General features: G+C 44.9%; 11 protein-coding genes, 1 long non-coding RNA gene and 1 other non-coding gene across 20 annotated transcripts; 5 read left to right on the top strand and 8 right to left on the bottom strand.

Annotated features, from left to right (window-relative positions):
• Positions 1-21,686: 21,686 nt before the first annotated feature.
• LOC117846577 (probable xyloglucan glycosyltransferase 2) lies at positions 21,687-24,945 on the bottom strand. Its single transcript, XM_034727798.2, has 5 exons — positions 23,808-24,945; positions 23,411-23,719; positions 23,035-23,325; positions 22,831-22,944; positions 21,687-22,719 (listed from the first exon to the last, which is right to left on the bottom strand). The coding sequence occupies exons 1-5, from the start codon at positions 24,546-24,548 to the stop codon at positions 22,072-22,074; spliced, it is 2,103 nt and encodes a 700-aa protein (XP_034583689.1). The 5' UTR covers positions 24,549-24,945; the 3' UTR covers positions 21,687-22,071.
• Positions 24,946-28,998: 4,053 nt separating this feature from the next.
• On the top strand, positions 28,999-34,553 carry LOC117844772 (uncharacterized). 4 transcript variants are annotated; one of them, XM_072292230.1, is made up of 13 exons: positions 28,999-29,239; positions 29,311-29,370; positions 30,412-30,518; positions 30,610-30,681; positions 30,858-31,449; positions 31,541-31,662; positions 31,776-31,909; positions 32,125-32,320; positions 32,436-32,528; positions 33,013-33,072; positions 33,171-33,245; positions 33,805-33,885; positions 34,056-34,553. In XM_072292230.1, exons 5-13 carry the CDS (start codon positions 31,125-31,127, stop codon positions 34,398-34,400), a joined length of 1,431 nt encoding a protein of 476 aa, XP_072148331.1. In that variant the 5' UTR covers positions 28,999-29,239; positions 29,311-29,370; positions 30,412-30,518; positions 30,610-30,681; positions 30,858-31,124; the 3' UTR covers positions 34,401-34,553. The 4 variants fall into 4 exon arrangements, with proteins under 4 accessions (XP_072148331.1, XP_072148330.1, XP_072148332.1 ...); XM_072292229.1 differs by having other exon boundaries at positions 29,308-29,370; positions 30,412-30,681; XM_072292231.1 differs by having other exon boundaries at positions 29,311-30,518.
• Positions 34,554-36,010: 1,457 nt separating this feature from the next.
• Positions 36,011-42,494, top strand: LOC117844771 (phospholipase D delta). Of its 3 annotated transcripts, none has more exons than XM_034725554.2 (11): positions 36,011-36,147; positions 36,912-37,977; positions 38,542-38,658; positions 39,004-39,198; positions 39,340-39,600; positions 39,701-39,769; positions 39,924-40,071; positions 41,078-41,226; positions 41,326-41,490; positions 41,579-41,776; positions 41,876-42,494. In XM_034725554.2, exons 2-11 carry the CDS (start codon positions 37,057-37,059, stop codon positions 42,167-42,169), a joined length of 2,517 nt encoding a protein of 838 aa, XP_034581445.1. In that variant the 5' UTR covers positions 36,011-36,147; positions 36,912-37,056; the 3' UTR covers positions 42,170-42,494. The 3 variants fall into 3 exon arrangements, with proteins under 3 accessions (XP_034581445.1, XP_034581446.1, XP_034581447.1); XM_034725555.2 differs by having other exon boundaries at positions 36,106-36,234; XM_034725556.2 differs by lacking the exon at positions 36,011-36,147 and having other exon boundaries at positions 37,838-37,977; positions 38,531-38,658.
• A 507-nt stretch (positions 42,495-43,001) lies between these two features.
• TRNAV-AAC (transfer RNA valine (anticodon AAC)) lies at positions 43,002-43,075 on the top strand. The gene has a single exon. It is a non-coding gene; the product is annotated as a tRNA-Val (tRNA).
• A 203-nt stretch (positions 43,076-43,278) lies between these two features.
• On the bottom strand, positions 43,279-45,489 carry LOC117844773 (uncharacterized). 2 transcript variants are annotated; one of them, XM_034725558.2, is made up of 9 exons: positions 45,184-45,489; positions 45,017-45,082; positions 44,705-44,785; positions 44,579-44,632; positions 44,244-44,312; positions 44,073-44,135; positions 43,884-43,969; positions 43,738-43,803; positions 43,279-43,664 (listed from the first exon to the last, which is right to left on the bottom strand). In XM_034725558.2, exons 1-9 carry the CDS (start codon positions 45,400-45,402, stop codon positions 43,634-43,636), a joined length of 735 nt encoding a protein of 244 aa, XP_034581449.1. In that variant the 5' UTR covers positions 45,403-45,489; the 3' UTR covers positions 43,279-43,633. The 2 variants fall into 2 exon arrangements, with proteins under 2 accessions (XP_034581449.1, XP_034581450.1); XM_034725559.2 differs by having other exon boundaries at positions 43,884-43,966; positions 45,184-45,482.
• A 2,557-nt stretch (positions 45,490-48,046) lies between these two features.
• Positions 48,047-49,447, top strand: LOC117845013 (uncharacterized). The gene is made up of 2 exons (XR_004637989.2): positions 48,047-48,430; positions 49,385-49,447. It is a non-coding gene; the product is annotated as an uncharacterized lncRNA (long non-coding RNA).
• LOC117845011 (glutamate receptor 2.8) lies at positions 48,940-55,725 on the bottom strand. 2 transcript variants are annotated; one of them, XM_034725881.2, is made up of 5 exons: positions 55,327-55,725; positions 52,773-54,100; positions 52,055-52,358; positions 50,112-50,347; positions 48,940-49,620 (listed from the first exon to the last, which is right to left on the bottom strand). In XM_034725881.2, the coding sequence occupies exons 1-5, from the start codon at positions 55,583-55,585 to the stop codon at positions 49,093-49,095; spliced, it is 2,655 nt and encodes an 884-aa protein (XP_034581772.1). In that variant the 5' UTR covers positions 55,586-55,725; the 3' UTR covers positions 48,940-49,092. The 2 variants fall into 2 exon arrangements, with proteins under 2 accessions (XP_034581772.1, XP_034581771.1); XM_034725880.2 differs by having other exon boundaries at positions 50,112-50,518; positions 55,327-55,720.
• A 1,806-nt stretch (positions 55,726-57,531) lies between these two features.
• LOC117845012 (glutamate receptor 2.8) lies at positions 57,532-64,722 on the bottom strand. The gene is made up of 5 exons (XM_034725882.1): positions 64,418-64,722; positions 61,443-62,779; positions 60,709-61,012; positions 59,150-59,556; positions 57,532-58,210 (listed from the first exon to the last, which is right to left on the bottom strand). The coding sequence occupies exons 1-5, from the start codon at positions 64,668-64,670 to the stop codon at positions 57,749-57,751; spliced, it is 2,763 nt and encodes a 920-aa protein (XP_034581773.1). The 5' UTR covers positions 64,671-64,722; the 3' UTR covers positions 57,532-57,748.
• Positions 64,723-72,751: 8,029 nt separating this feature from the next.
• LOC117846019 (glutamate receptor 2.2) lies at positions 72,752-78,022 on the bottom strand (the record flags this gene model as incomplete). The annotated part of the gene is made up of 4 exons (XM_034727118.2): positions 72,752-73,583; positions 73,948-74,351; positions 74,874-75,123; positions 76,664-78,022. Coding segments are annotated over 4 exons (2,631 nt in total), but the record flags the coding sequence as incomplete, so codon positions are not given.
• A 24,774-nt stretch (positions 78,023-102,796) lies between these two features.
• On the bottom strand, positions 102,797-103,588 carry LOC140221907 (uncharacterized). Its single transcript, XM_072291858.1, has 2 exons — positions 103,199-103,588; positions 102,797-103,150 (listed from the first exon to the last, which is right to left on the bottom strand). The coding sequence occupies exons 1-2, from the start codon at positions 103,586-103,588 to the stop codon at positions 102,797-102,799; spliced, it is 744 nt and encodes a 247-aa protein (XP_072147959.1).
• A 13,867-nt stretch (positions 103,589-117,455) lies between these two features.
• On the bottom strand, positions 117,456-122,312 carry LOC117842123 (glutamate receptor 2.8). The gene is made up of 5 exons (XM_034722476.2): positions 121,602-122,312; positions 119,880-121,207; positions 119,280-119,583; positions 118,602-119,008; positions 117,456-117,752 (listed from the first exon to the last, which is right to left on the bottom strand). Exons 1-5 carry the CDS (start codon positions 121,855-121,857, stop codon positions 117,456-117,458), a joined length of 2,592 nt encoding a protein of 863 aa, XP_034578367.1. The 5' UTR covers positions 121,858-122,312.
• Positions 122,313-124,751: 2,439 nt separating this feature from the next.
• On the bottom strand, positions 124,752-128,694 carry LOC117842321 (glutamate receptor 2.9). Its single transcript, XM_072291859.1, has 5 exons — positions 126,885-128,694; positions 126,751-126,772; positions 126,390-126,634; positions 125,883-126,198; positions 124,752-125,401 (listed from the first exon to the last, which is right to left on the bottom strand). The coding sequence occupies exons 1-5, from the start codon at positions 127,824-127,826 to the stop codon at positions 124,959-124,961; spliced, it is 1,968 nt and encodes a 655-aa protein (XP_072147960.1). The 5' UTR covers positions 127,827-128,694; the 3' UTR covers positions 124,752-124,958.
• Positions 128,695-130,996: 2,302 nt separating this feature from the next.
• Positions 130,997-137,439, top strand: LOC117842843 (glutamate receptor 2.8). Its single transcript, XM_034723367.2, has 5 exons — positions 130,997-131,535; positions 131,627-132,939; positions 135,730-136,042; positions 136,138-136,532; positions 136,635-137,439. Exons 1-5 carry the CDS (start codon positions 131,244-131,246, stop codon positions 137,268-137,270), a joined length of 2,949 nt encoding a protein of 982 aa, XP_034579258.1. The 5' UTR covers positions 130,997-131,243; the 3' UTR covers positions 137,271-137,439.
• Positions 137,440-139,687: the final 2,248 nt, after the last annotated feature.

A 139,687-nucleotide genomic window follows, 5' to 3' on the forward strand; every position in this document is an offset into this window, starting at 1 on the left:
TGGGATTTGTTGAGTACCAACCATAAGTGTACTCAATCTTGCTTTCATCATACAGGTCTCTAGGTGTTTTAGACCATCTTATTAGTGGATGGGCACCTGCGCTTCTCATTGCTGCGCTAAGGTGAAAACCTTTCTTTTATTAAATTATACACCTTTTATTACTTAAAATATTGAACTGTGATGGTAACTGTATTAACCTACTGATCCATGGACTAATACAGGTAATTAGCGGGACTCCCGGAGGGAGGTCCCCACAATACTAGTGTTTGAAAAGGACTAGTATAAAAATATCCGATGGTCAAGATTAATCTTATACTACTAAAACCTTCACCTGTGGTATGGGTAGTAAACATGAGTAGTATAGTAGTATAAGGGTATCATGGTTAAAGAACACAAATAGCATCACTATAATTTTATTTTTGACAGTAGCATAAAGTTTAAAAGACCATTTCATTTGAAATATCACTTTTTACAGTGTAATAATTACTAAATTATCCATAATAATGAACCGTTAGATCTTATTACTATATACCACTAAATAGTAGTATTGTGTACCGTAAAAGACACAGGCACGTGCAATGCTACTTAGGCACAATACATGAGGTGCTTAGATCTTATTACTATATACCACTAAATAGTAGTATTGTGTACTGTAAAAGACATAGGCACATGCAATGCTACTTAGACACAATACATGACGTGCTTAGACACAGGCATGTAATGCTGAAATAATAATTCTTCATGCATGAGGTGCTTAGACACAGGCATGTAATGCTGGAATAATATAGAAAACTAAGGTGCAATCACAGCACATGTATAGGTACTAAAATAGCAACAGGCTACAACATTTCTGTAGATCTATTGTCTTGCTTTCCATTTTGTTTAAGTCGGTAAAAAGGCAACCATCGAAGCAGTCAAGATTAGCAAACTTCAAATGATACTACCTTAGTTTCAACATGTCAGTGAAAAATTGTTGCTACTTAGTTGAAAAATAGCAAAACACTTTTGGCATGTGCGAGATTTGTTTGATATGTTCCATTTGAGTAGAAAAGTTGCAACTATGCCTCTATAAGGCTATTCTCAGTGTCAGTTTCATCTCATAGTTTCCAAAACTGCCACATCATCCTGAGTGGAATGAAATTATGGATGAAACTACCTCTACAATACAAGATCTCATTGCAGTGTTTCCAATACTCACTACCGGACACAGTCAAATTGCCGAGTGCCAGGGGCACTCGGCGAAGGGCAGAATACCCTCGGCGAACCGTTTGCCGAGTGTAACACTCGGCAAACGGCACACGGCAAATATCGAGTCGGCAAACACTAGTTCGCCGAGTGTTTTGTGTCGGGCACTCGGCAAAGACTTTGCCGAGTGCCCAGAAAACACTCGGCGAACAATTATTGAAAAAAAAATCATACACGGGCGCCACTGCTCCGCCGCCGCCGCCGCCGCCGCCGCCGCCGCCACCATCCTCTCCTCTTCTCTTCAGGCCCCGGCGCCGGCGGATCCGATGGAGGGGACGGGCGGGCGGCGGATCCGGGGGCCGGGGGCCGGGGGCCGGGCGCCGGGGGGGGGGGGGGGGGGGGGCGGCGGGCGGATCCGGGGGACGGGGCTGCGGCGGCGGATCCGGGGGCCGGGGTGGCGGGCGGATCCGGGGGCCGGGGCGGCGGCGGCGGATCCAGGGGCCGGGGCGGCGGGCGGATCCGGGGGCCGGGGCGGCGGATCCGGGGGCCGGGGCAGCGGCGGGGGCCAGGGCGGCGGATCCGGCGGCCGGCGGCGGCGGATCCGGGAGCGCGGGACGGCGGGCGGCGGGGCCGGGGCCGCCGGGCGGCGGCGGGGGGCGCCGGGCGGCGCGCGGCGGCAGGGGCCTTCGGGCGGCGGCGGGAGGGAGAGAGGAGGGAGAGAGGAGGGAGTGAGGGGAGTGAGAGGGGGGCCGGCCGGGAGTGAGAGATGTGAGAGAGGGGGGCCGACGGAGGCACTTATGAGGGGGCCGGGCACTTGGTTTGCCGAGTGTCCTACGTGGACACTCGGTAAAGAGTTTCTTTGCCGAGTGTCCAACGTAGAACACTCGGCAAACGTTTTTTGAAAAAAAATTTAAAAAATATCGAACAGTTTTAAAAAAATACCAAATTTTCACACGAATCAATATAGGTTTTCTACTGACTATACAAAAAGTTTTGTAGTCAAACCGAACTCGAGCGTCACTTCGACTCTAAATTTTATCGAATCCTTCTTAAAGTTACTATTCTTCTTCTGAGATGCTTCGATTTGTAATCATCGTACATGATGAAATGTGCAAAACCTTCTCAATTTTTTTCCACAGCCTCCACGTATTATATCATCACATCATGACAAATCTTAAGATTTTCAGACTTTGATTGTTTTTTTTACAATTTAAAAATACTACTGCGACACGTTCATGGTCGTGTTTCCTGAACAAGATGTTCGAAATTTATTTTCATTTCATGGCTCAGGTCTCAAATTGGTCCAAATAACATGAATATCATTTTTCTACTCATTTTATTCCATAATTTGAATCACTTGCAGTTCAAATTTGACTTATACCAAAAATTCCCTTGAAATGCAATTAATTAATTAAATATAGCAAATAAATTCAAAAATATACCAAATTTTAACATGGAGTACCACATGTTGTATGTGGGGAGTAGAAAAAATTTCATGGTGAAAAGAGAAAAAAAATTATTTTTTTGCTGAGTGTCAAAAAAAAACACTAGGCAAACCCTCCTCTTTGCCGAGTGTTTTTTTTGACACTCGGCAAACCCCCCTCTTTGCCGAGTGTTTTTTTTGACACTCGGCAAAGAGGGGGCTTTGCCGAGTGTTTTTTATTTGACACTCGGCAAAGCCACTATTTGCCGAGTGTTTTTTTTTTGCCGAGTGTTTTTAGCTTGGCACTCGGCGAAGAGCTTGTTTGCCGAGTGTCCGAAAAAAAACACTCGGCAAAAAGAAAACACTCGGCAAATTTAAAGTTTCCCGTAGTGACTAGCCATAGCCTTTAATTCATAAATGTCGTGGAGACTTCTAATTGACAAGGGATATGATGAAATGAAACTCTAGCTCTTAATGGGTACATGGAAGAGTTTCATCGCGTTGATAATCGTGTAAACAGAGTTTCATCATCATGAAACTCATTTATTCTCTCTCTCTTTTTACAACTCTTATGTCATGTCACCATATGGCACATCATTTATTGAGGATGAAACCCCCACTGAAAACCAACAAGTTAGGACTCCTTTGGCAGGGCTCCTCGCGAGGGGCTCCTCGTGCGGAGCCGGAACCGGAGCCGGAGCCGCGGAGCCACTTTTTTAGGCTCCGCCATGCATGCCTAAAACGGCTCCAGCTCCTCCCAAATGTGCCAAAAAACATGCCGAAGCACGGAGGAGCTGGAGCCGGAGCCCTATTAAAGGAGCCCTTATTGATATTAGCTGTCATTAAAAGGAGAAGAAAAACTTTCCGTCGCTTGGTATCTTAGTTTGCTTTCTTTATTTCTAATCGCTTGGTATCTTAGTTTGCTTTCTTTATTTCTAATGCTGTCTTCCGTGTGTCATCATTTTATATTGACTTATGTTACTGCACATTGTGCTGTCAGGCTATTGGAGTCATGTAATTGTTCTTTCTCAAGTCAAAATGATTTAGCATTTGCAATTCTATTATTGCATTTTGCTCTCAGGACCTAATTTTTGAAGTGTTCACATGGAAAAGTTAGAATTTACTGTTGAGTAGCAAGTGGACAGCTGTTGCTGATGATGTTCACTACAGGGATGACTTCTTCGCTGCAAGTGGAAAAGCTTGATCTCGGGGAACTAGCTCTGGAGCTTCAGAAGAGGACTGTGCTAAGGTAAGATATATCCTGCATGTTACTTCTGTCATCAACACATCACTATATCATGTCTTGTTGTCACGCTTGCATATATCTTCCATTGTTAAAACTAGAAGGGTTTGAATCCGATAGTTGTAGGAATTCCTTGACCGAAATATGATCAATGTCATGATTCATCGTCATTGAGTTAGTAGCAACAGCAATATGACAAATTTTACTTTATTATTTTTCTTCTAATGTAAACCGCAGAAGAGTGATGTTATCCAAGGCGATCAATACTGTATGCAGAAATTTAACTGCCTCCATTTCCGGAGCCCTCAGATCAGCTTGTTCTTCACAGTCAGTCTCTTGCGCATTCAGAGGCTTTTGCAGGTATGCTCTTAATTATCAAATCGTCCTTTTTTTTTGTTCGACAATTCGAGGGTAGTAACCATTCATTCATCGCACACAAAAACAACTCCAGGAATTTTCATAACTTGGTAAATGTAGACTGAAATCAGTATATCCAAAAAGTTCATCACTTGAGCAATAGTAATCACACTCTTGAGATTTTTGCAAAAGGAAAACTGATCAGAAACAATTCCATAAACTGCTTACAGCGAATCCTTGTTCTTCTAGCCAACTCCTGTGACCGCAACAATGGATGGCTTCACCTGCCAAACTAATTCCCATATGTACCACACATATAGGATGCCAAACTAACTCCCATACATACCACACGTATAGGAGCCACAAATACACTATTGCTGAGGGGCACAAGAGATGAGCAGGCAAGAAATGTTCTCCCCTCCTCCCCTTGAATGTACAATTATAACAGCTTTTCAGCTCAAAAAGCCCGCTAACCATGCGTCATCGACGTCGCAGTGGATCAGGACGAAGGTGCCAGTGCGACACCGAGGTGATCTTCCCAAATTCACACCCCGTAGATGGCTGAGAGCCTCCGCAAGACGGTCACCTTGAACTCGAGGATGCAGATGTAGTTAGCCGTCCGCCGGAGCAGCATGTCCACATCGGCGTCCTGGGCGTCCGGGACGATCTTCTTCAGCTCCCTGAGCCTCCTCAGCACCGTGTGCTGGAATGGCCTCCTGCTCACCGTCAACACCCCGCCTTTCTTCTTCCTCCCCACTGTGAACATGGCTTTCCTTCTCATATCGCCCCAGAGAAGTCGCTCGGTTACAAACTTGTTATATGGTGTGCAGATCAGGATGTGTGGTGTATGACACGGCAAGGGGACATTTATAGGTGAGAGAGGCGAGGGATATTTCACTTGGCCATGTGGGATGGCCTTGGTTCTAACCAGTAGACTGAGCTGTCAGCCTGCAAGCATAGCTCTCACAAGGCATGGCTTATTGCTGTGCTTGTCTGACATGCATGGATAGATCAGGGGAACTATCTGGTATGTGTGTCCATGCTCTGAGCAATTTATTCCTAAATGTATAGGCGATTCTTACATAAATGCAACTTATAATATATCCTGTATCAAATGGAGCTGCGGCTCTCATTGATTTTTTAGACGGCGAAATTGCACAAACGTGTGGTGATTTGCTCTCAGGAGCAACGGGGTGAGCCCCTCTGTTCTTGCTCACCTGCAAGTAGGCGAGGTTAAGACAAATCTCCTTGTCCTAATCATAATCATGGACCGGTTAGCATTATTTGCAATGATTGGAGGAATTCCCATGTGATCTTTGCCAACTTGCGGCATGTAAAGTGCAAGAAGCTGCAACTGGTGGTGGATAGCAGCAATCCTTCATTGTGGCCAGCTGGGCCTTGACAAATCGAGAATGAGAGTATCTTGTTAGCGCGAGGAAGAACTCACTTATCGTATACTGCATATTTTGTGTCGTCCCTTGGGCTGTCGACATATGCAAATAAATTTTAAATTTATTCATCAATTTATTAAAACACACAAGCCATTTTCACGGTTGTCAGGGCTCTCTTTTTCTTAGAACAATGCCTGGGCACACATATTTCATTAAAAGGATGTAATGCTTATGAGTTTGGGGGGGCATCTAACAAGGAAACTGAAAGATCGATCGATTGAACTGGCCATTGCATTGGGACACTACATGTGACCCATGCATCTCGGCACTGCTCTGTTGCTAGAGACTAGAGAGGAACATGGGCTTGCTGCACTGCTTGCAAAGCGCAGAGACAGACGCAAATTCCTCTGCATTTCAGAAACGCTGCGAGAACTATGTGGCTCGTGTAGCCACCACATATAATAAGCAGTGCCAGTTGTGACGTACGGATCGATCTTTGGGAATTCTTTTTTCCCCCATCGGATTCGGAGATAACTTTTTCAATCCAGATGATTTTATATGTGCATGTCGACGTGCCGTTTAATTTGCTTTCCAGATGAAGTTTCTCGATCGTCGCCACAGGGCCCAGCCGGCGGCGCGGCTCTTGAGAGCTTCAGAGGATCGGAGTGGTGACGTGGATCGGCCTCCATCGCGCAGCATGCAGCAACGCATGTGCCGGCCGACGATCGATCTCGTGCTGCTTGATTCATCGAAACGGTGGATCTATCCGTTGCAGATGGAGTTTAACCTTCAGTTTGTAATTGTATGCTGACCGCTGAATGCGTGGTTTTCACTCACACCTGTTGTGTTAACGGGGCGGCAGCAGCAGCGGTTCAAGGGGACTGTTCGGTGGGCTGGAGGGAGCTAGGCCGCCGGCGTGGGCCACCGCCAGCGCCAGCTGCATGCCTGCACGCAGAGGGTCACCGGCCGGCCGGTCACTACTCACTGGCGGAGGAACAGGGCGTCCAGCCGGGCGCTGCCGCTGCATGTGCGCGTCGCCTTCGCCCCGTGGGCAGCATTTAACCCCATGCACGTGCGCTCCAAAGCACCATACCGACCAGTCAATCGATCGGGTCACTCACTCATGCCTGCACTGCACTGGTGCAGCTGGTACGACTGATACAGTAGTGACCGCTACTCACCGCCTGCTAACCACACCCATAGCACGCTTAAAAAAACTATAACAACCTTATAATTTAGGATGGAGGTAGTAGCCGTAGATGACATGGCCTGACGATCGACCGCGACCGACACGACGGTTGCTCGCTCGTGTGCAGTCGATCGACGATTATTTGTTGTAGATGTGTACAAAGGTCGATCCAACAGTACGTATATGGGGCATTCCTCGTGCGTGCATTATCTACGGTGGTTTCTGCATGCGCCGTGTGTGTACGGTGGCGGTCCGCATCCAGCTAGGTGGCTAGCCGTACGCATGTACTGATGTACGGAACGGCGATGTATACGCGGTGGTCCTGGCGTCCTGCTAACTGCTAAGGTACCCATTTCTAGCTATAACGACAGCATAAACAAATCCATGTGCTGGAATACTATCTTACAAGGAGTCAGAATTTCACAACGAGCAGCCTCATGGGTAACAACGAAACATACGCTACCGGAGGATCGACTTCTAGCATCGCTCGGTAACCCCTCTAGTACCAGACGTCCGACCGATATCGCTTGGTCGGTGCTAAATGCTACGCTATTTAGTACCGGTTGTTAACATCAATCGGTACTAAACTGCGAGCCACGATCGCGCTGTTGCGGACAGCAGTTTAGTACCAATTGGTACTAAAGTTTATTCCTTTTCTTTTTTTACCCTTTTGTTTTAACTTGTATTCGTATGTGACGAAGCTTTTACTAATAAAATATATCAATCCATTCAAATCTAAGTATCATAAGTATCAACGTATTCAAATCATTAACACTCAATAGTTCATACATCAATACTAAAGGTTTTAGAGAGAATAAGTTCAAATCCGTATGGTAAGAGTACATCCATGCATGCTACATATTTAATTATTCGCTTCGCTTATGTAGATATGCCATATAGCTTAAGTCTCCAATCGTAAAGTCTAGAACTTCATCAATATAAGCTAGATCATGAATTAGTGCACTCTCTAGCACTTCACAAGGACGGTCACATGCACTACCATAAATCTCGAATAATGGAGATGACGTCAACTGAAATGGCCTGTAAAAAGTGAGATGAGCCTGGAGCTTAAAATCTCTAGTGCATATCGGGTTTCCATCAGTGTAACTATAATTCAACACATCCAAGACTTGACCCAGAATCGCATGAAAGCTCATTGCCGCCAAGGTTTGACCAAAGACATCCTAAAAGAAGAGAATAACATGATGAAATTTAAAGATGTAACATAATTGAAGATAAAAGTGATTAGATATGTTCCATACCATGTAATGTTGATTCAGCTGACAAAGCCTCTCAATAGTCCTAGTCACATTGCTTTCTCCCTCCTCGAGCGCCTTTATTCGAAAATATGAGAAGTCTGGCACAAAGTACCCATGGTCCTTAAGCTGTTGTAGGCAGGCCTCCATGGCAGTCCTTTCAAAAGTTACCCTACTTGGTGCTAATTGACTCCATGCGGCAATTGAAATCATCAGGATGGGCTATCCTTGCACTCTCATCCAGTTGGCCTGTGTTTCTCGAACAGGTACTTGAAAAGAGATTTTTACTCTTTTAAAATACCGTGGATCAGCTATCTCGAATTGCACTAAAGGACAAGTACCACCTAGAGCTTTGACAACATCTTTTAGCCATCTAATATTGTTGATAAGCTACATTGTATGTAAGTAAACTTAGGAATTATTCATGTGTAGGAAAAAAACCAATTACAAGAAGGAAAGAATATTACTATATTGGGAATTGTTCCTCTACTTTGATCGCCTTTTGGCAAGTCAATGACGCGATTAGGGAAGTGAATTCCTGGAGGACAAGCTAACGGTGGCTCCTTGAAAATGTAGTGTCCACGGCGGCCACCTCCACAGTCGCCACCACCATGGCGAGAAGAACTGCCACTTGCCATAGTTAGCCCAAACCATCCAAATAAAATTATGATAAGATAATTTGCCACCATTTTTCTTAACTAGTCAACTTTGCCACCAATAATACATTGTCATATACACACATCATATACATTGAAATAAATCTAGACCATCATTTCATAGCCATCAACAATTCTATCACAATGCTACCCATGAATATCTACATGTCCTCTAAGAGATATAGCCTTATGCCATAATTGTATCACAAAAAATAATTACTTAGCATCCAATCAAGCAAAATCAAAGAAATTTTAATCCAATACGGGTAGCAAAATCATTTTAATGCATCAAAATCAAAATTATCATAAAAAAGAAAACCTAACAAGGGAGGCGCGGCAGCGCTCGGGGGAGGCGGGGGAGGGAGAGGCGCGGCGGCAACTCGGGGGGAGGTGGGGAAGGGAGAGGCGCGGCGACGGGGACGGTGGCCAGGGACAAGATGGCGGTGGTCGGGGATGGGGCAATGGCGACGGCGACTGGCGATGGAGCCGGGGATGGGGCAACGATGATAGCGACGGAGCAAGGGATGGGGCAACAGGGGACGGCGACAGGGACGGTGGTCGGGGATGGGGTGGTAGTGGTCGGGGATGAGGCGACGGTGACGGAGATGGAGACGGGGATGGGGACGGGACGGGATGGGGCGGCGGTGATAGATACGGGGATAGGGACGGTACCGGCGCGGCGGTGGTGGGCGACGGTGATGGCGACAGCGATGGGGACAGGGTGGGCGGCGGTGGGTGACGGCGACGGGACGAGGATGGTGCGGGACAGAGGGAAGAATTGCTAATTTTTTGAAACTGCTAAGTGTTTGGAGAAGACGAAGTATTTGTAGGTGGGATATTTTAGTACCGGTGCTAGCCTTTGCCCGGTACTAAATTCATCCATTTAGTACCGGGCAGGGCTCTCAACCGGTACTAAAGTTGCTAAATGGTGGGATCTGAAATTAGGAGCATTTAGTACTAATTCCAGCCTTTGCTCGGTACTAAATTCCTCCATTTAGTACCAGGCATGCTTCCAACCAGTACTAAAGTTGCTAAATTGGCGGGAGTTGAAACTGTTCGCCTCTAGCAGTTTTCTTTCCCACGCACACTATCTTAATTCTAATAAATATTTCAATCATTACGACAAGGTTGTCACATGTATATATGTATATATATGAAATAGTAGAGATAAAAATTCATCACAAATATTAACTAGAGTCCTCATGACATATGTATAGTATTGACTAGAGTAAATTATACTCCCTCCGTTCCAAATTACTATTCATTTTGGCTTTTGTAGATACATAGCTTTTGCTACGTATCTGGACATAATATACATCTAGGTACATAGCAAAAATTACGTATTTAGAAAACCCAAAATGAATAGTAATTTGGGACGAAGGAAGTATATATGAAATAGTAGAGATTACATAAATGAGATACTTAGAACATAAAATCATCCACATCACGATAGTTAATTTGGGAGATAAAAAGATACACCAATCCTAAAATAATGGTGCAACATGAGATCTACGAGTCCACCTACTCTGGCTGAATATCATAAAGGAATCTTGAAATAATTGTCCAAACGTCTTTTGGAGCAAGTACCACATTTTCATAATAGAAGTATGGTGGCCTAATAGCTTGTCTAGGCAAAAGACCTGTTCACCGAGCATGGCCCATTTTGGCAATCCAAAACCAACCTTAAGCCGATGGGTCAAGGTCAGTGAACAAATCTCTGCCTGAACTGGCTATTGGCCACCATATTTCTATTATGAAAATCTAGCTCCAAAAGGTGTTTGGAAAACTGTTACAAGATTCTTTTATGATGTTCAACCAGAGTTTGTGGACTCGAAGTTCTTCTGTTCTCTGGTATTGGCGGAGCGAAGGTGTTACATCCATTGCCGATCTATCTACATCGTATTACGTGAAAATTGGATATAGAGCTTCGTATTAGATAAAGAACTCGATCAATATTAGGTAGGGGAAAGATAGAGTAAATATGTTTATAATATTTAGTCCTCATTCTAAAAAACTCTCCATTCTCCTCGTTCTAAAAAATCAACAAGTACTCCATTTGTAACATAAAACTCATTCAAAAAACTCTCCATTCTCTTCGCTCTAAAAAACTCTCCATTCTCCTCGTTCTAAAAGATCAACAAGCTAGTACTCCATTTGTAAAAAAAACTTGTTCTAAAAAACTCTCCATTCACCTCACTCTAAAAAACTCTCAATTCTCCTTATTCTAAAAGATCAACAAGTACCCCATTTATAACATAAAACTCATTCTAAAAAATTTCCCATTCTCCTCACTCTAAAAAACTCTCCATTCTCCTCGTTCTAAAAGATCAACAAGCTAGTACTCCATTTGTAACATAAAACTCATTCTAAAAACTTCTCATTCACCTCACTCTAAAAAACTCTCCATTCTCCTCGTTCTAAAAGATCAACAAGTACTCCATTCGTAATACAAAACTCATTCTAAAAACCTCTCTATTCTCCTCACTCTAATAAAGCAACAAGTACTCCATTTGTAACATAAAACTAGCTCATTTACAAAAAAACCTAGAATACTATGACCAGAGAAGGGAGAATGAAGTTGCTAACCGGTCTAGTGAAGAGCTGGTCGAGTGAAGAAAAACGAAGTCCGAGCAAATGGTTGAGCTTGCTCGAGGAGGAAGCTAAGGAAGCAGCTCATTTGTGTATAGAGCAAATGGTTGAAGCTACCAGCTAGTAAATGGCATTCTCACCATTCAATACCGGCTGAAGCTACTAGTCGATACTAAATGACTTCCTGGGGAATCTAGCTGTCGGCCACGCGGTCCACGTACCACCATTTAGTATCAGCTAAGGCTCCAAACCGGTACTACACGAGCTTCGATGGTACTGTGCATGACGACTGGTACTAACGCCGCACATTAGTATCGAATGAAAAGGCGTCCGGTACTAACATGTTGGACGAATGTTCAGTTTTCCAGTAGTGATAGATGAGGAGCACAAGACTATCTAAACACCCTCTAAACTAAACAAAAGGAAATTAACAGGCTCTGCTACAAACAAACAGTTAGACGGCGTGTATTCCTTACTTGTGGAGATGAAACTAAAAATTTCTACTCCCTCTATTCATAAATGTGTTTACCACTGTTGATTTTTTATCACCACATTTAACATCATGTCTTATTTAAAACTTTAGTGCAAATATGTACAAATATCAGTTATTATATGATAACACAAGCCACAAAAAAATAAGTGTTATTTATTTAAATTTTTGATATAAGATGAATCATCAATCATCGTGTCCAAAAATCAACGGCGACAAACATTTAACAACGGGTAATATGTCTTTATTGGGTGTGCTTGATGTAGCGTTTGGCTTATCCGCAAGCCCAAGCCATTTTTGTGTGTTCTTGTGCGTGTACGTGTGTGCTTCATAATGTCCACTTATAAATTGTTGGTACTCTCTGCCACTTCCTTCGTAAAGAAACAGACTAAGATCAAATTGCACTAAACACCATTTGTTTAAGTACAGCCAGGAACATTCGCTCGATGATCATTACATGTCCGAGCGCAATTGGACCATGCACGCTAACTGTACTACATGCATGGGTACATGTAAGGAATTGGTGCTCGTAGCCTAAAAGGGGGAGATGGTGAATTAGGCAACTTAAAATCTTAATATATGGTTTTCACTACTTTTACATTAAACTTAAACTAGATCATGCTATCAAAATGTGCAACTATGGTTGATCTAGTATGAAACCCTCATCCCAAAACAAGTTTTGCAACCTAGAGCTAATCCTAGCAAGATACTACACTAAGAATGTAAAGGCACACAAGTTGTAAGAATGTAATGCGGAAACGTTAGAGAAGGGGATAAGGGAAGCAAACTCTTGACATGATGATTTATCCAGTGGTATCGGTAGGCACTAAGCCACCACTAGTCTACATTGTTGAAGCACTCACACAAGAGTATTGCTTCCTGGTCACCAAGTCTCTTCCGAGACACCTCTTGACTTGCCATAAAGGCTTAGCCACTAAGACTCACGCCAAGTTCCCCGGTCACCTTGATGTCGTCTCCACTAAGGAGCTTCTCCATGAAAAAAGAGGGTCTCCATGTCCCCCGCACATGGTCGTCGACGCCGCTCCACATCAAGCCGGAGGATCAAAGACTTGCCCGCGAGCCACCAAGGCTCCAAGGTACTGGCACACCTTGTACAACTGTGGTTCACTTGTTGAACCAATCACAAGGTAGACACACCTTGCATTCACTCTTCTCTAGGCCTATCCTAGCACTAATCACTATTCCAAGCTTGTGCTAAGCCTTTGACAAATCACTTGAGCACTTTTGATGGCTTAGATGTGTTCTTGATGGGTCTTGATCTCCAATGAACTCCTGCACACTCTAGCAAGTTCAAATGGGCGAGTGGAGGCGGTATAAATAGCCCAAGGCATAAAAGAGTCGTTGCTCCAATAGCTAGCTAAAGTATACCATCGGATGTTCCAGTGGTCTGTTTTGGCATGCATTGGAACATCCAGTGCAACTAGCCATTGGCCTTCCCTCGCCCAAGTTTATCACTGGCTCATCCAAAATTCATCCGACGCTTCATCCGATGGTGCCATCGGATCATCTGGTACTGAATAGCTTCTGGCCAAAACCTCTCTGAAACCTCGCAAAGTAAATATGCTTCATCCGACGCTCCCCTTGGCCTACCATCGGATCATCTGATGCTATAGGGTTTTCTTTGTCTTTGTTTCCTGCATCCCAAAATTCATCCGACGCTACTAGAAAACCTACCATTGGAACATCCGATGGTCTTGACTCTTTTTCCTATTTTTTCGTTGTACCAATTGATCTGATGGTTACTCCGACGCTTCTCAGATAGTCCATTGGAACATCCGATGGTGCAATTTTTCTTCTAAGCTTTTCTCTATCATTTGGATGCTTCAATACCATAGAATAATCCTAGATATCATGGCTTGGTCACTTGAATATCATAGCTTGGATACTTGAATACCATGATTTGGATATCAAGAATACTATGATTTGGACCTTGCCATGGTTTGGTTTACATTCTTGGGACCTAGAAAACCTACAAGATACAAGCTAGACAAAGCACTAGTCCCAATGACTATGTTGTCACTCAATCACCAAAATCACAAACTATAGCCTAATGAGTTATGCTCGCTACAATCTCCCCCATTTTTGGTGATTGATGATAACACAATCAAAGCAAGTATAATTTTGCAAAAATTGACTAATTGAAACACTTACACTTTCTTGGATGCTTACCACCATCCAACTTGAACTTGATCTCCCCCTTGTTCAACCTCATCTTGTTTTACTTTTCCCCCTATGTATGTTCACATCTAGGCCTTCTTGCTCTGATTCTGCATTTCTTCCCCTTTGGAATCAAATCACCTAAAAGATAGCTCCAAGTGCTTACACGAGATGATTCTACTTGTAAGCCTTTAAAACCTTGCAAACATAACTCAAAGGGAAACATTAGTAGCCTAGAGAGATAGCTTCATGAAAAATGATCCATATATGATGATATCAATGAAGATACCATTTCAAGAACTATTAGGATGGATCAAAAATTCATGAAACTTACATGACAAGAGCTAAGCTCCCCCCTTAGATGTGTGCACAATATGATAATGTGTAAATCAAGTGCACATCTAGACATTAGAACCAAGGAAGCTTTGAACATATCATGCATGGAGGTAGCTTAAAGGATTAAAGAATTTGATAATGAACCCACTTATAAAATCTTGAGCATTGCATACCTTCAGGGGGTCTTCTTTTACCTTTATGGCACCACTTGAGATGAGCCACATGTAAATGATATCACTTGAAAATGACATCAGGCTTAGAGAAAAACACATGAGGTACCACAAGGATGGGAAATGTATGAGTACATTGCCTTTGAACTTATAAATGAAATGTAAGCTCGCAAGGACATGACTCAATAAGCATAAAAGCACTCATATGTTATTATCACTCTTATAGATTTGTTAGTTCACATTGAGAGTGAATATCATCATTTAAGTGTGATGCACCGGATGGAGAGACTATATAAGATAAGCTTGAAAATAAGTTAGTCTCCAAAATCACAAACCATAGGATGAGCTCCCCTTTAATGTGTGCATTTAGTGTTTGAATCACCAATTAATTGTATGCACATTGTTTATGGCAACAAAAGGGAAGCTAACCCTATAGCTTTTGCTCATGATACAAAGGATAACATATAAAAGAGCATGTATCATGAAAGAAACAAGTGTAGCTTTTCTACACACATGTCAAACCATGTAGGTTGCTCATGGGTTATAGAGGAAGATACACAAGCAACCTACCATATGAAAAATAACTAGGCATTGCAACATATATCATATGAGAACACAATGCAATCCTAGACATGACAATGGAGCTACAATGATGCTTGAGTTGGGTTCTAGATACCATTACCTTTGAGTGGGGTACTTGGACAACATATGTCCAATCTTGCAAGCTTGGCTTCTTGACTTGAACCTCCTCATCTTCTTGTGAGCCAAGCCTCCAAATCCCCCAATGCCATTCATGGGCTTTCCTTTGGAATCCAAACCATTTGAGGCCCTTTCAAATTGGTGACTACCTCCTTGGGCATCCAAATGGGTCGGTTCCAACCCTACTCTTTCTTCCCAACTTTGTGTGCAATGACCTTGCCATCGGTCTTCTTCTTGATGATGTAGGTGTTGCTCTTGTTCTTGTTCTTGCGGTTGGGTTTTGTGTAGATGAGAGAGCTCTTGATGGTGAAGTTCATCTTCTTCTTCTCATCTTTGCTCATTTTCTTGGCTTGAGGGCATTGATAGGACTTGTGGCCTTCTTGATGACACTTGAAACAAGTCACGATTGCTCCCTTCTCAAGCTTCTTCATCATGTGATCATGGTTATCTTGAGAAGGTTGGATATTGCTCTTCTTGTCTTGTGGAGGTTCAACATTGACCGCCTTGTCCTTGCCCTTCAACCTTGTCAACTTCTCCTTGAACCATTGCACTTCTTGCTTGAGCTCATCATTCTCCTTGGCAATAAGATCATCACATGATTCTACAACAACATTCTCAATACATTTCTCATTGCAAGGTAGTGAGCAAGATTAATCAATCAAATCAATGCAAGAAGTTGAAATATCTACCTTAGTGATAGGAATTGCAAAAAGGATAAATGGTTCATTTTGCTCCAAAGAATCCTTAGTTTCATTATCAATGCTCTCAGTTTTAGACATGAGCTCCTCATGATCCTTGTTAAGCAATTTGAATTTGCACAACAAATTTTCAGAATTTGTAACAAGGGTATCATTAAGATCATTGAGAGCACTGAGTTATTTTATTTGCTTAGATTGTTTCTTAAGGATTCCTTTTTCTCATGGATCAACTCAAGAAGATCATCAATAGAAGAAGGTTCGGATTCATCATCACTTACTTCGCTTTCCATACCTCAAGCCATAAGGCAAAAGTGTGGTGATGATGATGATGAGGGACTTTGCATGTCTAAGCGAGTGGTGAAGTTTTTGCTTGATTCATCACTTGAGCTACAAGAACTTGATTCGCCACCACTTATCCACTCTTGGATGGCGGTAAGTGCTTCATTCTGGGGCTTTCTCTCCTTGACCACCTTCTTCCTCTTCTTGTATCTGATCTTCGTGATCTTCATTTATTGATGATGAAATCCATCTCTCAAGTGTATCATGTATCCGAACATGTTAATTTTCTTCATGTACTTGAAGACCTTCTTATCATAAATCTCAACTCTTGATTTGGTTTCTTCATTACTTGAGGAGCTTTCATCATCATCAGCTTCTTCTTTTTCTTCACTTGAACTTCCATGAATGTCCATCTTTCGCAACTTCTTCTTTTAATTACTTACAAGGGCAAGGCTTCGGGTTGGAGAAGATGGTTCTTTTTGTTGCTCTTGGGGTTTGGCTAATAGCCGCATTTCAAATGTCGTGATCTTGTTTAGGACTTGATTTGAAGTGAAGTCGGTGAGCTTTCAGAAAACCGTGGGACTCATGCTACAATACCACCGGCCTTTAGAAATTAGAACGACAGTCCGCATGACACAATGCCGAAAAAATGTTGCTATAGTACCGCGAGCCCACGCTATAGTGCCACCAGCCCTGGAATCGCGCCGATCCCAGGAGCGTATAGATTCCCTATATTTTAAATTGTAGGTTGTTTTAACTTTTTTAGATACATACAGGGGTGGATTTGGGCCTCGGGCTTCTATACAGCCCGGGGCGAGGCCTAAGAACAGTGGGAAGTTGCTTCATAAAAATGGCCTAAAAAGGCCAGGCAGCCCATTAGCCCGCCCCGAGGAGAAGTCAGCTCAGCAGGCCGGACGGAGCCCTAGCCGGGGTGAGCGCGCCTCCGGCCTCCCGTTCACACTCGGCTCCCAAGTCCCATCCGCCAATGCGCCTTCACCCCTCGCCTGGCTGCCTCCCATACACCTTCACCCTTCCGTTCCCGTCCTGGCTGCCCCGTGCCCCCGCCCAGTACTACCCGCGCCGGCCGCACGGCGTGCCGCCGCCGGCCACGCGCACAGCGCATCCACCTGCGAGTTGCGGCCCCGCGCCCCCGCCAGCCCACCACAACCGCGCGCCAGGTCGCTGCCTCGCGCCCTCGCTGGTCGCCCGTCGCCCTCAGCCCCTCACCCCCGCGGCCGCGCCCCCGCCGGCCCCCTGCTGAGCGGATGCGCCACTATGAGCGCCTGAGCGGCAACAGCCAGCGGGCCAGCAGGCAGCAGCAGGTTAGATGCCATTTCTTTTTGAAATTGCTCCATGATTGCTACCTTTTACATTGCAAAGTATTGAATATTTCATTTCATTGAGCAGAACTATCATTGTCTCATTGAGTATTTGAGTCTTACTTTATGGAGATGCTTAAATGGTACAGAAAGAAGGATCCTAAGGCTGTACTTGTGACTGGTGAAAATGCTCCACGGAATAATCAAATGAGTAGTCCAATGGTTCATGTTTTCCTCTATACTAGAGGTGTTACAGAATATTAGTGAAGATGAAACTGATGGGGAAAAAAACTACAGCCTCTGGATTGATTCAAAGAATGGAGTCATTTGAATTTGTGTTCATATTACATCTTATGATCAGAGTATCGGGGATGACTCAAGACCTGTCACAATGTTTGCAAAAAAAATCAAAACAATATTCGTGCAATAGGATTAATTGGCTCTATGATGAGAAATATGAATGAAATAAGGGAAAATGGTTGGGATGCTCTTTTTGAAGAGGTAAAAGAGTTTTGCCTCCTCAACAACATAGACATTCCTAATATGGAAGATATGATACCAGTTAGAGGTCGTTTGAGATGTCATGGTGCTAAATTAGTGAGTTACTACCATCATTTTCATCATGGAATTTTCAATATTGTGATTAATTAAGTTTATTGTGAGTTAAACAATCGATTTACAGAAAGATCAACAATTGAGTTAAACAATTGAGGGCTCAAGGTGCGTGTCATTTACTTGTATTAGTCTATTTCAATACATAATGTTATCTTGCTTTATAAAGGCTGAGATGTTGAAATTTTTTATGTAGAATTGAGGATGTCGGTACAAGTGGAAGTGGTGTTAAATCATTAAGACATGTATGGGTTTATTTTATCATGGAAAACTCTTAATTTGGTACTTTTCTATCTTTAATGTTTATTTGAGTCTATTGGTTGAACACTTGGAATCTAGAGAATTATATAATTATTTGTGTTATTTGAAAAATATGTTATATCTAATAGTGTATTGCTAGTAAGATTTTAAGCCTTATATTAGTTAGCCCAGGGATGGAACCCGTTTCTGGATCCGCCACTGGATAGGTACATTTTACTATGGCCCTGTTTGGCATGGCTCCAGCTCTGGGTGGAGCTGCTCCACTCCAGAACTCTAGATGGAGCTAGCTCCACTCCAAAACTCCAGAAATAAAATAGGGTGTTAGGCTAGATGGGTGTTCTCAGCTCCAAAAAAGATCGATTTTAGTGTGGATTGCCCTTGTTGCCCCCCAATTCAAGCCCCACTTGTCATCCTTTCTATCCCATCTTCTCCCACCCGCACCCCCGACCCGACGAACCCAATGGCATGCACATCGAGCTTCCGCACGTCCTCGCTGTACGCCACGGACGCGCTGCCGCGACCGCCACTGGCGTCATCGGCCGCGACGAGCTCGACGCGGAGCCGCGCCCCTCCCTTGTCCACCGCGACGGCCCGAAGGAGGGGCAGATCTCCTATTGACGGATGGCTAGGAGGGACCCACGTGACGGAGCGGCGTGGCGGCGGGGATCCTGTCGAGGGTGCCTGCGGAGGCCCCGGCGGCGCGGCGATTCCCCTGGCAAGTGGCAGTCCTCGGCGAGCGGCGGCCCCAAGGAGCGGCCCCTAGGAGTGGCGCAGCGGCGCCCCCGGCATAGTTTGCACCCACCCGGGTCCCAGTGCACCTAAAAAAATTTAGAGCCTCTCTTGCGTGATGCCATAAGGGAATGTGACGCGCTCGTCACCTACGATTCCGACTCTCTCTCGAAGGACGTGGTCTTCTGAACTGTGTGTAGTTATAGTTCTGGTTGTATGCGTTGTGCGTGTGTTGGATTGCTGTGGGCATCTATATGAATAGATAATGTACCCAGATGAGAGACATCCGAATAATAAAATAATAAAATACTTGGCATGGTTTAGAGCTGCCTTGTCCTTTTTCTTTTTTTTTAGGGGGGAGAGCCGCCTTGTCCCGGGAGGCACAAGCGGCTCTGGGCCGTGGCTAGAAATTCTCAACAGGGTCGCATGGGCCGTGTGACCAGAACAGAACGCCCCGAAAATGTCACGCAGGCAGGGGTCATGCGAGCGCAACCAGTTCATGGCCATACACGTTATGAATGATCATCAGTGAGGTACCAATGGTTCAGGAATGCCCGAGCAGCTGCTCTTCTACCTGAAGTACGGTAGCTGCAGGTCTCTGTCTCTCTGTTATTCGAAGAACCAAACGGAAGGCGAACAAGAGCTGCAGTGCTGCTCAGTGCTCACCGGAACCACAAGTACGTACAGTGTACAGACCTGAATTCGTCGGTCTTACACAGAGCACAGGACAGCCGTTTGGCACGCCCCTCAGCCGACACCCGCCCTTACCACTGGGGAGACCCCAACCTGGCCCCTCCCCGAATCAACGCCGTGTATTAAGCCTTGCCAAAAACGTGACACGGCTGCGCTGCTTCCTGCTGCTGCTGCAGGGTGGCCATGAAGCCCACGATACGGATCCACGGTGGGCACCGGGCACTGCGGCTGGTGCTACTGGTTGCAGAGGCAGCCCCTCCTGCCTCCCCACCGACAGATCATGGGAGCCACATACGTTGTGCAATGACAAGCTGAGATGGATACATTCGTCTCGGATGGAGCTGCACTTCCCTCCAGGTTTGATCCCCCTGCATTGCGGTGCTGCGACCCCTTCGTTCATGTCCATGTGCAGTTACAGCCTACATGCAAATAATTGTACTGGTGCTGTGCTGATCCAGTGGTTGTGGATTACCACTTACCGGTGTCCAGTGATTGCTGTCCGGAAAGCAAAGCTGCGCGTGTTTGCGGTGAGATCAGATCGGACGGATCGATGAGATCAGATCAGAACATGAATGCAGTAAAAGAAGCTTAATGGCTTTTGTCAGGCGAATAACTCAACTTTTCAAGGACTGTTGTGCTCGTGTTCTATCTCGATGCAGTTCAGCATCAGCAACAGCCCATCCTTTCTACGTGTTACACTGGGTACAAGTGACTTTAGTAATAAGGGCCTGGTTTAGGATTGCTTATAAATAAGTTGCTTATTTGCTTATTGTAGTTGCTTATTTATAAGTCTAGGTGTTTGGTTTGGGTTGCTTATTTGCAATAAATGAGAGTGGTATTGACACATTTACCCCTGGTCCACCCCATTTCCCACTACCCCTACTACTTACCAGCTCCTTCCTTGGCTGGCGTCAGAAGAACAGGGCAGCGGCCAAGCGCGAGCGGCGGGCGGGCGGCGGCAGCGGCGGGCGCGACCGACGGGCCGCGGCGGGGTGCGAGCGGCGGCAGGCGGGACCGGCGGGCCGCGGCGAGGTGCGAGCGGCGGCGGGCGGGAGCGGCGGCGGCGGGCGCGAGCGGCGGCGGGCGGGACCGGCGGGCCGCGGCGGGGTGCGAGCGGCGGCGGGCGGGAGCGGCGGCGGCGGGCGCGAGCGGGAGCGGGGGGCGCGCGGCGGTGGCGGCAGGCGGGCGGCGGGCGGCGGCGGCCGGCGCGGAGGCGGCGGCCGGCGCGGAGGCGGCGGCCGGCGCGGAGGCGGCGGGCGCAGCGGCGGCCGGCGCGGAGGCGGCGGGCGGGCAGGCGGTGGGCGCAGCGGCGGCCGGCGAGCGGGCGGCGGGCGCAGCGGGCGGCGCGGAGGCGGCCGGCGGCCGGCGCGGCGGCGGCGGCAGGCGGAACCGGCGGTGTGAGTGGTGACGGGATAGAGGAGAGAGAATGAGGGTAGGAGGTGTAAAAGTACCCCATAAGTAACTATAAGTAACTCCAAACTTGCTTATTTGCTTATGCATAAGCAACTTATAAGCAACTCTATAAGCAAGAGTGTTTGGGTTATAAGCAACTTATTTGCTTATTTATAAGTTGCTTATTTATAAACAATGCTAACCAAACAGGCCCTAAGTTAACCCTAGCTGGGAAAGAAAGCAACTCGCTGCCACTAGTTCTCATGACAAGAGTAGCTGAAACCCTGTAGATACCATCTGCAACGAAAATGAGAGGACAATTGTGACGCCGGTGCGCCACAAACAAAATGCTAGATGCCCGTGTGATGATGATGCTTGAGACGAAAGCTCACTGCACCAGCAGTTCATCCAACTGCCTGTCTGCAGCCTGCTGACTACTAAAAGTACATCCACCGACAGATAGATAGACTGCAATGCAATTCACCTAGCTAGGAGCCTAGGATGGCGACAAACATCAACAACATTTTGTACAGGTTCACAGTTTATCTCCAGAACGAGATTTTGCGTGTATCACGATTTATAAATGAACAGTGGTACATGTTTCAGTGTTTAACTGTTCATGAATTCAAAGAACATTGCCGTAGTGGAACTCTATTAGTATGAACACCGCTGGAACATTTTACTGACAGTGTACAGATGAACAAGTTCTATCTACTCTTCAGTTTATTCCTGTTGGGCTTTTCTGGTTTCTGCCCCGAATCTGAACTAGACTGCAGAACCAATTGCACTTCCCTTTGTCTTTTGAGCAGGGTTGCAATTCTGAAGCAAAATTCTAAGCATGAATAGGAAGTCCATAATCTTCAACATCACTGTATGTATGAACATATGCGTACTTTCCATGCTGTTTCGACAATAGCATGGGAGAATCAACTTATCTGTTCACCGATCAGATCAAGGCCAACAACAAGGAATGACACCCCCTGGAACAGAAGGAAGTAGAAATGAATCCCTTGAGCAGACAAGAGGCTCCGAGTCGCAGCGGTCAGCAGGAGCAGAGAAAGAGCAAGCTCCTTCTTGTAGATCTTGTTAGCCTTTCTCGCGTCATGTGGTGCCTTCTCATGATGTTCCTTTTTTAAATTCATCTCGATCAGTTCACCTTTTTCAGGTAATTGCTTCTGGAACTGAGGAAGCATGAAACCCTTCTTATCCTTTTCTGTAGCTGTGAAAAAGTCTAATTCAGATGATCGACCGGACTTCTTGGTGACAGTCCATTCATAGGAGCTTCCAAGTTTGAACAACCCAGACAACATTGCGTTGAACTTGGTCACAGACATGGTGTTCTCAAATAGGAGGTATGGTACAATGAAAGGAAATGATCTTGGTGATGGCAGAATGTTAAGAAAGGACATGCAGACCGGCACATAACAAATGACCCACACAGGCAACTCGGCCTCGGGAACGAACATGGTTAGTGGAAGAATGACACAAAACAATGTGAAAGAATAGAAAGGAAGTATCAATTTCCTCAAAAGAAAGAATAATAGTATCAAATTTGCCTTCTTCCATGAGGTGATCTGCATTGAAATTAACAAATGCTCGTCAAAAAGAATATTGATCCATACCCCAAGAAAAGGAACTTTGATCCCCATTACAGGGGCCAACTTTGGGCTAATGGGATTGCATACCTTGGCAGTAATTATGTCCGGAAGGCACAACCGGAAAAGGTGCATTGGGCCAGAATGCCACCGGTGTTGCTGTTTTCGATATGCTTCATAGGATTCTGGAACTTCACACAAGACCTGGACAATGGTGCTAAGTAAAATCAGTTTCCACATTGTCAAGATCGATCGCTCATCTAAAATGCTATGATTATCATTATGCAAATGTACCTTCACATCATTCAGGAAGATGAATTTCCATCCATTGAGGTGCGCCCGAACAGCAATGTCCATATCCTCCACGGTTGTCCTCTCAAGCCAGCCTCCTGATTCTTCCAAAGCTTGAATCCTCCAAACTCCGGCAGTTCCATTGAACCCAAAGAAGTTCAAGAAGACCCCATTGACCTGCTGTTCCACTTCAAAGTGGAAGCAAAGATTGATATTCTGAAGGCGGGTCAACAAGTTCTCATCCTTGTTCACAAAGCTCCATCGTGCTTGAACTAGTCCAAGTTCAGGGTTCCCCTGAGCCACCCAAAGATTTGAAGTTACTATCGTATGGATGTATGGTAGCTAGCATACTTGAATTGAATCAGTAGACAATTCTTACCTCAAAATGTGGGATTGTTTTCTTGAGAAAATCAGGGCTTGGTTGGAAGTCCGCATCAAAAATGGCAACAAATTCATAATTCTTGACGTAGTCACAACTCATTGCAGACTTGAGGTTCCCAGCTTTATACCCGGTCCTCAAAACCCGATGCCGATAGACAATATTCACACCCAGCTGGCTCCACTTGGAAACTTCTGCTTTGATCAACATTTGAATGCTTTCGTCGCTCGAATCATCGAGCACCTGTATTAGAAACTTATCCCTTGGCCAATCTAGCTGGCAGGCCGCTGAAATTGATTGCTCGTAGACCTGTCGCAAGAATAATCCCATCATCCACAAGACCACAACGCAATGTAACCAGCACACTGCAACCTGCACAATGAATTCATCTCCTTACCTCCTTTTCGTTGCACATAGGAATTTGAACAAGCACCATTGGGTGCAGATACCCTGAACCCTCCTTGAACGGATCCCCTTCAATCCTCGGCTTGATCTTCTTGAGCTTAATCCAGAAGCAACCCAAGCACAAGACGAGCCGGTCCAGGGATTGGACAACGAATAGCAAAATGCAAGCTTTCGACAAGAACTCGATCGGCCGCCGGATGTAGTCTGCTCGGAATGACATCCAGGTCAGGTACGCCAAGTGCGCCCACCCCTGAATCTCCTCCACCTCCGGCACATGCAATTCAGGCACAGTCAAATTCGGCCTCCGGAAGTGCCACCCCTTCCAGTAGGCGGTGAACTCCACGGCGAGCGCGAGCAAGGAGAGCGCCAAGAACCCCTTGATGAACATGTAGAGCAGCCAGCCCCGCCCGTGCCCGGGGCCCTCGGTGGCGGTGGCGGCGGCGGCCCGCCGGAACCGCTTCGCGACGGCCGACGGCAGCGCCCAGGCGACGGCGACGAGCGAGGTGAGACAGCCGGCGGCGCGGTGGGCGCGAAGGAGCAGCACCCAGGTGAACTGCTTGGCGCTCCGGCCCCGGTCCTTGTCCATGGGCGGCAGGCCGGCCCGGAGCGCCTCCGCCTCGGGCTCGTCGATCTCCACCACCGAGTAGTTGGGGTTCTCCATGGTCACCACCACCGGCGTTCCCCGCCGGACATCCCTCCCCCACGGGTAGGCCAGCCCCAGGCCCGGCGCCATTGCCGCCAGGAACAGGAGGCAAGAACAGCACTCGAGAAACACCAGCACCACAAGACTCTCCCACCACGGCGCCCTGCTTCCACACCTACCCGCCGCCGCGCCGCTGCCGGCGAGAGCGACGCGAAGGGAGCATCTCCAGCATGAAGAAGCCTGAAACCGCCGTCCGCAGCCTGCGAACGCGGAATGCCGCTACGCGGGTGGGGATTCTCAGCTGCTCCCGGAGCTTGCCGTGAGCTCAATTCCTAACCTTCCACCGTCGAGAGAGAGGCGCAGCACGGCAGCAGTGGTAGTGGAGCTTTGCGGCATGTCTGCTTGGATCTGGTTCCTCTAAAGTTCTTGAAACTACCTCAGAGAGAGGTAGGTTGGTGCTGACCATTCCTTCGGCATCCAACGGCCATGACGAGAAACAAAGGACATCCATACATATGGTCCATAAACAAATAGCTCAAGCTTTGCCGCGCGAAGTAAAGAGCTTTCGTTAAAAAAAAAAAAACAGTTGCTGCTCCGTGATGTGCATCTTGCTGCCACCAGCAACGCTTCACTATCGCGGCTCGCTCGTCACGTCCACGATCGCCAGGTGTCGCATCTCGCTCTCCACCGTTGGGTGCCAATGTGCCATGCCTCGCTCGCTCCTATCGCCGCGGTTTCGCGGTTTCGGTTAGGTTTCTTATGGTGAATAATGACGCTACTCGGCAGGTATATGAGTTTTACATCTATACTATATTTTGCAAAAACAAAAGAGAGAGGTTGTTGTTATTATTATTTTCATTTTTATTTTTCTTAGCCCGTAAGTTGCTGCACTTGATGGGTTTGTCGTCATGCTTGTATTGTATCTCATGTTTTTTATCCGCTGTGTTCCTCCTTTTGTTTTATTTTTGCGAATCACCTAAGTATAGATGCGGACGCTCACATACACGCACGCACTCACCCCTACGAATACACACACGCAACCCTACCCATACAAGCACCTCCAAAAAACTGAACCGGCAAATCCTCGAGATTGACGAAGTCACCACTGACGCATCCGTTGTCGACAGGCACGTCGCCTACCACTACAAGAATAGTGCCGGTTAAATCCTGGAATAAATTCATAAAAATGCGAGCATCAGTGCTGAGTCGAGAACTCGAACTCTGGTGCGCAGCTACACTCTGTTCGCCTCCTTTTATCCTTTTATTTTTTTATCGTTACAGTTTCCTTTTTCAGTCGATTTTTCTTCTTAGCATCCATGTCAATCGTTTTTGGCCCTTACCACTCCTACGTGGAACGTTCTGCATGGTCGCAAAAATTGATTAAAACACCTACCAAAAACACCCAAGTGCTGTATAGTCGTTCCTTCTTTTTTTAAGAATAAACGTCCTTCACCTCGTGTGCTCAGCTTGGGCTATTTATTTTTATAGGCCATATGTATGGACCAAGTTCCTTGTTTCTCGTTGTAGCCGCTGGATGCCGAGCGAATGGCCAGCAGCAGCCTACCTCTCTCTGAGGTAGAAGGCAACACACATCCTTCCTCCCTCTCTCTCTCTCTCTCCTACTTTCTCCTGTTCCTCTCCTGGAGTGCCTCTCGCCCTCTCCCACACACGACACTATTCTCTAGCTCACGTCCCTTTCCGAAGCTGAAATGCGAATCCGCTTGTTTACTCTTCTTCCAGTCCGGTTCCCCACATCATTCCTCCCTGCCCTGGTCTGGTCCCAAGAACAGCAGCAAGAGAACAAGAACAAGGAACCCGGGCGCAAAAAGGCCAGGATTTATCTTCCTCAAAGAGAGAGGATTTTCGGGAAAGAAACACAAACGGTTCCTGCAAGCTAAAAGCTACTCCTCCAGGATTAGTGGTGACGGATTCCACGAAAGCATGCAGCTGCCACGCTGCCTGCTGGCTTTTGGTAAAGAAATGAGAAATCCCTCAGGCACTCACGGAAACGCGAAATGGGCGCAGCGCACAGGAGCCGGCGCGCAGTAAAGACAGAGAAGCGGACAGCAGGAACATGGCACATTGGCAGCCGGTTTCGGAGCTTTCGGCGAGGCAAAGGACCAGAGCTTGCGCGGTGGCGTTCTCGTTGCTATCCTTTATTTCGTTTTCTGTTAGTTTCCTCCCCCCCATACCGTTTGGTCTGATGGCGGGCGGCGTGGCATGGTGCAGGTGAGCTTTTGTCTTTTTGATGAGTTGGGTGCCCATGGCTCACGGCCACCGGCCACGCACGGGGTCGGGACTGTGTCATTGCTAGAGGTCGAAGAAAAATGAAAAGATCTTTGTGGTTCGTCAACCGTAAAGATGTCTTATTCCAAGCAATTGATCAATAGAATCACCCTTATTTTTGGTCGTGTGCCGGAAAAAAAGAAATCGATTCCGATCAGAACAGTTGTGCGACCACATAAAACCTGCTTTGGGCTTCGACTGGGACTAGTAGTTGCACGAAGACGCCGACGGCCGAGGAGGAGAGTAGGAGGCCATAGACGAAGCCGTCGTGCTCGTACTGGTACCCTTCCTTAATCTGTCCTGCACGAAGCAGACAGCGTAGGACCGAGACCTAGCGGAGCAGCGCACCACCGTCCGTCTCTTCACAAACCTACCTCACCGGCCGGCATCCATTCCCGTTGGCCTAAAGCAGCTGACCACAGACAGATAGTTTATGGAATGTGCTCGAGTGATCCGAGGCAGGGAACCTGCGTTCCTCGCCACACTTTTCTGCCATGCTCGTGAGTCGTGAGTCAAAAGGCGCCGATCACTATGCGCGCTTCTGCACGCACAGTCTCCTTTTGCGATCGGCGACTAGGGATGCATCATTTCTTCTTCAATTCTTTTTCCTTTTCCTAGCAAAGAACACAAGGTAATGTGCACCACCGACGGCGTGCCCGAAAAAGTTACCATACGCGTCACGTGCTTCTTTTCAAGAGTTCTTCTCCTTCCTCTCTTTCTTTCTTCTGGTATCAAGTAAGAGGAAGATTATAGTCTCGAAACGGGTGGCATGCCTATCCTTACGATTTTATCCTCCATTTAATTACTCAGCTCTCTCTCTTCTAATCTATCCTTCTTTTTTTTTGGCGAGGAACTCTCTTCTAATCTATCCAACGCGTCAGCATCGCTGTTGCCTGTCGGGCATCGGCAGATGGGAGGTAGCAATCATCTCAGGCGAAGTGTGCATCCATCCAATCTTGTCAAGGATAATTCGGCGCCCCTAGTGTTGATACTTGATAGTCAGTCAGATTGGCGCTCCACGAGGACACGTTAACGTCGAACCTCTGGAATTCCCCCGAGGACAACGCTTCTATGCATCATGAACCTGGAAGAGTTCGGGTTAGTTTGGCAGGGATTCGGCTCCTACAAAAATAGCTCCGGCTCTAGCTTCTTCGTGGAGCGGCTTCTACAGTGAATGTGAAACTATTTTGGAAAACGTTAGGCAAAACGGCTTCACCTGTTTTTCATAAATGGATTGGAGATATCAAATATCAAATATGTCCCTTGACATATGACTTGGTTGTTAAGATGAATTGTATGATTATCCTCAGTTTATAATTTTTATTCATGTAAAATAAAAAGAAAATTGTATTTCTTAACCAATATTTGTGCTTGCTATAAAAACTGATGTCATTTTTCAATTTTTAATGCACCTATTTTTTCTCTTTATTTAGTTCCTTCCATCCTTTATTTATTCTGATCTCTTTCTTATCCTTTCGTTTGTACCTATCTTTTCCTCTCTTTCCTACTCGTCGTCTCTTTCCTGCCACCGCAATCCGACACTCTCGCTGCACCGCCGTCTTCCCACGGGCCTGCTCCATCCTCGCATCCACGTTGCTCCCTTGCGGCCACGCTTCGGCCTCGCAGCGTCGCTTCCCCAACGCCTTGCTCTTCCCCGTTGCGCTAACGTCGGCAAGGGCTCGAACGAGACAGGGGATGCCTCTAGAGCAGCCGCGTGATGGTCGTCCCGGCTGCATACAGCCACGCCGACGGTAAAAGAGTGGGGACGCTGTTGAGGAGCAATTTTGTTCTTGTGTCTGTGGGGAAGGGGAGGAGCCGGTAGGAGCTATATTTTTCTTTTTAGCTCCGCCGCTCTAGTTCATTTTGAGAACGGCTCCGGAGTTAGCTTCAACACTGAAACCGTTTGCTTAGAGTGCCAAATGCGTTTGGCAGGGTTCCCGTGAAAGCCGCGAGCCGGTGGTGGCGCCCTGACAAAGGCCCCTTTCTCGCCCGATGCTCCATGCGCCATGCGGAATGAATTGTCCCCTGCGACAAAACCGGTCCCTACGGAGATCTTGTGCTACAAATTGTTCGATACCAATCGATTTCCATGGAGCCCGCTAAGTTTTCCATGGTGCCAATCGATTTTGGCCCGGCAGTGGCCCAAAAGGAGTTCGGTATCTGACAGCTCGCCCCACAACAACGTGGGCCAATGAACGGCCCACCGCAACCCTTGGCTTGGCGGCAGGCAGGCAGGTCGGAACTCGGCGCGGACCGTCGGCGTCGACGCGTGCCGCCATGGCTCCGCACCGGCGGCCGCTTCAAGTAAATCCGCTGCCCCTGCCACCTGCATTCCGCCGCGACCGCGAGCCGCGTAGCCTAGGGAGTTTCGTAGGTAACCTCTAGTTTCTTGCCACACGCGCCCGCTGTCCTGGGAGCATGGAATCCTGCCCGGAGAGTGGAGCGGCAGCCGCCGCCAGGCGCGCGCGCGGAGGAGTCTGAGGTCAGGGTACCAGGTTAGTGCTTCCAAAGGATTGCTCGTTTGCTCTTAGCCTATCAGGCGGCCGCTGAATTTTTCTTGCAGCAGGTGCTGAGATGGCTCTGCCTCTGAGCAGTAGGGGAAACAAGAGTCCGATTGCTCATTGAGGTCAAACTCTCAAACCCAAGGGAATGGTTTACTCTGCTTTTCCACTAGGATTTGCACCAATTAGTCAACATTTTATTCTTATTCTTATTGGAAGCAAATGTCTTATATTCAAAGCTCTGTGCTCAAAACTGATTTATTTGGAGGTTGTTTCCTTAAGGTTGCATTGGCTAATAATGGCTATCATATTAACATAAAGCTACTATTAAATTCACTTCACTTTGAAATTGCAAGGACTTGCATAATTTTGTCATATCCCCAGTCCCCACTGTCAGTACCCGCGGTAAAGGAACTATAGGGAAATTGGTCTACAGCTTTGCAAAAATTAGGTGCCATTAGATCTAAACGTATTTTGTTTTGTTTTTCCATTGCATAAGTGTGTTTAAGACATGATTGCCATTTCCTTGTACCTGTACTGTTTCAGGAAAAAAGCACATGTTTCATCTACTGCATCAATGCTGCTTTTTTTCTGCATCAAAACCAGGTTATTGAAAGAGAATATTTAAATGTTTATGTATCCAATTTTTACTATATAAGGACTTACAGAATTGACTAAATTAAAGGTACCCTTTTGCCCCTTCATGTACATAGTTCTCTGTTTATTCTGTGCAACCATTTAAACGGAGTGCAACAGCTTTATCGACTACTTCCTCTTTGAAATATAAGCAGATTAGAAGACTGACATGGTCTCCAATATGACAATTTGACTGGTAATATCTCCAAAAATATTTATATTACATAGGAGCTACATATTATGAACACACTTTTCAGAATGAATCTAGTGCTACCAAAATACCAAGCTTGTGTTGTCATTTGTCAATCTATATAAAATGTTAGATATGGATCGTTAAAAGTAAAAAAGTTTGACATAGGATGATCCTAGATGGACTTACATTCGTGATTGGAGGAAGTATTTCATATTCGTTTGCTGTGTTTAAAAGATCAAACTTCCAAAATGCCAAGTGTACAAACTGTACATGATCAACTAAATGCATACCTTATTAAGTTGTCAAATCCATAACTGAGCATGAATCATACCTGCAGATGCAGCTTGGACATCATCATTCATGGAGTCTCTGATGTGGAGGATAAGCCGCGTCGTGTAGTTAGGATGGACAGCATAGAAATCTTCGACAGCAATTGAAATGCTTGTACGTGACACCTTTCCCACCATCGTTCCCAAATCAAGTACCACCCCTATATGGAATTCTTCTACTTCACTTTCTGTTATGGTTTGGGCAGCTGCAGAGCTGGACGCCAAGAATAGGAGCATTGTGATCCAAGCTTGTGTCACCATCTCTTCAGTTGTGAGAGGTTTGCAGAAGAATCTTTCTTTACTGGTGCACTAGTTATAGATGCATATGTTGTCGATCTCTCATAGTCTCGTGTTAGTTGAATTGAACTCTAATCAAGTCTCTCTTCCTTTGAAGTTCCCGTCATGAATTTGTTTGTTTTGAGATCTTGATCCAATTTTGTCGCTTTGTTTGCAGTTCCCATCGATGATTTGTTCGTTTTGAGATTTTCGTCCAAGCTGGTGGTTCCAACTACCTCTCTTGGCCCTCTTGGCGTCTTGGGTCACAATCCAATGGATTTGTTTCTCGTTAGTTGAAGCGGCTGAAGATCTGTAAATGGCACGCCAGTCTTCTGTGGGTTTGCAAATGCAAGTGAAAGTTCCATGTGAGTTTCAGTAGGAGACCTGGCCTTTTCAGTGCGAACGCCGCAGTGTTTGAAGTCTGAGTGTCACGCGTCTGAAAAGGATGCATATTTGTCTGTACATGTGTGTATTTGACTTTGGAATGCAGTTTAGGTCTAATGTAAGCTACATTTGGCGGTATGGTTTAATGAGCTCAATGCATTGCGGTAGGGTTTTAAACTTTAAAACCAGACAAGCGGACGGCCCGAAAACGACACAATCAGGCCTAGTATGTGTCTGGCCGTGTGAAGCCCAGCCCACTATCTCCCGAGCCCACTACCAGCGCTTTGCTTCGGCGCCTTTGGGGGCTGCTTCCGCTGCCATGGCGCCGCCGCGGAGCCTTGCCGCCGCCGCCCTCGTCGCCACGGCCGCTGCCGTCGTTCTCTCAAGTAATATCGACCTCTTCTCTCGACTCATCGTTACCTATGCGCGTCAAACACCTTCCTCTCCTCCCTCACCGACGTCGTACCTGTCCCGCAGGCCTGCTCTACAGGCGAAAATGCGGCCGCCTGGCCGCGCGGGTCCGGGAGCTGGAGGCCGCGCTGGCGGTCGCCGCGGAGAAGGCCGCCTCCGAGCGCCGCGGCAGGGTGCGCGCCCAGCAGGTGAGATCGTCGACCTGCCGTGCAGCAAGCTGTCGCGCGTTCAGGCTCTGCACACACTTCCTCTTTGATTCGTCTCATGCTGCTGATTGCTGAATCGTGCCCCTTGCTTGCAGTCGTTGAGGAGGGCTCTGAGCGAACAGGAGCCCCGCCCCGACGAGGCGAGGCCGGTCAAGGCCGCCGCCGCCGCCGCCCCGGCATCCTACCCGATGGCGCCCATCGGCACTGTCCAGTCCTGCTTCTCCACTAGGTGCTGTCTGCCTTCGATTTTGCCCCCATTTTCCACGCCCTGTAGCATTCAGTCAGTTTCTCGAGTGGTAACTAGATTTTGTCATTGGTGAGTGAATGAGTGTTGAGTGGCCCTCTCCGGGAAAAGAAAACAGAGTTGGTGATGGCTGGATGTGTTCATGTGTGGAAAGCGAGCTATGGACCTAATTTTATTGCTTTATTGATCTACAATCATAGGAATGGTACACCAAGGCAGCCTTTGGTTGTGACGCTGGCCAGGGCAACTGTGGCGCTTGATCCAGCTCGAGTCCCGGCAGCAGCGCTGGAGGGACTAGCTAGTTACTCGCATTGCTGGATCCTTTATGTTTTCCATCTGAACACAGATCTTGACAAAATGTGGAAAGATCCTGCTAGGTCCAAGGTAAAAGCAAAGGTATGGTTGTGTTCTCAGTCCTTCGGTGGTTTCCTCCTGTGATGGAAAAAAAAAGTTCCAACTGCTATATTGGACATGGGCTGAACTTGTTGAAATCTTCTATTTTTTGGGGAAGGTAAGGGTACCAAGATTGAAAGGGGGCAAGATGGGGGTTTTGGCAACTAGGGCACCGCATCGGCCTAATCCAATTGGGCTCAGTGTAGCAAAGGTAAGAATTACATAATTGAACCAACATTCCTCTTGCAGTCTCACCCCGCTGTGCCCTTTGCACTGCAACAGTGATACTGTCACATGAAATGGTCTGATGTTTATTTACTTTCTGCAACACAAATTTAGAATTGAAAATATTCACGAACGAACCTGTATGTACAAGAATCTTAATGATTATTTGTATATGCGTGTTGCTTATTATGTATTGTGCTAAGGATGGTTTTGCACATCTTCATAGGGATGAGGAATATTTTCTTCTGATCAACACATGCTACTGTGTCACTTAAACTGTAAGAAAATCAACTAATGTTCTGATTGGATTTTGATTTACATTGACTTCCATACATATTGATTCTTTCTGTACACGATGCTGTGAGCATGTAGAGATTGCACATGTCATTTTCCTTTGGACAATTGCTTAATATAATTGATCTTATTCAGCATGCTACTGTGTATTGAGTTTTTCATTTCAACTTTAACAGGTGGAGGTGGTGGATGGGCATGCTGTTTTGCTTTCTGGAGTAGATTTGGTTGACGGCACGGTACCATTTTAAGCGCTTATATGGTCCAGCATTATGCAGAGGATTGATATAATTTAGCAATGTGAGCTCTTCCTAATATGTTGATTCCTTATCGACAGCCTGTTATTGACATTAAACCGTACCTGCCATATTCTGATAGTGTTAAAGGTGCGGCTGTTCCCAATTGGTTAGAGGTGTGTACGATGTTGTATATCAATTCATGCATTTCTTTACATTAACATTCATTTCTTTTATTATTTCTATACATGTGCAGGCAGCAGATGTTGTGTGCCTTCTAGACTTTTTTTTTGGGATAAGTGTGCCTTATAGACTAATAAATGTTCATATGTATTATCTCTATACATCTACATACAATTGGCAGCACCCAATCTGCCGGGGAAAAAATGCAGTTACTACTTTACTTTTTGAACAGTTCAGCACACTTTACTAGCTTAGTAAAACTTTTCTGCCGTGATGTGGGGTTTTGAATGATACTTTACAGTAAGATATGGGTCCTAAAAAAATGTTACAAATCATTCAGAGAATATATACTTGTTCAGCTATGCTGACTGAATGGCATGCAAGATTGTGCAGTGTCTATTTAGGTTTGTTTTGTTCTCTTGAGTCTTGCCAGCATATCACCATGTAGTTCATGTGCCACATCGAACCTTCACAAAATCTTGCTGCAATGCTACAATCAAGTTACCTTCATTTTTTCACCACGTAGTAATGTTGAGTATTTCGTTGAAGCAGATTGATGGTGCATTAGCTGTGGAGTCCATCCATTTTTCTGAACAATTCATATCTGCGCTTCACATCTGCTGGGTGCATGCCGTAAGTGATGCTGATATATTCTCCTCTTATAAATTTTTTGTTCTGCGTAGAATTAAACTTCAGTTTTTTTTTGGAAAAGAGAAGTAACACACTTTACCATCGCGTCCATTGGGCCAATTTTACATAATTACCTTTTTACTTACTATTTGAAGCCCATTTATTTGTTTCAGCAAAAGCAGTCCCTCTATGCTTCAGCAGATGAATTTCAGGATCTCATCAAGCAGGTCCTCTCTTGGGACATCAGATCGCTCTCCCAGCGGATCCGCCCCCATCAAGTAGACATGGAAAGGGAAACCAACAGCCATCGCAGCGAAGAAGCTGATGAGGACCACGGGGACGGAGCGAGCTCCGGCGTCGTCTACCACCTCCATCTCGAAGGCATCGATGTGTCATACAGGATAGATCAAGGCTCCAACATTGTCGTCGAGGATGCCGCTCTTCTTACTGTTGTCAGGAACCAGAACCGGGACGGTTACCTGGCGTGGAGGGATAAACTTGGCAGCAGCGGTTTGTAGCATAGCCATTCTTCCCTCTGTTTTCTCCTCCGCTTGTTGTAGGATGTCGTGATGCCGATGAATGCTAATCTCTGAACTGAATTTGGAATGTATATTTCGCCTCCGAGCACACAGAAAGAATCTCCATCGGGTCGAAATGGCGCCTTTGATCAAGTCAGCAGGCTCGCGAATGAATGGGAGCGTAGATTTCGGCCCTGTTTTTCATCCCGCAATCGCGGCGCCGTGTAATCTGGCACGCCACATCAAGCGAGGCGTCTGTTTGCTTTGTACCCGCACTTCGTCGGTGAAGACACACCTTCCCGACATACTCCTACTATCCTTTAAGAAATTTTATCCCGACATTTTTCAAGAAAATTTGATTGCTTAATAAACAACAAAACTCTCAAATTCTGTGTTGTACGGGCCCCAAGCCCCAATAAAATGGTCTCCCTGCGTTTTGGGCCCAGAAAGAAGAATACGGGCTTCCTTTGTTTTGTCTGGGCCTCCAATCAAATGTCTCTGTGGGCCGTGTCGTGCACATCGCTCCTTGGGGCCACTATTGGGCGATCGTTTTTGGGTGTGTTTGTTTCTTGAGGTAAAGTTTAGTTTCGTGCCACATTTAATTATAAAATTAATTACACAGGTGGAGGTTAAACGGCGAGACGAATCTATCATTTAACCTCCATCTGTGCAATGAGTTTTGAAAAAATCTATATTTAATACTCCTAATTAGTATTTAAACATTCGATGTAACATGAGTTAAGCTAAAGTTTAAAGTTTAGGGAGAGGAACCAAACGAGACCTCAGTACCAACGCGCGAAAGTTCGAAGTAGCTAGCAACGCTACTTCGAACTTTCACGCGTCCATCTTCTTTGGCGTGTTCCCGTGTTGGATTTTTGCGTGCATTAAATTTAGCATTAAACTTAACCCATAGGTGATTTCGGCATACAACGGTGAGGAGGGAAGTACACGGGTGGGAAGATTGTTTTGACATCTATATGAAGGAAAAGAAATATAGACAATATATCCTTTTCATGCATATAATTAAATAAAAATTCCAATGAACGAGAAATCACGGCAGAGTGCGTGATTAGTAAGATTCATTTTACATCATGATACAAAAACACTTAGGAACAATCATCGGCCTGGTGCATATACGATGATGAATAGAAAATGTTCTATAAAAGAGAGGTTTAGTCTATTTTGTGACCAGAAGAAGAGAATCACATGTCTAGCACAATCTTTTAATCTTTTGTTCGTGGTGCACAATCTTTTTATTCACATTATACCATTTTTTATTTGTCATAGTTAATTTTTGTTCGCAAAAAATAGTCATTTGTTGCTTATTTATCCGTATCTAAAATAAATTTTTAAAAAATATTATCGAAACATAGCTAAGTGAGATCTTGTTTTGATAATCTTATTGTAAAAATATAATGGTACAATTAAAACTTAATTTGAATACTCCCTTTAAGAGTTATGATTTTTTTGTTTTCCAATTCACATGCACCGGCCACGTTATCATTTTTTTCTTAGGTTTGCAATGCATGCATGCATCCTACAACTATCGATTTTGTCGCCTCTTGCGACATATAGATGCACCCCTCGTCTCCCCGGCCTGCTCGGGACCCAAGCTGCGCGCTGGACGGGGCGCACGAGCGCCCCCGGTCCACGCGACTCCACCGGCGCCAACCCCCTGCCACCTGCACCGCTCGTTGCCCCCGCGAACTCCGCGAGGGGCGGGGATGGCCAGCCAGGGCGTTAATCGGTTCGCTCCATCCGTTCCTCTTCACTTCCCTTTCCCTTCTTGCTCGCGCATTCTCTCTCCTTCTCTCTCGCTCAGGTCTCCGATTGGGTATTGTTTCTTCTCTCCTAGCTTTAATTAATCACTGCATTTTTCATGTTCAGGTATGTTAGTATCAACTAGTACTGCTAAATGCATTAGCAGTTCAGCGATAATTCTGCATTGCACATAGAGCCATTTTTTTTTGCCTTTGCTCTATCATAATCTCACCTCCAGTTTAGTCCAAGATGTTAGATACATTGATTTGGTCCCTTTGCTTCCTATGAATGTGGAATCAAATTCTTGCTACGAATGGGTTGCTGATGCAAAAGAGATTGGACCAGTGAAAACTTGATTACGCAATTGGGTTGCGAATCTAGTATGAGTATATTAAATGGGAGTAGGGACGGAATTATGAATTTGAGAGGCTTATACAAATAGACACAAGTGCAGAAAATATAATTAGTTGAAGTTTGGGGAATCACCATTTTTTTTTTTACTTTGATCCAATGCGCATGTTCCGCACCCAGTCAATAGGAATTGGGATATTATGTTATTTAGACCTTCCTACTCCTTCTGGGACTTGCCTAGATTAGAAATCAAACAATTGAAACTGAATGCCATTGCATAATCATGGGATTCAGGATTCAGGCCTTAGGGTCCCTGTGGTAAACATTGCAGAATGCCTCCTATCTTCATTTTTTGTTATGTTTATGAATGCATATCCTGAAATTGAGTACACTCTGCAGGTTCCTTCTGTATTTGGATAAGCTATAAAGGTCTCAGCACCTTTCAATGTGATGTGATTTGCGAAGGATGTGTTCTCCAGGATAATGACAGTTTAGTTTCCGGTTCATATTGTTGTCTGGTGGATTTTGATCATACCACGATACAATGGGGAAACACTCTGCTGAATCTGGTGTTAGTATGCTCTTGCATGGAGACTTGGACATACAGATAATTGAAGCAAAATGTCTCCCCAATATGGATCTCATGACAGAAAGGATGCGGAAATGTTTTACTGGGTATGGGGCTTGCAGCACCGACTGTGGGAAGGCTGATCCACATCCGGACATGAGGAAGATCATTACTAGTGATCCATATGTTTCAGTTTGCCTTTCAGGAGCAACAGTGGCACAAACTCGAGTCATTGCCAACTCGGAGAACCCTAAATGGGAGGAACACTTCTATGTTCAAGTTGCTCATTCAGTTAGCCGAGTTGAGTTTCATGTAAAGGACAATGATGTTTTTGGGGCAGAGCTTATCGGTGTGGCTTCAATACCAGTTGAGCACATCACACCAGGTGATATGGTCAGTGGCTGGTTTCCAATTTCTGGCCAGTACAGTAATCCTATGAAGCCATCTCCTGAACTGCATTTATCTATCCAATATAAGCCAATCGACATGAACCCATTATACAAGGATGGAGTTGGTGCTGATGGCCATCAGAGTGTTGGTGTCCCAAATGCTTATTTCCCTATTAGGAAGGGTGGTATGGTCACCCTATATCAAGATGCTCATGTTCCTGACAATTTCCGACCTCAAATTGAGATCGATGGTGGGAGGACATATGAACAAAACAGATGCTGGGAAGATATCTGTCATGCAATCATTGAGGCTCATCATCTTATCTACATAGTTGGCTGGTCCTTGTATCATCCTGTGAGGCTTGTAAGGGAATCAACAAAACCTGTTCCTAATGGAAACCCACTAACCATCGGGGAACTTTTGAAGCGCAAAGTTCAAGAAGGAGTCCGTGTTATAGTGTTACTTTGGGATGACAAAACGTCACATGACAAATTTCTTTTGAAAACGGTAAGATTCTTTCCACCACCAAAAACTATTCATTTCAGAATATCAGAATGTCAATATATCAGTATTACTTCACTGTTATCACGTAAACGGTTGTCAAGTGGTAGACACTAGACAGATAGTAAATGAGGAGTAGATAGTACGCTTTTCTAATTACTGCATGATAAGGATGAAAATGTAATAACTGAAAAGGTAGAGATATTTGACCATACGTAATTCTCTTCCCTTATGGTCAATGCCCCTGGTGTCTCTCAAGAACCAAGCTGGTAAGTTCAATTGTTAAACTATCTTAATCTACATAATATTATGCATCTGTTTTTTTCATTCTTTGCTCTTTTGTTTTGTTTTTTGGGTTTATTCTGTACTTTTTATCTTTTTTTCCTATCTTAATATAATGATATGCAGTCATCCTTTGTGTTTGAGAAAAAAATTATGAACAAGATAAATGCCCACAGAACCCAAACTGCAAGTTTCAGTTGCAGCTCCTGTTGTTTTGACTACAAGAGCGTGGTTGCTACTTTGTTTGGAGAAGAATAGTCTGATAGAAATGATGTAGGTGGAATGCAGGATGGGCTCATGAATACACATGACGAGGAAGCTCGCAAATATTTCAGGCATTCTGGTGTGCATTGTGTGTTGTCTCCTCGCTATGCTAGCAACAAACTTAGCATTTTCAAGCAGCAGGTTTGGATATTGTTTCTCCCTTGTGGTCACATACACATACACTAAATTGCTACATTGCTCGTTTCAAAATATCAAGAACTCATTCTTATACATTGTCACATCCGCATACACATACTCTGTTGGAAAAATAAAACTCACATTCGCATTGTGTATGAATTCTCTTGCAAAAAACCTTGGTTAGTTAAAAAATGATGATATATTGACTAGCTTACGGAGGCATTCATAATGGAGTTGGTGGATTGGGAAGTTACAAGTTGTAGTTCATTAGTCCTACTTATTTTGTTATAACAGTAAGTTCTGTAAAATCACACTCTACTATCTTAAAAAGCAAGTTTTCTTCTCCAGGTTGTAGGAACTTTGTTTACACACCATCAGAAATGTGTCATTGTAGACACTCAAGCCACAGGAAACAACCGAAAAATAACTGCTTTTATTGGTGGTCTAGACTTGTGTGATGGCAGATATGATACACCTGAACACAGGCTTTTCAAGGATTTGGATACTGTTTTCAAGGATGATTTCCACAACCCCACATTCCCTGTAAGTTCTCTACCATCCATTATGTTTTTCTCTCCAGCTATGTTGCTGACTTTCTACCAGAATTTTGTACACTAGTGTTGACACAGTCAGCATCATTTTAACCTGGTGAAAATTTGAACATCGTTCTTCCAACAATCACAGGTTAATAAGCTTGGACCCAGACAGCCATGGCACGATTTACATTGCAAAATTGAGGGTCCTGCTGCATATGATGTACTTACAAACTTTGAACAGAGATGGAGAAAATCTGCAAAATGGAAAGTCAGTGTCAGAAGAGCCGTAAGTTGGCATCATGATACATTGGTAAAAATAGATAGGATGTCATGGATTGTTTCGCCCTCTGCAGATGAATTAAATGCACATGTTTGTGAAGAAAATGATCCTGAAAACTGGCATGTACAGGTATGATGAGTTATTCATATTGACATCAAAGATGTACCACCTCTATGTGATTACTTAACTAGGTTTTAGATAGTTGCTTTACCTTCTCTTATTTGGCTAGGTATTCCGATCAATTGATTCAGGATCTGTAAAAGGATTCCCAAAACTTGTTCAAGAGGCAGAATCCCAGGTACGATCCCTTTTGACGTGTTGAAAATTGTAATGGAGTGTGATTTTTTTTAAAATGGAGACTAGCTATAATAAAATTTAACATTAAAATGCGAACTTTCTGTCTGAAGATTGGTCCTTTCAGTGAGATATTATTTTACCCTTTTGTTCTGCAGAATCTTGTCTGTGCAAAGAATGTACAGATAGACAAGAGCATACACAATGCATATGTTAAAGCCATCAGATCTGCACAGCACTTTGTCTATATTGAAAACCAGTACTTTATTGGATCTTCATACTACTGGTCTGCACACAGAAGTGCAGGTAATAAGTTGACTGTTAGCTACACTAATATTTTTGTTTTGTTCTAGCTTTGTTCTTAACCCTCCCATTTGTATTATCATTCCCTCTACATCAAGACATGCTTTTGGGTTGTGTAATATTTGTTGCTCCACAGTTTCCACTACTAGAAATATGGTTTAGTACCAGATCTAGTTATAACAAGCGATTAACAACCCTACTTTAGCATTCTTGAGTATTGATTAAGGATCATTTGGACTTTTTATGTGTCTGAGGTAAAAAAAAACATAGATATGACTGGTTTGATTGGAAAATGTGAGAATAAAAACACTATTATGTGTGCATAGTCGCCACCCGTCCCTTTCCAGTGTTCACCATGGCTGCCGAACAGCTTCACAGAGAAACATGATTCGGTGGAGGAAGAAGATGGGATTGCTGGGCTTAGCGAAGCGTTATTTTATTTGGGCTTTTCATTTGGGCTGTGTGTTTAGCAATTTTTTTTAGAGGAACAGGAGGGGTTGCCCCCCTACTGATTATATATATATTTAAAAATTGTTAAAAAGGTACAAAAGAGCGTGTGTTTAGCACTTCTGCAGCCCATCTACGCAGCCACTGCCCATCCATATCGATTGATGCTGTCGTGGCTCTGAGAAACTTAAAGCATTGAGCTGAGCACGTACAGGATATAAAGCATTGGGACTTAAAGCATTGTCGTGGCCCGTAGCTAGTTATTGTTTAGTTGTTCTTTACTCAATTTGTTCTATTTGTTTCATTGGTCGTTAATTGGGTTAGATAATTTTAGAAGCACACTGAAAATAAATTAAGTAAAGATGTTGGATGTCGCTGTAGAGGTCAGAGAACATGGTTTTCTTTTGTATATTTATGTCTGTAGTGCGAGTCCGCCCCACCTAAAATTCTAAGCCAGCTACGTACGCCACCTACAACATGGTATTACCATTTGATGCATTTTTTCTAAGTAAAGATCTGTTAAGGCCAATCCAACTTATGATTTGAATTCTCATGGAAACAGGTGCTGAGAACCTAATACCAATTGAATTGGCCATAAAGATTGCAAGAAAGATTAAGGCAAAGGAGAGATTTGCCGCATACATTGTTATACCAATGTGGCCTGAAGGCAATCCGACAACTGCTGCTATGCAGGAGATCCTCTATTGGCAGGTTTGTTCCTCGTCGTGGTCGCATTTTCATTGAAAATATATGATGCGCTGTCTTTTCATCCTGACGTCTTTTTTCTTGCTTCCATTTGATCACTTCAAGGGGCATACTATGTCACTGATGTATAAGATTGTCGCGGACGCTCTCCGAAAGGAGGGTTTACATGAAAGGCATCCACAGGAGTACCTGAACTTCTATTGCCTTGGCAAGCGTGAAGTCTTGAGTGATGTTTTGGCGACGAACAATTCCAATGAGAACTCCGCACTGGTAACTACACTTCGTTCTTGAATGAGTTGCTCAAATGTGTGAATTAGATATGTTTTTATAAAGATAGACTGTGTTCCTTTTCTTCCAGCGTTTAGCCCAGAAGTTCAGGAGGTTCATGATCTACGTGCACTCAAAAGGGATGATTGTTGACGATGAGTACGTGCTCATCGGATCAGCCAACATAAACCAGAGATCCATGGATGGCTCACGGGACACGGAGATCGCCATGGGCGCATACCAGCCTCATTACAGCTGGGCTGGAAGGGGCAGTCCTCCAAAAGGACAGGCACGACCTTCCTCTCTATGAAACTCTTTGCTCAATATCTAGAGCTGCAGCTCATAAGTCATGACACAAGCGCCGACTGCATTGCTTGTTCATCTGCAGGTGTATGGGTACAGGATGTCTCTTTGGGCAGAGCACCTGGGCACGGTGGAGGAGTGCTTCCGCCGGCCGGAGTCCGAGGAGTGCGTGCGACGGGTGAACCAGATGGCGGATGACAACTGGGCGGGTTATGTCTCACCGCAGATGGTGGATATGAAAGGCCACCTCATGAGGTACCCGGTGAGGGTCGAGCAGGACGGGAGGGTGGGGCCGTTGCCGGGGCAGGAGATCTTCCCGGATGTCGGCGGCAAGGTACTGGGGACCCACTCATCGCTCCCCAATGCACTGACAACGTGAGGTGGATGGAGCTTGAAGGTGGCACACGATCGAAGAGCTGAAGCTGCTCGTCTGCATTATTTCAAGTGGTTGGTACTTGCTGAAGTTTAATCGTCGGATGTTTAGGCTGGTGGTATGTATATATATGATGAATTTTTTTTTGCATAATACAATGTTCTTTGGCATTGCAGTTCGGTTGAGGCTCAATGCCATCTTTTGTTCGGTTTGTTGGTTTTTCATAGTTGTATAAGCATGTTGAACTAGGTAACCGGACTGCTTGTATGTTCCTGTGGCAACTGGCAAGGAAGTAAAGATCAAAGAATGCGGGTCGCTTCTTTTTTAGATATATCATGTTCAGGACAAGTTAAGTGGTTAAAAAGTATGTCATGTATTTAAGAAATGGAGGGAGTGTCTAAGATGATTCAGAGACTACTAATAAGTAAATGTTTTGCTTAAATTGGCATTTGACAACATCTGATTGAGGCTAAAAACCTTCAAGGATGATTACCGATATGATGGTGTTGGTACACATGATACCCGTTCGGCACTTGAATTCCTTGGCATAAATGCCATCTGTTTGAATCCTGTGGTTTCAGTGAAAGATGTTGCAATTTGCAAGGAATGCAAGGACATATGTACATGCACGAGAGCAACAGTTCCAACGGCATTTGCCAGAATGTTCGCGCAAAATCTTTTTGGGCAGGATCTGTTAATTTGGAGGCAGATCGTCCTTTTTTGTTCGCGGTAGTACCAGTGTTACAGTCGTTTAGTTTCCGAATTGAGGATAACTTTCAGATAGTTATATTTCATTAATTTTATTTAAAATATCTCATAACAGGTCCTGAACATGCAAGGTTTCGTGGTGTAGTTGGTTATCACGTCAGTCTAACACACTGAAGGTCTCCGGTTCGAATCCGGGCGAAGCCAAATTTTCTTTATCTTTCCTTTCATTTTCATTTTCAAACCCAAGAATCCGGGCGTATGAGCCAAGTTGGTTTGCTGTCAAAATTTTGGCATTTGCAGCAAACCAAGCACGCTCTATATTTCCAAATTTAAAGTCAATCGAAAGAGAAGTTTGTGTCCATTTTAAACTTTATAAGACTCTGTCCAGGCAATATAGCTTGTGGAAATGATAGGGTAATGTCACTTCATTTTCAGATTATCGCATTAAAAGGACCTCGTACAAAAGAGTACAAGTAAAGCACTTGTTTTTTGTACATGCTTGTTTACACATTACACGGGCCTTTCTCTACGCTAACGCTACAGTATTGCTTTGATGTCTCTGTTATACAAGGAAAACTTTCACATATTTTTTCCACACAATTCTGTACTAAGGAGCTGATTTTCAAGTGAGTCTCAACAGCCTAGGGACACAGAGATGCGAACAATGGAGTTGGACCCACCTCAATCAAATGTTCAACGCCTTTGTTCTGAAAGTGAAAAAAAAAACAAACAACCCGTATATTTCTCACCACGCCGAGGTTTTCATGGGTGCCACTTGATGCTGCATCCAACACTACAGTAATAAAAAAATGTTAAGAACAAAAGTGTGAAGAATGTAAATCAAATTTTAGATTAGCCATACGTACCTAGGTTTTTCTACGAAAGGCAAGTCTTGGCCACTGAGCGCACAGTCAATTGCACGGCTTAGATCCCTGTAATATTGGGAACGAACATAAGCACAACGGGAGACTGGAAATTTGTATGTGTGCTAATACGACATCACAGAATTCACCTTCCAGTTACTGGCACATTGTTACTGGGTCTCGAATCATCAAACTGTCCATGGTAGAAAAGTTCAAAAGGCCTTCGTCCATCCTGCTGTCCGACAAAGAGAATCGGTTATTGTTTGGTTATTGCACAAGTAAGATAGCCAGCAGAGCTAGCAATTCACAATTGGGGAGCACAGGGATCAGTGTGTCACCTTTTTAAACAAGTAAAACTCTGGCGTGCAGACTGCTCCAAAAGCTTTAGCTACTTCTTGAGACTGTAAAGTGCAGTAGTAAGAAACAAATAGATCAGTCAAAAGGAAGAACTTCAATGGTAAAAGCATTGCATCGAACTGCAGATCTTCATTGGTACGGAGCAGACAGACCTCATCATAAAGATATGGGAAGGGATACTTGAACAATTTTGCTTCTTCAGCCATGCGTTCTGGACCATCCTGCAGAATCGAAAAGGTCAATTTTCGTTCATCCAGAAATCCTGAAAAACTGCATGACACATGTCCTGACACAGGAGCATCAGAATATAGAAGCAGAACTGATTTTGTTTTACCAGATAAATCATATCAATGTAGTGCATTCCAGGTTTCGAGAACTAAAGAGCAAGCTACAATAAATGTTTGGATTCTTATGTTTTGTCAAAGAAACTCCTGGATACGGACATAGCAGAAACTAAGTAAAGCTCTCTTCGGTTGTAACTCCTAACCTGGGGATGTGTCCTTATTGAGTTCGACGATATGGCAACAGCACCAATTCCTTTCTGCATTGTATCTAGAGGTCATCACAAATATAAGCAGAAGAGAACGTTCTCCCAGTTCTTCCAAGTTCTTACCTCCATGTAGAAAGAGGTGAGTTTTGCAATATCCTTTTTCAGATGTTTTACAAATGGACAGTGATTGCATATGAACATAACCTGAAAGAGGGGAAATTCAAGCGACAGTAGGTTCACAATGTAAGCAAATGCGGAGATCTGACAGTATTTTTTTTTGACAAGACTACAGGTGGTGTGAATCACACAAAGCAAAAAAAGTGTTCTATTCATTCACAATTTCATACAGGTGATGAAGAGAGGTGTTTCTTCAGTCAAGGAACAAGCTGCAATTAGAAACATTTAGCACAGATTATACAGGAAAAAGTCACTGACCAGCAGTGCAGGGTTGCCCTCAAAATCATCCAATGTCCAGAGCTTCCCCGTCAGTGGCTCCGGGAGCTGTATGCCCACCACAAAGACAAAGCAGCCAGCCAACCACACCAGCATCAGGCTCAAATTCCGACAAAGACCTTATCAAGAACCTGTGCTGACCGGCATACCTCGAACTCCGGCGCGCGGAAGCCGACGGCGACGCCGGTGGCCTCCGTCCTGGCCATGCGCACCCGGAGCCGGCGCCTGCCCGCAGCCGGCGGCGAGGCGAGGGAGCCGTGCGGGCGGCGGTGGCGGGGCGGGAGCGCGAGGAGCCGCGCACGGGACGAGGAGGCCGCGAGGGGGGAGGGGAGGAGTGAGGCCCGCGCGCCGGCGACGGCCAGGGACATGGCGCGCGCTGCTCTGCTACGGCGCTGTAGGCTGTGTGCCTGTGCGGCTGCGGACTCGCTGTGTGGCGACAGGCGAAGCGGCAGCAGAGCAGCAGACTCGGTGGCGACTGTTGATGGCCCCGCAAAATGGGCTTTATTTTTTTTGGAAAGAAAACTTTTGCAGAGTGAGCTCAAATAATTTTCATATTTTTTCTTTTCTCATACTATATTTTTCTATTTCCATATTAGCATATCTTTTAATAACAAAATTTTATTTTGCAAAGCAACCCTTTTGACTCATCTTGTCCACCTAATTTTTGACCGGTGGTGTCGCGTGGATCCCGACGGGGGTGGATGGTGCCGTCAAGAGGCGGCATGGGAAGGAGGATGGCGATGTGGAGAGGCTGCGCAGGGAGGAGGATGGCGCGCTGGGAGGCGTTGCAGCTGCAGAGATGAAAAAAAAAATGTAATGAAAAAGAGGATGATAGGTGGGACCCAATGAATGACAAATGGGATCCGATGCTGATTGTGGCTAATCCATCATATTTCTCTCAACCTCTCCGACCAAACAAAAAACTGGAACAGATCCATTCCTTCTAACCAAACACGAGATGGGTCAAATCCAACCCAGAAAACTGGGATGAACCCAACCCACATATTTATCCCAAAACCAAACACATACTAAATGTTAATTACTTGTTTGTTTATCTATGTACATCTTCATACAATCAACACCCTACACTTGGTAAAGTTTTTTTTTTGCTGTGATGTGGGGTTGTGATACTTTAGGTTTGGACCTTATAAAATTCAGGTATTGTAGGCTGAAAGCTCAGTTACTCATAGGGCCACGTTTGAGAGAAAAAAAAAGATGTCATAATGTCCTCTTAATTTTTTTAGTTCTATTGTCAAATGTTTCACCATTTAGTTCATTTGCTACATCGAACCTTCATGGCAGCAGGCTTGCTTGTTACCTTTTATTGAAATGCTACAATTGAGTTTCCTTCATTGTTCATCATCACCTAGTAATATTAAATATTTTGTCGAAACAGGCTGATGGTGCACTAGGCGTGGAGTCAATCCATTTTTCTGAACACTTCATTTCTGTGCTTACCACCTTCTGGATGCATGCAGTAAGTGATACCGATGTATTCTCCTATGATAATAGTAATAGTAATAGTAATAGTAATAAATCTTATGTGCTGAATAGCCATTAAATTGCAGTTTTTTCCCGCAAGAGAAGTATCACATTAGGTCAACTGCAAATAAGGACTGTGCGTAGCGCCTGAGAGTATTTGTTTGTTTCAGCAGCAGCAGTCGCTCTACGCTTCAGCAGACGAGTTCCAGGATCTGATCAAGCAGGTCCTCTCCTGGGACATCAGGTCGATCTCACAGCGGATCCGCCCCCACCAAGTGAACATGGAAGGCAATGCCGATGCCAATTGCAGCAGAGAAGCTGATGAGGACCACGAGGGCACAGCAAGCTCAGGCGTCGTCTACCACCTCCATCTTGAAGGCATTGATGTGTCGTACAGGATAGACCAAGGCTCTAACATCGTCGTCGAGGACGCGGCACTCCTTCCCGGTGCCATGGGAAACCAGAACCGACATGGTTACTTGGTGTGGAGGGATAAACTTGGCAGCGACGTTTCATAGCATGGCCATTCGATCTCTCTGCGTTTTGTTACTGTTTGTAGGAATGCCGTGTGCAGTAGGATTTGAATCTGATTGTTTCTAATCTTTGAATTGGATTTGGAATGTATTCTCTCCATCTCAAATTATAGGTTGTTTTGGCCTTTTCAGATTCATTCCTTTAACTATGCATCTAGATATAATAAATCTAACGACTTATAATTTGGAACTAAGGGAGTAGAATTTTTTTTCCCACTGATTTGTGCAGGAGTCCTAAACAAGCTCGCTCTGGTTTCCTGATGTTTCCTTGTGCACGAGCCTTTGGTCAGCCACTCCAGAGCGCGGTTGCCATGTCTGGGCAAAGTAAGCAGGATCGTGGGAATGCGCGGCCGACGCTGAGGAGCGAGCCGAGGTAGCAGCCCAAGTGTTTTAATTAGCAGCAGCCGATGAAGAATGTGTGCCGCGCTCCATTCCTCGCCACCGGGAATGGAGGATGTTGCCGGCACAGCATATTTTCACAATGTCTCCGGTTCGGATTGCAATTAATAATTGCGATTCTTTCTTTGCATGAATCCGTGTGTTAATGTACGCAATTTGGCGTACCGGAAGCATCGGATTAGGTGAGCTCTGCAAAGGCATTTGCGCAAGATTGCTATTGGGGATCGTTTCAAGTGTCAAAAATGGATTCTGTATGTCTGATAAGTGCTTGCTTCATCAACTCAGCTATTTTTGTTTGTTGAGAGGAGCTCTCTTCTTCCATGGGGGCAGGGGTGTCTACAAAGGGTGCGATTTGAGCAAAATTTCTACGTTTCTTATGGTGATATCAAATGGAACCCCAAGGCTTCGTTTGCGTGTAAGCTCAAGTAATTATGTTACCACTGTCCAATGCCAGGTTTTACGCTTGATGCTATTGACCACCAGGGTAAAAGGATTCAGCAGCTCTGAAGTTCAGGTGGGTTTTGCTTTACAGACTGATGGCTGTTTCACCACTGTCAATGACAATGGAGCCATTCATAACTGTGCTCATATGTGGACTTCTGTCGGATAGGTGCTCCGCTCCATTCTGTTGTTCTTGCAGGCCATTCTTCTCTGTGCCTGCTCCATTCTGAAGTTTGAGCCGATTAAAAATGGTGACATTGTTTGCATTTCGAGAGTTGAATGCTATACAGTAACATGAGGCTAGTGGATGCGGTATGCCGGTATGCAAGTATTTGTGAAATTGTGATAATGCTCAAGTGTTTCTTATAACTTGCAGTGTCTGACCAGTGGGCGACACCGCGACAGAATTCTCCTCGTCCTCTTCGCGCGCGCCTCAAGACTGACGTCTTCTTGGATCTCCTGCCCGGCTGCCCCCCGCCACCGCAGCCCCGCTGGGTACCTCGACCAAACCCCGCCACGCGCGGCAGACGACCGGAGAATCGTGAGTGCCCTCTTGCTACCCCCTCGAACCACAAGCTCGATCGGTGGCCGGCTGCAGCTGCAGCTGCAGCTGCTTCTGCTTCCCTGACCGGCTGGCCGCCTGCTCGCTTGGTTTGCCTAGTGAACCTGAAACTCCCGTGGCGCTGGCAGCCGTTCTCCGGGTGCTCATGATTCGCTTCTTCTGCGTAGCAACTAGCACGTGATTCCGTAACTTACGTGCGTTGGGGTTAAGAGCTCGAGATGTTGATGGATTGGTGCGGATAGAGTGTTGTGCTGTTGGCTGAGTTGATGCAGTGCAGGTGTTCGACGGAATGCCAACCAGATGATTCTATTTCTTGCTCGTGTGTGTGTGTTTTATATGTATTATGGGATGTGGCTTCTCTAAAAAGTAGTGGGTGCGGTTTGGTACCATAGTAACTTTCGATCAGGTCAGTTTCTGCATAGGCAAATTTCAAGTTGTTATCTGGAGATTGTTTCAAGTGTCACAATGGACTCCTGACTAACAGTCCAAACCATGAAAATGCAACTTTATTCACTTGCAAGTTGGGTAATCAGCTCTTGACAGGCTGTTAACAAAAAACCTCTTGACTCCTAGGATTTGGTGAGTTCATTGGCTTTTGGGACTCAGATCATTGCAAGCTAGTAGATAAAATAAGCTCAACTTCACGTGGATTCTGCTTGCAAAACAGTGCTTGGTTGACCCCTGCGAATGGCAGCCGAACCATCGCAAGCAGCTGTGCTTGTGTTTGGATTTCTGTCATACACCTGTTCTGAACCAGTTTGCTCATGCAGCCGTTGGTTTTCTTCCCCATCTCCACTAAACTGGACACATTCCTCAGTTACTACTCCTTGATTTCCTTCTTGAGGCTCATTATTTTCTTCATCTGTTCTGTTTTTTCCTACTTGCTTGTTATCATTTTGCATGAGTTTTGTTGACCTATGCTGCTTCTTGTAGGCATAAATTATCAATGCTATAAAAAGAGAAGAAGTTGAAGCAGCTCCAGTTAGGATGAATAGTCCCCTAAAGTTGGCAAAGGTGAGGCTGCTTGAACCTGTGACAGGACCCACATTCTGGCAGTCATTTTGGTATCCCATCCATTTTTTCTCAATTTGAACCATAGTATCTCCCCCTGTTACATTGAGCATTGCCTTTGAGATGTCACCAAGTAGAGGATTTCCCTTTGCAAGTGCCTGGACAAAGAACATAGCCATTTTAATAACTCATATGCAACAATGACAATGATGGTTCATGTCTTCTCTTATGCAATGGTTAAATAATACTTCATTTTTGCTTGTGTCAACTCTAGATATTTTGATAAGGCACAAGAATTTAATGGGCCATGAAAGGCCAAGAGAAGAACTATAGGATGTTGTCTTTCACATGAATGCTATTCTTGGCAACTATGACAATGGTGGTTCATGTCTTATCTTATGCAATTATGGTTCAATAACACTTCATATTTGCTTATATCTAGAGACTAGACATTTTGATAAGGGACAAGAATTTGACAGGCCATAAAAGTCCAAGAGAAGAACTACATGATGTTGTATTTCACATGAATGCTATGTATTTTTTTCTTTTTCTTTTTCTTTTTCTTTCAAATAAACCAACTTATGAACTCATTCATAGTATCTCTAGAAATGTAGTGCAAAAGAAGCATATTAGATGCAATTCAACTTACATATCCAAAACCTGCAGCCTTATAAATTGGTCCAACCATAGTGTAACCTTTGCAGTGGTTTGCAAGGAACAATTTAATGTATGGAACTTCATGCAAGAGGGCAGCAATACCACCATTGCTGCTTCCTCTTGAAAGTGCATTATGAAAATCATCAGGGGTATCATAGGGCTTGATCTTGGATCTATCAAAACCGAGTTCTTCCAGAAGTCCCTTGACATATGAGCCACGATGGTATCCTACAATTTCTCCACGTTTTAGTAGTTCTTGGATATCATTTACAGTAGGTTGAAGCTGTTGTACAGTCAACATTGATGTCAAGTTTGCTGTGTAACTTGATGTAACTACCAGAAGAAAACACAGCCATACAATCATCACTATCCGAGATAAAAGGCGTTCCACAATCTCTTCTGCAGCAACTATGATAAATTAGTTAACGTATTTTATATCTGCAATATACAGATCATAGCAATTTTTTTGTTAACATTTTGTAATTACAGGACTGTTCACTGGTGTGAATATTCCTTGGTATAGTGTGGGACAACCATCATGCTTGCTCTCTCTTTTGCTTGCTGTATACGGAGTATTACTTGCTACAGATAGTACAAAGTTATCCAACATATATTAGCCATCGTTTTTCTTTTTGTGGGAGCCATTTTAAACCTAAATTTGAATAACATTTCCCACCTTTATGATAAAGCAGATCATATACGTCAATCATTTACTAGTTGTAGGCTTGTGGCTAAAAAAGTTTTGTCCACTGTCAGTTTCATGTTGTACTTTTGCTGTGCTGACTCTCAGCATGTACTACAGCGCCATTTAGCAGATTAGAAATTGTCACATACTCCCTCCATCCCAAATTATAGGTCGTTTTGGCTTTTCTAGGTTCATAGGTGTTTGTATGCATCTTGACATACACTACATTTAGATGCATACAAACACCTATGAACCTAGGAAAGCCAAAACGACCTATAATTTGAAACGGAGGGAGTATATTTTATGTACTTAGCAAAAATAGTACTAAGTAACTAATGCTACTACACACTATGGCCACCAGTTTGGCAGCAGCAGCTTACGGATAAAGTTTGTTAGTAGTTTTGCTAGCAAATAGGATTGATTAGTTATTTGGATAAAATTTATTAGTAGGTGCCTGGTGTATAAAGGCAGCCGATGAGTCCTAGGTTAGGCAAGCAAAGAACAAACTCAATCCACTTAATTAGGTTACTCAGAGCCTCCTTCATGAGGGAGTGCTTCCTCCCCTTGCTACCTTAGTCCCTTATCTACCACATCAGGCTAATCACTAAGGATAGTGTACCCTAACTGGATAATAAGTCACCACTAACTACATGCTTCCTTACTCCAGGATCCAGATCTCACAAATATGTTACAAAGAATTTCAATATGTTGTGAAAATTCATTTAGATCCATGTTTGGAACATAAAAAAGGCAAAATAACATAAGCTCCAAATATGTAGTAATCTTGCTACTAGATTGCAGTTAGTTGATACTCAAATTTCCATATAAGATAGTAGGTCAATAATTTTTTGTGAATTTTTTGGATATTAGGCTTTGTGAAAACCTGGTGATTTTGGATAAATAATTCTTGTTATAACATGTTTTGCAAGAAAACTTAGTAGTAAATAATTGCAGTTAGAAGAGACTTATTAGCATAATTGCATTGCGTCAAGGTTAACATATAACACAAATTTGCCTACATGTGCATGATCTTTCTTCGTATCTGATTGCAATCTGTAAATTTTTATTGTTTTGATTTTCCTAGTTTGAGTAAGATAGACCCAATATCTGTTTGCTAACCAGTAACCACCAATGTGGAGTACTCTTAGTTACATTATGAACATCCCATGTATATTTCTTAGATTTATACTAAATGTTGCATTTCATGATAATTATGAAGTAAAAAAACTAATGTGGTAAGTGTACTCAACTCTCTTCAAATAGGGGGAAAAATATCATAATTCCCAGCTGTCTGGGAATTGTTCCACGGACATGCTTGTTGTTGCCTAGAAACTCCAATGATAATACCACTACACCAGTGTAGATAAAGAACACAATGCTCCCTAGCCACATGCCAGGTGTTAGTGGCTTCAAGAAAATCCATGTGTTCTTTTTTACACTGTCTTTCACAGGAACCACCATTGCTATCCCTGATTCTGTGTATGGCACAGTAAAGTCAGCATAGAAAGTTCGGTTATACCTGATTGTTATATCTCCAATTACTATATCGTATACCTGCAAGGCAAACATGTAGTTGACTAGTTAGAACAGAATGCTGGGTTAATGTCTTTTTATTAAAAATAATAAATTAGTGTCATACTATCACTCAATAAACAATGGCAGTATATGTTCTTCTCATAAAGAAAATATTTTTTTTGTGATAGCTTCTTGCATTTCCATTGAGTTCTATACTCGATAGTCTAGGATCATGCAACCGGTGTTATGCAACTAATGTAATTTTAGCCTGGAGAATTGTATAGCATGCCAATTTCTCTGTTATGATTAACCAAAAAAAGTATAGAATGAAATCAGTGTACATGAAAAACTATGTGCTAGTTTGGCTGGTGCTTCAAGGCTCCAATGATTTACAGTTTACTACTTACTAAAGAAATTCAAGTAGGTTGTATTTGGTCCTAGACTTATTTGTACCTTAAGATGAACTTGATAGACAAAATCATCATAGCTTCCACTACTTGTATCCTCTGGAGAACCAAATAATACATATTCATAAGGCACTGCATATGGAAGTATCTTTACTGCCTCTTCAAATACATCCACTGAAAGCCCAGTTGCTTTAGTTGCACCTGTGAATTGATCCTTCTCAACCTTTATAAATTGTTGATATCCACTTGAGCGTACACCAACTCGAAGTTTCTTCCCACTTGCAGGAACCTCAAAGCCTCGAGGTATGTCTATGGATTCTCCTGGCCAGATCACAGGATTAAGATCTGGCAGTAAGTTTGTTGTTGATTGTGATTGATTTAATCTCCGTGAAAGTCCATTTTGTGCTTTCCAAAATCCAATTTCTCTCCATCCTCTCCCAATTATATTTATTATTTGAAACGTTGAAACAGCAAGCTGCCTATCTGAAAGGTCAAACCTGCCACTCAAACCTATAAATTTACTCTGCAAGATTTCCTTCAAGAGTTCTGGACCATTACTAGATGTTTCCAAGGCTTCCAAGTCTGTTGATTTTTGTTTGGATACTGGTTTTCGAAATGTGGCATTGGCAAGTCCAACCTTTTCCGCAGCTTGTGCTACTGCCCAGATTGTATCATAGCTCCAGAGTCCAAATATGTTCAATTTCGGCAGTGGATCAGTCGGGTTGTCAATTTGGTACCTAATATTCCACCTTGTAGTGAAGTTGTTCAGTTCTGTTGATTTGGGAACATAAAAGTGGATACCCAAGGCACCGTTCATTGATTCCACGACAGAAGGATGCAGAGAATCTATGAGATTGGTTACTCCACCGGTTATGATCCATACATATCCTTTTTTCATCATTCCTACTTCTTTTGCCTTTATGAAGAGGGTGGAGGCCAACGCCGAGGACATGTGCACAATATAGACCCTTGTTTGCATTGTCATTAACTTGTATAGTTCTTTGGTAATTTGTTCACTAGTTGCTGACTGAGGAATCACACTGCGGTAAGGAACATGCACATTATCTTCTTGGAGGACATCGATAAGGTATGGTATGATACCTCTGCCATATTCAGTGTCTTCATAGATAGGCACCGCCTTTCTCCATCCATATGCCTTGATAGTTGAGGCAATGCAGCTCACTTGTGCTGAGTCATTTAGTGTTGCTCGGACAAAATATGGAAGACTGCTAGGGGATAGAGTTGGGCTTGTTGCAGTGAACGAGATGATTGGAACATGACTTTTAGTTCCGAGGTCTGAGATAAATATAGCTTGTGAAGATTTCTCAGGACCAATGATAGTTTCTACTTTGTAATTTTCCAGCAAGTCAAGAGCTGTAAAATAGCACAAAGATAAACTTTGGTAGAAGATCATCATTATCAATGAGATTATGAAAATATAGTAATTTGCACAATAAAACCCTTCAAATAATTGGAGCTGAATCTTTGATTAGGAACATGATAATCCATGTTGCAAGGATGCATGCCACAAGTGAAACACAATCATAACACAGATGAATTTTGTCCCTAGTCCAAACAATCAAAACAGTTTTGATAGCCGCTACTTGCACAATCAGGAGGTATTCACAGTTTGTCTATTTTCTACAATTTTTTTGGAACTTGTTCTTTTTTTGCTAGGTATAACTGGTTGCTACGTGGGGTAGGCACTATTCCCCACCGAACTGCAAAAGGAAAGGCACCAGTGGTGCCACGAACACACCACGGGGTGGCTATCTGCCAGATTGATAGGGATTAGTCACCTTTTGTTAAGAGAATCACTCATCTTGTTAGATTGATTGGTACCAATTACTAGGGAGAATTGCACTGTCTGGTAACCATACAAACCAAGTCAGTGTACTCATTGCAGTAATCAAGGAATGAAACAATCTTCTCCTGCCTATTTCTCTCTCGCTCTCTGCTTCTCCAATTCCACCATAATGTAATGAGTACACTGGTTAATAATACTATTTTAGCTAATTCTAGCTTTGTTCTTAATTACTTCAAGTATATCATATTAGAATAACATCTAGCAATATTCTAACCGTTCCTTTTTCATCATACATCATTGGCCAGTTCTGACAAACTGCAGGAAATTTGTCCAGATGCAATCCCAATGGTAAAGATCTAATAGGAACTTTGTCTTATACATCTTATTAGGAACAACTAGTTATGACATGTCCTGATCTTTTTTTTTTTTTGCGAAACCTTCCTGATCTATTTGTTGAGAACCATTCATTTTCACTAATGAAGGTTGCTTGTCCCCACATGGAATGGCCAAGATTCTTCATGTTTTCTTTTTCTTTATGCATATTGCTCCTTTTACATCAAGTTTATATTGCAATGCAAACACTCTGGTCATGCCTCATTCTGGCAGCTTCTTTGCATGTTTGCTCTCCCATGGCCACTTAGTCGTGCTGAATGAATTTGTATCGATTTATGCTTTAAATAAAAGGATTGTGCACAAAGCACAGTTGGGCAATGGTGCGTGCAACTTTTAATTCAGCAGCACAAAAGTAACAGGTAAATGGAATCGGCACACCGCAAGGTTTTAGAACATCTACCTTGAGCTGCAGCCTGGACATCATCACTCGTGGAATCCCTGATGTGGAGAACAAGCTTTGTGCTATAGTTCTGGTGGGCAGCATAGAAGTCCTCTAGAGCCAATGAAATGCTGGTAATTGCTATTTTGCCGACCAAGGACCCCAAGTCAAGGATAACTCCAACATGGACCTCATGTGCTCCTCCTCCAGAAGCATTTTGTGCTACACCAATGCCGGCTGATAGCAAGAGGAGCAGGATGACTCTGGTTGCTATCTCCATCTGGGGAGCTGCCAGGTTTGCAGAATCTACTTGCAACCCCGTATCAGTTATATAGACTGTTTTAGTAGTCTCTTTCCGAGGTGTTTCTGCCAGCACAATGAGCTTGTTTAGTTTGTCCAGTACAGTGTTGCTTCGAGCTTACCAATCACTTGAATATTGAATGATGATGATGACCTAGATATTGAAAACTTTGTTGTCATCAATTTGACAACCTCTTGATTTTTTCTTTATTGCAAGTTGTCATATCCTGGACATGTATTTGTCGTTACGCTTTTACTAATCAACTGATTATTGATAGTTGATCACATTAAAAGGAATGCAGCAGTTGACATTCATTGGCATGCCTTCAGTTTGGCTGGGTCTCACCACCAATTTTCCTTCTCAAAGTCAGTTGCTTCTAGTCCACGCAGTTTCTGTTGGCAAATTGTGATGGTTAACTTGACTGAGCAAAATTAAATGGTGTATGCTGTTTTGACTGCCATTTGATACTTACTACCTCCATCCTTAAATATACAGTAACGTTTATAACAAGTTAATTAGTTCAAAAATATAAAGTTAAACTGGTTGTCCTAGACATCATGTATGAGCGGAGCTTCGGAGGGAGTATTTACTTTTGCGATCGCAGCGATAGGTGCCATTTCACCTTGGCGAAGAGGTCCTCCACCTACAGCGTGACCTGGCCACTATAAATTCAGTTTTCTCTCTTGTTAGTTGGTGTAAGGTGCAATTTCGAGGCAAGGATCGGTGCGAAGGTCAAAGGAGATGAAGTAAGCAGGCAAGTTTGTTTATTTCGAGTCAAATACTGGACCATGCTCTCAGAAAAAAAAAGGGGATGAAACATGTTGTAACCCAGAACTTCTTTCTTTGTGTTTGTCAATTGTCAGTACTGCTATCCTTTTCCTTTTTAATTTCTACATTTTTTATTTTAGTGTTTAAAAATATATGTCCAAATAAAAAATTACAGATCCATATATAGCCATTTGAAACATCTCCGCTTGAATTGGCGGAATATCCCTTGCAGGCTTGCAGTAACCGTACGTTTCCCTCCCTTCGCAGCACATCTTGAAAAAAATCATAATTCGGTTTATGGGCCGTTGAGGGGCGAAAATGTATGTGCCTTCCACTTAGCAAAAACTTTCGGAGCTTGTGGTTCGGTCTCCTCTCTACCTTGGCGTTCGCGCCCGGCGGCCTGGCGGCTGCGGCGCCACCGCGACGACCATCCCGTGGAACGTGACGCAGTACGCATCCGGTAGCTGCTGCGGCAGCGCGCGGCGGAAAAGGTACAACGCGAGACCTACTCGATCGGCGAAATTTGATCTGTGTCTGTCCAAGTTGCCATTTACTCTGCGCGCGAGTGGTGAGATTATTTGATGATCTGTGGAGCATCATCGTGTGGTTGAATTCACAGTGAGCATGGGGTTTTGGTTGGGAATGTGGAGGGCCTGAGAGTTTAGTGTGCAGGCGAGGTGTTTGCTAGAATGCCTGTGTAGACTGAGGGATGTAGACTTAGAAGATATGACTTATGAGGTTATCACCCCATAAAAAACTATTGTGAGAGTCCATTTTCATCCTCAAATTCCAAAGTCGGACAGTGCGATGTAACCAACCTCGACTCCAACTGTGGTCCACCTCTCTTGCTGGAGTCCGGACCTACCAGAGTACCAGATGACACTGGTATGAGGGTGGTGCTGAGGATGTGAGAATATTATATTAGCTGCAGGCATGCCCTTTCAGGGATATCAGCAGCATGGTAAAGGGGTATTATCCGTATATGACAAGCTATATGAGGTCGTGGCTGGTGTGGCTGTTGGCCGGAGTCCATTTTCCATATCGTAGGAACGCTGCAATCTAAGGACCAAAATGGATGGAGTATTTTAGGGGTTTCTACCTTAAACTAAGGCCCTGTAGCAAAAATTAGCACAAAAGATCATGCGATAGAGTACATGTAAACAAGTAGGGAGAAATTGGAACCCTCACTTTCTTATAGCAGTATTATTCATAAGCCACAAACAAAGCAGAGCCATTCCAAAGTTCCAAATTCCTAATATAGGAAATTAAAAAAAGTTCTAAACCCAGTTTTACCATGTCACTTTTTTGCTTGAGCTTCCTTTTTCTGGCATTGTGAAGCAATGCAGTTCAGCTGAGCTAGTAACAAGCTGAACTTTATATGGGTACCACTCTTGAATGAAGAATTTTTTCGCTCCTATAAATGGCAGCTGAACCTGTTTCCTCTTGTTTCTGATCATTTTGATCTCTGCCTGCTTCAAGCTGTTCATTTTCTTCGACTATGCCTCTTTTGTTTCCATCTTGTGTTTTGTATTTTACTTCTACTCCATCTTTATTTTGATCACCTTGCATACTGGTCATTCGCTTGTTCTTCTTTTCATGCAAGTAAATGATGACAGCTATCAAAAGGGAAGAAGTTGAGACAACTGCAGAAAGCAGGAATGGAGCCATAAACTTATCAGTGGTGAGTGGATCAGGATCAGATGCAGGGACAATGTTGCTGTATTTGTCTTGAGATACACGCCATTTATTCCTAATTTGAATAATAGTATCCCCCTCTACTATGTCAAGAATTGCCTTTGAGATGTCTCCAAGTAGAGGAGATCCTTTAGGTAATGCCTGCATAAGAATTATAGATGTTTTGTTAGCTGATATGCTTGAGATCCAGAGATTTTCCTATTATAGGCTGCTGTAGAGAATTTAATCCCCTGATGCAATGCAAGGTAAAGTTGAATCAATGTGGCACATACTCCCTCCAGTCACTTTTGGGTTATCTGAAGTCATCCGTTTCAAACTTCGATTATAAATTACTCTTTATACGTAGACTTTTGATATTTTAAAAAATATGTGTAGATTTGTATCTGAAACTAATATCAGAATAGTATGCTTTTCCTATGTGTTACAATTATATTATAATAAAAATTAGTGGTCAAAGTTATGTTTTGGAGACCGTGTGGATGCCCTAAATGTCGCTTGTTCGTGACTTGGAGGGAGTATATGACTTGGTAAGACCTAAGAAAACCAAGTGGCATAACAGTAACTTTAGGTGATTTATCATCATGATAAATAATAATTATCCTATTTAATTAGGAGACAGAAGTCATCATTGATTTTTATTTGGTTCATTAGTTGATGTCCAATATACATCAACTTTATCTTTTTAGCTCCTTTGCCCTTGTTTCTTCTTAGTTTTTTTTAATCTTCTCAAATTGGTCTGTTTAAGCTGCCTCCATAATTTTGACTATGCTAACTTATGAGTTGGTTCCTTGCTTGTTAGTGTCTTTTAGAAAACATGTGCCCTTCACTGTTGGCTACATGAATGTACTCAGAAAATTTGCATTGCAAATACACATTAAAAAGAAAAGAACAGTTTAATTAAATTGAACTGGAAATATATTCTAGCAGCACAGAAAAAAAAAACTATTGATCTGTGATGATCAATAATTGACTCTCTTTTAAGATATCATAAAAGAGCATGTGATAATTACATGAGCAATCAATAAAAGTGTTAAAGCTTTTATCAACAATTTATGCTTCCAAGTGGTCAGTATTACTTACAAATCCAAAACCTGCTGTCTTGTAATGTGGTCCAACCATAGTGTACTCCTGGCTGTGCTCTGCTAGAAATACTTTGATGTATGGGACTTCATGCACATAGGCAGCAATACCACCATTTTTGCTTCCCACGGAGAGTGCAATTTCGATTGCTTCTCGGCTATTATAGGGCTTGATCTTTGATTTATCAAAACCGAGCTGTTCTAGTAGATTCCCAACATAGCTGCCAGTACGGTAGCCTACATGTTCCCCACTTTTCTGGAGTGCATTGAAATCAGTTACATTTGTACTTAGCTGTTGTATAGTTAGAAGCGTTGTCAAGTTTGCAGTGTAAGATGTCCCAAGAAAAAGGAAGCAAAATACCCATACAATCAAAACTATCCGAGATAGGACGCGTTCCACTCTGTCCTCTGAAAAGTTCGATGAGGAATTCTAGTCATTTTCAGTGATATCAAGAGAAATATTCAGGAAGTACAGAATATAAATCAAACTTAAATCTGTATTGGATGGTGTGTTTTTTTAGTACTATTGTTAGTTTTGTAGGTCCAAGACTTGAAGGGTTTCTTGAAATAAAAAACTGCAGTAAATCAAATATTTCAATGAATTCCAAATAAAGTAGCAACAATGCTAAGGGAAGAAAATGCTGATCGCTTCATGGAAAACTAGGAATATTTGTTCCATCTTATGAACATGGAAGACCTGAAATAATCTTGTCCCAACCTTTAGCGTAGGACTTTATGCTCTCATTCAGTGGCTTGCATGGCTGTTGCTTTTCTTCATTTATTTTCTTACTAATAGTCTATCTGTTGGAGCATAAGTGAATTTCCCACCTCTTCCCATTAGCTTAAGCTTTTGGGTTGAACTGGTTGGTGCATGCAACTCAATATGGTATCAAGGCCAGAGGTCTCGAGTTCGAATCCTGACGGGCGCGATTAAAATAAAATAATTGCAGCACACTCCAATTTCCACGTTAATGACAAATCATTACAACAGTGATAGCTGCTTCTCAGATTCAGCCACTAGTGGGTTGGAAACTACTTCTGGCTCCAAATTCTGTTTGGAAGTAATTGCAATTACAAAGTGAAACTTGAAATTGAGATGCTCGAAAATTAACAAGATATTTTCGTAGCAGCTCATGTCATCTCAAGTTTGGATCTGTGCAATATAGTTCCTTGCCCTTTGTTTTATGCATTCCTAGGTTCAACAGCTGGAACAAATCTGATTTACTAAGTTGTCGCTGCACATTCTATCAAACTATGAACGTTTCTTGCATATTTTAATTTTTAAGCATGTTGGATTGCAGGGAATTGAACTAAGGTTTCTTCCCTATATTGGTTGTATGCTCATCTAAAAGATGCAATACCTATGTGCAGTTGAAGATAAACCACAAACAAACAGATGCATGTGTTTCCTGTCATCTATGTAGCTTGCTTAGTTTCACCAAGATTGCAAAATTATTCTTCAAGCAGATTGTTCGGCTTAATACTTTGTGTTATATTATATTTTATGCAAACCTTTTCTCTTGAAAAAGAATAAAGATATTTTTGATAATTGTACTCAACTGTCTCCAAACAGAGAGAAGAATGCTGTAATTCCAAGCTTGCCAGCAATTGTCCGACTGGCCTTTGTCTTGTTGCCTAGAAACTCCAATAACCAAACAACAACCCCTGTGTAGATAACTAAAAGACTGCTTTTGATCCACAGTTCACTTGATAGTGGCTTCAAGAGGACCAATGTGTTTTTATTGCTGCTGTTTTTGTATGGAACAACCATTGCCACTCCCGATTCTGTGTATGGTACAGTGAAGTCGACATAGGAAGTTCGGTTAGAACTGATTGTTATGTCCCCAATAGCTATGTCATATTTCTGAAACAGCACCAAAGAGAGATTAGGTGAAAAATAGCTTATTCTCCGTTACCTAGGCATGCTAAAAGACCTGGTTTATAATGTATATTCTTCTCTTCTATGATCAGTAGACAGGACTTTTGATCTGTGTTTAGGACAATAGAAATGTTTGTTCAATCTATGTAATAAAATATGTGCAAGCATCCTATGACAATGCAGTTTTTTTCTGCATTAAAATAATTCCTAAAAGCAAAATTGTCAGAACAAGTGCGAAATATGCTGTTGACCGTTTACTAAAACAAAGTATCAAAATATGGAGAAATCAAGAACTATGTACAGGTCTTGTTTAACATGTCGTCTCCCAAGTCCCAAGTAGCAAATGTTGTAGCTTATAACTTGGTCTTTATCTAAAAACTGGAAACTGAATCCTGAAATCCTATGTTCTTTTTACCTTGAGATAAACTTGGTACACAAAATCATTATAGCCTGAACGCCCTGAGTCATTATTATCGTCGAAGGCCACATACTCATAAGGTAATGCATAGGGAAGTCTTTTCACTGCCTCTTCAAAAATATCAACTGAAAAGCCACTTGCTTTAGTTATCCCTGTGATAGGATTCTTTTCATTTGTCATAAATTCTGGATACATACTTCTGTGCACTCCAACTTGAAGTTTTTTCCCACTTACTGGAATTTCCCACCCTTTGGGTATCTCTGTTGATTTTCCTGGCCAAATCACACTGTTTGGATGAGAAATTGACAGATTTCGATAATCTGTTTTGCCATGGTTTAACTGCTGTGGAATTCCATTTTCTGTTGTCCAGAACCCAATTTCCCTCCATTCCTTACCAATAACATTTATTATTTGAAATGTGGAGACTTGCAGCTGCCTGTCTGAAAGGTCAAAGTAGCCACTTAAACCTCTAAATTTGTTTTGCAAAATGGTCTTTAAGAGCTCTGGTCCATACGCAGAAGCTCCCAGGATGTCCATGCTTGTTGAGATTCTGGGAACTGCTGGTTTTTGGAATGATGTCCTATTGTTAATCCAAACCTTTTCAACTGCTTGCGCTACTGCCCATATAGTATCATAGCCCCACAGTCCAAATATGCTTAGTTTCAATGGAGGATCATTTGGATTGTCTATTTGGAATTTTCTGTTCCATTTTACAGTGAAGTTGTCAAGTTCCTCTGATTTAGGAACATAAAACTTGATGCCCAAGGCACCATTCATTGCTTCCACGACTGAAGGGTTCAGCGAGTCTATGATATTGGTTATGCCATCTGTCATGATCCATACAAATCCTTTATTCATCATACCAACCTCTTTCGCCTTTGTGAAGAGTTTTGAGGCCAAAGCAGATGACATATGTACAAGGAAGACCCTAGTTTGCATTGTCATCAACTTATAGAGTTCCAGAGTGATTTGTTCACTCGATGCTGACAGAGGGATCACGCTCCGATAGGGAATGCGGACATCAATTTCTTGGAGGGCATCAATGAGATATGGAATGATACCTTTACCATACTCAGTATCTTCGTAAATAGGCACAACCTGTCTCCACCCATAGACTTTGATTAAGGAGGCAATGGTATTCACTTGTGCAGAGTCATTCAATGTTGCACGGACAAAGTATGGAAGACTGCCAGAGGAAATGGACGGGCTTGTTGCTGTGAAGGATATGACAGGGACCTGAGTCTTATTCCCAAGATCTGATACAAAAGAAGCTTGCGAAGATTTTTGTGGGCCTATGATAACTTGCACGTTATGATTGTCCAGCAGGTCAAGAGCTGTAAGTTTCATAGGAAGATAAATTTAGTTGAAGATTTGTGCCTACATGACAATTTTAAGTACCAGAAAATTTTCTGCATTCCATGAGAGTAAAAAAACGAAAATATGACCTTTTGTCCAGCACTCTAGTACCGATTATAATTAGGCACGGTACTAATGAGCATTAGTACCGGACCTAACGGATAGTTCCCGAGATGCTCCTTGTGACCCCTCTAGTACCGGGTGGGGGTTCATCCGGTACTGAAGGATGACCTTTAGGGATCACACGGTACCTTATCCTCGCGTCTCCCACACTTCTCCTCTGCGTCTCCCACACTTCTCCTCTCTCTGCGTCTTCCCTCTCTCTGCGTCTCCCACGCTTCTCTCTCTGCGTCTCTTCCCCTCCAGTTGTCTCGACCCCGTGAGTGAGCATGCGGTGGGAGGGCGGCGAGGCTAGTGGGTGGGGCCGGACGGAGGTGGGCGGAGGGAGGGTGGTGGTGGGGGCGGTGGGCGGGTGGCGGGCCCGGTGGGAGGGGGGTAGGCGGAGGGCGACGGCGAGGGCGGTGGGCCCGGCGGGAGGTGGCGGGGCTGGGCGGAGGCGGGCGGGAGGGGGTGGGCGGCAAGGTGGGATTTCTTTTTTTATTTTTTAATACCCCTTTAGTACCAGTTATTTCAACTGGTACTAAAGGCTTCCTCCGGGACTAGCAATACCGGTTGCGAAATCGGTACCCAACCGGTACATAAGGCCATTTCTCTAGTAGCGTGGCTTACTGACCTATATTTGTGCTTTTAGAGCATCAGCATGTGCTTTGCAAATTTGTGATTAACAGGACTGCGTGGAATTATGGATGCAGCTATACCACGCATCTATGCTCCTACCGAGCCAAGCTGGATAAGGGACAAAAGTTACTCAAGTCGTACACCTGGTAGCTATGCACCAAGTTGGATAGGTTTTTATGTTATCTTCTGCACCCATGTGTTTTATAAAGATATCACATGATTGAATTTCACAGGCAGTGAACGAGAGAAACTTCAGAATATTCCGTCACCAAGGTTCATCGGCGCCATCGCTGATGGCCAAAATCAAATCCTCGGCCAACCTTTGGATCGCAGCGGGAGCGAAAAGTCTAGCGGGCCTTCTTGCGCGAGTATAACGCCTCTGTTTTTTTCCCGCTTTTTTTCCTTTCGTTTTTCTTTCCGGTTAGTCGGACGTAATCCTATCTTTATCAATGAAATAGCCACACTCTCGTGCCCCTTTTGTTCAAAACAAAATTTCACAGGCAGTCTAGAGCTATAGATACTCATGAATCCCTCGAACTTGAGTAATCTATAACGTTGTAGGTACTGAGTTTTGGGTCCAGTTACTATAAAGGCTCCAGGTGTCTAACCTGATTATAGTTTGTCAAAAAAAATTTCCTTGAACCCATAGGAGAGCTGCCCATCATTATATTAATTAGAAAGAAGAAATGGTACAAACAAAACACCAAAAGCACATACATAAACTCAACACAGAACACACTCCATACACATAAAAAATAGATATCGGGATCATCCTAGGATGAACTACACGGCAATCGGAAAATAAGCACCCAAAAATTGTTTGACTCTTTAAGAAATTGGAATGACTTATAATTTGGAACAGAGGGAGTACTAATTACCTGCTGATGCAGCTTGGACGTTATTGCTATAGGAATCCCTGATGTGAAGCACTAGCTTTGTGTTGTAGTTTTTGTGAGCTGCATAAAAATCTTCCAGAGCCATCTGAATGCTGGTCCGTGCTATTTTTGCCACCAGCGTATCTAAGTCCAATATCACTCCAATAGGGAATTCACCATTTTTTGTGGCATTTTGAGCTGCACAGTGGTGGGCGAAGAGTATTAGGAATAGGATGGTTTGAGTTGCTCTCTCCATTACCAGAGTTGCAAAGTCTGAGTTTGTGAAGTGTGTTGCCCTGGTAGGCTACGATCATGAACTCTTATAAGGCTGCTTTCACGAAGACTTCTAGGAAACATTAGTTTGAGATGACCGAATTTTAATCTACGCAATCCTTCATATTTTAGCGCAGATGAATCGTTCTCACTGCCCAAAAGTCAAAATGGTGTTGCGCAGCTAAGCAACTTAAACACTGGTATTGGGTATGTATTTCCAAGATACTATATTGCAATAAGTTCTTTAACATTGTAGTCTACTTCTGCAAGGTGCTACCGTAATGTACTTTTATACATATTAGTAGTCTCTTTCACGAAATCGTTCAATAGATACGTGAGAGTGATAGCTGTGGTTTTTATTCATATTCGTGCATGCAATGGCTTATTTTCCAAAATGAACTGATGTCCATTCATACCATTTCTGTTTATTTAAGATCAAATAATTGTGTATTTAACCAGGATTCTCCTAGTTAAAAAACTGAACTATTTTGACAATGGAACTTGTCATAAGTGAATGCGTGTGTTGACATTTGAGGAATGGGGCATGAAATTGTTCGTTGCAATTTGATGCCGGTGTGAGGTCATCTTCAGAGCTTTGGACTTGGTTATAATTACCCAAACCCGTATTATTCTCTCATGATCAAATGGGCATACTAGTTTTTTTCCCCCAAACTCCATCTGATGGCCTTTGCAATTCCCCAGTCTGACAATGTATTGATATTTGAAGCACTTCCTGTCTTGTTAGCCTTCTTAGTTTGATCTAGTTTGGACTCCTTCAGCACTGTGGTACCTTTGCAAAATTAGCTCTGAAAATTTTTGATGAGTTGTTATAGCTGAATTTTACTTATTCTATCGTGGTACCATAAATTTCTAGAATAGCATCATCGTTGGCACAAGTTTGTATCTTTGTAAATTAACAGATTATACCAAAATCATTTGCATTTTGGGATCTTGCACGAGTATACTAGGTATTTCGTAAGTTCTTCCATCACTGGTTTAAGCTCGCTTATAACTTTTACAGTTCTACATACCATCGTGCAAATACACTTTTCTCATTACCAAACTTCCCCCATATTAATTAATAAACGGCAGCTCCTGCCAGTTTAGGTTCAAATGTTCCTTTTGGCTATCTCTGTCTCGTCAAGACCTTTTTGACTGTCAAAAATTGCCATGAACTACTCTGTCGTTGCAAAGACATCAATAAAACATCCATCTATTTTTCAGTTTACCTTTTTAACAGAAAGGTAATAGAGTTTCTGATATTCAAGAGTCCATTATTTTCATCAATTTGGTAACCTTTTTGCCTTTTTTTTTTCTGTTGCAAAGTTGTCGTTTTTTTAACAATGTCTTGATTAATCTGATCTTTCTAGACTTTAACTGACTACCAAGTACCAACTATCCAAGCAACCAACTATTGTTTATTGAGATTCATTTGCTCCATTTTGCTAAAGGCAAGACACTATTTTGTTTTCTCGAACACACAAGAGATTTGCGTATCTTTGTAAGGAGCCATCACACCCATACAAAAGCAATTGCATCACCTCAAACCGTGAGGTTTTAGCAAATTGCTATAAGTACAGCAAGTTGATACAAGGCACTATTTTTCAGAGCCCAAATGGTTCCTATAAAGTCAATCACTTGTGCTTCACGCGTCTTCTCTGTTGGCAAGTGTGACAGCTGAGTGTGGCTGATTTCGTTAAATGCTTAACTGTATGCAGTAATGATCCGCTCAGTGATGTAGTTTTCCCCCTTCAAGAGGCACTTGATATTTGTTTCATCGTTTCTGTTTCTGTCGACACAATATTTGACCTTCGACTTCAGAAGAAGTCACCCTGCCGTCTGATCTCACAATCCCAGTTTGAATTCTTATTTCTTGCTGATGCAAGGTACAATTTCGCAGCAAGAAGTAGTGAGAAAGTCAAATGACTTCTCCTCAATATAAAAGAAACATATTTATACCCATATCCTTATCTGAACAGAAGTTTATGTTTGTCGTTTCAAAAAAGAGAAGTTTATGTTTGTGAACTGTTGTTTCACCTTTTTTTTTTTTTTTGCGATGGACGATTCTGATCTCTTGCGTAGAACAAAAAGTGACCTGACACTGTAGCCATCTTTTGCAACATAAACGTTCATGGGTTGGGCTTTGTTATTCTTAGTAGACACCTCTTTGGTATTCTTCACCGTCACCTGCTGAACATAGGAGTACCTCAGGGAATTCCTGAGTGGTCGTGCTCTTTCCTGTAGGTTTCTTTCCAAGGTAATGGAAGTGGTCAATTAAATACGGGTGAGCTAATGGTCAACTAAATACGGATGTGCTAATGGTCAATTAAATACAGAAAAATCTTTGCCATAGCACATAGGCATCTGGATCCAAAACAAGACGCGTTCGTTTTTCGTTTCAAAAGAGAGAGCGGGGAGCGTTTTATCTAGGTCTATGAAGTTTTAAAGTGCTTATCTAAGTCCACGTTCTAATAAAGAGCGATCGTAGAGGTTCATGCACGTCCACGGAGATATCTCTTTTGCCTACGTGGCGACGCCAGTGTGGCAACAAGTTGAAAAAAAAACCCAATCCATCTTCCATTTCTTACACTCTCTCGTCCTCGCTCCCGTCCCTCTTGCGCTGAAGAGCTCGCCGCCGGCGACCTCGTGGGTAATGAGACCTACACCGGTCAACTCGTCACAGCCGCGTGACATCGCGCCAGGCCAGTAGGCGCACATCCGGAGCTCCACGGCTGCGGTGAGCACGAGAAAGGCCACCAGGGCCACGGCTGCCGCCGGATGAGGATGCGGCCACGGACACGCCGAAGAGGAGCGCGACTGCGCAAGGGAGATGGAAGGCGGCGGCAGCGTCGGCTCCGGAGTCCGCCGCGACCGGCCAGAGCGCGGGCCGCACTGCTGCTCCGCGCCCTCCGCCTCCCCGAGGGCCGGGGCGGCGTGAGGCCGGATGCCGCCGACAGGGAGCTGCGCAACGGCGACGAGTGTAGCCCCCAGGCCTCGGCGCGCGGCCGCTCCCGGTGGCAGGCGGGACGTGCTGGGGAGCCGCAGTGGCTGGGCTGCGAGCTCTGACGTCGACGGCGGGGGCGACGTCGGCGTCGGCGGTGAGCTCTCAGACCTCGACGGCGCGGCCACGCTTGCGGCCGGCGGCGGGGGCGGCGTCAGCGGCGCACTTGCCCCAAGGGCCGCGGTGGAGCTCCAGCCGACGCTGTCGCTCCCGCTGCGGCGGAGCTGCTCGGCGAGCTCCGCGGAGGGGTCGCCGAGCCCCTGGGACACGCAGCACCAGCAGCGCGGTGAGCCCGCCGTGGACCGGCGGCGCGGTGAGCATGCTCGCGGCGTCCGCGTCAAGGTCGCTCGACCTCGCCCAGCGTCGGATGAGATGCAGAGGCCGCCGCCCGCACGGCGCGCCTACGTCCGTCAGCGTCACCATCCCCAGCCTGTCCAGGAAGAAGCTCTCGGGTCTCCACCTCTGAAAGTGGGAGCTCCTCGTGTTCGTGCTCATCTGCGGCCGCCTCGTCTCCGGCTGGCTCATCCGCTTGCCGTCTTCTTCGTGGAGCACAACTTCCTGCCACAGGTCACAACATGTGCGAGAGGGACGGGTGAGAAGATAGATGTGAGAGTGAGAAAAGAAAGATAGAGGGGTCTTTTTTTCAATTTGTTGCCATGCTGGCATCGCCACGTAGGCAAAAGTGCCTCCGTGGACGCCCGTGGATCTCCACAACCACTCTTTATTAGATCTAGATCTAGATGAGACGTCGGGAATGGTTAACGGACCTCCGGTGGAATTCACTCAGCTTCAAAATGGGAAGGTGGCAGGCTATTGCTAAACCGTTTCCTGTGACCTGTGGGCCAAAAGCTTTAAGGTAGGCCTTACTGCCAGCCCAGAAGCCCACACCACGCCGAGAGCCGGCGCACGCGGGCCCCGCTTCACCTCCGCTCCGCTTCCTGCCTCCTCGAACTCCGCCCCGAGGTAAGGGAAAACGGAAGGCCGCTCCAGCGGCGACGCCGACTCGTGCGCCACCGGGAAGGCTGAGGGGGGTGGGGTGGGTGTGGCGCAGCCGAGGACTAAGATCCCGCTGCCGCCGGTGGGCTTCCCCTTGACCAGCAATGGGCGTGGCGGGGCGCTACTGCGTCACACCGCAAAGGACTCCCTAGCGTGGCGTCCGTCTCCATAGTTCACAGTGAGCACCGAGCAAATGCATCTGCGACCTCGCCGCCGTTAATGTCTCCGTCGCTTCGCTTCCCTGTCTCTCCTCCATTGCCGCTGCATTCGGGTTCGATATCATTTGTTGCATCAATTTCCGCTCATCAGTGTGAGTGCCCTCCACATCTAGCGTGCTCTAGTTTTGCTCGCCTACATTTGGATTGGGTGCCGCCGTGCCGCTGCTGGATACCCGTGGAGTATATTACTATTTGTCTAGTGCATCTGTCATTCAGTCATTGTCGTGGTAGATTCAGCTAGTGATCCCAATTCCCAGTTCCAAATGCCCATCAACTAGCAGTTGAGTGAAACGCCAATCTGTGAGGTCCCTGATTCTCATTTTATATTTGGCCGTTCTTTGCTGGAAACATTGTGACCAAGAAAATTGTGTCCATCACACTAGTTTTTTCCGGACGAGTTTAACTTCTTACTTCTGCCACGTAAGTTTGTTTTACGTCTGGTATCCAAAAAGAACTAAAAAATGCCTCGAATTCACACTCGATGTTTAACGTCCTAGTCCTAATCCTAACCAGTATCTGCAGTAATGCTTGGCTGCTTTGTGTCCGTGTTGACTGTATGTCTGGATGCTATCTTGGGAAGTACGTGAACAATAACGAGTATCTTTGTGTAAGGTAGATAAAACGATAAGAAAATATTGTTGAGTTGACCACAAAACAACTACAAAGTGACCTCTTTTTTTTTCAGCCAGATACTGGATCACTTCCAAAAGATGAAATGGTAAATTAAAACTCCTGTATTTCTTGAAAAGTTTCAAGACAATGTAATTTCTGCGTTTAGATCCTTCTATTATTCCAGCATATTCAACTAATTCCTTACCTCACCTGTTGTGTTTTCCTGTCAGTGCAAAGGGCTATTAAGAATTGATTGGTGATCTGGACTCAATATCAGGACTTGTTTGGGTTTCTGAACCAGATATTATAAGCTCCATTGAAATTTCATCTTCCTGTGGATAGGAGCTGTCATCTGAATCATTGGTGATCCTCGACTGCATATTCAGATCGGGTTCTTCTGCGGTGTCTTGATCTCCTCTGTCTATATGCTCTTCTGCATGTCGTTGAATCTGGTTGTTGCTCATGCCATTCCTTATTCTCTGTTGATTCTTGTAGAGATGTGTCAGAAAGGCTATTAAAAGGGCAGAAGTTGCAGCAACCCCAAAAACTAGGAAACAGTCCTGAGAAGCTGCTGAAGTTGAGACTGCTTGAACTGATCACTGTACCATCATTTTGACAGGCATTTTTGTCCCCAGTCCATTTCTTCTCTATACGAATAATATCATCCCCTTCTGTTATGCTGAGGATTGCCCTGGATATGTCATAGACTAGAGGGGATCTCTTAGGAAATGCCTGTACAAAAAAGGTATAACTCCATCATAAGGGACTGATTAATATTTTTTACCTCGGAGCTTGGGAAAAAATACTGAGTTCAAAATATGCTTACAGAGCCAAACAGCATACTTACAAAGCCTAAACCTCTTGTAGATGGGTCCAACCATAGTGTATCCTCTGCTGTGCTTTGCAAGGAACAGCTTGATGTTTGGAACTTCATCTATCACAGCAGCAATACCACCACTCTTGCTTCCTTTGGATAGTGCATCAGCAAAACCATCAACGGAATTATATGATCTGATTTTTCTTCTATCAAAACCAATCTCTACCAGTAGATCCCTTACAAATGAGCCACTATAAATGCCTACATGTTCTCCTCTCTTAACAAGGTCATGAACATCAGTTGCAGTTGGTAGAAGTTGTTGCACAGTGAGCATTGACGACAAGCTGGCAGTGTAACTTGATGTGAGTACAAGCAGAACGAACACCCATACAATCAGAACCATTCTAGATAAAACACTGTCTACCCTCTCCCCTGAAAAACAGATCCCATGAAGAGAAGAGCCATAATAACTTCAAGTCAGTGTTGGTGACATTTTGTGCATTATTAAATAGAAATATGAGTATATGAAAGCAAAAGTTTCTCTGGGTAGTACACTTTCAAAAAATCATAACCAATTCATATGAAATCGGATGAAGATAAACTTTATATGAAAATTGTAGATCTTGATCTACAACTTTTCTTTTTTATTTGGTGTCATCTTGGTGCTCAAATAATCGACATAAGTTTCAAATCTAAAATTTTTAGATCTGAAACTAGGCAGCACATATTCAAAAAATTATAACTAATTCATATGAACTTGGATAGAGATAAGTTTTATATAAAAATTGTAGCTCTCGATGAGATTTACAACTTTGGAGTTCAAACTATTTTCATTTGATGCCATCTTTGTGCTCAAATAATCGACACAAGTTTCAGATCTAAATTTAGATCTGAAATTTGTATGTATTATTTGAGTACTAAGAGCAACTCCAAGAGACTGCTAATCTTACCCTCAATACCTTTTTTAGGAAAAAAGAGAGAAAAAATGAACTCCAATAATCCACCTAAACCTTCCCCAATTTTTTAGCGACGCTAAAAAACAGCCTGCCACCACGTATATTTTAGCGTTGGCGTTCCTCCCCCAATCCTGATTTCCGCACGCCCGCCCGTCCCTTCCGATGGGCCCTATACGATGACGTGGCCTGTGTTTGAAATATTGGGGACTATTTATTAGCGATCTGCTGTGGACTGATATGTTTTTGGGGGAAATTTTTTTGGGAGAACCCCTAATACATAGTTTTGGGGAAGAATTTTTTAGGATACTCTTGGAGTTGCTCTAAGATGACATCAAATGAAAAAAATTTGAACTGCAAGGTTGTAGATCTTGTCGAGGTCTACAATTTTCATATAAAGTTTATCTCCATCCAAATTTATATGAATTAGTTAGCGGTAGCTACCTATACACCTTCCGCCGTTGAAACGGCGGTATAGGTATAGTTTTGCAATGTTTTTTTCTCATATATTTTTGCAAAATATTAAAATTAAAAAAAAAATTCGGCCGGCCGGAGGAGAATGCTTGCGCTCAGCCTAACCCAGCCCATTATCCACAGGGCACCTCTTTTTCGCCCCACCTCCTCTTCTCGCTAATGCGGCCTAGCCCACGATAATAACCTTTTGCAAGCAACTTCCCCGGACCGTCGTGCGTGGAAGCCTGGAAAAGGGTTGGCTCGTCAGAGAGTTCGTAGGCGTGTCGTGTTGGCTTCGCGGTCCCGCCGCCGCCGCCGGCCGCCGCGACACAATCCTCGACTCTGCATCCTCGCGACGTGCGGCGCTGAGGCTCTCTCAGGTACCCCCAGCCTCGCGACGAGAGGGCCGAACCAGCGCGTGGCCATGGCCACCAAGCTGCTGGCTCATCTCTGCACTGTCGCCCTGCCGCCCCTCAGGTTCCCTCGATTCTATCCGCTACCATCTGCGCAGCACTCCTGATTGTTTCTGACGGTGTTGTTTGTTTCTACTTTCCTACATTCAAGTATAATTTCTAGCGCCAATGTGTCTTCTCAACTTGCATTTCTCGACGTATTTGGCTTGCGTAACGAGGTGATCCATAGTCTTCTTATCCCTCATTTTTTTTTTTCAAGTTTGAGGAGTAGGAATGTGTTGATTCATCATTGCCTCATCCTTTACAAATTAGTATAAACATGAGGGATGGACTCACCCCTACTAAAATTTATGGGGTAAGCTTATTATGGATCATCTCATCATCTCAGATGAGGTACGGAGATAGTCCCTCAAATCAAACACTCCCTAGATGTTTATGTTCCAGTAGATTACGACACCGTGGTCTGCTGTTGGCACGGTGTCATGTCTAGTGGTGTCTCAATTATGCAGCCAAGATGCAGTGCTGCAGCTTGTGCCATATTGGTTACATAGCCATGGTGTTCTTTAGAATGCCAATACGAAAGCGGGGAGAGGATTTCAGATACAAAGAGGGAAAAATGGAAAAAGTTGGTAACTGGAAGTTCCATGTGCTGAGTGCACTCATTGCTATAATTCTTTGCTGATGTCAAAGGGAGGGGGCTTTACAATGATCACTTATTCATGTGAAAAGTAGCAAGCACTCAAGGGAAAAACTGTATGGAGGTTGAGTAGCCTCGTCTAGTAACCCATATGTATGAAATAAAATTATTTGAAAATTTAGTTATTTGAACCAACATCAGCCAGGCAGTCCCCCGGAACCTTCAATGTAACATCCACTCCGCCTGTCTCATTTAGTTCAGAAGCTAAACTTGAGCAACCTTTTGACATATTAGGTTCACCCCCCATGTGAACGACTTGTGAACCGAAATTTGCTTTTGCTGTCACCCTGTTATTCAGTGTGCAGTCTCTTGGCAGATCACCATTTGTGTTGGGGCCAGGCAACCATATTGTTTCTTGATTATCTATATTATTGCAGCCTCCATTTTCTTCATTACCTTGATCGCCATCTTGAATAAGCCCATTTTCTCCTTGTTGCCCATATCTCTGTTTATTTGGGTCTTCTAGTTTGGTCAGTACCTTTTGTTGATCTTTTTTGTAGTGATTCATCAGAAATGCTACAGGAATGGAACAGGTTGTCACAAATCCAGTTAGGAGGAATAATCCCCCAAAACTGTCAAAAGTTATAGCACTGCCTGAACCATCTATTTTATCCTCATTTAGACAACTGTTTTGATCAATCCATTTCTTTTCTATTTGAATGATAGTATCTCCTCCTGTTATATTGATGATCGCTTTTGATATCTCCGCAAGTAGTGGAGATCGCTTGGGAAGTGCCTAATCAGTAAAGAGAATGTTTATATTAGGGTGACTAACATTCAAAATGAATACCACATTGTATCTGATTCAATACAAGCCATAGAAAATAAATTTCCACACCCAGATTTATCTAACCAAAAAAAAAAACTCGACCACGGAGGAGACTCCCCCCAGGTTTTTTTCTAAGAATGTGTGCCGTGCTTTGTTTTATCTAACCTTTTCAGATGAAATGATAATACATTAGAATGTGGTATTCAATGTAGCACATGAATATAATGTTTCAAAGGTACATTTTCCATGGTAGCTTAGTAGTCATTTTTAATTAAACAGAAAAAAAAGAGAGATCTCGAAATATTTGGCTTGTCAGTGTAGTTGAACTTACAAATGCAAACCCTGCACTCTTGTAAATAGGTCCAACCATTGTGTAACCTTTGCAGTACTTGGCGAGAAATAATTTGATGTATGGAACATCCAGAACAAGTGCAGCGACACCGCCATTTTGACCTCCTTTAGAAAGAGCAATGTGAAGCTCATCAGGAGCATATGGTCTCATTTTTGACCTGTCGAAACCAATATCCACCAGTAGACCTTCTATATAGGAACCACGATGGAATCCTACATATCCTCCTTGCTTCTGGAGTTCACGAATGTCAGTAAATGTTGGTGAAAGCTGCTGTACAGTAAGCATTGATGCAAGGCTTGCTGTATAACTTGATGCGAGTACCAGAAAAACAAACATCCATACAAGTAGCACTAATCGAGACAGAATGCATTTCAGCTTTTCCTCTGCAGAAGTAACAATATAGAAAGGTTATTTTTATAATACACCAAGTCAATTTGCAAAGCTGAGGTACAGCAAGCGTGCTAGTAATAGTACTGGAGTTCCAACAAAACATTTGCAGTATCTATTTGTTTAGACTACACATGTAATCTTAGTTCATTAAGGTTACTTCCTTCATTATTATTTTTCATTTTTTATAATTTCTAATTTGGCATGCCTGAGACTAGTTTTGCATTAAAAAAAGTTAAACTACCTTTTCTCTGAGGAAATCAAGATGAGTCAGAGTGCATTTCTGCTTTCTAATACAATGGAGCTTCAGTGTCTCTACCTTTTTAAGCAGGTTCAGTGTTGCATTATCTAGGATAACTGTATGTTAAGCTTATTAGTTGACACTGGCTGCCATGAATATTAAAAATTTTGCATAAATTGATCAACAAAAAGAATTATACTGTTTCAGTGTTTTACTCAACTCTCTTCAAATATGGAGAAAGACATCAGAATCTCCAGTTGTTTAAGTGAAAAGGGACCATGTAGATGTGTGTTGCCATTAAGATGCTCTAACAGCCAGACAACAATTGCTGTGTACATAATAAACACGATGCTTCCAAACCACATTCCTTTGCTTAGTGGTCTTGAGAAGATCCACATATTCTTGTTCACTTTTTCCTTCACTGGGACAATCATCCCCACGCCTGATTCTGTGTATGGAATCGTGAAGTCGACATCCGGTGTTCTGCTGTATATGATTGTTATGTCTCCAATTGCTATGTCGTATCTCTGCAATAGCATTAGTTAGTCTTGATTGAATGATTGTGAAAGAGAAAAGAATCTATTTATTATGTGATATAAACTATGACTGATTCAGCAATGCATGCTCATTTATATTGAATAAAGGAACTTATCAAAAGATATTTGATGGCAAAATTTGCTGCAGGACATCATGATTTCATGGCTTTAGCTAGTGAACACCAAGACAAGTCATTTTTACTGCTGGACATGGATAAGAGCTGGTTATTTGTTGGTGGACACCGCACCTATATATATCATTTTTTGGCCGCTTAGGAAGGAGAAATAACTCAAAATGTTCTCTTATTTGTCCTAGTCAAGAAAAAAAGGACAGTAATATGGCAAAATCCTCTCAATATTTGTTTTACTTTTAGAAAGAAGTAAACAAGCTATCTGATTTAGGTCCGGTTAATACACTACTGTAGAAACTACTTGTACCACTTGAGTGTAACCTTGCGTCTGTGAAAATCAGCATTACTGCAGCTGGTTTGAGAGCTTACTTAAAAATTAATTCTCACAGTCAGTTCTAGTCATGAAGCATCTGTACAAAATGTTTTTCTTTCAGCACAAGATTGAAATATACACAAGTGCTACAAGGGGTACTCGGACCTGCAATCATCTCGCCCATGTCTTCAAATGAAAACATTGTCAACTAGAAAGTTGCAGGTTGACGACTATAATATAATTTTCATATACAAAATTTCTTCATTCATATGAATATCTTTTAAAAATTTTACTACCCACTATAAAATGCAAACAGGCGCTCACTTTTCATGCTTTTGGACATGAACCAACTTAAAAACAACATATAGTATAACTTAGTCATTTAAATATTACCACTAGAGCTAATCATTTGTATATATATCATCAATTGTTTACCATTCTTACTACATCCAACTTGGAACTGAAATTTGTTCCATGTGAATACATTTCATATACAACACGTTAATCATTCTTTTTAGTGATGTGTTGCATATATTATTATTCCATATTATATTATTATCTTTATACTATTCCATATAATTTAGGAGTGTTAGGTGCTCCCATGAGTGAACCACGGCAAAATAAGTGCATCTTTACAAGTTATGAATGAAAAAATAGTTACTAGATTAGGGTATCAAGATTACTTGAAATGAAAAAAGGTTGCCAACTACCCCCTGCATTCCAAATGTAAGACATTTTGGTTTTGTTCTAAGTAGATCTTCTCTTGACTGAGTTTATAAAAAAGCAATTGTCACAATTGGTTGGTGGATATAACCTACTGTGATAATCCATTTGTACAGTCAGTTTGTATATCAGATCGATTTTATTCTAAATTTGACATGATAGTTAGACAACCGAATGTTTTTTTAACCAACTGTACAAGCAAGTTCTGTACTAGTAATAAACCCAGCAGCAAGGCATGATTGTTTTGAAGGCAAAAAATATTTGCACTGGGTAATACTTTGAAAAAACAAGAAACAGTTGTATGCTGTTTGACCACTAGGCATATTGAGAAACTGGACAATACTCTTTGTAAATTAATTCTTACCTGAAGATAAACTTGGTGAACAAAATCATTGTAACTCGTTGAACTTGTTGCATCAATTGTATCAAATGCTTGGTACTCGTAATTAAGTGCAAAAGGTAGCCTCTTTACTACCTCCTCAAATATGTCTATTGAAAGTCCACATGCTCTTGTCGCATTTGTAACAGGATCCTTTGATGTCCTTACAAACTCTGGATATGCACTCGGGGGCACACCAACCCTAAGCTTATCACCACTTGTTGGAATTTCCCAGCCCCTTGGTATTTCTGTTGATTCTCCTGGCCAAATTACTGGATTTAGATCAAGCATTGAGGCTGACCCTGTTGTTTTTAAGCTATTTTGATTTAACTTCCGAGAAAGTCCATTTTCCAAAGTCCAAAACCCAACATGTTTCCAACTTCTGCCAACAACATTTATTATTTGTAATGGAGAAACTGGCAGCTGTCTGTCAGTAAGGTCGAAGTTTCCACTTAAGCCTCTAAATTTGTTCTGTAAAATCTCTTTTAGGAGCTCTGGGCCATTTGTGGAAGCAGCCAACAAGTCCAAGCTTGTACTGTTTTTACTGGTCTGCAGCCTCTTATTTTTATTCTCGGATACCCCAACCTTTTCTGCGGCCTGTGCTAATGCCCAAACTGTATCATAGGCCCATAGCCCAAAGATGTTTGGTTTATCAAGTGATAATTCGTTAGGGTTAAATTGCCTGTTAATTCTGTTCCATCTTATTAAGAAGCTAGTATCAAGTTCTTGTGATTTGGGAACATGGAATCTTATTCCTATTACACCATTCATTGCCTCAATGACAGATGGACTGAGTGATTCAATGACGTTTGCTACTCCATCTGTAATGATCCACACAAATCCTTCGTTCATCATCCCTGCCTCCTTAGCCTTTGTAAAGATAAGAGAGGCCCTGGTCGATGACATATGAACAATGAATACCCTTGTTTGCATGGCCATTAACTTGTAGAGTTCTTGCATCATGTTTTCACTTGTTGCAGACAAAGGGATAGCACTGCGGTACGGAACATGAGCATCAATCTGTTGAAGGGCATCAACAAGGTGTGCTAGAATGCCTCTCCCATATTCAGTGTCATCATATATCAGGACCACTTCTCTCCATCCATAGGCTTTAATAAGAGAGACAATATTATTCACTTGAACTGAGTCGTTCAATGTTGCACGCACGAAATATGGCATACTGTCATAAGTGAGATCAGGGCTTGTTGCTGTGAAGGATACAATAGGCACTTGTTTTATACTCCCAAGTTTAGATATGAACGCAGCTTCTGATGATTTTTGGGGGCCAATAATGGCTTGCACTTTGTGGTTCTCCAGCAATTCAATAGCTTCAGAATTGAATGAGGAAGGAAAGTTTGGTCAAATAATATTAGCAAAACAATTTGTAATTCTCAACTTCTTTGTTTTCCCATACTTTCAAGATTGTAAAGAAATGTAAGCTCAACGGGCCTATTTAGGGTTATAAATCATTTTAGTGATTAATGTCAACACTGTTGTCGGGCTAATGGTTTTCTACTAGTATACAAGGTTTCGGTCCAGTGAAATTTATGGAACCGAACTGCTCAAAAGGATACTACAAGGTCAAAGGAGAGTTCTACATGATAGCCATCATGTGCCCGTGGGGGGGTGTCGGAAAATTTTCTCCAACGGCTAGTTTTAAGAGGAGAAGCAACCCTCATCCAGCTATGTGGAGCACAAACTCATATTTGGGAGTTCTTGGCACCAAATTGAAGTTGAGGAAATTGAAAATCACAGGGATTGTCATAAGGATTGTCTAGTGCTAGATTAGTCTAAGTATGCATCTTTCTTTCTAGGTCATTAGCCTAGGATTAGAGTAAGTGTTCGCCTTGCATCACCTTGTTGCTCTGCTGGTGGCATCGAGTCTTGTGACACTCTCCAACAATCGTACAATCGTGTTTGTGAAGTGGCCGACAACGTCTTGTACAGGAGAAGAGTGGCCCACACCAGAGTTGATGAAGTGCTTATGAGTGGAAAGAGCAATCAGGCTAAAGCCTCAGGTTTGAGAGACTCATTTGCGGGTGGAGCTCTAATACCTATTCCAAGGAGTTATCTAACTAGGGAGCTTGTAACTAGGAGCTTGACCTTGTAAGTCTTCGATGAGGACTAGTGTACCGATACGACTCTCAGGGGGTGTTTAGCACCTGTTACATCGGATGTTTGATACTAATTAGGAGTATTAAATATAGTCTACAAAACTAATTGCACATATGGAGTCTAATTCGCGAGACGAATTTATTAAACCTAATTAGTTCATGATTTGATAATGTGGTGCTACAGTAACCATTTGCTAGTGTGGATTAATTAGCCTTAATAGATTCGTCTCGCGAATTAGACTCCATCTGTGCAATTAGTTTTGTAATTAGCCATGTTTAGTCCTCCTAATTAGTGTTCGAACATCTGATGTGACCCTGCTAAAGTTTAGCACCTCGTATATCCAAACATGCCCTTAGATACCTTAGAAAAAAAATGCCATGACAAGTTTGCATTCTATATTTATAAATATTATGTCATTACCCTTTCGTATTTACCTTCGAATCATGTGTAGCTTATAAGATTATAACTTGGGCTACAAAGCCGAGGAAAACTTAGGTTTCTAAACATAATAACGGTAGAGATAGAGACATAGAGAAAAGCATAGTGCATATTTACATAGAACTTGTGTAGATTTTTATATATGAGTTGTTAACTTCTTCGAAACCTAATCTAGCCCCTCCAAGAGCATCGCAGCCCTTTCAAATGTTAAGACAACTTTATTTTTTAGCTTTCTGTTCATGTTAAGCGCTCTAATTTGGTGTGCAGTGATACCCACACTCATGCCTGATATCCTATTGTCTCAGTTACTTCTATTTGACACGTGTCCCCTATATCTATATACACTACGGGAAACAGTAAAGTTGCCAAGTGTTTTCTATTTGCCGAGTGCTTTATCTCGGGCACTCGGCAAAGGAGGTGTTTGCCGAGTGTCAAACTGAAAACACTCGGCAAATATTATACACTCGGCATAAATCCTCTTTACCGAGTGTCAAACTGAAAACACTCGGCAAACTCGTAACCGACACTCGGCAAATCTTAACCACGTGACCGGCACGTGCAGCATCCGTTAGGGGGGCGTGCCGGACGTTAGTCCTTTGCCGAGTGTCCATTGCAGACACTCGGCAAAGTTACAAGTTTGCCGAGTGCTACGGTCAACACTCGGCAAAGACATGTGTTTGCCGAGTGGTTTTCTCCGGCACTCGGCAAACATGAATGGTTGCCGAGTGTTTTTTGCGACACTCGGCAAAACCAAAACAATTTTTCCCTCCTCCACCCTCCACACTTTTTGTACTCCCCACGTATGACATTTGGCACTGCATGTTAGAAGGTGGTCTATTTCTTGACCTGTTTGCTATATTCAATGAATTAATTTCATTTAGAGTAATTTGTTGATTTAAGTCAAATTTGAATTGCAAGTGATTGGAATAATGGAATAATATGAGTGAAAAAATCATATTCATGTTAATAAGTCCGAATTGAGGTCTCATCCGGAAAATGAAAAGAAATTTTGAACATTTTGTTAAGAAAACACGACCACGAACGTGTGGCCGAATGATTTTTTAATTCTCAAAAATACAAACAAAGTCTAAAAATCACGAGATTTGCCAAGATGCTATGATTTCATATGTGGAGGCTGTGGTAAAAAATTGAGAAGGTTTCGCACAAATTTTGACATATGATGCTTAGAAATTAAAGCATCTTCGGAGAGGATTCATAGAAGTTGGAAGGATCCGGTAAGATTTTGAGTCGAATTGATACTTGAATTTGGGATTGAGTTCAAAATTTTTTGTATAAGCCATAGACAACATAGATTGGTTCATGTCAAATTTTGGAAATTTTTCGGATCCGTTTGATAATTTTTATTTATTAATTGCAATTATATAAATTTAATAGATATAAATTCAATTTGAGCTATAAATCCACGAAATAAAGGAATAATATTAGTATAAAAATGAAATAGGCATTTTTTAGTGATTTTTACTAGGTTTTTGCAAAGTTTACGGACAGAAAATTACTAAAACACGTTAGTGAAAGTTTACACATGAAATATAAGCGTACTTTGCCGAGTGTCCTGTCGAAACACTCGGCAAAGGATGCTACTTGCCGAGTGTCGCATCGAGGCACTCGGCAAAGTACGCTATTTGCCGAGTGTCACATCGAAACACTCGGCAAACGTTCTGCGGGCCCACCACCAGGCGGCGACACCGTTTGAAAATCCGAAAAAATATTAAAATAGGGCCTTTGCCGAGTGCCTGCGATCTAGCACTCGACAAAGTCTGGAAGTTAAGCACCCGGTCCGGCTGCCCGCCCTAACTCACGCACACACGCACACCCACACACCACCCACATGCCTCCCGCCCACCCCCAGCCCCCCGCGCCCCCGGCCGTCGCCCCCGGACCCCGGCGCCGCGCCCCGCCCGCCCCCGACCGCTAGTGCCGTGTGCCCCCGACCCTTGGCGCCGTGCCCCGCCCACCCCCGGCCCCCGGCGCCGCGCGCCCCCGGCCCCCGACCCCGCGTGCTCCCTCGGCCGGCGCCCCCGGCCCCCAGCGTGCCCCGCCCGCCCCCTCGCCGCTCTCAGCCTGTAATTTTTCAATATTTGCTATTCAAATTAATTAGAAAATAAATTAGAAATTAGAAAATGATAGGATGAATTAAAAAAGAACTTGTAGATTAGAAATTTGAAAAAAAATTAGAAATTATAAAAGGGTAGGATGACTAGGGAGGTGATAGGAGTTTCTTTTAAAAATTAGAAGAGGATGAATGATGTATGGATTATTTGCTTCCTTTTGAGCTGTGTGTGGTTGTCGGCCATCGTGCCGTTAAATTGGAGTGGATGTGGTTGTTGGCCATCTTGCCGTTTGATTTGATGCAGGTTTTAGAAACCTCCTCGTGCAGGGGAGGTGCTGCCAAAATTACAACTTGACAGTTCTATATTTCTTTTCTTGCAGGAGAGGCTACGTTATCGTCCATGACTCGTCACTTTGTAGGATAGTAAGGTGAGGCATCCTATACCTCTCTTTCCGTAAGATGTTCGTATATCACGTAACCTAGGTAGGTGTCTCCCGTTCGAAAGAGATATGGTTGGAAATATGCAGATCGTTGCATATCTACAACCGTATCTGTTTTGAATTGTCCACATTTTCTGGACAGCCCGAGGATGTGTAGGTGGGTTTAGTATCCATGGTATACTCCGATCCGAGATAGAGTTTCGGCAGCACCTCCCTGTTTTTCTCCGGATACACAATCTCCCATCAAGGACGTGTATTCGGAGAACAGCGGGGAGGTGCTGCCGAAATTCTATCTCGGGTCGGAGTAGACCATGGATACTAAACCCACCTACACATCCTCGGGTGGGATTAGGACCTATCTTCACCTAATAGACAGTATAGGAACGTGTAGATGCAATGTGATTTTTTGTATTACTTGCTTATATGCTAGAGGATGGAGGATCGTCAGTGGATGTACACGCGCCGCTCTAGTTAGAATTCGTTAACCAATGAATGGATTGACAAGACGGATGCTTTCTTGGAACGGACGTTTGCAAGTGTCAAAGGAGCTAGATCGACTTGGTGTCCGTGTAGCAAATGTGGAAACATGCGTCGGCAAACCAAGCTAGACATGGGCAAACATTTTGTGAAGAACGGATTTACGTCAGACTACACCAGGTGGATCTACCATGGTGAATCCGATCGTGGGAGAGACGAGGTATTGATACAACGCATGGAGGAATATGATGATGATGCCGGGGTGGGAGACATGTTAAATGACTATCATGAAGCACACTTCGATGAAGCACGTAGGGAGGAGGAGCCAGAGGCTACCGCAAAGGCTTATTACGAAATATTGTCTGCGGCACAGCAACCCCTTCACGGCCATACCAAGGTTTCTCAATTGGATGCCATTGCACGCCTAATGGCTGTGAAGTCTCAGTTTAGCTTGAGTCGAGACGCGTTTGATATTATGCTGACAGTTTTTGGAAGCCTGCTCCCGGTTGGTCACATCTTGCTAAAGAGCATGTATGAGGCACAGAAACTCCTTTGTGCACTTAAGATGCCATATGAGCATATACATGCTTGCCCGAAGGGATGCATCTTATTTAGGAAAGAGTATGTGGAAGCAAAGTATTGTGTGAAGTGCGAATCGTCTAGGTTTCTGGAGGTAGACTCTGGTGATGGTCAGAAGAAGCAGCTTGCAATCCCCGTGAAGGTTCTACGGTATCTTCCTTTGATACCGAGGATCCAACGGCTTCACATGACTGAAGAATCCGCGAAATAGATGACATGGCACAAAAACGGACGTCGATATAATCCTGAGAAGCTGGTACACCCATCCGATGCCGAAGCCTGGAAAAGCTTTGATGCGATTTATCCTGCGAAAGCTCTAGAGGCCCGTAATGTATGTGTTGTGTTGGCAACAGATGGGTTCAATCCTTATGGAATGGCGGCCATCCTGTACACCTGTTGGCCCATTTTCGTTATCCCCCTGAATCTCCCCCCTAACGTCCTCTTTCAACAACATAATATATTCTTATCGTTGATAATTCCAGAGCACCCGGGGAATAATATGAGTGTGTACATGGAGCCTCTGATTAATGATTTGGTCCGTGCTTGGGAGGAAGGGGTATGGACATATGACCGAGCTACAAAGACAAACTTCAAGATGCATGTTTGGTACCAGTACTCCCTGCATGACTTGCCGGCATATGGGATTTTCTGCGGATGGTGTGTTCACGGGAAGTTCTCATGCCCAGTATGCAAAGCATCTTTGAAGTTCATTTGGTTGTCGAAGGGTGGCAAGTATTTTTCGTTCGACAAACATCGACAATTTCTCCCTCCTGACCATCCATTCAGACGAGACATCAACAACTTTATGAAAGATGTCGTAGTTACAAACCCCGCACCGCCGATGATGACAGGGGCCGCAGTTCGTGCTCAGTTAGATGCTCTCGAGGTCAATAATGAAGAAGGTGGTTTTGTGGGATATGGCGAGCAACATGCTTGGACTCAGAAGTCGTGCTTGTGGAACCTCCCCTATTTTGATGACCTTCTTCTTGCACATAACATTGATGTAATGCACACCGAAAAGAATATTGCCGAGGCAATTTTTGGTACAATCATGGACATTCCTGACAAGACAAAGGATAACGTTAAGGCTAGAGTGGATCAAGCGAGGTTGTGCAACAGACCAAAGCTAAACATGGTGCCTCCAAGAGCTAGCAAGTCGTGGTGTACGCTGGACAGCAGCAGACGGCCTACACGTGGGACCACTACGTCGCCACCCCCGACATCCCTGATCGTGAACAGAGGAGAGCGGGTGAAGGCCGAGCTGTGGGTAAGTATTCCTCGCACTACATTTCTCAATACATCACCTACGTTCGACATTCTTGAAATAATAACTGTATACATCGCGTCTATATGCAGGATTTCTATATATGCCAGGAGGGATTCGAGGCCAAGGCGAAGTCCGTCTCTGAACTAGCCGCCAAGAAGCTCGTGAAGGACATGCACTACGAGGCGCGCATCTAGGCCATCATCGAATTCTACGCTCAATACAGAAGGATAAAGGTTAGAAAAGAGGAGGCAAGGACAATGAACCTGACCAAGGACCAATTCATGAGGGTAAGTAAAGAACGTTGATACTTACTTTATTTAAGATTAATTAGGCTCAATTTATTTTTTCATATGTCACATTCTTGATGATGTAGGTGTCTCCGTGGTGGTGCCGTGCGCATATCCGGTGCTGGGAGATGGTGGTGGACGTGTGGTTGGAGCCCGGGTGGTTGGAGAACCACCTTGCTTGCCAGCAGCGGCGTTTGCAGATGCTGAGTGCACCACACTATCAAGGCAGCCTAAGCCTTGATGAATATAGAGAAAAATGGGTACGCGACTTCAATTCTTTATTCTAACGTTCAATTCTGCATAATTCCTAATCATTTTGTATTTTTTGCCGTAGTCGTCGTCACATGATGGCCGACCTTGCTCCCAGCTCAAGGCATGGGTTCTGTCCAAAAAGGGCAACGCGACAGCCGACATCGATTTCGACCCGGAGGACCCGTCCGAGGCGTACATCCATCCTAGCATACATAGCCGCGTCACTGAGTATACAGCGATGGCAAGGGAGATTCACGGGCCAAACTTCGATCGAAGCTCCGAGGATATTGATGGAGAAATCGTGATGAGGGTGGGAGGAGGCAAGAAGCATGGTCGATATTGGATTGGCGACGGCGTAATCGACATGGCCTCTACTCCCACTCTCTCCTAGATCCGAGCAAGGAGCACGGACTCGAGCCCGGCGATACGGCCACGACCAACCACTGCACAGTTCCAGATGGAGGCTCTCCAGGTTCTTTCTCTTCCATTCATTGTTCGTTGATTGTTATACTTTAGCTTTGCATTGTAACATTGCAATGAAATATTGTAGGCCCAGGTGGAAGCAGCAAGGAAGCAACAAGAGGAGATGGCGGCGAGGATGGAGCAGATGGTTCAGCAGAGGATAGAGGTCGAGCGGCAGAGGATGGAGGAAGAAAATCGGATGAGGATGGACCAGATGTTCCAGTACATGCAAAATTTTGCTTCGAGCATGGGTCAATCTTTGCCACCGCCACCAATGCTGTTCCCTTCACCTCAACCACCCACAACTACTCCTGTGAGTCACTTGACACATTGTGCTTAAGATTGAATACTTTAATTTTGACAACTTTAGATGTTAGCTCAGAATGTCCTATCCTATGTGCAGAATCAATCGACGGCTTCGAATAATGAAGACCAAGATTTGTTGCAGTGGTCTCCTTGGCCTCCACGGATTTAGACTTTGCATTTGTGACTTGAACTTGGATTTATGGCTTGTTTCATGCTTACTTTGGATTATGTCTGTGATGTTTATGAATAATGCTTGTAATGGTGGTTGTGAATTATGCCTGTGATGATGTGTATTGTGAATTGAGAGGGGCCCGTTATACATGACAAAATGGGTAAAAAGGGGGTACTGTCCACTTTGTCGAGTGTTACACCCAACAAAGAGGGGCTTTGCCGAGTGTTTTGGCTTTAACACTCGGCAAAGGGGGCAGTTGCACCACTATCTGATGCTTCTTTGCTGAGTGTATTGGCTTAAACACTCGGCAAAGAAGGTATAAAATGCTCCCGGTGACCCATGTTTGCCGAGTGCCACGACCCCGACACTCGGCAAAGTTTTACGATTTGCCGAGTGTCGAGCCACCGACACTCGGCAAACGTTAATTTTTTTACCGAGTGCCTTGAGGCCGACACTCGGCAAACTTTAATTTTTTGCCGAGTGTCTGCCGTCTGACACTCGGCAAACTTGCTGTTAACTTGGACGCCGTCACCGCCGTTGTCGCCGAGTGTTTATCTTCGCCGAGTGTCTTTTTGGCCTTCGGCAAATCTTTGGCCGAGTGCGCGATGTTTGACACTTGGCAAACACCTGTTTGCCGACGCAAAATTTGCCGTGTGCTGAATGCCGAGTGTTACACTCGGCAAACACTTTACCGAGTGTTTTTGGGTCTTCGCCGAGTGCCTGTGGCACTCGGCAACTTTACTGTTCCCGTAGTGATTTGCCATTAGCACTCAGAAGCCATTTGTCTGAGTGACTGATATGTTTATTTCTGATGTGAAACATTTTGAGAATTATATCAATCCATACGAGTCATTTTCTTTTGAACCAGAACATAACATTTATCTACTTGTGTGATTGGTTAGATCAACATACCTGCTGAAGCAGCTTGGACTTCATTGCCCATCGAATCCCTGATGTGGATGGCTAGCTTCGTGCTGTAGTTCTGGTGGACTGAATAGAAGTCTTCCACAGCCAGTGAAATACTAGTTTGTGATGCTTTACCCACCAATGAACCCAAGTCAAGGATCACCCCTACATGGAATTCGTCCGCCTTACGTGCGGTGCTATTTTGAGCTGCACCAAAACTAAAGATGAGCAGTAGGAAGAGGATGGTTTGAGGTATTTTCTCCATTACCGTAGCTTCAAGGCCGGTGATTTTTTTGCGCTGCTGCGCACCATTTATAGAACTGCTTGTCGAGGACCTAGAGTCTTAATATAAAAAAGTTCACTTTTCAATCTTTTAACATATATAGCCTGAGTGGAAACCACCTAGAAAACATTAATCCCTCTACTATCAAGCCAAATCAGTTGACCCCCTTTATCCTGTCACAAGTGGTCAGCAAGAGTCACATAGCAAAAACAAAATATATAGTCACCAACTCACCATTACCCACGTCAGGTTCAAACCCCTCTATGCCCGTTGTCAAGCTGGACTCGGCTAATCAAACTTAACATGATTAAGCAGTGGATTAGAACACATCACATGTACTGACTATTTGCAGATGAAGTCATGACTAGTTGACGGTGGGTTGCAGGAGCTGACACCCAACGGTATGCAGTGCACTAATGGAGAAGTTGAGCAGTCGTACAAAAAGTTTCCCAAAAACCTTATTCACACTCTCTCAATGTAGGATGAAGGATTCCGAAGATCTACTCACCCACTTGCTATTGTGTGTTGCGCTTGGGATGGAGTAAGCTATGGTGATGGCGCAATAGCTAGACCCGAGCATTTTCGGGCTGGGCTAAAAAAGACCGGGCTATAAACAAGACCGTTCATTTAGAGTTGAAAAAGTGTGCCCACGACCATCCCATGGACGTTGTCGGGTGAATTTTCAGGCCCAATTTTTGTGATTATTATTATGTCCTGCCTCAGTTGACTTCTGGTCTTTACTTGTTTGGTAGTCCAAGCACACTGGAAACTTCAGCTGAGTTGCAGCAAGGTCTAGTCCAAACCAACTGGTTAGCGGAATTTGTTCTCGGGAAGAAAAGGGTGTGTTGCAAATTGGAACTTGCAAGGTGGTTCAGTTAGTAGTTTCTGCCATCTAATGTCTCACATCTCACTAGTCACTACTTATAATACTTATTACCTGATGAGATGGAAAATAGTGACATACAGACACCCTAAGTTTCAAAAGAAAAATCAAGGAACCTACAGTAGGCATTCCGCCAACCTGAACTTTTTTCATACAAGGGATGAAAAGCTTAGACATATGATTGGTATAAGCCCTTAGGGCATTTCTATGTTCTTTACACGGCTTGTCCAGAGGAAGAGGTGAGAGCTCATCCACCGCACATCGCACCACTGGATTGGCTGGGAGAAGGTGATCTCTGAATATTTTTGCATTCCTATTTTTTCCAGATGTCCCACGGCATCGCTGTTACCACAGAGCGCCATGCCTTCACTGATGTGGTAGCATCCTGAAGTCGCAGGCCCCAAAGAACAGTTCTGTTGTTTTTCCCGCTAGCCCAAGCCCTGGGAAATTCTGCTGAGTTGCAGCAAGCTACACGCAAGTCAAGTACTCCCTCTGTTTCAAATTATAGATCGTTTTAACTTTCTAGGTTTATACATTATATTTAGATGCATATAAACATCTATGTAGCTAGAAAAGTCAAAACGACCTACAATTTAGGACAGAGAGAGTACTCCAAACAAATTGGCTCTTACCTCTCGAGAAGAAAATGGTGTGTGTTAGTCAGTGGAATTTATTCTCGGAAATGTTGACTTTATTTTTCCTGTTTCCTCTTAAAAAAGGGTCAGCCAATGACGGTTCGCTAAAAAAAGAAGCTTGAGATTCCTGCAGATTTAAGAACGGGTCTGCCAGAAATAACTTATGTTGTTGACTTGTTGTAAAGCTATATGCAGTCAAGTCAAAATGGTCCTGTTGTGACGATAAGTCCCAACTTCTAAATTTATTATTAGAGGAGTTTTACGATGATTGGGAAAATGAGAGCCGTCCATCCCGAAAAATCATGCGGTGGAAAGATAAGAAGTACCTAGAGAAAATTACCAAGAAGTATCAAATAGGTGGGACGAAGTACCAAAAATAGTGGGATCAGTACTAATTTAATTTATTTTTAATTACATTCCTCATATCAACGGTCACAAAACGTTAAATAAAAAAGTACCTCGAAGTACCAACAATCATTGTAACAAAGCTCTATTATTATTATGGAAAACATTCGACTTGAAATTTGAGAATCAGATTGCTGGTCATCAAAGTCCGCAGGATTCATTATTTATCATTGGTTTAGCAGCCGTGAAATTCAACTGATATTTGGCCTTTCTTTTGGACAGTGTTTCCTAATATTAACCCTGTCTCTCTTCTAACCAATCGTGATTACATAGTCATAGTGGCCATACTAAGCATAAATTCCCCGTACGGAGTACTGCAGTAGGGGGAGGGGAGGGATTTTGGCATTTGGTTACTTTGTTGGGACCAAACCAAAGTTTTGTTCCCTTGGGCGAATGTATTTTATAGGGAAGAAAGGAGGAAAATATATACGAAGGTTACCCATGTGGTGTTGTGGAAATTTGCGATTAGGGGTAGCCCCCTACTACCCAAGAACTTTATTGAAATCAAAGGAGGAAGATGAGGTGAAGAGAGGAGGGAGGTATTGATACTGTTTAGTTTTTTTATGCATGCCATTTTGACATAGCGTTACTTACTTTAGGCCCAACCCAAAGTTGTGTTCCTTGACTTGGAAAATGTATGCTTCCCTCAGCGAATGTATTTATAGGGAACAAAGGAGGAAACTAAGAACAGATGACTCACATGCATATAGTGAAAAGGAAAAACTAAAGTGGTGTGCACAAAATAGGATGACAAAGAATTGATCACTAGTGCGAGAATTGTGTGAGCTGGATGGCACAATAGGTGCTGGATGGATTTGAAAGGTTACTTCCAAAGTCCCTCTATCCTGAAATATATATATATATATATATATATATATATATATAAAAGTATGTTCTAAGTCAAACTAGTCTAAGTTTTGACCAAGTTTATAAAAAGAAGTATATCAACATCTAACATATCAATTAAGTAAATTATGAAAATATATTTTATAATGAATCTAAATTATACCTATTTGACATCCTAAATATTTGATCTTTTTCTATAAATTTGGTCAAACTTAGCACTATTTGACTTTAAGACAAATCAAAATGGCTTGTATTTCAGAACGGAGAGAGTACTCTCTTGGTCTCTTGGGTATCTAACAGAATTTTTCTTGCACATACTTTTTTTTTACCATGAGGGTTATTTCTAACAGTTAAATATAAGTCTGGTGAGACAAATCTGGGATAGGTAAAATCTATCTTTTGACATACGGTGCTAAGCATTCCGTGACAAACAAAACGTCCAATGTGAGTGTTTTTATAGGAGTGACCTAAAGCTAATTAAGGTGAGTTATGACCCGGAAAGTGCTCCGAAATTGAACGAAGCTCCTCTGCACAATCAAATATACTTATCAAAGGTATGCCTTATCCTGCCTGCCGTCTAGTGGGGAGACATAGACATAGCACCATATGGAACATATGCCATCAGCATGTAATAACCTTTTCAGGGTTACTCAGCTCATTTTCCCTTGATTCCCGTGAGGCGTGGGGAAAGAGAATCAGAAAGGCAAAACAGCCGATTTTGTCCCTCAATTTTTAATTGTGGGTCAAATTCATCGATTGATCAATTTAATCATCCAACTTTCTTTTTTTTTTAAATTTTGTATCTCACTAACTCCTACTCCCTCCGTTTTTATTTATAAGACGCACACGCATATCAAGATTCAAACTTTGCAATCTTTGACCAATAATTTGACTATTAATTTTTTATTTTTATAATATAAACTTTATATGATTGGAATGATTATAAGTCTATAAACATAAAAAAAATATAATATAAGACAAATGAATGGTCAAAGTGTTATTTGGAAGACCGTGTCAAGTTCTACCATACCTTAAAACATAGATGGAGGGAGTAACTCCTAACTAGCTGTCTATCTTGGTGTGACACCCAAGTGCGATAGGGTTTTGCCTAGACATATATACTAAAAGCTCATAATATCCTCCAATCTCCGGTGCGAATAGCTTCTTCCTTTGCTTAATCAATTTTCCCCCAATCAGATTTAGGGTTTGGTGGAGAATTATTTTTGCAAAATTGGTGTTCATGTTGGGTCCTTTTTCTATTTGATGAAGGACAGATATGCATCCGAATCAAATGAGTGCCATATAGAACATTTGGTACTAATAACTCAACGGAACATACATCTAAAGTGACGTGGTACATGGATGGCTAGCTAGGCCTAGGACAAGAGACGAGATTGAATCCAAAAATAGAAATTAGAGGACCGGATTGGTCTAACTGAAAGTTGAGAGATGAAGGGATGAAATCGACTATTTTGCCAACCAGAAACTATAAATCATTGTGAAACTCTTTTACAACCCGGTGAAGTGTGATGAGTGAATGTACCTGCACTGCACATATAATTAAACACAACGAATCTTGGTTCAGAAAAGAAAAAACAGAAACCGAATCTGCAAAAACCCCATCATTTAAATCTTGTTCAGTTTGAAGGGGATTAGAGAGGATCGGAGGGGATTGAGAGAGATTAAATCCCCAACAAATCAAAACCCCTTCAATCCCTCTCAATTCCCTTGGGAAGGGGAATAATCAAACAAGGTCTAGTTGGAAAAAACCATATCTCCGTCTCTTTTGCAAAAAGAGAAATCAGGTCTCCATCTACAGAAACTTCGAAAGGATGAAACGAATCTGATGCCGTCAACTCCAACTGACTAGCAAACACCCACAAAGTGAACAACAGGAGCAGTGCGTGAATCGATTCCATTAACTTGCTGTGGGAGTCGATTTGGACGAAAGAAGTGGGACGGCTTGAGGTGACACTGCTAGAGGCAGAAGAGCATCCACGTAGAACAGTACTCCCTTCTTTCGTCCCTGAGCTGCATCTTCTCATAGGCATTATATAAAGGGGCACCATTTCGGTACGAAATCTCCCCCTTTTCTCTCTTCTTCCGCATTTCGCTACTTTATTTAACTTGATCGCAATATTTCTTCGCCGCTGGATTGCATGTAGGGAAGGAAGGAAAGAGGACGTGTACGTATGCGCGTTAGTGGGATGTGGATACCGGGAACTTACGGCGTGTTGGCCGAAGGCAACGTAATTTTGTAAGAAAAAATAGAGCTTACGCAACGAAACGTCTATTTTTGATTGAGGTGAGCCCCAAAAGGAATTTCAGTGTTTCATTTCTTCTGGTCTAGAGAATTTGCTGGCAGCTTTTCAAAAGGAAAAAAAAGATTTTGCTGGCGCAGATCGTCGTTCGCTGGTTTTTCTATGATGATCTAGCCATGATACCAGGGAGGATTGATGTATACTTTATTTTGGAGGAAAATTAAGCCAAAAGAACCCAAACCTGGGAAATGAGCCATGTTCATTTAAGTATATGCAGTTATTAGTGGCCTGTCCATAACAAATAATTTGGCCACTGTAATTTGGCGGCCTAACTTGTGTGCGCAGCAAAGGATCTTTTATGTTTGTTCCGTCAAAAGAGGCTTTCCTGCAGATTGAAGAATAGCTTTGCCAGAAACAGCTCATATTGTTGTATGACAACATGCAGTCCAATCAATGTGTTTTTGTTGTGAGGATCAAGGCCAAACTCGCAAGTTGGTTCTCAAAGAAGACCGTCGACTTGCAAGTGACACGCGGCGTTGATTGCTTCAGAACCATATTGATGGTCATCTAAGCCTGCAGGATCCATTGGATAGTGTCGGATTTATAAGTCCGGCAGTCCACCAGAGGGTTACCTAAGCGGTTGATTTATAGGTGAGGATGATTGCGAAACCAATAATTCGAAAGTGATCGTAAGAACACAAAGGACACGAGGATTTTAGACAGGTTCGAGCCTTCGGAGAGTAATACTCTACGTCATGTATACTAGCGGTGGTTTGTATTGCTTGAGAAATTTGATGCCCACCACCTAGTGTTACAAGTCGGTTTGAATCTAATCTACTCGGTCTTTACATGGAAGGTGATATGAGTCGGATTACAATACGTATCCCACAATATCCGGGTTGATTTGAATCGTCCGACCTCCTTGTCTTGTGCTCCAAGTATCTTCATGTCCTTGGCCCGCACGCCCTGGTCAGACGGGCCCACTTATCAGGTTCGGCCAGTATCCTGGTCGGTGGGGACCCATGGAGCACCCATATCCCTCAAGCCTCCGAGCGATGTGTAGGCGAATAGGAACTTGAGGTCATCATAGTGAAGCTTGGAATGTAGTTGGCTGAAGCTGCGATGGCGTCATGGTGACGGAGAGGCTGCACAGTGCTCAAAAAAGAAGAAAATTTGAGCGAACGCAGAGCCATCCGCGCAGAGCGAAGTAGAGTGCCGAGTTGATAGATGTTGGGCATCCAGCAAGTCGAAGCGAAGGATATGGAGGGCGTCGCAAGACGCACTCCATAGGAGTAGTCCCTGAGCATTGAAACGATTAGGATAATCGGTCCAATGGTCAAAGAAGAAAAAATTGGTCCTAGGAGCAGGTCCTAATGCCCGAGCATAAAGATAGGCAAAACCACGAAGGCCCGCCGACCAGAAGTAGGCGCCCAGCCCTTGAGGATGAGGACTGGCAGAGCCATGGAGGCACGCCGACCTGAAATAGGCACCCAACCCTCGAGGATGAGATTGGCAGAGCCATGGAGGCATGCCAACCTAAAATAGGCGTCCAGCCCCGAGGACGAGGATTTGCGGAGCCGCGGAGGCACGCCAACCTGAAATAGGTGCCCAACCCCCGAGGACGAGGACTGGCAGAGCCGTGGAGGCACGCCGACCTGAAATAAGCACCCAGCCCCCAAGGACGAGGACTGGTGGAGCCGCGGAGGCACGTCGACCTGAAATAGGCGCACAGCCCCCGAGGATGAGGACTGATGGTGCCGCGGAGGCACGCCGTTAAAAGCAGAACGGAAAACTCGCAGACTCCATCTGGCGCATGCGCCGCGCTAACAGAAAACCCGCAGATTCCGTCACTGAGGGTTACGTCGCCACACCCATGGAAAGCCCAAGGGGCACAGAGCCGTTTCATTTCCATTCATAACGCTCGCAGTGCCACCGCCACAGTCCATTGAGCATGTCGCCGCCATGCCCACGAACCCTAGGCCGCGTCGCCGTAAGTCCCAATTTGCTCGCGCACATGCCGCCGCCACCACCGGAGCCACCGTGCCGCCGCCGTTCAGGTCGTAGCGCCGCCGTATGTGCATCAAAACCCTAGCGTCCATCAGATCCAAATCGCAAGGCATAGAGATCGAAGAAACGACGCAAGCAAATTTCCAGATCCAACTACGGTGTGGGTGAAGGTTGTGACGGAACCATCCAAATTAACTTGGCTAAATCACACTTAAGTCGCTTAACCCGCGATCATGTACTTTAAACAAGTCAACTTGGTCGTCCGTCGGATTTCATCCGATAAACCACTTACCTCATGATCGAGAAAGCAAGACTCGCACAAAGACGAGTGGTTATAGAGATTACAACAGTCCATCTCAATTAAACAAGTGCATTAAATTATTACAACCTTAAGTTCGAAATTCAAGCAAAGTTTGCAGAGTTCTCAAATAACCAAAATAACTAAACGGAAGCTAAACGTCGTTGCAGGATGTCATGATGAAGCCGATCATGACATCAATGATCCTGATCCTCGCTGTCCGAGGAGGGATCCCACTCAATCGTCCAACTAGGAGGAAGTTGGGGAGGCCAAGTGCCACTTGCAGCGAGCTCAGAGGCATCAACATCACTTGAAAAGATGTGCCACAACAAGGCTGACCGACTACGCTTAACAAGACTTAACCGACCGGTGGTACTACTCCACTAACACCTGGACATGCAAGCTTTTTGGCTCTGGGGTTTGTTTTTGTCAAAAGTGACTAGTGTATGTCCTTATTTTCAACATTTTAGCTGCAAGCTCTATTGTTGTTTACCATTCTAAGTTAGCAACTATACTAAACCAAGCATAGTTTCCAAGCAATTAATTCAGGTAACCATATTAGATCATCATCATCTTTCATTCTTACTCAGTGTAGCATAGCGATCAAGTAGTCCCAAACTGTGACAGGCAGATGAATCGATTCAAATTTCTTAACCATGCATGGCGAACCTAATCCCATGACATCTACGCACCGCGAAGGGTCGCTTCACTTGTCAGCCATCCCCATCAATTCCCAGACTCGTGTCAGGCCCACTTCCCTTGGTACAAGGCTCCATAGACCCGGCCTCTACCATTCTATGACCGCGCTTGTCACCACATGCGGCCGCAAGGGAACTCCGTTCCAGAGACAGTGGAACGATCCGCTCACGTTCCGGTTCAATCAGGTACTAGGCTTCCCCATCCCATACTAGGTATGAGATTAGTACTTTCAACACTTGATCACGAACACTATCACATCTCGACCTTAGTCCAATTTCATGTAGACAGATGGGGCAATCCACCGACCACCAAAATAATTTACAGAGCGCTGCCCCGTCCATCGTCCTTATAGTTGTAACAAAAGAAACCAAACAACTCCTATAACTCACGAGTGACAGTCAATCACTCGACTTTTACCGAGTCCTATTAAGCATTGCATCTACACGTCTTATCATGCTAATGTTCAGATCAAAAGGGTACTAAGTTCATGCATCTAAGGTTTCAGACAATGCCTAGTAACTTAAATGCACCATCATAATCAACATAATTCATTGTAGAAATTTAGAAAACTGGGATATGCTCCAGGATTGCCTTCACACGGGGAGTTAGCGAACTGGTCCTCGGCTTGCTCCGGTACGGGCTCAGCTCCGACTTGCTGCAGATCAGCTACGGCTCCTTCTTCTAGCGCCAGGTGGGTTCAGCTCTATATAAAATGCAAATGCATGAAGTTTAATTTCCAAGCTTTCTCATAGGATGCAAAACCTGAATTAGCACTGAAGTAGAAATTACATCACGACCACATTCACCTAAATAAGGTTCTACACCTTCTTTATCTACATAAGGTAAGGTGTGTTGTGGTACAAAACCTGGGGTTGATTTGATAGTGATTGTGTACATATATGCACTTAACTTTATTAAACTTTAGATCAGAAAGTTATCCTATTTCTGAAAGTTCTTTTGTACCTCTCCCGAAAATTACCTTTATCATTACTCAAGGTTTCTTTCATTCATTTAGCTAGGTTCATCTTCCAAATTTTATTTCTATCTTCAAACAGCAAGCTATGAAGCCACAAATTTAACAAAAACTTAACTTTATCAAGGATAAGCTACTGCATAAATTTGAGGTCCATTGGAGGTGCATAATAAGAATTAGAATTACTTTATTACACTAAGGTAGCATATACTTAAACATTTTTAAAACAAAAACCATAATGAAACTGCTCATGAAATTTTAACAGTGAGTTATAGGGGTGATACAGTGCTTTTGGTGAATTTTTCATAATTTTTAGTGGAGGGCATCTTTTTCCATACATTTACCCTATTTCTTTCTGCTTTCGATCATATTCCATATTTTTCCTACAAACTACACTACACCACCGACTTATACCAATTTGTTTCACATTTTTATCATCTCTGGTTTAATTATTGTGCAAAAAGACAAGAGCAACCTTAGATTTCCATGATAAAGCTAAAACAGAGATTTAAACATCTAAACTAGGCTCCACATCATTTTTATAAGCTTCCATTCTCTGAAACAAACACTTGAGAGTTGGATTTACTATTTTAGCATTTTTCTGCAATTTATGATGATTTAAATGGCTTAAAAAAGGTATAAAACATATAACATTAATCCTAGAAGAGACACATGCCAAAAGTATTTTTATTAGAAGCTACACTTTATACTGAGTCTAGCAAAGTTGGTTTGACAGTTTTCTAAATTTTCTATGAGTTTTGGTGAATTTCCAAAGTTAAATACATTTTCTGCTGATTATAAAACAAAAACCGAGGTGAGCTTGCGATCTAATCCTCGCGTCTATACTTTGTTTGAGTGGGGGTCTCTGGTTTTTGCACTAAAGCCCTTGATTCAATTCTCTCGATCGCAATCGGGTCCCCGAGCGGCGCACCCGGCGAAGCGCTGGCGGGCTTGGGGTGGAAAGAGGTCGGGGAGGAGCGGTGGCTCACCTGCGACTGATTTGAGGCGGTTGCGGGCATCTGGGAGGTCTGGCGGGAGCGGAACGCGACGCCGGGCCTCCTTTATAGGGTCGGGGTGGAGCGGCGAGCGAGGTGGAGTCGCGGCGCTAGCAGACGGGACCAGAGGGTGTCGGGGCGACCATTAATGGCGGTGGTGCCATTGGCGGACAAAGGAGGGAGAGTGGTAAGGCAGGCGAAGGCGCAGCAGGTGAGGCGTGCAGGCGCGGGCGAAACAAGCGTGCGCGGCAATAACAGCTTTGCCGGACGTGTCACTGGCGAGGCGGGGAGGAGCTGTCACGGCCGGGGCAGCGATTGGCGGAGGTGGCGGTGTTGCGGGGCACGAGCGTGCAGAGCCGCGGCAGGGCGCGCCCTCAGGCGAGGCGAGGCGAGGCAGCAGGCAGGGCGTCCGTGTGGTCGACGGGGCTGTCGGCGCGTCGACCCAACTTGTCGCGGCTGAGGATGGGGCGACGAGACGGCGCCGGTGAGCTTCCGCCACGGGGCGGCCGGCAACCAGAGCGCGACGCACGCGCGCCCTGGCGCGCTCTGGTCGAGGATCCGCGGGATCGTTTCGCCGAGCCGGTCTTCAAGCGCCTAGAGCTCCCGATTCTTGAACCGCACAACATTAACTCCCTATATAAATGTTGTAGTTCTCAGATTCAAATTCAACTTTCATAATTGAACCGAGTTCAAATTTGCATCAGATTTGAAAATACAAAGCTTCAAAGTTTAGAGGAACGCCGGATTTCAGACTTAGGCAAAAACGGCAGTTTGGCCAATTTTTGGGTCTTTGGCTGACTTGAGCCCAAATTTTGAAAAGCTTCTTATGCGAATTTGACCAGAGTCCAATTGGAAAAGTTGTTGTATAAACTTAGTTCTCAAAATCTTATAAAGTGTTTTTCTAATGTTCTGTTCAACTTGTGAGAGATAAGCTCACGCCAAGATGCCTGGTCGAACTGATTCCAGATAGCCTAGATTCCTGATTGAGGCTAGGTTGACCGAACTAGCTGATTTGACTTGGGTTTTGAAAGCTTTCTATGCAGATTTCGACCTTGCTCCCTCAGTCAAAGTTGTTAAGGTCTCGAATCTCTAAAACTTTGGTATAGAGTTCAGCTTGAGTTTATATTAGAAATTTCGAAATAAAGAGTTCCAAAGTTGGGACTTCATCTGTTTTTCTTAAATTTTCACAGATTCAAATTTAGAGTTTTTGAAGGTGTTCTGCTCAGATTCAGACAAAACACCAGAAATAAAAGTTGTTGGGAAAGTTGAGTTCTACAACTCTTAGTTGGACAGATTTTTAAGTTCTTAAGCAGAAATTTGAGTTACATTTTAAAAAGCGGTTTAGCTTGTGAGGGCAAAAGTGTCTTTTTAATTGTCTTCACAACTGCTAATTGTTCTTTTTCATGCTCTAATAGCTTTATTTAAGATTAGACATGGTTTAATTAGGCTAGGTTGTTGCAAAGGCTCTGATGACCGAGGAGAGCATCCGGGCGCTCGTCGACCAGGGCCTCCTCGGGCCTCAAGCGTTGTTGGATTGGAAGCCAACCGCCGGCCAAGATTTCCCGATGGAGGACAAAATGGAGACGATGGTATTCACTTCGTTCTTTGATCGCAGGTTCAGGATCCCGTGTGGAGACTTCTTCTTGGGTCTTCTGCACTACTACAAGATTGAGTTGGTACATCTGAATCCCAACTCCATTCTTGATATTGTTGTATTCATCCATCTGTGCAAGGCATATCTGGGCATCACCCCGCACTTCAATCTGTGATGATATTTGTATCAGTTGAAGCCTGTGTCAACCAAGGGAAAACAACCACGAGTGATTGGTGGTTGTGGTTTTTTTTCCCCGAGCAAAAAAAGTCCAAGACTACTTCGACCTCCAGTTGAAGAATTCCAACAAGGGCTGGCACAATGAGTGATTCACCATCGCCAGTCAGCAGCCCGAGCTCCCACCGCGCATTGGATACGGGCCGGTGGTCATACCTGAGTGGTCGAACCAGCCGACCTCGGAGGAGCAGGTGCAGGTGAATCAGCTGCTGGCAAAGATCGCCAACTTGAAGGCACGTGGTCTAACAGCCAGAGCAGTCAGCATCAACTTCTGCCGGAGACTGACGCAGTCGATCAAGAACCGAGTGCATCCGGCGTATGAATACACAGGGCCGCAGGACCCAACCCGGGTGTCCGAGTTCTTTGGGGGTGTCATCTAGAACAAAATTTGCCTCAAAGCTTACTCTCTAAAGAGGCTGCTGACCAACCCGGTATGATCTTAAACGGCATTTGATTTGGCATATTTTTTTATGTTGTTGCGTTGTTGATGACTATGCTTGTGGATTGATCTGGACGACGAATTTGCATTCTTCTGCCCGACGCTGCTTCCTGGAGGGGCTGAGCAGCAGAGACCCAAGGCCCGTCCAACTGACGAGCCCAATGAGCTACCCGTCGGCCTGGAGTGGGAGTCTGACTCCTCCATCGGGTCGGATGAGAGCGTGCCGGATGAGATCGGCCAGGCCGCAGACGCTGCTCCGGTTGGTCATCGGACACGACAAGCAGTGCACAAGTAGCCCGCCTCCAAGTTGCAGAAGCTGAGCGGTAAGAGAAAGAAAATGGATGGCAACAAGGGGAAGGGAAAGGAGAAAGCTGCCCCGAGCACTGCCTCCGCGACCAGGTCGGCTGGCGAGGCGGAGGAGGAGTCTGACATGCCGAGCCCACCCGCGAAGTAGAAGTCCGAGCTCCTTGAGACCACCACGGCTGACGCGGAGCATATCAAGAAAGCGTTGAAAGCGAAGATCCATGGGGATCAAGCGGAGATGCGTCGGCGCTGCCAGCGCTCTTGCACCCAAAGTTCCGGATGAAGAAGAAGAGCACCGTGTAAGTGTGGTCTGCTTATACTGTCTATCTTGTGGTTATTGTCTATCTTGTGGTTATTGTTGCTGCTTGTTTTGCTTGTATGACAAGTCGCACCGACAAGGAAGGACTGCCATACTGGATGACCAATCTAGTGCACAACTAACTAGATGCTCAGCCCAGACCGAGAGGATGAGCGGTCGCACCATGGAACAGCCACCACCTCTGGAGGCCGAAGCTGATAAAGAAGGTCGTGCTGGAGAAGCTGTGCCAACTCCAGTGCCGCAACAAAGTGAAGTCAGCTTCAGGGTTGCAGACGCTACTGTGGTCGACTCCAGGGTCAAAGAGGTGGCTGATGAGGGGGGTAGAGCCAAGCCTCACCAGGAGGAGCTGCCCAGTGATGATCTACCGCTGGAGAGGGCCACCGGGGCCGGCGGCGACGATGTGCAAGGTGGAGAAGATTCGGACACCTTGAACCTCCCCGGGTCCGACCTAGCCAAGGACGTAGTGTAGGACAAGAAAGATCTGGAAAGGCTGCGGCAGTCATCATTAGAAATTTCTAGGCTGTTAATTGTGAGTGGCCAACCAACCCATAGGCTATGTATCTAAAATCCAGTTTCTTTGCCGAGCTCTGACTGTTAAGATGTATGCAGGGTCTGGCTAAGCGTGCACAGAGGAGGGCGGACACGATCCATCAGGATGAGCACTATCGCCTGAAGGCAGAGCGACTCGAGGCCGACCTCAAGAAGGCTAGAGAGGATGCCGCAAAGCATCCCGACCAACTCCTGCAGAAAGACCTGGACCATGCCTTGGAAAAAGATGTTCTTACTGCACACTTGAATGGTACATTGTGCTGACCTGTTGAATCAATTTTGTCCTTGAAGTCTTGGTGCTGACATATATTTGTTTAAATGAGTAGATGCCGCGGTGAGAGAGCAAAGGCTCAAGCGGCACCTCAAGGAGTACAAGGATTCCAATGCGCGTCTCCTGCAGGAACATGATGTGGCAGTTTATCGTGAGTATGCCGTATCACAGAAGGTGATTTACGAAGCCAACGCGCGCAAAGATGTTGAGCGCTGCTTAGAGGTTGCAATAGATAGTCTTCAGCGGACCAACATGTGATTGTAGGGCTGGAAGTGGAGTTGAAAGATCTTCATAAGGTGGCTAGTTATGTGATGGACATGGTCCAACGTAAGGCCAGCCCAACAGCACCAACGTTGCTGCTAAATCATCTGAAAGCTACATCTAGTCGGCGGAAGGTGCTGCTGAAGGACACCACTTCTGAAGAACATCTTGGTGCTGGTGGCAACACACTTCCTGCGGATCCCCTTGGAGCGTGCTACAATAGGAGTCGCGGTCAAGTTCAATGCGGATGCACTCCTAGAGCTGGCCAACTAGTATCATGAAGTAGCGGAGAACACTGTAAATGATTTGGATGTGTAAAATTGAACTGAGTGTTGTATCAATCTGTATGATAAACATGTGATGTAATTGTTTTGATGTATGCGAGGAACAAGAGGATCCCTCCCTCCCTTGGTGTATACGAGAGGACAGCGTGTAGCTGAGGCCTGTAGCTGCTAAGTGCCTAGCCTTGCCTGACCAGCGTCCTACTGAGACCGAATCTCGAGCTTGTAGGAGGGGTGAATGCAAGGTTGTCTAGGTTTCGTGAGCTAGGACGCCAACCACACGAGTTAGTCGTATTTCCTCGAGAGGGGGAGGAGAGGCACGCAAGATCCAGAGGTCGGCGCCTGGGGGAAGCCCCCGAGCTTGTGAGCGGGTGGTCTGTCGAATAGGTCGGACAGCTCCCAAGCGTCAGGAATAGCTTAGGCACAAGAACAGTAAGGCAGTAGGTATGCAAAGAACCTTAGAGGTTGTATTTATTCAATAAAAAGGGAAAATAGAGTACATAGCTTTTAGATCTAAGGGTACAAGCACCGTAGATGCTCGATGTTCCACGAATTGGGGACGCCCATTGGAGTCGATAGGTGCCTAGTTGGATGACTTCCTTGATGATGAAGGGGCCCTCCCAGGGGGCGGCCAGCTTGTGCATGTCCTTGGTGGACTAGATCCGGCGAAGCACCAAATCACCAACGTTGAAGAAGCGTTCCCTGACATTTCGATCGTAGTAGCTCCGTATTTGCTGCTCGTGGTGCGCGTGCTGGATAAGGGCCGCCACGCGATGCTCCTCGAGGCTGTCGATATCGACCTGCCGACTTGTTTCTGCCTTACCTTCCTTGTAGTACTGAATGTGTGGGGCACCAAAGGCCACGTTAGATGGCAGGATGGCCTCTAAGCTGTACACCATGAAGAACGGGGTGTAGTCGGTAGCCCGGGTCTTCTGGGTTCGTAGGCCCTAGATAAAGTGGGGTAGCTCGCGTAGCCACTTGGTGGCGTACTTGGACGCGTCGTCGAAGATGCGAGACTTGAGGGACTGGAGGACCATCCCATTCGCACGTTCGACCTGACCATTACAGCGCGGGTATGCTACTGAGGAGTAGTACGCACAATGAGATTGTCTTGGCAAAAGTCCCAGAACTCGGAGCCTGTGAACTGTTTGCCAAGGTCGGTGATGATCCTGTTTGGTATACCAAAGCTTTGTGTAATTTCCTCCATGAACTAAGCGGCTTTAGCCGACTCAATACTGGTGATAGCCTTAACCTCAACCCACTTGGTGAATTTGTCAACTGCCACGAAGATGTGGGTGTAGCAGCCCGGAGCGGTCTTGAAGGGTCCGACCATGTCCAGCCCCCAGCATGCGAAGGGTAGGGATGGTGGGATGGTGCGCAAGGCTTGGACCGGTAGATGTTGCTGCTTGGAGAAAAATTGGCACCCTTTACATCTTTGGATGAGATCCTTTGCATCGGCTACCGCTGTTGGCCAATAGAAACCAAAGTGAAACGCCTTGCAAAACAAAGTGCCCGAGGCAGCGTGGTTGCTGCATGTGCCCGAGGGGATCTCGAGCAGTAGGTCGGGGCCATCGCTGTGCAGAATATACTTCATTAGGATGCCTATGGATGCGGACTTTGTGTAGAGCTCCTTGCCGATGACGACGTAGTTTGCACTCCGTCGAGCTAATTTTTCGTGTTCGATCTTGTCCTCTAGCACCATCTGATCGGTGATCAAGGTTATAAATGGGCCGCATCGGTCTTCTTCTGCCTCAATCATCATGACATTAGCAGCAGCTAGGTTGGTCAAAGCCGGTGCGCCAGCATCGTTCTACTCTGGGTCCAGAATCTTGATGGAAGGCTTCCGGAGATCTTGTACAAAGACGCCGGCTGGAACCTGTGCACGCTTGGAACCAAGCTTGGACAGGATGTCGGCGGCGATGTTGTGGTCCTTGGGGACATGGTGGAACTCAAGACCATCGAAGTGGGCCTCAAGTTTACAGATTTTAGCGCAGTAAGTGTCCATGGATTCCTTGGTGCGGTCCCTGGTCTTGTTGACTTGCTCGATGACGACCTTGGAGTCATCGTACGCAAGGATGCTCTTGATCCCGAGGGAGACAGTGATGCGGAGGCTGTGGATGAGAGCTTCATACTTGGCGCCGTTGTTGGTGTCCTTGTAGTGGATCTGGAGCACGTACTTGAGCTGCTCGCCTTTGAGGGATATGAAGAGGACCCTTGCGCTGGCTCCTTCAAGGTTGAGGGCGTCGTCGAAGTACATAGTCCAATGTTCCAGCCTTTCCAGGGAGGGCGGCTTCTGGATCTCTGTCCACTCGGCCACGAAGTTAGCCAGGATCTGTGACTTGATCGTATGACACAGGTAGAAATCGAGATCGAATTCGCCAAGCTCCACGGACCACTTGACAACTCGGTCGTTGACATCCCTGCTGTGGAGGATTTTGCCGATGGGGTATGAGGATACCACTCGGATGTTGTGCGCCTGGAAGTAATTGCACAGCTTTCTTGACGAGATCAACACTACATAGAGCAATTTCTGAACCTGTGTGTAGCGGATCTTGGAGTCGCTGAGGACCTCGCTAATGTAGTAGACCGGTCGCTGCACCATGTGGGCATGGCTGGGCTCTTCACGTTCCACAACTAGCACGGTGCTGACAATGTACGTCGTTGCAGAGATATAGAGGTAAAGCGTTTCTTGGTCAGTCGGAGCCGTCATGATGGGGGAGTGGTGAGGAAAGTTTTGAGCTCTTCGAGTGTCTTGCTGGCCTCGTCATCACACTCGAACTTGTCTGCCTTTTTGAGTAGCTTGAAGAAGGGCAGACCCTTTTCTTCGAGTTTGCTGATGAAGTGGCTAAGGGCCACCATCATGCCAGTAAGCTTCATGACGTCTTTCTTGTTGGATGGTTTTACCATTTTTTTATTGCATCCACCTTGACGGGGCTAGCCTCGATGCCGCACTAGCTGACCATGAAGCCCAAGAGCTTTCCAAACGGGACACCGAAGACACACTTGCCCGGGTTGAGTTTCCAGCAATAGGCCCCGAGGCTGTTGAAGGTCTCCGCGAGGTCGGCTATGAAGCTTTCTTCATCCTTGGTCTTGACAACCACATTGTCGACGTAGGCTTCGATGTTCCTCTGTAGTTGTGTTGCGAGGCAACCCTGGATTGCCTTCTGGTAGGTGGCACCGGTATTTTTTCAACCTGAAGGTCAAGGTGTTGTGGCAGTAGATGACAAAGGGCGTTATGAATGTTGTCTTGTCTTGGTCAGCAGGATCAAGGGTAATCTATGACTTGGTCGATGCGTGGAAGCGGGAAGGGGTCCTTAGGCAGTGCTTGTTGAGATCGGTGTAATCGATACACATTCTCCATTCACCGGTTTTCTTTTTTATAAGGACTGGATTCGTCAACCAGTCGGGATGCTTACATTCACGAATGAACCCGGCGTCTAAGAGCTTATTTAATTCTACCCTAATGGCCTCCTTGTGATCTTGGGTGAAGCGGCGAAGCTTTTGCTTGACCAGCCACGCAATCTTGCTCAAGTCCAAGGAGTGCTCAGCCAGCTCCCGCGGGACATCAGGCATATCAGATGGCTTCCACACGAATATATCTGAGTTCTCCCGGAGGAAATTGGTGAGCACGAGTTCCAATTTGTAACACCCAGTGTTATTAAAAGCCTAAGAAGGTAATTTAGAGGTTAATGATGAATTTGGATGCAATGGAGGTATTATGGACCAAAGTTAAATTTGACCAAAGATTCAAATTCAAGATTTAAAAATTCAAAGGACTCCCACAACCAAGTGGGTGACAACTTGAGAAATGGAATCTTTAATCTATGGTTAACCATTACAGAAGTTCTTGGCCCAAGAAACATGAATTTAAATTCCCAATTAGAACTCAAAGAGGGGAACAAGTTGCTATCGAGCTATCTACCGAGAACTGAATAGCAGAGCACCCGGGGTGTTAAAAAAACACTCAAGAATGGCTAAGAACAGGATATGACAAATATTTGGGGGTTAAATGAGCTTTTATGGCCAAAGTCAACTTTTGGTCAAAGTTTAGCCAAAAATGCCAAACAAGAGCTTCAAATTCAGAAAAAGTTGACAAATGCATGAATTTGGACCTTATGGACATTTGGAACTTAAAGAGTCCATTTGAGAAGCAAATGGACCTTAAATTGGCCAAAAATTAGAAATGGAGGATGTTACTGTTCACTAACTGGATATAGGCATAAATGCCATTGAAAAACAGTACTAAATGGAATGAACTTTGATTCAGGAGATTTTGGAGAAATGCTATATGAGCCTTTAGTTTTATGGGCAAAATGGAACTTTCATGTCAAGCTTAGCATGATCTCCAAGTTTGGCATGAAACAAATGGCATTTGAAGTGTTAAATGGAAATTCAAAGTTAAATGGAGGATTTTGGTACTGTTCTGTCGAGATTGAAGCCATTCAGTGCAATTTCAATTCAGTAAAAAGCAAGAATTGGCAGCTAGATTCAGGACCAACTTTCGAAGGGAAAAGGAGGGATTTGGCTTTTGACATGAATAAGAGAAATGTAGAGAAATAGGTTCTCTACAACTTCTATAAAGGAAGTTTTGAGAGTTTAAGTGAAAAAAATGGAGTAAACACAATCTGAACCTTCAGCTTAGAAAAATTTACAGTTCTGTCAATACTGGAGGATGAACAGTAACAGTTGGTTTTGGAAGCAAATTTCGAACCCTTAGATTCAAAATCAGCAGAAACTCCAAATGTATCAAAGGTAGTCACAAACATTTCCTACAACTTTGTTTAAGGGCTCTAAGCAAGCCTCTGTTGAATTTTAGCCACGAAAATTGACCTAAAGATAATCTGTCAAAGGCTTAGCTGTTGAAAGGGGGAAAAGTAGCAGTCAGGTTCAGAAGGAAATTCCCCTCGATTGGTTGGAAATCTGAAGGAGGTGTAATAAGATGAATTGAAATTCAGAAAATTTCCTACAACTTTCATAAAGGGATTTTTGAAAGAGCAGTTTGTATTTTTGTCGTAATTAGCCATTGAAGTTTCTGACAGCAAGGTTCAAAAGGAGAAAATTTAATTAAGTTGAAGTTCAATGTCTAGAAAACTTCAGAGATGTTTTTCATGAGGAAGGAGCGAAATTTAGCCAAAAGTGCAAATCTATGAAAGGTAGAACTTAGGATTTCCTCCAACTTTGATAAAGGGAGTTTTGGATGTGTTGTTGGCCAAAGAAAGCAAAGAATTCAAATTTCTTTGGAGGCTCAAAGTTAGAACTTCATGCTGTCCTCAAGAACAGTGTTGTTTAGCAATCTTTGGTGCAAGTTTTTGAAAAATCTAGTGTGTAAGAGATGGGTTATTATGTGCAAAATGGAACCTTTGTTGTATGTTGAACCAAGATCAGTGGAAGTTGGGCAAGATAAAGTGAGTTTGGGTAGTTAAAATCGAACCCAAAGTGGAGCAAATGGCTATTTTTGACACCTGACGAAACTGAATCGTGCGATTCAGTAAACAGCTCAATTTTAGCCAACATTGGAGCTCAAAATTCACGGTCTTAGAATGTTCTTTTCGACTTGGTGTAAATCTATCAAATGAAGGGTATATGATCCTCTACAAGTTTGTTTGAAGGAAGTTTGAAAATTTCAATTGAATTTTGGTCGCTATTTCAATCTAAACTTTTCGGCTGTAAAGGAAAGAAAAAAAAAGGCAGGGGAGGGACGGATGGCACAGTAGCGCTGCCACGCAGCTGCCTGCCTGCCTGTTGCCGGCGCCACCGCCTTGTGTCGCCTGATGCCACGCAGCTCCTCATGTGTCGTGTTGTGCTCGACCTGATCCTTTGCAACCGCCTCCCTGGCCTTTAAATCAGCTGCCGCCGCTGCCCTTTTTCCTTTCTTTTCTCGGTCAAGAACAAGGCACAGCAGAACAGCCGCCGCCGGTCGATTCCGGAGCTCCGCCGCCTCTCCCTTCGTTTCCTCTCATCCATAGCTCCACCACCGTCCCATCTTCACTCCCGGCCCCTCAGTTCCGCAGCTCCGCGCCGGCGAGCTCGTCCCCGCCGTTCTTCCCATCCGCCGGCCGCCATAGCCACCTCTCCAGTGAGCCCCCTTGCGCTACCCCTCTCCACCCGGGTTCTTAGCTCTGGGCGCCTATGTGGGTCCTACCAAAGCTCAAGAGCCAGTCCTTGACCGGAGAGCTCTCACCGCCGTCGCCGTCGAGAGCCCCTGCGCAGCCCATCTTCTTGAACCAAAACAACACCAGGGGGTGCGCGTGGCCCTAGGGAGTGTAGCGTCCCAGTCCCCACCGCCGGGGACCTCGCCGCCAGCGAGCTAGCGCCGTTACCCGCCGGGAAAGCCGCGGTCAAGGTCGGCCCTCTGTTTTTGACCGAGCGGGCCCACGTGTCTGAGTCTGTGGGTAGGGCATGGGTGAGTGAGAAAGTTTTTCAGGGGGGTGGGGATAAAGATAGGTTTTCAGTTTGGAGATAATAGTTTAAATTCGTGTTTTCACTATTTAATTAACCAGAAATTGTAGAATTGTCCAAAATTAGTGAAACCAATTTTATTAGGAATGTTTTATCTTCCTTTATGCATTAAAAATTCTTACACCCTAGGAAAGGGTAATAAAAATTAGGTATTTATTTAGTACCTTTAGTTAAGGTATTTAAATAAATACTTAGTCTTTATAAAATATATAAAATATTGAATAATGTTTTATTATTCGCAAATTCTTAGTAATCCATAGGAATTAGGTTTTGGAGATTAGAATTTATTTATAATGTTTTTCTAAATAAAAGAAAAGGCTTAAGGTAGGTTAGTAAAGAAATTAAAAATTGTGGGTTAATCTTTATGGGTAGTTTAGTGTTGGCTTGCAACTTTATCATGAAGATAGCAACTTTATCATGAAGATAGGTTGTATAGTCACTTATCGGCTTCCAACTTTATCATGAAGGAAAGTTGTATAGTCATGTGTTCAAAAGTTTGCATCTCTAACTCCTGCATGTACTAAATCGTAGACGTCAAAGCTCCTGAAGTGGGCACGAATTCATCTGAAGATTATCAGAGTCCGAGAAGTGTTGAAGTCCTTCTTTTACTAAAGGGGTTTTCCAAAGGACTAACATTTGTTGATCCCAGGCAAGCTCCGGTGCATTTAAACCCATCTACTTTCAGAAATTACTATTCATGAGTCCAATTAATGGTTATTTCTTTATATGTGCATTAGGTCTAGGAGTTGATTGAAAACTTACTTTTATGCACAATCCAACCTTGTTATTAAGGACATCTTTGCCATCTGTTCAACTAAATAGTAACTATCCTATGCTTAGCAATGCTTAGATACATATGAGTAACTTTGGTTACTCAACACTAAGGCTAAGATGGTCATACATGTTAATCAAGGAAATGGCCTGAGATTTTGGAAATGCGGACAGAAGCTAAAGATGGTAGTTCTATTTGCTAAGTTAATGTGGTTAAGGACCGCTCATTGTCTGAACCTTTGATCAAGTGATTTTACCTGGTTGCTTACTGGGTATGAGACCAGCAAAGCTCGGTAGGTTAGTTAGCTCTTTGATTGGGAATATTTCGTACATGTGCTTGACGTGCTGGAGAATGGCAGGGGCGTAGCCTGAAACTCACATGGAGACTAGGCCAGACGTGGGGTTCCATGTGGGGGTGCATCCCTAGGTTTGGGTAGTCATATTCCCAATCTATGGGTACGACTAATCGAAAGGTTGTTGTGTACAACCCATACAGTTGTACATGGCTGGTGGTCGTGTATCTCCTGCAAGATGTAAATCGGTTCGGATCGCCGCAATTCTCGGTTATGAATGCACTTTGATCATGGTTAAGCATCGTAGTGTAATCATGTTGAATATAATGTTTTTCCTGGAATTAATATGCTGTATGACTTAGTCCCACTGAGTGCTCAAAATGTTTTATTCATCTAGACGGGTTAGGTAAAAACCAAACTAAAATAAAATAACAAAACCAAGGTTTCACTAATAGTAAGCTTTTTGCAAAATGTGAGTCAGCCAGTACACCAAACAGCTATCATTCAGTAAAAGAGAATCTATCTATATTGGTTAGTCGGGTCAGACTTGCTGAGTATTTTGTACTCAGGGGATCCTTTGTTGCTGTTTTCAGAAACCCAGCAGGAACCCACCGAGGAGGAAGCTCTGAAGAACTAGGGTATCTCATGAGTCTCATGATACCCCAGAATAAAATTTAGATGTTTAATTACTTGCCCCAGACTGGTTTATGTTTGAAACTCTTAGAAATGGTTTAACTTGCACTACTAAGTTTCTTTCAATCTATGGTTTGTAGTAAATCGTACCTTTACTATGTATGTAAAAATGTAATATTTGTTGGTGCTATCCCACCGTGGAAGCGATCCTGATGTATGGCTATGGCACACACCATGGAGGTTTTCAAGGAGTTCTGTGAATAGAACCCTTGATGGACTACCGGACTTACACTGTTTTAAGTGCATTTTGAATAATGGCTGTTCTGACGACGATTAGGCACACTTAAGTCAGTTTAACTTGGGCGATTCCACCACACAATTTCTTGGAGAGGTCAGAAACTATGAGGGTCGTCTTCATCTGGTCTTCTAGGCCGAGGCAGATCTTCTTGACCTTGGGATTGGGCTGCAGCGCGGTGGGCATCAGTTCCATCTCTAGGATCGCGAGCTAGTCCTTGTCCACCTTTTGGGCCTCAGCGACCATGGCGGTGGCCTTGGCCGAGTACTCCAGGGCTTCAGCAAGCTGCACTGCCTCCATGTCGCACTTGTACGAAGCCTCGATGTCGCCGTAGACGGAGAGAACACCGTTTGGAGCCGGCATCTTGAGGGCGAGGTAGGTGTGATGCGGGATTGCCATAAACCTCGCCAGCATGGGCCTGCCAAGGATGGCATGGTAGGAAGTCTTGAAGTTGACCACCTCAAATGTGAGGTACTCCGTGCGGTAGTTGGCTTGTGTGCCAAAGGTGATTGACAAAACAACTCGGCCAATCGAATATGATCATTTGTCAGGACGATGCCGTAGAAGGGTTCTTCATAGGGCTGAAGCCGCTCAAAATTGAAGTCCATGAGCTTCAAGGTCTCTGTGAAGATGATGTTGAGGCCGCTGCCGCCGTCGATCAGCACCTTGGGGAGTAGGGCTCGGTCTATGGTCGGGCAGACCACCAGCGGGTAGGACCCAGGATCTGGAATGTGTACCCAATGATCTTCCCTGGAGAAGGTTATGGGCTGCTCTGACCAGCGCAGATACTGGACTGGATGTATGGAGACAAAGTGCGCCTCTCGCTAGCAAAGCTTCTGCTTGCAGTTGCTGCAGAAAGAGTTGGGGCCGCCCATGATGATGTTGACCTGTCGTTCTGGTCGCTGGAACTCTCCATTCTGGTCGGCATCGGGGCGGTGGGTGTCTGGGTGTGGCTGGTTGCGGCACTCCTCTCGGTGTTGGTCGTTGCGGTCATCACGTCGGCGGTTATCACAGTCATCGCAACGGCGATCGTCGCGTTCTTCAAGGTTGTGGTCATTTCGATAGCAGTCATCGCGGCGACAGTCATCGTGGTCGTTGCGGTTGTCACAACGGTGGTAGTCGCAAAGGTTGTCGTCCCGACGGTGGTCGTTGCAGTGGGGTCACTTGTACTCCACCGGGGCGCCAAGCTCTTTCTTGAGGACTGCGCAGTTCCGAAGATTATGACGTGCATTCTTATGGTAAGGGCATAGAGTGTTGAAGGTATCGTCGAACTCTTTCCTTAGGAAGGTGGTCGGCCTGGCAACGTCGCCTTCAGCAGTGAGGACCTCAGGGGCCCTTTTCCGAAGTCGAGACTCCGGTCGAGCTTGGTGTTCGTCATGGGTCGGCTGTTTGTAGTCGTCGTTCAAGCAATGCTTGCCACCCTAGAACTATACTGTCGCCGCCTCCTCTATGTCTGCCTGGGTGTTGACAACCTCCATCATCTACCCAACCGTCTTGGGGGCAGCCTCGTACAACTTGCAGAACATGGTGCGGTTCATCAGGTTGGAGCAAAAGTACATGATGATGTCGTTGTCTTCGACGCTAGCCAGCCTATTACGATTCTCGAAGAAGCAGTTGGCGTAGTCTCGAATAGTTTTGGTTTTCCACTGACAGATTTGGCTGAGTTTTAGCGAGCTAACCCCAGCTATTGATGCTGTCTAGTGGGAGATTCTCCAGCCACAGGAGCGGAGCGAGACCCATCACCACCGGGAAGTAGGCGGCCATTTGGTCGTAGGTGCCATGGGCGGCTTTCACCGCGGTACTGTACATCTTGAGCCAGATGGTAGGGTCGGAGCAACCGTCGTACTTTTCATTGATAGCCGGCTTGAATGATGTAGGCCAATCAACAGCCCTGAGGCGTGGGGTGAAGGAGGCGAAACTGTTGATCGCCGTGTCGTCGTCGTCCTTGAGGTTGTACACAACGGGTAAAGCCCTAGGGCGTTTGCCGTTGTCACGCCTAGGTGGGGCATAGGCATCTTCAGGGGCATTGTACATGCGATCGTAGTTGGCACATCGACGCATCTCATCTTCCTAGCGGCAGCAGTCCTCGTGTTCTACATCGCGGTTGAGTCCAGCAGCGCCATAGTCACGGTCGTACTTGGCGCGGCAGCGGAGCTTGGCCTCTTCCCGCTCTTGGTGACAGTTGTTGAGGTTGGGCCAGAGGTCGCGGCGATCGCGCAACGCTTCACAGAGGTCACATTGCTGGCCATGTCTGCCACGATCGTCGCCATCGCCTCTACTGTCGTGGTCCTCGCCGTCGCCTCTCCTGCCATGGCGGTGGTTGTCGTGGTTGTCAGGTTGACGGTCGTTGTTGCCGGGTGTGTTGGTGGGTTGCTCCACCTCTTCTTCCCGGACAGGCTCCAGCCGACCTCCTGCACGGTGGTCGCCTCGGTGGTGGCCGGATCTGCTATGCCCGTTTCGACTCCGAGAGTGCCGGGTAACTGTTTACTGGGAGTGTGCGGACCGGCTGTGGGCCCACTCTTCGATCTGAGCGTTGGCGGCGTGGATACGCACCCGGATCCACTACATTTTCTCTAAGTCTGAAAGGTTTTCCAGGTCGGCGAAAGTAGCCCCCAGGTTGGCCTAGGGTGTGGTGAAGACATTGTGGCCAGCTTGCTCGAGGTCGGCTTGTAGATTGCAGGCGCGCGCAAAGCGCCTGCGCCTGCCCCCGGCACCATCCTGGTCGGCGTTGCCACCGTCGTCCCGTGGTGGTCGACGCTGATCGTCTGCTGCCTCCGCGATAGCAGCAGGTTGTTGCTCTTGTTGGTGTCGTGCTGCATGGTCCTGGTTCCTGGCGTTGCGACCTACTTCCTTAGAAGAGGTTTCGCCATCCCTAGGTGGCTCGTCAGCGAAGACCACGAAGGCTTCGCGATCTGGCGTGGAGGAATTGCTCTCATCGTCGCTTCCATAGGGATTCGGCGTTAGGACAATACGGGGGACTTGGAACTCGCCACAGTCTGGAAATTGAGCGGGTGCGGGTGGGTCTCCAGATTGGATCTGGAAGGACTGAGCGAGTTTGGCGGAATACACGGAAGCCGAGTTCTGTAGACCAAAGGGGATGTGGGAGGGACCCTTCGTCGACCTTGTTGAGCGTAGCGCCACCTTAGAGAGATCAATGCACTCAGCAATTGTGTTGCTGATGCGATTTAGCCCCGCGATCAGGTCGGAGGGCGTGGGTGGGTGGGTCGCTGCAAGGATGAGTAAAACCCTCTCGGATAGAGAGATCGCCGACCTACTGGGCAAGCGGCGTGATGATTCTTGGATGGAGAACTTGCTCCGCCGGAGTAGATCCGACGGATGCTGGGCTGGCGGCCGGCGCCAAGTCGACGGAAGGTGCGGTGGAGTCGGAGTCCACCGGCATGCTCCCTAAGCGGAGCTAGATCGTGTTGGCGAGGTATTCCTTCATGCTCTCAGGGAAGAAAATACCAGGGCGGGATGCCATCGAGCTCGCTGGGAAGGATCTCACAATCACCCCTACCTAGCGCACCAACTGTCAGATTTATAAGGTCGGCGGTCCATCGGGGGTTACCCAAGTGGTTGATTTGTAGGTGAGGGCAATTGCAAAATCAAGAACTCGAAGGTGATCGTGAGAACTCAAAGGACACGAGGATTTTAGACAGATTCAGGCCTCCGGAGAGTAATACCCTACGTCGTGTATGCTTGGTGGCTTGTATTGCTTGAGAAATTCGATGGCCTCGGGAGGCTCTCTTGGCCGCCTTATATAGGCTGACAACCTAGGGTTACAGTCGGTTTGAATCTAATCTACTCGGTCTTTACATGTAAGGTGATATGAGTCAGATTACAATATGTATCCCACAATATCCGGGCTGATTTGAATCGTCCGGCCTCCTTATCTTGTGCTCCAAGTATTTTCATATCCTTAGCCCGCACACCATGGTCGGGCAGGCCCACTTATCAGGTCCAGCCAGTATCCTGGTCGTTGAGGATCCATAGGATATCCATATCCTTCGGATAACTAGAATTATTTTTCCATTGATTTTTGCATATTGGACAGCGAGATTTAGCAGCTCGTCTAACGCTATGTACTACCAACTAGCCGTCTGGTGTCGGTAAAATATTAGACAAGAATGTTCATGACGACGCGCTTTGAGACTACCTTCTCTCTGATCCATTAAAAGAGTAAAATGAATGGATGATCATCGTAATTGTCAGCTTGTTTCAATTTGATCACCGTACTGAGAAAAGGGTAAATCATGACCATCGAGGTTGCTCAACTCTGTCAATATGGTTATTGACTCTCTGGCAATACGTATTCGGATGATGTGGCATCCAGCGTGTCCAGACCAAGACATGTACATTTATAAATTGCTCCCTCTGATTTGATTTATTTATAGGCCGTGGTTTGTTCTTCTTCCTCCTGATGCTGCCTCTCTGCACCTCATGTCCGATGATGCATGTGGTGAAGGCCCTGCTGCGGCAGCAGGCGGAGGTGCCGGCAACTTTTTCCCCAACTCCAAAATCGGCAATAATCAGCTTATCATCCTCCCACCTTCCTCCTCCCTCGAATCGGTAGCCACAAATCCAAGCAGACCAAAGCAGGCCGGCCGTCTCCTCCCTTGTTGTTGTTCTTCTTCACTGAAGGTGCACCGACATCCCCACGGATAGGAAAACGAGCAGGGAGCCCATGGCTACCTTCGGGCTCTCCTCCCACGGCAGCGGCCGCCCCCGTCCCTTCCACACTGGCTTTCTTCTCGGCTACTCTACAATCTGCTTGGCTTTAGGCCAGCATAGGCGCTATCGCCATGAATAGCTTGCCCTCCAATGGAAGCTTATAGATGGAATCGAGAGAATTAAGAGAGGAGGGTGGTAAAGGAAAAATCACAAATGGAAAGGTATATATGATTTGTCCACACTAGAGTATATAAGTCATTACTAAAAAAACCAAGACGACAAGTATAATGACCATACATGCATTGCTCCCACGAAAACTCGGGGACCTCACCAAGTCAGAACTCAGAAGTCAACAACTACAGGGAAGGATGGGCCGAGGTTTTGGACAGACTGAACAGGCCGGAACATGTTGTATTAAAACGGCTCAGCCCATGATGGATAAAATCGTACATCCCCGGGCCCGCATCCCGCGCCCAGGCCTAGTCCACAGCAACGCGGAGAATAGCGCAGCCGGCCGCCGAACGCCGCCGACCTCCGCCACGAAGCAGCCGAGCAGGGGGTGGCAACTTGCGGGCGACGGTGGCGGTGAGGCTTTGCATGGCAGCCGGTGGAGGAACGGAGGGGGATCTCTCGGCAAGCAAGCGACCGCGGGCACACATCCTCCATTCGTCCATCGGCCGCGGGAGGTGATGGGAGCTCCTCATGCTTGTCGGCGCCCATGAGAATATGAGATTGTTTTCCCAATGGACGAGGCCACTCGCAAGGGAAATCTGTCGGTTTCGTTTCTATTGTTTTATGAGATTTTACTGCGCGTGCCCTCGTCCATTGGTGGTAGGTATGCTTGTTTCCCTGTTGGTATTATGCTAGTTAAGAATTAACCATCAGGCAGTTTGGCCATTCCTTAGATTACAGGAATGGTATGGCTGCTTGATGTAAATGTGATGTCTGACTAGACTAAATATGCAATTAGCTTACTGTTTGGTTCCTGGTGTTCTGACTGACAAGTAGTGACTCATCAGGTTACACTTGCGATTAGATTAATGCTAGGTTGCTGCTCAGCTTGTGTGTGTACTGACGAAATGCAGGGATGTACATATCCACAGACATATACTTGCCACGGGAAAATAATGGGAGAATGGAGGCATGAAAATTTGGATTAGGCCTGGTGTCTCGCGATATGCAAAATCCAGGACTTGGTTGGACTTACTGAACCAAGCTTGTGAATTATGGGGATATTTCTCTCTTGCTGGCATGTAATGTACCATTGTTCTGGAACTATCATCTGCATGCTTTTGGGCCTGGTTGTTTGACGGCCCATTTCTTACCCCCGAAACCGTTGTCTCCCCCACCCCCCCAGGCCCCCAGCCAGCTTGCCCGCCGCCCCTAGCTCTGCCTCCAGCTCGCCGCCCCTAGCTCTGCTCGGCCTCCAGCTCTCCGGCGCCCCCAGCTTCGCAGCGGACCACGCGCCCGCTTCCCCTATCTCCGGCGCGGCCTTCTCCGGGCAGCAAGGCTGCAACCGCCGCTGCCATCGCCACCACTCTCAGATGTCGCCGCCGCAGTCACCCCCACTTCCTTATGCCCTCCCCCTCCCGTCCCATTGCCCGCCTCCTACACCCACGCCGGCTGTCAATCTCCCCCCGAGATCACCTCCTCCGCTTCGCCTCCCTCGCGAAGGAGCTCTCCGAACAGCCCCCGCCCCCGCCCCCGCCTCTTCCGTCACGGCCGCGGTCGCCACACCCGTACGAATACAACCGCCTCATGTCCGCGCACGCCACATCCGGCGGCCGATACGGCCCAGGCGCAGGCGCCGGCGCCGAGCGCGCCCTCCACCTGCTCGACGAAATGCGGAGCCTCCTCGGGCGCCGCCCCGACACCGCCTGCTTCACCACGGCCGCCGCGGCGCTCTCGTCGGCGTCCCAACCTGGCGCCGCGCTCGCCGTGCTCAAAGCCATGGCCGCGGACGGCGTTGCACCCGACGCCACCGCGTGCACGGTTCTCGTCGGGGTGTACGCCTGCCGCCTCCGGCGACGCAGCCTACGAAGTTGTGGGGTGGATGGCAGCGAACGGCATGGCCCCAGACGTGGTCACCTACTCGACGCTGATCTCTGGGCTGTGCAGCGCCGGCCGGGTGGCTGAGGCGCTGGGCGTGCTTGACTTGATGCTGGAGGAAGGTTGCCAACCCAATGCTCACACGTACACTCCCATCATGCATGCCTACTGCGTGAGTGGAATGATACATGAGGCCAAGGAGCTCTTGGAAACAATGATGGCAGCTGGATTTGTGCCAAGCACAGCCACTTACAATGTCTTGATTGAAGCTCTATGCAAGGCTGGCACTTTCAAGGGAGTTGATACGCTTCTTGAGGAGAGCAGTGCGAAAGGGTGGGCGCGGGATACAATCACATACAGTACCTACATGGATGGGCTATGCAAAGCCGGCAGAGTAGATAAGAGCTTTGCATTGGTGGATAAGATGCTGTCAGAGGGGTTGCGTCCTAATGAGATTACTCTGAATATCCTCCTCGACGGGGTTTGCCACAGGTCAACTGCTTGGGCTGCAAAGTGCCTCTTGGAGTGCAGTGCAGAAATTGGATGGCATGTCAATGTTGTCAACTATAACACTGTGATGAGGAGGCTTTGTGATGATCGGAGATGGTTGGCTGTTATCAAGCTTTTTGTCAACATGGTCAAAAAAGGCATGGCTCCCAATAGCTGGACTTTCAGCATTGTGGTCCACAGTCTCTGTAAACTTGGGAAGCTTTGTGGAGCGCTTTGCTTGCTTAGAAGTGAGGATTTTGTCGCTGATGTTGTGGCATACAATACTTTGATCCGCCATCTCAGTTTCTTGGGGAAAGCTTATGAGGCCTGCCTTGTGCTTCATGAGGTGATTGAGAAAGGCATTACTCCAAATGACATCACTGACAGCCTTGTGGCAGATTGTCTCTGTAGAGAGGGGAAGTTCTTGGTTGCACTTAGTTATTTAAAACGATCACTAGAAGATGGTCTCTCTAGATCTGCAGTATCTAGTATTATGCGAGGTCTCATTGCTGGCAGTAAGCTCCATGAATTGCATACACTAGTAGGATGGATGCTTGGACAAGGTTTCATATTAGATGTATATATGTATCAGGAATTAATAATTGCTTTTTGTAAGAAAGGGTACTGTCGAGGTACTGAAATGTACAAAGTGAGTCACACATTGGAAAGAATGCTGAGACTGACATGACTGTTGTCCAAAAATTAACATGACAGAAAGTTTCACTCTGGAGCTGTTGTCCTTTGCACAATACCTGTAGGATAGCCTTTTCAGGACTCTTTCTTGATTCCGTCTGTTTGCATGCTCTGATCTATCCTCCCTGAGTCTGGACACGACTTATACTGTTCCTTATCTTGTGCTTATTATTGTAGAGGAACATCACCAGGGCTATTAAGAGGGCAGAAGTTGAAGCAACTCCTGTGACCAGAAAGAGTCCTGAAAAGCTTTTGAAGTTTAGACTGCTTGGGCTGGCAATGGCACCATCATTTTGACAGGCATGTTGATCTCCGATCCATTTCTTTTCTATCTGAATGATAGTGTCTCCTTCTGTAATGCTGAGGATTGTCCTGGAAAAGTCAATGACCATAGGGGATCTCTTGGGGAATGCCTACTCAACAATTTAAATAAATTCAGTAATGTACAAATTGTTTAAGTAATGGATCTTTTAAAAAAACAAATGGCTAGCATTCTAGGATTCTCCATAAAGCTCCAAAAAAATATGTAAGATTAATGAATTGCGCGGTAGTTGCAAATACATGTTTGTGGTTAGAATGGTTCTCTTATCATTTACAATTCTAGTTTCAAATTTGATTGACATTATAAAAGACAAAATCTGTGAATGGTATCTTCTATCTTTTCTTTTAAAGAATGTACGAATGGCTCTTGTTTATATTTTTGTTTCCCCTTGTCCTAATTGAATTACGATATGATTCTTTTTTATGTTCATATGCTCATACTATATTATACATATATTAGAAGTTAGAACCTTCATGCCGCTGTTCAGTTTGCAATAGCAAAAGATGTGAGATAATAGCAAATAACTGCTAGTCAAAAGTGCTTGTAACTCACAACATTGTCCAATGGTCTCTGTTACCTTAAGCTTCCTATAATAAGAAAAAGTTTCTTTCAAGTGACCACATGTCTTACAGTAGTTACATAATGTTTTTTGTGATAAATGATACTGCAGAAGATCCATCCTGGCTGGTCTTGTTGAATGGACCTGTTTGTTGTTATCTTGGGTGTTAGGCTCTTCGCGATGTACATTATGTCCCGCAGCTTAGTTAGTTTAAATCGCAATTTCCATATGTGTTCTCTTTTTAATTGAGTATTCTTTCAAGGGTTCTCCATTATTTTCTTGATCCTGAGAAGCTCTTAACTCTCAAGATATTTTCCTATAGTCTATTAATAATTTAGAGGGCATATTTTGCACAAAATATATCTGGTGTAGTTAACTTACAAAGCCAAAGCCTTCGGATTTGTAGATTGGTCCAACCATTGTGTAACCTTTGCAATGCTTTGCAAGAAATATTTTGATGTATGGAACTTCATGTACGACAGCAGTTATACCACCCATTTTGCTCCCTTTAGAGAGTGCATCAGCAAAATCATCTGAAGTTTCATATGCTCTGATCTTTCTTCTGTCAAAGCCAAGTTCTTCTAACAGATCTCCTACATAAGAACCGTTGTGATACCCTACATATTCACCTTTTTTAATGAGTTCATGAATATCAGTTTCTGTGGGTTGAAGTTGTTGCACAGTGAGAATTGACGATAGATTGGCCGTATAACTTGATGTAATCACGAGAAGTACAAAGACCCATACAATGACAACCAATCTAGACAAAATACTGTCCACCCTCTCCCCTGCAAAATGGTGGAAATCAAATACGAATTATTCTAAGTATGATGGTATTGTTCATGTACATTCTAAATAATATCTGTTCAAACATCTGTGAAAAATGGTTCCGTGATAATACACTGCAGCAGGAGAATAGGTTACTTATTTTTCAGTTCCTACTTATGATAATTTTAGTAATATAAACGTTAGATTTGTGTCTTCCAAAAAAAGTAATTACTAGATGTGAAAAATGCAATTTGTCATATTGAAAGAAAAAATTCCAATAACATCACTCACTATCTGCAAAGAAGGAGAAATATATTGCTATCCCAAGCTGGCGAAAAATTGAACCAGTCAGTTCAGCATTATTGATTCGTCTCTCCAGTAGCCAGATGACAATCCCTGTGTAAATGAAGAATGCGATGCTTCCGAACCACAAGTCAGTAGTTAATGGCTTCAGGAAAACCCATGCATTCTTATTTGTGTCATCCTTAACTGGCACAATCATTGCTACACCAGATTCAGTGTAAGGTAGGGTGAAGTCCGCATAGGAAGTTCTATTGTACCTTATGGTTATATCTCCTATTGCTGCATCATATACCTGCAAGCATGACCTTTGTGTTATATAAGTACGAGTCCATTTCTTTACTTTATTTACTGGATGGTGAATATGCCATCCATTAAGCGCTGCACATATTTGACAATTATAAGGGCTTGTGGACAAAGAAAACAGATAATAGAAATAGTTACAGTGGGGATTTCTATCATGTGCCAGAAATGAATTATAGTGTTGTTATGCTTTGAGAAAACGTCTACTCAGTCCTGCCTTAACTTTGGTTCATACAATTAATAATGCTCCTTGATCTTACTGACAAAATAAGGATAGCAATTCCTTACCCCAAGATGAACTTGGTAGACGAAATCATTATAGCTCCTAGAGTCTGCATTATCTAATGCTACATATTCATAAGGTATTGCATATGGTAGTCTCTTTAGCACCTCTTCAAATACATCAATGGCATATCCAGTAGCAGTTGTTGCATTGGTGATAGGATCTCTTTCCACCTTCATAAACTCAGGATATCCACTTGTCCGTACACCTACGCGGAGCTTCTTTCGGTTAGTAGGTATTTGCCACCCTTTAGGCACCACATATAGTTCTCCTGGCCAAATCACTGGATGAAGATCAGGCATTGAGTTTACATTCGTTGTTTTTGATCCATTTTGATCTAGCTGCCTAATGATCCCATGCTTTGCTGTCCAAAAGCCTACCTCTTGTGAACCTTGTCCAACCACATTAATTATCTGGAATATGGAAGGTTGCAGCTGCCTATCTTCAAGGTCAAAATCACCACTTAGGCCTCTGAACTTAATATGTAAGATTTCATCTAGGAGTTTTGGACCAATTGTGGACGTACCCATAGTTCCAAAACACGTTGAATTTTTCCTGTGCCGCTGCTTGTGAGATATGTCATCTACCATGTTAACCTTCTCTGCTGCTTGTGCCAAGGCCCAGATAGTATCATAACCCCAGAGTCCGAAAGTGCCTAGCTGAGATGGCGAATCATTTGGGTAGTCTTGTTTGAACCTCTTATTCCATCTTGCAGTGAAATCATCAAGTTCCTTTGATTTAGGCACATAGAATTTCACACCCAGTGCACCATTCATTGCATCAAGAATTGAAGGGTTGAGTGAGTTGATGATATTTGCAATCCCATCTGTCACAATCCATGCATACATTTCACTTATCATTCCTAACTTCTTGGCCTTTGTGAAGAGAGTAGAGGCAATAGAGGATGACATGTGCACAATGTAGACCCTTGTTTGCATTGTCATTAGCTTGTAGAGTTCTTGTTCAAGTTGGTCACTGCTTGCTGATACAGGGATTGCACTACGATAAGGTATAGAAGCTCCAAACTCTTGGAGGGCATCAACCAAGTATGGTATGATGCCCCTACCATAGTCTGTATCTTCATAGATCGGTATCACTTCTCTCCAACCATAGCCCTTAATGAGAGCAGCAATGCAATTCACTTGAGCTACATCACTTAGTGTTGCACGCAAAAAGTAAGGCACAGAGCCAGATGACAAAGTGGGACTAGTTGCAGTAAAGGAGATAACCGGGACTTGACTCTTATTCCCAAGATCGGAGACAAAAGTTGCCTCTGAAGATTTTTGTGGACCAACAATGGCTCTGACATTGTAATTCTCTAGCAGGTCAACAGCTGTGTAATGAATATGGAAAAACAATATTTGATGATACATTTGTATAGATTGCAGTTGCGGTTAAGAACTTAGGATATCTAGTTCAAGTAGACATGATGCAATGACATGGGCTACCTAGTCATTTCTTTGGATAGTGGATTCAGAATTTCAGACTTGGGACACAGCAAGAACTAATGAGCTTACTCTACTTAGAGCAGCTATATTTTCTATGAATTTGAATTTTCAGTAGGTGTTGTTTTTTATGGGTAAACCTTTTCTGAAACAGTGAAACCCTTTGAAGGGTTTAGGATGCACTGATTTGACCTCATTATGATGCGCAAACCCAAGTCGTTTTGTTTCATAAGTTTTATTTCAGTAAAATTTAGTGACAATTTCACATAACATTAAGTGTACCTTCTGATGCAGCTTGGACACTGTTTGCATTGGAATCTCTGATGTGAAGAACCATCTTTGTTGTATAGTTCCTGTGGACCGCATAGAAATCTTCCATGGCCATATAAATGCTGGTGCGTACCATCTTGCCCACCAATGACTGTAAGTTGAGGATCACTCCAACATTGAGTGTTGCTGCTCCACTCACAGTAGCTCTATGAGCCAAAATGAGGTTAACGAACAACAACAAGAAGATGGTTCTAGCCGCTATCTCCATCTCTTGAGCTTTGTGAGTTTTAGAGAATGTGGGCTGCCAACGCAGTATTATATGGAAAGTCTGATGAGTCTGGATATTTTTCTTTGACTTAGTCCGCACTTCAGTTCTGTAAGCTCTCAATTAAAATTCTAAAACTTCCATTATTTATAGTTTTTTCCTTTTGAAAGCTGCTGGCATTCTGTTTATGGATATATAAACTTCAAAGTATCTGAATACCTGCATTCTGAAGTTGATGGTTAGGGAAATTCGATGAAATTCCCGGTGACAACACTAAATCCGAGAATGATATGGACAGCTGTTAGCTTTGAATTAAATTTCAACCTCCCACCATTTCTTTTTCCTTGGGAAAGCAGCTAATATTCTGTTTAAAAATATAGAATTCAATGTGTCTGAATACCTGCGTGGTGAAGTTGATAGCTGCGGAAGTTCAAGGAAATTCCCGGTGATAGCCAAGAATGATATGGACATGTTCCTTGGTCAAGCAAAAGTTTGATCGTTACGTAATGGAATCGCAAGAAAAAAGTCAAAAGCAACTCGCAGTTGGCACTCCTGCGTCTTGAAGCAACGAAGATGTTGTTGACAATGAGCACGCAAGTCAATGGGGCTTTCTTGTGAGGATAAGTACGAACTGACGAATGACCTCGAGGGAACTGAAGTAGCATGCTGTACATTAGAGAATCTGATCGCTGATTGTTGAAGTTTGAATGGTTTATTCATTGATTTATGCCTCCGGTGGTAGCGGAAATTATACTTTCTGATGGTAGCACTTTACGTTGTCAGAGAAAAATAATCAGAACAGTGATCAATAGCTTTGCAATTCGTTTGCTTTGACTTCATCACCGTGTGCATACGTGTTCAAATGTTGCTGCTATTGTTTGAACTAAGATGTTAGGACAGCTTGGAAGTTCAACTTACAGAAAGAATGGAGATCTACTCTCAAAGCAACAAAGAATGGTTATCATTAATATATTTTACAGTAAGGAAACAATGTCAATAATAGGGATGGCAGTCGGACCCATGGGTGCGGGCACCCGTAGGTTCCACACCTAATGGGTGCGGGTGTGGGTGCGAAATTCTACCCGTGGGTCTAGACCCGACCCGACCCGCATTAAGATGGGTTGGGTGTGGGTGTGAATTTTCATCCGTGGGTGCCCAATGGGACCCATCATATCAAGGTATATTCTAGTTTACCTTATGACACATGACTCTTTATACCATGAATTTGGCTCAGTCCAACTGAAACTCTTGACCATACCGTCCCTCACTCCCTCAGTCACTCACTAGTCACTGTGTCTGATATCATTGGTCCATGATTTGCCTATGGAACCATGGATGGTTGGAGCTTGAGGTTGTTACTTGGTGGTTTTATGTTCGTTGAATGGGCAGTGTGCTAGTCTTATGTTATCTTATTTAATTATTTATTTGTTTATTAGTACTAAGATGTTTTAAGATGACTATTATGTGATGTGTTGTACTTAAAGATGGAAGTTTGACTTGCTGGACTATTCTTTGATTCATATGTTCATAGTATTTTATGTGTTGTTAATGAACCCGCGGGTGACCTGAAATCCGAGGCAACCCGCGAGTGTGGGTGTGACATTTCACCCGCGGGTCTATCCGAGAGCAGGCGTGATCAAGTGTTGCGGGTCTTGTTGAGAGCAGGTTTTTACTCCACCCGCACCTCACCCACCCATTGCCATCCCTAGTCAACGCTTTCGTTCCGCAGACATTTCAAGGCATTTCAGCAAATTTACATGTGCAAGCTAAACAATCAATGAAGTGACAAACCTCAACATTTCACGAGTTTAATGTGTGATTGAATCTGATCTGCCAAGGTTTGGCCCTTCCACAAGGGTTGTAGTCTGTGTCAATGAGGGCGATGCCTACTACAGTGCATCTAAGCCCTCTACTTCGCAACAAAATTAGCTTGCGAGTTTGATTTACTTCTCACGAAAACAGGAAAAAGTAAAAGGGATTTGATTTACTCATGCGAGGAAGTTTTTTATTCACACGTGAGGCTTTGTTTTTTTTTAAAAAAAAGGAATCAGCACCTTCTTGATCTTTTACTAGGTTGGATGAAATAATAGGGACACTTTCTTTTTGCAAATAACTTTTTAAAAATCGGCAAATTTACCAGATCAAGCTAAATTAACAGACTGAACCTAGTAAGGAGTTTAAACACTCAGCAAAACAGAGCAAAAATTACGCACGATCATTAGAAAAAGCATGATCGTATTCATTTCGGCAGAAAAACCGTCCAGTGTACTCTGCGGTTTCAATTTCGGTTGTTCGCAGTGCTCATCATTTCCTGATGCAGCGGGGAGCAACGGGAGCTCCACGGAGTGCACCTGCTCCTCTGCTCCTCCAACATTTGGGACATCAGGCGGTGGCTCCACGCCGTCATGTCCTGCTTCTGGCTGTGCCCTCCCACTTCAGGTCCTGCATCTGCAGGTGGCGGTGGATTACCACGCAACTGAATAACCAGATGGTTATCTCTGCCGATGCGCCAAATGATACTCTCATCTCCGTTGCCATGGACATGCTCAATAGCAAGTTCAGCGACTACTCGAACTTGCTCTTCTTCTTGCCTCGGTCGGAACCACAGTACTGCGTAGATGATCCCCGCAACGGCCCACAGACCAATGGTTATGAAGAACACTCCTCTTAAACTGCTCCAGGTAACAAGAGGCTGACTCTATGGCATTTGCCTGGCTGTTGCAGACCATGTCTCCGAACCACTTTCGCTCAATGTCGGTAATCTTGTCTCCTTCCCTTGACACATCTGCAACGAGCGGAGAGCCCTTGGGGAAGACCTGTCAGTTGCCAAAGCCACCATAATAATAAGATTAATTTAAAACGTTAAAATGCAAACATGACACGCAGGAAAATAGATCTGCTTGTCAAACATTGGTGATGGTCGTAAGTGCTCCTGCCCGACCACTACACAAAGCCACTAATTCAAATATTCCGCCAGCCACGGTCACAAAAGGCTTGTTTTGGACATTGTCGGTTTCAATGTGTTAAAGCTACAAGAGTGTTGGGTTAAGTTCAGCTGTCTTTAAACTTCCAAAATGACATGCATTTGTGAGGAGAGGCAGAAGTCAGGATAGAAACTGATGAATCAGAACGAAAAAAAAAATTACAAAGCCAAATCCACCAGTCTTGTAAACAGGACCAACGTGGTTCCTGCAGTGTTTGGACATAAACAGCTTGAGGCATGGTATCTCGTCAAATACTGCTGCAACACCGCCATTCCAACTCCCTTTCATCAGAGCCTCAGCATACTGATCAGGAGTACTGTAATTTATAATTTTGTGCTCCTCCACTTTACGGCTCTTCAGGAAATCCTTGACAAAAGACCCTCCCTGGTAACCAATATAATCTCCATTACTAAGAAGTTGATTCAAGTCAAACACCATTGGCTGGAGTTGTTGTGCAGTCATCATGGAGGTCAAGCTTGCACTATAGAGTTTCTCCAACAACCAAACCAGCAATACCAAGTTTATTAGCGCAAATTTTGATAACCATTTCTTCAGTTTTGGGTCTGCAAGAATATATATAGTACAAACTCATCAGGCCAATGACTTATGGTATGTCTGGTTCGCAAGCAAAATAGCCTACATTATCTTACTAAAATTTAGTATAACCAAAAAATTTCGGTCACCAAATTGGTTTAAATTTGGTATGGTTTGGCAGCAAAATAAACTTTAAAGCCAATGAAAGGAGAATAAAAGCACCTCTAGAATTTTGGCATCAATGTATGATGTTGCAAAAACAACAACTGTATAAATTGGTCTCACCATATATTCTACAGACCGTAATGTTAACATTTGTGTTTTAAACTAATCAGTGTTATGTGTTTCGAATATTTCATTTATATATAGTTGCACAGTTCATTAATTGAATTTCTACACCCATAGAAAATGTTGTTTAGTATAAGAAGCGCAAAAAATATAGTAAATATTTATAAGTTACCCATACAAACAAAATAGGCAGACGTTTCTGTATAATACTGTTTAGCTCACCCTTTGGAACCACTAGAAGTGCCTGAAAGCAGAAATAAGCAATGTTAACAAACTGCTTCCCAGCGCCCCCACCAAAATCTCTGCTTTCCTTGTGCTCAACAAGCCATATGACAAAACCTGTGAATATAAAAACAGACAAGAAGGCTGCCCGCAGGATTGGTTCGATAGGCTTCAAAAAAACCCACAAGCTTGAGTTCCAGTTCTTCTTCATGGGAACAACCATCTGCACTCCGGATTCAGTGTAAGGTAATGTAAAGTCCACGTACGATGAGCGATTGATGGTTATTGTTGTGTCCCCAACCATCGCATCATATTTCTGTTCAACATAAATGAGTAATTAAGTCACGCACTTGTCTGAGTTAATATGTTAAAGCTGCTAGTTGTCATATGTTTGCTTCTATGTTTATCTTTAATCCTATTATTTATCTGATTCATATTGAATCTTACAGATCAGATCGTGTCAAAACCACAAGTTCAACATTGGTACATGAATATTTATCTGCTTACCTTCAAGGAAATCTGGTAACATATCTCACAGTATGATATGGTCAAGTTGGTGGCTATGTTAGGGTCCACAACAGGAACATACTCATAGGGGACAGCGTACGGCATCTCCTGCGCAACAGTTTCAAAGATATCTACACAAGATCCAGTCACGTCGAATTTCCCAGTAGCCAAATTTTTCTTGACATCCACAAAGGGGTTACGAGAAGGCTTTACTGGCACAGCGATCTTCAACTTCTTTCCAGCCACTGGTCATTCCCAACCTCTAGGAGGTTGTGCTGAAACACCAGGCCAAATCACTGTATTCAATCCAACAGTGTCACTTGGACCAAAAGAGGTAACAAATTTCTTGCTTAGACCAAACTTGGGTGTCCAGAACCCAGCACCTTGATATGAATTACCAATCACATTAAATATCTCGAATGCTGATGCCTGCCTCTGGCCATGAACTAGAGCAAATTCACCTGATATGCCTTGGAACCTGGTGGCTCAAATGGCATCAATAAGTCCTGGCCCATCTTGTGACACACCAAGCATACTCAGATCATTTGAGTTGTTGCTCTTCTGTGATGATGGCGTTTTGAAGCCCAGTGTAAGGGGTCCAACCTTCCTTAGGCCTGTCGCGATTGCCCATGCTGTGTCGTATGCCCACAGATGGAAAACATTTGGATTAGCTGGGTCAGGTGCACCTAGATTCTGTTGTCTGTACCGTGAAAGAAATCGAGCAGGGAAGTTGAGGAGCTTGTCTGATTGTGGAACGTAAGGCCTCACACCAAGAACACCCTGCATTGAATTGACCGTGTTCTGATCAAAGGTGCTAAACATGTTGCCTACACTGTCAGTCACAATCCAGGCATAACCATCAGCAAGCATCTCAGCATCATGGGCAAGGACAAAGAGGCGTGCTGCAATGTCCGATGACATATGGATGACGAAGACTCGTGTTTGCATAGTCTTCAGCTTGTTAAGCTCCACCTTTATCTGATCATCAGTAGGAACAGAAGGGATGATGCTTCGGTATGGGATATCTGCATCAGCGTCCTGGAGAGCATCCACAAGATAGGGTATAATGCCTCTACCAAAGTCAGAGTCCTCATAGATAAGTACGACTTGGCGCCAGTTGAAGTATTGGATCAGAGAAGCTATTGCAGGGACTTGAGAGGCATCATCCAGGGCCGTGCGAACAAAGTACTTAGACTGGTTAGCTGATAAGTAGGGACTAGTGGCTGAATAAGACAAGATGGTTGCATTCGTCTTGTTGCTGATGCCAATTATGAACCTCGCCTGCATTGACGTCTTTGGCCCGATGATGGCTTGCACTTTGAAGTGCTTCAGGAGGTCTATTGCTGCAACATGAAAGAAACATGGGAGGAGGGGGTTATTTAAGCATGCATTCATCAATTGGTCAACACTAGGGTAGTAAGTAACCACATCAAACATGGCGAGCACGATTAATCACCATTATTGGTTTATCAATAAATTGGAAGCATTGTCACTCGACGCCCCATTTTCAGGTCAGCTGAGCCAAGCTTATTTCTTGAATGTGGCAATGGCCTCGTTTGCTTAAAATCTGAAGCGTCAGCCATAGTGAGTAGTGACACACTGAAAGCCATTCCAGTGGATCAAGTAACTCCGCCCCTGTTTTTCTTCTTCAATTTTCCCCAAAGGATGACTTAGCTAGTGTCCTCTCGGTTGCTGTTAGCGCACATGTTGAATGATGCTAGGCATTCAATGATGCCAATAAAACTATAGATAGGGCCGCAATTTTTCCAATCCTTGCACTGTCTAGCAAGTAGCAACATTCACAGCCCAAACTTAATCAGCAAGTCTGCATACCCTGCAAGAACTTGTGAGTTACTCGTGTGGCAAAAAAAATCCCAACGCACCTTACTCACCTTACTGATACTTGAATTCTGATAGGAGCCACGGATCCGCCGTTACAGCAACGGCCTTCGAAGCCAGGACTGACGGGTGAGCCTACTCCTCAAGTCCCCATCCGGCGGCCGCGCGCACTCTGGCGCTCGGCCCAGCGGCGGAGTTTTGCCACACGCGGCACTGCCGTCTGGCGGCACACTGCCCCCGCCGAAAACCCCGCTCTCCCCACTTGACTCCCTCCCCAAGACCCAAATGCGCCGAAGCTCGGGTACCCAGGAGGGTTGGACGCACGCACGGCGGCATCCCTGGGCGGGTAACTCCTATCCGCGGCATGCTGCATCCACCGGCGCTGCCCACCCTACGCCCCGCCGGGACAATCCCCGCCGGTCGCCGGCCGTACAGTCGACCGTGGCTAGGCCCCTGGCTTGATGGCTCTGAAGTCTGAAAGTCCGACTGAACCCAATGAGGCATGGGCTCTAACTGGATCGAATTGGGCCCGTAGCAATTTTTGACCTATCGAACATTTTGCCTGGCCCTGCCATACCGAAAACATGATGTTTTTCTTTTCACAGATAATGGCCATGTCATAACTCCTAATCAATGTGCACTGCTGAGGATTTTTTTTACCCCCAAACACAATAGACATATAGACGCTGACAAACACATATGTATGCTTATCCATATAAACGGAAGCACATATGCACACTTTACCTCTATATAAACACCTATAACAGATTAGCAAGTAAATCTTTAACCCTGATGACACTGGAATGCTGCTACTTCAGTGGCAAATGATGATATATGGTGCTGGGAAAACTGAAGGAGATCGCCTGGTGACAAAAAGTTAGAGTTGGGTGCGAGGAAGCACTTTTGAAACTCCAAAAAATCTCCTTTTCTTTTTCTTTTTGTTTCTGGTGGAGTGAAATGTTAACCTTAGTGGGGTTCCTTTGATCTTCTGGTGGCTATCTGTTACTTTCAATATCTAGTTCAGGCGGAGGTCTTTGCACCTGGCCACCTGTTGGGATACTAGTTAAGTTTCCTATTAGTATCAAACTCGTCAATGACGAGATAACATCTGTAATTTCGTTGCTTATGTGGTAATGAAATTCGGACGATGCCCTTTGGAAAAAACAAGTAAATCATTAAACAGTGCACACGCTTGGGAGTATCTCTTATACCACTAAAAACAATTAAATGTGCTGAGCTAGAGTACCAAACCTAGGTATCCAGGTCCTACCAAAAAAAAATAAACCAAATGAATGATGCTAAGTATTCTGTCACGCAAAGACAGATGACAAGGACAAATGGTCTATATTTTAAAAGGGCAGTTTAAAAGGATGAAAAATGACATACTTGAATATAGGGTTTGTATCAAAATATCAAATTTAATTAAAACATTAATACATTCATTTATATGTATGGTATGTGGACTTTAGCTACTTCTTCAAATAAAGTTTTCCTTCTTCTTCTTCTCTGTTTCTTTTTTTTCTTTTTCTTTGTTTTGGCGGGCAACACAAGAGTTTCAGGCGTTCAGTCCTTGCCTAGAAAATTTCAGTAGATGAACTGGTTTCCGGTCAGCTTCAGCGCTGCGCTAGCTGTTCAGTATCACTAGCAAAAATGGAAGATAAAATGCATGGCAATTGAGACAAGAAACGTTCATAATATAGACCTGTCGAAGCAGCGGTGATCTCGCCGTCCTTACAGTCCGCGACGTGCAGTGCCACGGTCGTGCCGGAGCCGCCGGCCGGCTGCGAAGTGTAGAAGTCCACGAGCGCGGGCGAGATGGCCGCCCGCGACACCCTCCCACCGGCTGACCCAAGGTCCCACTACTGGAGAATACGTCTTCAGTACCGATTATGCAACCGGTATTGCTATATCGGTACTAAAAGAGATCCTTTAGTACTGGATGAAATAAACAATACTAAAGGGTAAATTGCCTACCACGCCATGCGTGGTCGAGATCTTTTCCTTTTCCTTTTCTTTTCTCATTTTCTTTTCTTTTCTTTCTTTCTTATTTTCTTTTTTGCCACGTCACACACCGTTCCACCTCCGCGCCATAATCGGCCGCCGTAGAGGCGGTGGTAGTGAGAGGAGAGGGAGGAGAGAGATAGGAGAGATAGTGCATGGTCGATGGGGGAGAGATAGTGCATGGTCAATGGGGAGAGGAGGGTGGGAAGATAAAGGATAAGGCGTAGGGTGGGGAGATAAAAAGCTGGGAAAAGGCTTTTAGTACCGGTATGGAGCTTCACACGGTACTAAAGGGATTCACAGGAGATTTCTAGGGAACTAGATCTAATGATCAGGTACTAATACTCATTAGTACCGGATAAAAAACCATGATCGATGAGCTCTGATCCATGGCGGTTGATTTAGTGATCGATGACCCTGATCGATGAGCTCTGATTATCTGAACAGTCATGGAAGAGTGTAGAAACCATGGAAGCCCGTTAGGCGTAGACCTGCGACTTTGCAGCACCGGCTCCTGTCCTCTCCGTCATTTCGGACGAGGGAGGATGACTGGAGCATGAGGATGCGCCGTATCTAGGGCGCCGTCATGCAATTATTGCCTGGGCGACATCGTCCCCGTGCGTCGTCGATGACGGTGGTCGCGGGCTCGCGGCGCTCCTGCCTGCAGTTGCAGGCTTGCAGGCAATTAGTTTGAATAAGTCAGAGAGAGAGAGAGACCCGAAAACGTGTTGTCATCCTGGGCTGGTGTGTCTAGGGGCCGACTCTGACGGGTAAAAACCCAGGTTTTGTTGGCCCAGCAAAGTTGTTTAGGCCTCACGGTGCCGCACGCCCGCCTGCTACCAATTCAGCGTTCATCGCCGCGTGTACGGAACCAACTACCAATTCTGCATTCATCGCTACGACTGCGTGAGTGTGTGGTAATCTCTTCGCCTCGCTAAACTGCTTCGGTGCTCTCCTTCTTTGTTCTTTCGCCTTGTGCCCTTGTCTCGTCTCGCCTGAGTGGTCTCTTCGGCCATGGCCGGCCGCGCCCGGAAGCCTCCCTTCCGCCTCGTCGTCCTCCTCCTCCACGGCCTCGCCTCGCTCCTCCCGCCGACGTCGTGGGCGCAGCCGCCACCGCCGCCACCGGTGGCGGCGAGTGTCACGGTGGGCCTCATCATCAACGCCGACTCGCCAGTCGGAAGGATCGCCAGAACCACCATCCCGATGGCGCTCGACGACTTCTACGCCGCCTTCCCCAACGCCTCCGCACGGGTCCGGGTCCTACAACACGACTCCGGCGGGGACGTCGTCGCCGCCGCGTCCGCCGGTATGGACACGCCCCCCACCCTTCCCTGCCTCGTTGCTGCGCCCCTCTCGCGCGGTTCCTGACGCCGGCTCGTCGCGTGCGTGCCCCGCAGCGCTGCAGCTGATGACGACCCAGGGCGCGCGCGCCATCCTGGGCCCGCAGTCGTCCGTGGAGTCGGCGTTCGTCGCGGACCTCGCCACGCGCGCTGAGGTCCCCGTCGTGTCCTTCTCGGCGACCAGCCCCTCGGTGTCCGCCTCCGCGGCTCCCTTCTTCGCGCGCGCCGCGCTCAGTGACGCGGCGCAGGCGGGCGCCATCGCCGCGCTCGCCACCTACTTCGGCTGGCGCCGCGTCGTGCCCGTCTACCAGGACGACGACTACGGCGCCGCCTTCGTGCCGTACCTCGTCGACGCGCTCACGGCGGCGCGCGCCGAGGTCCCCTACCGCTGCGCGCTGCCCGTCGGGGCGTCCAGGGACGCCGTCGCCGCCGCCATGTACCGCCTCGAGTCCGAGCAGACGCGCGCCTTCGTGGTGCACACGCGCCCGGGGCTCGCGGAGCTCGTGTTCGCCGCGGCGGCGGAGGCCGGGATGATGGCCAAGGGCTACGCGTGGGTCATCACCGACGGCCTCACGGGCCTCCTCGGCTCCATCGACCCGCCGCAGGGCATCATCGGGCTCGCGCCGCACGCGCCGGCCACGCCGCGGCTGCGCGACGTCCGGCGGCGCTGGGCGCGCAGGTTCATGCGCGAGCACCGGGACGCCGATCCGGCTCAGGCCGAGATGGGCTGCTACGCGCTGTGGGCGTACGACGCCGCATGGGCCGTCGCGTCCGCCGCAGAGCGTCTAGGCCCCGGCGATTTATCATCGCCGCAGGGGCTGGTCGGCGGCAAGAGCGGCCCCACCGACTTCTCCGGACTCGGCAAGTCAAGCTCCGGCGAGAAGTTCCTCGCGGCAATAACCAACACGACATTCGACGGCCTCAGCGGAAGGTTCGAGCTCGTCAACGGCGAGCTTGCTGTGCCGGCATTCCGGGTCGTGAACATCATGGACAACACCAAGGACCGGACCCTGGGGTTCTGGACATCGAAGGACGGGCTGCATCGCAAGCTGGGCGGCGGCGCAAGCGCGTCGAACAGCGGGCTCGCGCCGGTGATCTGGCCGGCTGAGTCCACCGTCGTGCCGATCGGTTGGGTCCAGCCGACGAGCGGCCGAAAGCTGCGTGTGGCGATGCCGGGGTTCGTTGACCCAGGCTACCGGCCGATCATGCACCTGTACGTGGACCCAGCGACGAACCGGACGGTGGCCGGCGGGTTCGTGGTCGAGGTGTTCGAGGCGGCGGTGCGGCTGCTGCCATACGCGCTGCCATTCGAGTACGTGTTGGTGGGCTCAATGCCCTACGACAGTCTAGTCGAGAAGGTCGGAAGCGGGGTAAGTGCAGTATCAACTCCTATGTTGTTACGTATGCATTGCAAATTAAGGTCATGTTTGGATTCAGAGGTTAAACTTCAGTCGGTTAAATCCTGATGATCCAAACAGTGGGTTAAAGGTGAACTTTAGTTCATTAGCCCTCCAAACCCAGCTAACGGGGACTAATTTTAGACACAAATGGTAAAAGATTAAAAATACTCTCCCACTAAAATCTTACCATTTTTCTCCTACACCATCTAAGGATAGTAAAAATTAGCTTTTTTATTCTTCCTCAAGTTATATTTTATGATTTACAACTGTTTTAAATAGCGGGCTATAGGATTAAGTGACAACCTTCTTCCACCACAATCGTAGCGGCAATTCTTCAGAGTTGCTATTAGCTAGGCTGCTAGCTATATAGAATCACCATAGCCGGCTATTTTAAACAGTATTTCTGTAACTTTAACCAAAATTTATTGGAATTTACATAAAATGACATAGGAGTTTCATCTACTTAGCATTACTGAACTCCAAAAGGCACAATTTGAACCCTCGTGGGTGCTAGTGCAAGCTATCGATATTTTATAGGTTTTCTCCCTTTTCTTTGTTGCCTTATGTCATGAAGGTTCAGGTAGCTAGTGCTCCTATTAATTTAGTTTCTTGCGGGTTAAATATTCCAATTATATTGTCCTAAAGTGGAAGGGGCGGTCGATATGAGAAATAGTGGAACATCAGATATACCTAGTTATTCAAAATCTTGTTAAGATATTTTGTACATTATAAAACTTCTCCTTTTCTAAGAATGAATGAACTAATCATGCTCATGCATACATGATATAAATAAATTATAATTAACAATTGTAAAATGCGATCAACAACAATCAGATGTAACATTAAAAATTAGTACTACACTCTTACTAATAATACAACTTCAAGCCATAGCAAGCACTAAAAGCAGTCTCTAAAATGTTAGCATCCACCAACATTTCCGGACAGCTATATGTAGCGGCAGTTATTGCTACCTATCGGAACATATACTAGCTAATAAGCTTACAAAATGATTGGTCAGACTTTGAAAAGAGCACGAGGGTAATCTACATCGAGAGACTAGTCTCCCTTCGACTTTGAAAGAGCACGAGGGTAACGTACGTTGACTTCATATTCCAGAGCAGAGCAGATGCTTCCAAACACGGGTCGGTCTCGGTCCCATTCGACTTCCATATATATGTCTCTTGGCCGTTTAGCCAAGTTTTGTCACATACATGCGTGATATGACTGAGTTTAACACAGGGCGAATAATATGCGATAATGAAGAGGATTAGGATGCAAGTCGATTGGTGAGTTTCCTTACACTTTCTAAGTCGTTTTCAGTGGACAAATAGACATCGTTAAATTCTCCATGCTAAGTCAACATTTATACACGGGAATAAAATGACTTGCGTTTACAAATAAGGTCCCGTTTGATTACTTTTGCTTATTTTTAGCACGTGTCACATCGAATGTTTAGATACTAATTAGGAGTATTAAATGTAGACTATTTACAAAACCCATTACATAAGTGGAGGCTAAACGGCGAGACGAATCTATTAAGCCTAATTAATCCATCATTAGCAAATATTTACTGTAGCAACACATTGTCAAATCATGGACTAATTAGGCTTAATAGATTCGTCTCGTCGTTTAGCCTCCACTTATGTAATGGGTTTTGTAAATAGTCTACGTTTAATACTTCTAATTAGTATCTAAACATTCGATGTGACGGGTGCTTAAAAATAAGCAGGGAACCAAACCAAGCCTAAATTAACCGCTGCTGCCAGTTCAACATTTATATCGTGTGAAGATTTCAGTTAAAACTTCTCTGTCGATCGTATATTTTGACCTGGAAAGTTAGCACTGGCCAGTTATGCATCAATTCCACGACAACGATCCTTATCACACAAGTTTTGGCTGTAGTAACCCATGGACTTGGAAAGCATTAATTGACCAAGCTTTTGCCTGTCCAACAAACACACATTGTCAAGTCGTGCACATACATGACGCACCAGCGCACGTAGCTTGTGTGACGACTGCTGCCGAAAGTGTGAACCCATGCGCAGATGCAGTCTGGAACTTGCCGAATCTGTCGTAAAATACACGTACGACGGTCGGAATCAGATCAGTATCGATCATGTTCCTGTCTGGTCGAGGCCAGATACGTCCTGTACTGGTTAATTGTTTGGTGAGACCTAATGGTTCAGTTAGCAACTTCTGTATCGTAACTCGTAAGTAGTCGTAGCAGGTCTACTTACTTCACAGTTTTTCTTTTGAGCTATACAGTACTTACTTCAGTGCAAATTATATGTACATTGTACAGTACCAGTACTTCTGTTCTGTATATATGTGCTATACGATACAAGTGCCTTTTATTTTAGGATTATTCTATAAATTTTACTTTACGAGTTCAGATCCAATTCGCAATATTTATGGTTAACGGTTCGCACTTGTAACTTTTTTTTTCACAATTTGACCCTTCTCCGGGAACTCTTTAAGAAATAGGTCCTTGCCAACACTATATCTAGTTCTGGGAATGGTTTATATATCCAAACAAGAGCTCAGGTATTTATTTCCCTCGTCAACCCAAAATCTGGTCCTGTCACGAATAAAATGCGATGGACCAAAACTTTGTACCCAATTTGCATTATTGGGAAAAGCATCAGGTTGGTCTTGGCCTACAAAACAAGGCCCAAAAGATCTGGACCAATATGATTTGAACAGTTTGAGGTCAACTTGCCCGCCTCTCACGCCCTTGTGTTGTGTGTGAGTGTGCCGCAGGACTTTGACGCGGCGGTGGCGGACATCACCATCACGGCGAACCGGTCGCAGCACGTGGACTTCACGCTGCCGTACATGACGTCTGGGATCGCCATGGTGGTGCCGATGCGCGACCAGCGCAGCAACCGCGCCTGGGTCTTCCTCAAGCCGCTCCGCTACGACCTCTGGCTCGTCAGCTTCGTCTTCCTCATCTTCACCGGCTTCGTCGTCTGGGCCGTGGAGCACCGCGTGAACAGGGAGTTCCGTGGCCCCCCTTCCTACCAGATCGGCACCCTCCTCTACTTCGGCTTCTCCACCCTCTACTTTGCACACAGTAATAACCTCTGCATACCATCACCATGGCATGCTTCCCCTGTTTCTTGCACCGAGGGACATCGGTAACGTGCTTGGGAATTGGTCGGAATGCAGATAAGGAGCTGAAGAGCAACCTGTCGCGGTTCGTGGTGGTGGTGTGGGTGTTCGTGGTGCTCATCCTGCAGTCCAGCTACACGGCGAGCCTGACGTCGATGCTGACGGTGCCGCAGCTGGAGCCGGCGATCGGGGACTACGCCTCGCTGTGGCACGGCGCGGGCAGGGTCGGCATCATGAACAACTCCTTCATGCGGGCGTCCATGACCAGGTCGGGCTTCCCGCAGTCCAGGCTCGTGCCGTACAGAGCCACGCAGAGCTTCCACGAGGCGCTGCTCAATGGCACCATCGGCGCGGTCGTCGACGAGGCCCCCTACCTCAGGCTCTTCCTCAAGGCCTACTGCGACAACTTCACCAAGACCGCCCAGACCAACAAGACCGGCGGCTTCGGCTTCGTAAGCACACCCTAATCCTGATGCCCTGATGCCATTACAAATCTTGTCATCATGTGTAGAGCATTTCAGTAACTGATCCGATTATGCTGGACGAGCGAGCAGGCGTTCCCGAAGGGGTCGCCGTACGTGGCGGATCTGTCGCGGGCGATCCTGAACCTGACGGAGAGCGACGAGATGAGCGCGATCGAGAGCAAGTGGTTCGGCGACGCCGAGGGATGCGCCGCGCAGGGCAGCCAGTTCACGTCGGACAGCCTCAGCTTCAGCAGCTTCTGGGGCCTGTTCCTCATCACTGGCGCCACCTCGCTCCTCTGCTGCGTCGTCCACCTCGTTACCTTCCTCGTGGTCCAACGGCGATGGATTCAGGAGCTCGCGTCGGCGTCCCACTTGCCCTGGAAGGACAGGTTCCGGATGTTCCTGAAACGCTTCGACAACAAGGACCTCTCGTCCCACACGTTCAGGACCAAAGACGGCGGCGGCGGCTCGGTAGCCGGCCGGAGCGCTAACGACGCGGGTGCTTCGCCGGCAGGCGTCGCGCACATTGCGGCCGGCAGCCCGCTCAGCGTGTCGAACCACACCTACGACATGAGTGAGTGGTCGTTGGGTACGCCGAGCCCAGCGCCTGCAGCAGCAGGGGAGGTCGAGCTGGCTGCTGGCGGCCAGGCGGAGGAGGTGGACGTAGCTCCAGATCCTGACGGCATCAGTGATCAGATCGGCGCAGGGCACCAGGCCGGTAACTGATCAACGGCCATTTCGAAACTTCTCTGACTGCGCTTGCAAGGAAACGAATAGCAAGTTAACAGCCGATCGATCAATCGATGACACGTGTTTTCGAGGGGATTGTCGATGCTGACGTCAACATTTTGACTGCTTGGCCCGGCAATTTGAATACTTGCATCTCTGTCGTCAATCCAAGAAAAAAATGTGTCATCCTTAATTTGAATTAAAAAAAAGCTTTCGATAAGATTGAGCATAATGTCATCCTACAAATATTGCATCATAAAGGCTTTGGTGCGAAATGATTGTCTTGGATTAGCACAATACTAAACTCTGGTAGTTGTCTCGTTGAATGGAGTGGAGGGAAAAGTTTTCTATTGCAAAAAAGATGTTAGGCAAATGGACCCTCCATCCCCTCTACTTTGTTTTGGCAACAGACCTTCTCCAATCCATTCTTAATGATGCAAGGACATAGGGGCTCCTAAGGTCCTGTTTGGCATGACTCCAACTCCACAATTTTCTGCTCCAGCTCCAAACTCCAGCTGGAGCTAGTTCTAAGTGGAGTTAGGGCTATCAAGATGGGATGTTTGGCTAGATAAGTGCCTCCAGCTAAAAAAAGGAATTTTTGGATGGATTGCCATTTTTACCCCCAATTCATGGTCCCAACTATTATCTTCTCATACCCTATCTTCTTCCTCAAGAGGCCAAAGGAGCATGAGCGGCGTAGGTCGGGGACCGTCGGTGGAGTGGGGCCGCAACAGCCGCGCAGGATGAGGAAGCATGGCAGGTGCGCAGGACGAGGAAGCGCCATGCTCGGTGGCGCATGTGATGGGGCAACGGCTGGGCCAGCGGCGGCATAGGCTGTGGCGGCCATGCGGGATGGGGTAGGCAGATGCGCGAGAGGAGGCGCGGCACGGCGAGCCCCGTCCAACCGCTTCCGGTGAGATGGGAGGCAAGGCATATGGGGAGCACCGGGGAGATGGGAGGAAGAGGGGAGAGCGTGGGATGGCGACTCTCGCTGCTCCTGGCCGGTGGATGAGGCGGCAGTGGCGGGGAAGAGCCCACCAAGAGGCAGCAGCATGGAGCCCGGTGGGGGGAAATGGCGGCGGCAACTCTGGACAGGCACGGGGATGGGGAGGTGCAATACAGCGGCGACATCAAGCCTTCTCGCGACATGAGGTGACGACATTGCCATGGGGGAGAGGGGAGCGGCACGCCGACATGGGGAGATGGCGATGGCAGTGCCACAGGAGAGAGGGGTGGTGACACGGGGAGACTGTGGTGTCAAGGGGGAAAAAGATTCGGGAGGCTGGGACAGAAGGATGGATAGAACAGAAACAAAACGAACCGCTTTTTATGTAACCAGTGGCAGTGGCGGGTAATTACCCACTAACTCCATGTTTAGGTTCATATTTGAGATACTTGGAGTTGCAAAAGAGGTGCTCCAAAGAAATGAACTAGAGCTCCAAAAACTCCATTGAGTTGGGCTACTCCACAAATTGGTGGAGTTGGGGTATTTAGCTAGCTCCACTCAACTCCAGGCTGGAGTTTGGAGTTAGAGCCATGCCAAACAAGGCCTAAATATCCTCATCCCCTAACACACATATATTAACACATTTCCCAATCAATCAGTATGCGGATGACACTCTAATAGTCATGGAAGACAATGGACCACAATTAGTAGGTTTAAAGCATCTCCTCAACACCTATGCTGATTCAAGAGGTCTGAGAGTCAACTACTCAAAATCAATGATGGTACCCATTAATATTACTGCAAGCCAGTTTGATGTGCTAGCAAACACCTGTGGTTGTGCTAAGGGATCCTTACCTTAGTAGCCATGTTCCCAGAATGATGGGATCTAGAATGAGGAACGTGATATGACACTTATGAAAAAAATTTACACTAATTGTTCCCGTTCCTGAAACGTAATTGTTCCCAGAATGACGTTCTTGGCACAAGGAACAGGACCATGTTTCACGTTCCCGGCTGCTAAGGTCCTTACCCTTCACATATTTAGGACTACCACTTGGACTCACGAAGCCAAGAGGATTTCCTACCTTTGATAATTACATGTGAGCAAAGGCTTGTGAGTACATCCATGTTCCTTTAATTTCTCAGGCTGGCAGATTGCTTTCTTCATGTGCACCTTTAAATTGCATACAACGGTAATTTTGAACAAGTGGACAAATACAGAAAGCATTGTCTATATGGAAAGGGTAGATATTAATGCAAGGACAGCCCCAAAAGCAGCCTGGCCCGTGGTTTGTAGGCCTAAAGAAGGGTGTCGGGGTGCTCAACCTCAAAGTTCAAAATGAAGCATTGCTAATGAAGATCTGTACAAATTTTATAACAAATAAGATATTCCTTGGGTAAATTTGGTAGGGGAAAATACTATAGAAATGATAAGATGCCTAGTCACATCAAGATTTGGAAGGAATTG

The sequence above is a fragment of the Setaria viridis genome, chromosome 2 (assembly GCF_005286985.2).
Source record: "Setaria viridis chromosome 2, Setaria_viridis_v4.0, whole genome shotgun sequence".
In the NCBI taxonomy this organism is placed as follows: Eukaryota; Viridiplantae; Streptophyta; class Magnoliopsida; order Poales; family Poaceae; genus Setaria; species Setaria viridis.

Bases quoted from the DNA above. Each gene is read 5' to 3' on its own strand.
- LOC117846577 (XM_034727798.2), bottom strand. From the start codon at position 24,548: ATGGCGCCGGGCCTGGGGCTGGCCTACCCGTGGGGGAGGGATGTCCGG. The intron at 22,945-23,034 runs GTACATTTGCAT...ACCATTGTCCAG, and splicing joins TCTTCCTGAATGATGTGAAG to GTCTTGTGTGAAGTTCCAGA. The intron at 22,720-22,830 runs GTATGCAATCCC...ATTTCAATGCAG, and splicing joins CGGACATAATTACTGCCAAG to ATCACCTCATGGAAGAAGGC.
- LOC117844773 (XM_034725558.2), bottom strand. From the start codon at position 45,402: ATGTCCCTGGCCGTCGCCGGCGCGCGGGCCTCACTCCTCCCCTCCCCC. The intron at 44,633-44,704 runs GTAAGAACTTGG...GATACAATGCAG, and splicing joins TCACCTCTTTCTACATGGAG to AAAGGAATTGGTGCTGTTGC. The intron at 43,804-43,883 runs GTGAATTCTGTG...CCAATATTACAG, and splicing joins AATGTGCCAGTAACTGGAAG to GGATCTAAGCCGTGCAATTG.
- LOC117842843 (XM_034723367.2), top strand. From the start codon at position 131,244: ATGGCCGGCCGCGCCCGGAAGCCTCCCTTCCGCCTCGTCGTCCTCCTC. The intron at 132,940-135,729 runs GTAAGTGCAGTA...AGTGTGCCGCAG, and splicing joins TCGAGAAGGTCGGAAGCGGG to GACTTTGACGCGGCGGTGGC. The intron at 136,043-136,137 runs GTAATAACCTCT...GTCGGAATGCAG, and splicing joins CACCCTCTACTTTGCACACA to ATAAGGAGCTGAAGAGCAAC.
- LOC117844772 (XM_072292229.1), top strand. From the start codon at position 31,125: ATGCATATTTGTCTGTACATGTGTGTATTTGACTTTGGAATGCAGTTT. The intron at 32,321-32,435 runs GTATGGTTGTGT...TTTTTGGGGAAG, and splicing joins GGTCCAAGGTAAAAGCAAAG to GTAAGGGTACCAAGATTGAA. The intron at 33,073-33,170 runs GTACCATTTTAA...CCTTATCGACAG, and splicing joins TAGATTTGGTTGACGGCACG to CCTGTTATTGACATTAAACC.
- LOC117845012 (XM_034725882.1), bottom strand. From the start codon at position 64,670: ATGGAGAGAGCAACTCAAACCATCCTATTCCTAATACTCTTCGCCCAC. The intron at 61,013-61,442 runs GTAAAAAGAACA...GTGCTGTTTCAG, and splicing joins TGTACCAAGTTTATCTCAAG to AAATATGACATAGCTATTGG. The intron at 59,557-60,708 runs GTTGAGTACAAT...CGAACTTTTCAG, and splicing joins CTTCTCTCTGTTTGGAGACA to AGGACAGAGTGGAACGCGTC.
- LOC117844771 (XM_034725554.2), top strand. From the start codon at position 37,057: ATGGGGAAACACTCTGCTGAATCTGGTGTTAGTATGCTCTTGCATGGA. The intron at 38,659-39,003 runs GTTTGGATATTG...TTTCTTCTCCAG, and splicing joins TTAGCATTTTCAAGCAGCAG to GTTGTAGGAACTTTGTTTAC. The intron at 39,199-39,339 runs GTAAGTTCTCTA...CAACAATCACAG, and splicing joins TCCACAACCCCACATTCCCT to GTTAATAAGCTTGGACCCAG.
- LOC117845011 (XM_034725880.2), bottom strand. From the start codon at position 55,585: ATGGAGATAGCAACCAGAGTCATCCTGCTCCTCTTGCTATCAGCCGGC. The intron at 50,519-52,054 runs GTTGAGTACACT...TAGTTGCTGCAG, and splicing joins TTTCCCCCTATTTGAAGAGA to AAGAGATTGTGGAACGCCTT. The intron at 49,621-50,111 runs GTAAGTTGAATT...TTCTTTGTCCAG, and splicing joins AGGCTGCAGGTTTTGGATAT to GCACTTGCAAAGGGAAATCC.
- LOC117842321 (XM_072291859.1), bottom strand. From the start codon at position 127,826: ATGTTTGATGTGGTTACTTACTACCCTAGTGTTGACCAATTGATGAAT. The intron at 126,199-126,389 runs GTAAGCAGATAA...TATGTTGAACAG, and splicing joins GTTACCAGATTTCCTTGAAG to AAATATGATGCGATGGTTGG. The intron at 125,402-125,882 runs GTGAGCTAAACA...ATATTCTTGCAG, and splicing joins ACTTCTAGTGGTTCCAAAGG to ACCCAAAACTGAAGAAATGG.
- LOC140221907 (XM_072291858.1), bottom strand. From the start codon at position 103,588: ATGGTGCAGCGACCGGTCTACTACATTAGCGAGGTCCTCAGCGACTCC. The intron at 103,151-103,198 runs GTCCTCTTCATA...TACGTGCTCCAG, and splicing joins TTGAAGGAGCCAGCGCAAGG to ATCCACTACAAGGACACCAA.
- LOC117842123 (XM_034722476.2), bottom strand. From the start codon at position 121,857: ATGGAGATAGCGGCTAGAACCATCTTCTTGTTGTTGTTCGTTAACCTC. The intron at 121,208-121,601 runs GTACACTTAATG...TTCATTACACAG, and splicing joins TGTCCAAGCTGCATCAGAAG to CTGTTGACCTGCTAGAGAAT. The intron at 119,584-119,879 runs GTAAGGAATTGC...TCATGCTTGCAG, and splicing joins TCTACCAAGTTCATCTTGGG to GTATATGATGCAGCAATAGG.